This window comes from Diceros bicornis, chromosome 34 (genome assembly GCF_020826845.1).
Source record: "Diceros bicornis minor isolate mBicDic1 chromosome 34, mDicBic1.mat.cur, whole genome shotgun sequence".
NCBI classification, from domain to species: domain Eukaryota; kingdom Metazoa; phylum Chordata; class Mammalia; order Perissodactyla; family Rhinocerotidae; genus Diceros; species Diceros bicornis.
In genome coordinates, this window is record NC_080773.1 from 22,363,119 (window position 1) to 22,485,014 (window position 121,896).

The window sequence follows — 121,896 nt, forward strand, 5'->3', positions numbered from 1 at the left end:
TTGAACCACTTTTTAGTTAGTTGCAGATATCATGCCATTTCAATGCAAAGGCTTCATGATGTTTCAACATGTTCCTCTTAAGAACAATACAATGATCACACTTAGAAAATTTAACATTAAGACTACACTATTGTCTAATATAGGTTCATATCAATATATCTCTGATCACCCCGGTAATATTCCTTATAAATTTTTTTTTCTGTTCGAGAATCCAATCCAGGATCACAGCTTGCATTAAGTTGTCATGTTCCTTTCGCCTCCTTTCATCTGGAATGGTCTCCTTGCCTTGTCAGTATTTCAAGACATTGGCATTTTTGAAGAGTCTACATCAGTTGTTTTGTGAAACGTCCTTTAACTTGGGTTTGTGTGATATTTTCTCATGAGCAGATCCAGGCTTAACTTTTTTTTGGCAGGAATATCTCAGAAGTGATTCTGTGTCCTTCTCGAAGCATCCCATCAGGGGCATATGATGTTGGTTTGTCTCATCCTTGGTGATGTTAAGTTTGATCACTTGGCTAAGGTAATCTCTGCCACATTTCTAATTTTAAAAATTATGTGATTTATATGTTACCAAAAGCATAAGCAACAAAAGAAAAAATAAATTGAACTTCATCAAAATTAAAAAATGTGTGCGTCAAAGGACACTATGAAGAGAGTGAAAAGGAAACTCATAGATTGGAAGAAAATATTTGGAAAGCACACATCGGTTAAGGAGTTGATATCCAGAATATATAAAGAACTCCCACAACTCAACAACAACGACAAAAACTCAATTAAAAAATGGGCAAAGTACTTCAACTGACATTTCTCCAGACAAGATATACAAATGGCCAAGAAGTATGTGAAAAGATGCTCAACATCAATAGCACTTAGGGAAATAGAAGTCAAAATTACAATGAGACACCACTTCACACTCATTAGAATGGCTATTATCAAAACCAAACCAAACAAAAACAACAACAACAACAAAAAGAGGAAATAGCAAGCGTTGGCAAGGATGTGGAAAATTGGAACTCTTGTACATTACGGGTAGGAATAGAAAATGGTGCAGCCATTGTGGAAAATAGTTTGGTGCTTCCTTTAAAAAGTTAAACGCAGAATTACCATACGATCCAGCAATTTTATTTCTAGGTATATACCCCCAAAGAATTGAAAACAGGGACTCAAACAGATACTTGTACACCCATGTTCATAGCAGCATTATTCACAATAGCCGAAAACCCAGATGCCCATCAACAGATGAATGGATAAACAAAAGGTAGTACATAGTACAATAGAATATTATTCAGCCTGGAAAAGGAATGAAATTCTGATCCATGCTACAGCATGGATGAACCTTGAAAATATTACACTAAGTGAAATGAGCAAGACACGAAAGGGCATAGATTGTATGATTCCATTTGTATGAGGTACCTAGAATAAGCAATTTATAGACACAAAAAGTAGAATAGAGGTTACCAGGGGCTGGGGTGTGGCAGGGAGGCAGAATGGGAGTTATTGTTTAATGAGTACAGAGTTTCTGTTTGGGATAATGAAAAAGTTCTGAAAATGGATAGTGGTGATGGTTGCACAGTGGTGAATGTATTTAATGCCACTTAATTGCAGACGTAAAAGTGGTAAAAATGGTAAGTTTTATGTTATTTATATTTTACCACAATAAAAAATATTACATGATTTATGTTAAAAAAAATTCACAACTTGGGGCCGGCCCAGTGGCACAAGCGGTTAAGTGCGCGCACTCCATTGTGGCGGCCTGGGGTTCGCTGGTTCAGATCCCGGACATGCACCGACGCACCGCTTGGCAAGCCTTGCTGTGGTGGCATCCCATGTAAAGTGGAGGAAGATGGGCATGGATGTTAGCCCAGGGCCAGTCTTCCTCGGCAAAAAAAGAGGAGGATTGGCAGATGTTAGCACAGGGCTGATCTTCCTCACACACACAAAAAAAATTCACAACTCAGTAGTAGCTATAACCAATATAGTGCTTACCATGTTCTAGGCCTTTTTTTGTGTGTGTGTGAGGAAGATCAGCCCTGAGCTAACATCTATTGCCAATCCTCCTCCTTTTTTTCCCCAAAGCCCCAGCAGATAGTTGTATGTTGTAGTTGCACATCCTTCTAGTTGCTCTATGTGGGACGTGGCCGCTGCAGGGCCAGAGAAGTCGGTGTGCGCCTGGGATCCGAACCCAGGCCGCCAGTAGCGGAGCGCGCGCACTTAACCACCAAGCCACGGGGCCGGCCCTTGTTCTAGGCCTTTTTGTAATCAATTCACTTATTGAAATCTCAAGACAACTCTGTGAGGCAGGTACTAATATTATCAACCCCATTTTACAGATGAGGAAATTGAGGTACAGAGAAGCTGAGTAACTTGCCCAAGGTCACACAGCTTGTAAACAGTGGAGCTGAGATTCTAGTCCAGGCATTCTGGCTCCAGAATTGATGCCTCTAGACACTATACTATGCTACCTTCATGTACGTGGATAGAGGGGTCTGGAAGAAGACATATTTCTAGAGAGGCAAGTGTGATAGTGTTGAGCTGTCCAAGGAGATTGCGTCTTATCTGGAGTATTTTAAACTTTTGCAAGGACAAGAAATTCGTGTATTATTGTGTAATCAAATATAAAAGTAATTAAAGAAAATAATATATAACATAATAGAAAAGGGGGCAAAAGATTTGAACAAGGACTTCACAAAAGGTGCTGTTCAAATGGCTTGTATATTCATGAAAAGATGCTCAACCTCATTAATCACTTGAGAAAGACAAATTAAAACCACAATGAGATACCACTACACAGCCATTAGAATGGCCAAGATTAAAAAGACAGACAGGGGCCGGCCTGGTGGTGTAGTGATTAAATTTGCCTGCTCCACTTTGGCGGCCCAGGGTTCGCAGGTTTGGATCCCTGGCACGGACCTACTCACCATTCCCTAAGCCGTGCTATGGCAGCATCCCACATACAAAATAGAGGAAGATGGGTACAGATGTTAGCTCCGCGACAATCTTCCTGCAGCATAAAGAGGAGGATTGGCAATGGATGTTAGTTCAGGGCCAATCTTCCTCACCAAAAAAAAAATAATAATAAGAGATGGACAATATCAAGTGTTTGGGAAAAGGTGGAGCAGTTGAAATTCTTGTCTAAGATTGGTATGTAAGAAGAGAATTGTAAATTGGTACATCCACTTTGGGAAACTGGTTGGGGAAGGTGAACACGTCCACGCCCTGTGACCAGCAATTTCAGTCTTAGGCACACACCTATCAGAAATGAGTACATATGTTTACTCGTCCTAAAAAAGACACGTCCTAACTTGTTCATATCAGCACTAATCATAACAGCCCAAAGTGGAAACCATCCAGATGCTCACCAACAGTAGAATGGATAAATACATCATGGTTGATTCGCACAGTGGAATACTAGACAGCACTGAGAATGAACGATCTGCGTCTACACACAGTAATGTGGATGAATCTAACAGTGTTGATCAAAAGAAGTCACTTACAGGATTCCATTATATAAAGTATAAAAACGGGCAAAACCAATCTACAGTCATAGGAGTCGGGATGGAGGTTCTGCTTGTGGGGACTGACTGGAAGGAGACACCAGGGGGCTTCTGAGACATAGGTCATATTCCGTTTGTTATTCTGGGTGCTGGTTACAAGGGCGTGTTCTCTTTGTGAATATTCATCGAGCTGTACACTTGTGATTTGTGCACTTCTCCGTATGCATGTTATATTACCATTTTTAAAGTTCATAGAAATTGCGAGGTTCCTCATCCATCCTTCCGTCAGATATTTAGCGCGTGCCCACTGCGCGTCCAGCTCTGGCCGGCCGCTGGGATCACGCAGTGAATCTGAGCATCTCCGCCTCCCGTTCCTTTCTTGTGATTGGCTGCCCTTCTGGCCAATGGCGGAAGAGTTCACCGCTCTCTGACATCCCTGGCAGCCTCAGCTAGCTGCAGCTTCCTCAGTTCGGTTTGTAGGGGGCGCTGTGAGCTCACCGACTCTTTGGTCAAGCGCAGACCTGGTCCCCACCCTCTGATTCTTTCTGACACTGAGGAATGGCGAGAGAATATGCTCCAGCACCTCCACGCTCTTTGCAAAACTCTTCTGGGGATTTTTCTGCTTATGCATCTCTCCAATGAGGCGCCAGGTCCCCAGGCCCCGCCTTGTACCTACCCCGGCTCTCCGGTTGATGTGACCTCGCGTCCCGGCCATTTGGGCCCCTAGGGCGATGCTTGGGAAATCTTGACAGCGGCCCAGGCCGGCAGTCGGCACTTCTCTCTGTCAGCTAGTTGTTTACTCGGTTGTTTATTTATCCTGGAGTGGAGGCTGGCCGGGTGCGCGGGGGCGGCTGCCCCCAGGGAAGCCTGTTTCCTGTGGTTGGCTTGCTCAGCTAACACCCGCCCTCTTGCGCACTGCAAAGAATTGCAGAGCTGGGAAGGCCCTCCTTCATAGTTCGTTCGTTCATCCAGGGAAACGCTACCTGAGCCCCTGCCTTGTGCCTGGGCCTGTGCTGAGGACATCAATGCTGCTAAGACAGCTCCGGCCCTGTTCTCATGGGGCTTACAGTCCGGTGGGAGAGAAAGACCTATATTACTAGATAGGGACGCCCCAGGGGATTAGGGCTTGGTTGGAGACCCAAAGGGGCTGGCGGAGTCTAAAAGGGGTGCCTGATCCAGCCTGGCAGATCAGGAAGGACCTTCTGGAAGAGGGAATACCTGAGCTAGCATCTGCAAGAGGGGTAGGAGTCAGCAATTGGACAAGGACTGTATCTTTTTGGCTGCCACGCCCCCAGTGCCAGCCATCATTCTCTGCTTGGCTTTGGATTCATTCATTTATTCATTAACAAGTATTTATGGCTGGCCTGGTGGCCCAAGCGGTTGGGTGCGCGTGCTCTGCTGCCGCGGCCGGGGGTTCGCTGGTTCGGATCCCGGCGCGCAACAACGCACCACTTGTTGGGCCGTGCTGTGGCAGCGTCCTATATAAAGTAGAGGAAGATGGGCACGGATGTTAGCCCAGAGCCAGTCTTCCTCAGCAAAAAAGAGGAGGATTGGCATTGGATGTTAGCTTAGGGCTGGTCTTCCTCACACACACACACACACAAACAAAAAAACCCACAAGTATTTACTGTGGGTCATTTGCCAAATTGAGAAACTAGCCAGAATCCCTGCCTTCAAAGGGCTCACACTTAAAATGGTGATACCAATACAGAATTTCAACCCTGATGGAGTGCTGTGAGGAAATAGTAGCTGTGTAGTTATCTGACCCCAATTGTCTGAGTTTGAATCCCAGATCTGCCATTTACTAGCTGTGTAACCTCTCTGTGCCTTAGTTTAGTAGAATAATAACAACTATAACCTACTTACAAAGTGTTGTGAGGATTAAGTGAGTCAATCTGTTTAAAGTGCTTTAGAATGTTGCGTGGTATAAAGAGCCCATTTTTATCAAAGAATGAGGAGTCAGGCCAAATCTGGGGGGCCACTCTGAGGAAGTGACTTCAAGCTAGACTTGAAGGATAAGGCAGAGTTGACGGGCTCCGAAAGAGGGGAAGGGGACATCTGGGTCCAGAGTGAACCCAGTCTTCGCTCTTCTCCAGGTGCTGCCAGTTCAGAAATTTCCCAAGATTGGAAGGACCTAGAACACTGCATTGGAGTTACAAACACACATTAATTTGTGGTAGGGGAATCTGGTGTTCCCTCAAGTAATCTCAAAATCGCTTACAAACCAGAGTTTGCAGTGGCAACCTAAAGAAAATCTGGCCCACAATGCTTAAAGCAAACTTTAAAAAAAATAGTCACGAACATCTAAAAATAAAATTTCATGTATTGAAAGTGATAAATTAAAAAAAAAAGTCAATGGAAATGACCCTGATCAGTCACCAGAAAACTTTTATTTAATGGGATGTTTTAAAACTTTGAGTGCATGTAATTTTATTTATCAACACTTATAATGCAAGGCATGATTTTCAGCGCTTTACAAATATAACACATTTAATTCTCATAGCAACCCTATGAGGGAGGTAAGAATATCGTTCTATTTTACAGATGAAAAGACTGAGGAAAGAAACGCAAAATGCAATAGGAAGCATAGCCTTTCTTCATGAATTCCATAAATATCGACTTGGCGCCCAGATCTTTCATCTTCCACCATCCGTACTTCCGGAGGGGTCCCAGAGGAACCCCTCCTCAGTTTAGAGGAGCTCAAGGGTTACAGCGGTGCCCCTTCCCATCACTACTATTTCCCCTCCAGGCGCCCGAAATGACATGTGATTTGCAGTCATTTGTACATTGCTGACTTGGAGGCCAGGGCTGCACGCAGGACCGGGCCCTCGCCCCTCTCCCGGGAATCAGGCGATCACAGAATGCAGAGCAAGTTGTATTACCGCGCGCGTTGACTGCAGATTTTCTTCACTGCGCGGGGAAAGAGCACGCGCTCCCCAGCCCCGCCCCTTCTTCCGGAACGACGAGTTGCGAGGCTAGGATTGGGCCTAGGCGGGCCACGCCTCCTCACGCTCCCCAATCAGCTCCTTGGCTGGGGGCTCTCCCTCCTCCTCAGCCCCTCCCCACCGCCCCACGTTACGTCGCTCCCTCTCTCCTCCTCCGTTATCCCGGGGTCTGCGGCTCTCGCGGCAAACCCACCTCCCCTTGCCTCCCATTGGCCGCTCAGGTCCCGCGCGAGCGGGATCGTGCCCTTCGCCCCCGCCCCCAAAGCCGGGCCAAGCCTCTCCCCTCCCGCTTTCTCCAAGAGCCAGCACGAGGAGGGGGTTCGGCTGCGTCTGGCGCGCGCAAGGGCGCGCGCGCCTCCCGCGGGCCACTCCCTCCGCCTCGCGCCAGTAGCTGCGGCGGCTTGCAGCCCCTCCCGCGCACGCGCACTTGCCCACCCCCACTCCCTCTGGCCTGTCGCGGGTCTCCTCGCGCAGCAGCCACCGCAGTAGCGGCATTTTCTTGGGGCGCACGCGCACTGCGCCCTCCGCGCCCGTTCTCAGCCCTCGGCCGCGGCGGTGGCAGGGCGCCCCTCGGGCGCGCACGCGCTCTCGCTTCTCCCCGGCCCACCCTGGTTATCCCCTGGCGGCGCGCGCCCAGGGGCCGTTATCCCCCTGCAACGGTCCTCGCGCCACGCACGCGCAGTAGCGAGGGGCGCGCTCGCGGGAGCGGCGGCCGCAGGAAGGAGGCGCCGCCGCCGCCATTGCGAGGGAGGGAGGGAGGGAGCGAGCGAGGCTGGTCCGCCCTCCCCCTGGTTCCCGCCCCTCCCCCTTCCCCTCCCCGCCCTCCCGCCCCGAGGGAGAGCCGCGGCGCGGCGGGAGGAGGAGGTGGAGGAGGCGGAGGAGGGAGCCCGCGAGGGAGGGTCCGCCCGGCCCCCCGCCGCCGGAGCCGCCGCCGCCTCAGCTGCCGCTGGACGAGGAGCAGCAGAACATGGCGCCGGGGCCGCCGTCGCCGCTGTCGGGATCCCGGAGTCCGGGGCCGCGCTGAGGGCGCCCAGCTGGTGAGTGCGCGAGCTCGCGGGCCCCGGCGGCGAGGCCGGGCGCCGCCCCGCTGCGGGGTCCAGGGGGAGGCGGGGACGGCGGGGCCCGGAGCCCGCGAACAATGGAGGAGCCGGAGGGGGAGGGGAGGGAGCGGCCCCCCAGCCCCCCGGGCCCCGCCGGCCCAGCCGCTTCGCGCTGCGGCCCGGCCCACGGGGCCCGCCTGCCCTGCGGACCTGCCCCTGCCCGCGCCAGCCCCGCTGTCCCCGCGGCTGCCCCCACCCTCCGACCCATTGGGATCTCGGGGTCTGCCCCGGCCCCCCCACTTCAGCCCCGCTGGTCCCGACTCTGCGCCTCCCCCTTCCCCCTTCCGCCGCTCCGTAATGCCCTTCGCCCCTCCTGCACTCCGCAGTGCTCCCGGGACCCACCTCCTCAGGGACCCTTCTGCATCCTTTAATTCTGGACCCCCACTTTGAGATTCGTGAGTCTTCTGCCTCCTCTCCGATTCCGCTCTCACCGCCCTTCTGCTCTGTCCCCTTCTTTGACCCATCTGCTGTTACCCCTCCTCTCTTGCGCCCCCAGGAGCTGTCCCTGTAGGACACGCGGTTCCACCTCTTTGGAGAGCCATCTGAGACCCTGTTCGTCTTGGCACTGCTGCCCCAGGTCTCTTTGGACTTAATTTCACGTCCCTTTGGGCCCTGTTGCCCACGCACGGAATCTGCTGCACCCCAAAGATGCCCCTGGGCTCTCGGCCGCTTCCAAGCCTCAGTTCAGTCCCCTGCCCCTCCTCGGACTCGGGTGCACCGGGCTTGCCTCCTCCCGTCTCAACCTTGCTCCCGTTTGCCGTTCAGACCCTTTCCTCTTCCAGACCTTTCTGCTCTTTGCCCAATCTCGGATCTTGCTGTGCCCTCTAGCCTGCTTGCTTTCCTTCTCTGCCTTCCACGAAGCAGCCTCCTCCCGCCTCTCTGACCCTGCAGCTCTTTTCTGCCATTCGCTTCTCTGCCCTCTCTCCCTCAGCCTCTCCGCAGCCTCGGTGCTGCCCGGAACCCCCAGTTCTGCGCCGGTGTTCTCCTTGGGTTTCCTCTCCTCCCCACCTCCTCACTGGCACTCTTGAGCTGTTCCATTCATTTACTCCCCCTTTCTGACCTGTCTCCCCTTCTGTTCTTCTCTGCTTAAGGCTTGGTTCCCGACTGCTCTTTGCTCCGGGTCCTCTCCTTTCCATTTTGGCCCTTCGTAGACTTGCCTTTTACCTAACTAAACCATTGATCACTTTTCTCTGACCTGTCACCCTTTCCCCTCCCGTTCTGCATCTCACAGAGCTCCCCAGATCTTTTTTGCACCTGCTTTCTCATTTGTTCTGTTCTGCCCCCTCCTCTCCATTTAATGTTTTCTTCCTAGCTCTGCCCCTTTCGGAGCTGTCCACTTGCCCACCTATTTTTATGACCCATTTTCACTTTCCTACTGCTGCCCCCTCCTGGAGTGGGCCTCTTTAACCCTGGTCTTCTCAACTGCGTCCCGCCTCTGTTGCCTCTCAATTCTCAGTTTTCCACCTGGCTCTCCCCCCACCATTTTGATTCAGCTCTCCACCTCCAGCCTCTCCTTGCTTGTATTCCTCCTCCCTCCTCTGCCCTCCCTCTTACCTCCTTCTTGAGTTCTCCTTTCCTTGATTCTGCCCAGTATTAGAGATGTCTTCTAAACTATTCCTTGTCATCATCAATCATCAATCATGATCATGATCATGATCATCATGATCCCCCCCCCCCCCCCCCCCCCCCCCCCCGTCAGCTTTGGAGGGGAAGGGGCTGGCTTTGGTCCAGGGTTCTTTGGGCTCTGATTTAGACTGCAGATTCTTTCAGCACCCTGACCCTGAGGGTCTTATCCCCAGGGATCCTGGGAGATCCGGGGAAATAGGTGGGGGTTGGTGGGTGGGTTGCTGCTCTCTGGAGCCTGGGAATGTCTCCCCTTTTCCCCCCACTTCTACCAAGGTTAGTGGGGGGGGGGCTAGATCTCTTCGCATTGCCCCATGTTCTTTCTCACTCCCATTTTGCTCCCCAGCCCCTTCAGATCCCTGGGCTGTACAGCTTTGTGTCCTTCGGAAAGGAGAGTGCAGCTGCTCACAGGGTCTTTCTTCTCTTCCTCACTTTCCCTCCCTCCTCCTCTGGGCTGTTGTAAAGAGACACTTGTACCCTCTCCCCCTTCCATCTCCAAGCCAGCACCCCTTGCGAGAATTTAGGAGTGCATTTTTTGAGATTTTTCTGGCTGACAAGTCATATTTTTGTTTTACCCCCCCTTGCTGGGGAAATGCTGTTTCTCAAGTTCTCCCAATCCCACAGGGAGGTTATGGCCACACTTGGTATTTACGGCTCTGGGTCTGCAGAAGCTGCAGTCTTGCCTTCCGTGATGGCCTCTGGTTCTCAGTGTGACCTTTGGGAGGAGCGGGAGGGTGGGCTTAGTTCTTTTTCACCTCTGCCCCCGGAAGGCTCTAGCTTCCTGGTCTTCAAAATAGTGAGGGCCTGGGTTTGGAAGGCTCTTTGCTGTGGTTGTTTGTTGAAAGAGAGAGTGCCAGGTGTCACTCAGATTTCTGCCCTCTGGTCTTGCAGGCACTCCCAGCCACACGAGCGAAATGCCTCTGGGCAGATCCGTGTTGGATGGGGGTTAGGGGGGCTCATCGGTGTACAAGGAGGATGTGGGTGGGCCTTGACACTCCCCAAGTCTTCTGAGTGACCTGATTTGAGAAATCAGAAATTAGAGTGAGAATGGGGTGCCAGGACCTGGCTGATCTGATTGGATTTTTGGTCTTATTACCTAGGAAATGTCCCTTAGCTGCCTTTCTTTGAGCTGCCTTTCCTTCAGTGCTCTTCTGTTGGGGCACTGTTGGGGGTGGGGTTTAGGAAATTCTTTCAGAGGAAGAGGTGGTTTTTACAGAAAAGCCGTCCATCCATTTTCCTTCCTTAACTTGAGAGAGAGAACCTTTTGCATGTTCTAGGTTTATTTATTTTATTTCTTAAGTAAATCAAAAGCCTGATTTTTTTTCCCCTGTGGCCTGGGGCAATTGCATATTAAAGCAGCCATCCAGCTGTGAAGGAGCATTTACTGGAAGGACTTTATTTCTTAACTGAGCTATGATCAAACTTTGTTTACTTCAGCACTTATTTAGAAATACTTTGCTGTGAACACATTCGAAATAAAAAACATTCACTGTCATCTACAGAATTGGCCCATTGACTCATCAAACGTTAGGGCATTTGTATATGAGACAGGGAGGGGGTTGGGTAGTGGATCTATATGGCTCCTTTAGCTTCTGACATCTCAGGACTTTAAATTTTCTGACAAGCAGAGCCTGGTAATTTTAATACTTCATGGCATTTATCTTCACCATTATTGACTTAAAGAATTTTGGTTCATTTCTCTTGTTTCTTTTCATTTTCTGAGTTTTGGCCTTGTGAATCATGATTAGTTCTCTGAGTTTATGTTAGAGTTGATGTTCCCCATGTTGGTATAAATAGTCGTTTTGTTTTTTATTCTCAATGTGGAAGTGATAGCTAATTAAGAATAAAAACAACTGTGTATGCAGTACTGCTTCAGTTTGTGTTCCAGAGTAGTAACATCATTGGCAGCCTAGAAAGTTTCTGCATGCCCACAGCCTGAGTTTACATAATAGGAAGAGAGGAGACAGAAGAACAAAGAGCTGATTTTTCTTCCTAAACTGGTAACTGATGTTCCAGAGACTGTCAGATTTCTCCAGTGGTAGCAGAGGCTCCAACCCCAATATCAACATTTGCTTTCCTGATGGCGTTGGGTGCTACAGAAATCTGAGGTGGTAGCCTTGGCCGACTGGAACAGTTCATGTGCCAGTTGGGGGCGGGGTATGGAGCAGGAGATGGCGGTAGACGACTGTTTTCAACCTGGTAACATGTCTTCAAGGGCTCTTTCCCTGCCTACAAAATCTTTGTAATATTGGCCTGATCAAAGTTCCTCCCTTCCCTTCCTTTTTTTTTTTTAAAACCCTTCATTTGGCTATATCCTCCTCTCTTTCCCATCTCCCGTTTTTTCTTGGCCTGATGAAGGCCAAAGCACGTATGTAGGACAATACAAAATCAGAAAATAGTCATTCCTCTTGATACTGGCCACATGGAAGAAGTTGTCGTGTGCAGATCCCTGGGCCTGACTTTTGGCAAAGGACAGTCTGGGAGGAGCGAAGGTTGCACAGATGACTGTAAACCACACCCTCCTAGGTGTTTGTGTCTGTATGATGAGGAAACACATCAGATGAACACAGTTGGAGACTGAAAAGGTGAGAGTGGTTGTCTGTCTCTCTGGTCTTGTCTGCTTTCCCATCTTTGGTGTTCTGAAAGGTGTTAGCCCCCTTAGGGCCTCTGTGCTCTGCTATGACTATTGTCATTCACCACCTGGCAGTCTAAACAGTGTGTTAATTTACCCAGTCAGTGTGACATTTGATTGATCATCTAGTCCAGTTGTTTAAAATTTCTTTCTCACACTACGTGAACTAGATGAACTGGGAGATTCTCTACGTGAGGAGGGATGGTGACTAGCAGAAATCCCTTGGATTTGGAGCAACACAGTTAGAAACTCATGCCTAGTCTGGCCTCCTCATTTACAGATAGGGACACGGAAGGCTTGCAAGGGGCATGGTGACAGGCTTCCTGTCATAGTTGAAAGAGTGCTGGAGACCTTCTTGTCTAGGCCTTAAGCTAATTAGTTGGAACCTTGGACAAACTTCTTCACCTCTCTGGGCTTCACATTCCTAGTCTGAAGTCTAATATGCCGTCCAGTTCTGATTGTAGATTCTTGTTGTCCTGGATCACATACAGGGGACTGGGAATGGACTCTTCGTGCCCCCTTCATCAAATCCTGTAGCCCAGGAGGGGGGGGTGGGGGGCGCAGGGTAGGCGCTCTTCCCCTTGGGGGAATGCAGTAAAATGAATTGGATTACCTTTGTTGCATACTTTTTCAAATATAAGATAAACACTGCGTCTTTTTCAGTCATTCGCATGAAAATTAGTTTATAATTTGGGGGGAAAGGGGCATCCAGATGGTATTAACTACCTAACTAAAACCATACATCTCTTTTAAAAACAATATGGAATTTTTCAAGCTGAGTCATTGTTGACCTAGGCTCTCAAATAGCAATAGTCTGAATAGCACTTGAATTGCTGGTATTAAGAAATACAAACAAATCATTCATGTTCATCTTCCCGAAAGTTTATTTCTGTTTAATTTTTGATACAATGTTTTATCACGCTCCATCTGTGAAGAATTCTTGAAATTAACTTTTGGTATCTGTCAGTCTGATTTTCATTTATTTGCTTCTCTGATATTAAGGAACTCCAGTAAGTTGATATATTAGAGGAGAACCAGGTACTTCCAGCCATGAAGCATCATCACAGGAAATTTATTTTAGTTGAAAATAGCCAGACTTGCCTATCTCCTTCATCTTCCTTTATTGAAATGAACGTTATCATTTTATGGAATTTTCAGCGGTGGTGACTGTTGCCTTATGTCTCTATAGGTATTTCATACCTTTTCTTTGCTCTCCTAGTGTCTCTGTATTCTTATTTGGAAAATGTCCTCTTGCTGGTCACTGTAGTAATATTTACACTTGGTAGTCGAATGTGAACAATGAGAGGCAGCTTCCTCTGGTGTAAAGAATGTTGAATTGACAATGAAGAGAGCCAGGTCCTAGCCCTGGCCTCGCTGGTGACTTGGGCCAAATCATTTTTACTTCTCTGTGCTGCAGTTTGTGTATTTGAAAAAATGAAGTGGTTATGCTAGTTGGTTCCCATTCTGCCCTTTTTTTTTTTTTTTTTTTTTTTGGTGAGGAAGATCAGCCCTGAGCTAATGTCCGTTGCCAATCCTCCTCTTTTTGCTGAGGAAGATTGGCCCTAGGGCTAACATCTGTGCCCATCTTCCTCTACTTTATATGTGGGATGCCACCACAGCATGGCTTGATAAGTGTGTAGGTCCATGCCTTGGATCGGAACCTGCGAACCCCGGGCCACTGAGGCGGAGCACGTGAACTTAACCACTATGCTACCGGGCCGGCCCCCTCCCCTGTTCTGCCTTATTTTATATCTAATATTACTTGATTGTCTTTTCTCTCTAGATGGTAAACTCCGTGAGGATGGGGACCCTCTTATATATCTTTTATTTCCCAACACATCTTGCAAAATACCTTATACGTAGTAGGCCCCCACTACATACTTGTTGATTGAAGCCAAACAGATGCCAAAGTCTTTTTTTTCTTTTCCTTTCTTTTGGAGGGGTGGGGGGGATGTGTGCACCAACCGTTAAGGGCCACTTTTAGGCTTTAAACTCTTAGAGGGTGTGCCCCCCGGTCAGCATTTAGCATTTAATCCTTGTGCATATATATACACATACATCATAGGTGTCTTGACCAGGGTTGCACAGCTGATAGCCTTGTCTGTCTGATTTCAAAATTTGTGTTTATTTTATTAGGCTGCCTTGCCTCTCTGGGATATAAGAATAAGCTATAGTTCCTCCCCTTGAGGAATTTTTTAGTCACTTATAAACAATTAACTATGTAATACAGGGTGGGATGAGGGAGGTAGATGTTGAATAGACTATCTGATTAATTTCTGCTCCTTGGGAGTCAGTCCCATATTAATCTTAAAGATTTTCATATTCAGAGACTGAGCACACAGTGGGTTCCATATTATAGTATTTTGAAAAGAATCTATAGCCGCAAGTACAAGCTTGTTTTTCTAGCCAGTATATTGAAAAAGTTGGGCATTTTATTTCTGACCTGGGTTCAAACCCAGGTATAACAAAACTATATGTAAGTAAATTTGTCTAACAGAAAGAAGATAGAAATATTTGGTCACGTAATGACTCCTTCAGTCTATATTTTCTTTGGCAAATAGAAAAGTATCTGAGTAGCTCTTGATTGAGAGATTTTCTTCTGAGAAAACTCTAGGCAACTAGAAATGTAGAAATAGAAATGCACTTTGCTCCTTATTTGTGTGGAGCTCACTATGATGCTTTCTTTAAAAACTGCAATTCAAAAGTTATTAAATAATGTTGGGGTGAAAGTATGTTGGCTAGCTGTAGCTAATAGCCTCCTGAAGTATAAAAAAATTAAAAAATATTCTTGCCTTGTACTTCTCCCATCTCCATTTAAAAGAAAGGTCAAAATCGTGGCTTGGTCTCTTGCAGCCTGCACTACTTAGGATAAGACAAAGGAAAATGATTACTGTTAATTGCCACGGGCAATTAAAAAGGATTCTTTGTTCAGTAACAAATTGATTGTGTACAAATGAAAGTCAGGCCTGCATTAATACAAGATTATTAGATTCTTGCAATCTGCATCTTCAGCTAGAGCGGCTTTCATTTCAAGGGAATTATTTCACTGGGAATAGTGTTCCTAAATGCTTGGTGATGAAAAATATCACTAGGTTTTTATTTTTCAAAAATGCTTATTAAGTTCGTAGGTGGAGGTCTGGTGGCTGCTGCTTTTGTGATATTTTTAATGGCCTGAAATCACTGAATACTTGTTTTAATGCTGCCAACCTGTAGGAAATTTCTTCCTCTAATAGGTCACTCAGTTGAGGAATAAAGATAAAACCTTTGATAAATGAAGAAGGGAAGAAGGCCCCTGACTGCTGCGAGAGTGGGTCTCAGCTGTTGGCATATGCCCAGTATTAGTCAGCAGGCACACAGGCATAAAAATGGCAGTGTTGCCTAAAGTAGTTGTGATTTGATGTTGCGTGTGTACACAAGGAATACATATATTTTCTTATGTACAAATTCCCTTTGTAAATTTTTATATTTTCTTAAAAAAATTAAGGTACAAATTACATGTAGAAAAGTGCGTCAATCTTGTGTACATTTCTGAATCTTTTACAATGTTGTACAGGCTCCTTTTTCATATGATAGGGCATAATTTCCTTTTCCACTCAGTTCTTTTTAATAAGTTGGAAATCAGTTGAGGGTCTCTATATGTAAGGTACTTAAGTCATGACTTTAATATACGAATGTGAATGTGTAGGACAATATTTATACCTTTTCCAAGTTTGTTCAAGGTCACATACCAGATAAAGTATGATAAGAATAAGAATATAAGAATAGTAAGAATAGCAGTCTCTTACAAATTACCACAAGTGTCGAAAGCATTCTTTTAATAACAGATCTTCCCTGCTTATGTTGTAATTCCAGATTTTTTTGGTCTCTCTTTGCTGGGAATTAAAATGAAAAAGGTGGTGGTCACTGCTGTTGATATCATAATGGGACTGTTGGGCGTGCAAACTGGTGTGAACTTTCTGGAAAGCAGTTTGGCAATGTTTTAAGAGACATACAATCCTTGATGTACTTATAGGAATCTATATGGACCAAGAAATAGAGATGAGGACCAAGATTGTAATACAAAGATGTTAATTATAGTGATGTATATAAAAGAATGAACAAACAATCTAAATGGTTTAACCTTAGGGGAATCGTTGCTTTATGGAAAAGTATGGAGTCATTAAAAAGGGATGTTTTTGGAGAATTCTTAACGTGGGAAAGTGCACACAAAATAAAATTAAGTATGAGAAAAAAGCAGGATGTAGAACCATAAACAGTTTTATTCCAGTTATTTTAAAATATATATGGGAAAAAGTGGGAGAAATAAGCCAAAGTGCTGTTAGTATTTATCTAAAGTACTGAAATGTTATAGAATTTTGAGTGATTAAAAAATTTTTTTCTGAGTTTTCCACAATGGTTTTACTGTTTTTGATTCAGAAAAAAAAGGATAAACAATTTTTTTGCAGTGTGATTGTATTTTGTTTTTTCTCATAAACATATGAAGGTAGAATTCAGCTGAAAAGCAAGAAATCACTCCTAGTGAGATGTTTTGGACTCTAGTGTACCTGTGGAGGTGAGGCAGTCACCTTTCTTAGAACAAGAACTGAATTATTAGCAGTATTACCGGTAATAGCAACAGTATGTTTATTGAGTACCCGGAGACTGCTGAGTGGTCTCCCACATCCTTCTCGCAATCATCCTCCGAGGTGGGGGGCTTTTCATTTTCTAGCCAGGGAGCTGAGGCTTCTAGAGGGGACTTGCCCAAGGTCACAGGGCTGGTAGGTCCCTACGGCAGTCTGGGGGCCTTTACTCTGAGCTCTGCTCTCCACCACCCTCTCTGGTATGCTCTACACTTTCCAGAACTGGTTGCACCCCAGAGAAGAGGAGAACTCCAGTCTACTTGGTGGCGGATAGCTGTAGCTGGACCCTCAGTTCTCTTTTCAGCAAGGTGTCCCTCCCCCACCACCCCAACCGTGCTTTTTTTTTTTTTTCTAAAGATTTTGTTTATTTTTTTCCCCCCAAAGCCCCAGTAGATAGTTGTATGTCACAGCTGCACATCCATCCAGTTGCTGTATGTGGGACACGGCCTCAGCATGGCCCGAGAAGTGGTGCGTCCGTGCGCGCCCAGGATCCGAACCCGGGCCGCCAGCAGCGGAGCGCGCGCACTTAACCGCTAAGCCACGGGGCCGGCCCGCAACCGTGCTTATTTTAAGAGAAAGGAGCCATTAGTATATTACGTTTTCCTTTTTTTGGTCAAAATCAGGAATGGCCATGAAATTAGTTATATCTTGCCTTTTATGGGCCAAAAATCTTTAAACAAGATGTAAGTAATTTTATTTATTTAATATATTTAATTAATTTTATTTAAATAATTTAAATAATTAAAGGCTATTAAGCAGAAGAGAGAAACTAGTTCTTTGTAGCTCCAGAGGATAGAGATAGAGGGAGACGAGTGTTATTTTTCCTTTTTCCTCCCCATTCAGCCAGTGTTTGGGTGTTTGCACCGTTTAAAGTACCAGTTATACAAAACATGCCTCCTCCTCTCACAGAGAGTTGATAACGCTGTTTAGGAAACAAAAACAGTTTCTTCCCTTACAGGTAACACAAGGAACACCCTGTTTCTGTACCAGAAAGTAAAAAATTTAGAAAGCCAGTGGCCTGATTTTTTTCCTGATCTCATCTTAAAAAATTAAGTGTGACCGAACATTTCAACACGAGAATTCACTGACTAGGAAGATAAATTTCATCTTATTATGAGAAAGAACTTTTTAAGAAAGTGGTCCAAGTTCATGTTTTATCTTGAATGAGGAATAATTTGGAGGTTTAGAAATTTACCTTGTTTGTTTTTATTATTTAACGATACATTTGCATACACATATACGGTCATTCTTTGTTTCACATGAGGGAATTCGGGAAGACCTGACATTCAGTTGCAGTGTGAAGGGGTTTATAGTCAGACATCGGGAAGAAATCTCGACACAGTTTTGGAAGCGCTACGGGATTTTTTTCTGTTTTGTTCTCCCATTTGTTCTGTGAACCCGTCACGTTTATCCTGGAACACATCAGTAGGAGTACAATATTTGTTGAATTAAAGGTATGAATTTTTGAGAGAAACCAGGAAAAAATAAGGTCTCTGGCACCTTTCAGACCTGAGATTCCTCAAGTGATGCAAAGAACCCTTTCTGCCATTAGTTCATTTTGCTTCTTACAAACTTTGTGACTTTGGACAAGTCATTTGTTTCAATTTGAGTTCTCATCCATAAAATGGGCCTAAATACCTACTCTGCCTGCTACAAAAGTTTTTTATGTTGTCCTTCCAGATTTTTTTGAGAATTGAAATGCCAAAAATGAGTGTGGAAACTGTGTCAAGTCGGAAAGCCTTTCAGTTTTCTGGGAGAATGACAGAGAACAATTTGGTAATTAAACTGTGTAGGTGAGCCCGCATGTTAGGGTGCTACCAAGGCAGCATAGGAAAGTTGGAATCCTTAGAGCAGCACAGGCTGTTGACCTGTTCGCTTGTGACTTGGCCCAGGGAGCAGTCAGTTTTAGGGCCTCATCAGGAAGGGTCTCACACATCTGACTGGTGTGGGTCATGGGCGGAATAGCAGTAGTCAGGGTCTGTTTGGTCTTCGCAGTCTTAGGACTGAGGCCCAGTTACTCTTTCTCATCATGACCCGTGGCCTCGGCTTGAGTCCCCATCCCACCTCTTGCCCTCTCTGTACCCTCACACCAGACACTTAAACTTTTGGTGCCATACACACGTCATCTGTGAAAGGGGGAATAGAGTGGTGTCTACCCATAGGGTCACTGTACAAATTGAGTCGGATAGTGTATTTAAGAAGCTCCCTGGGTCATGGTAAATGCTCTGTAAATGTCATTACACTGTGATGGTTCCTGAACTTGGCTTTTATAGTCCAGCTAAAGAATATGGTGGTGGGAAAACAAATACAAATTTACCAGTTTTTAGTTTTTATGAGGAGGGCATTAAAAAAAAAGGAAATAAAAACCATTATTTTATTAAAAAAAATAGGATCCAATATTAGAATAAAAACTAGCTCTTCTCAGGGAAGTTGGCAGCCTTGCAATGACATGTGAACTAACGTGTACGTTTCTGATTCTCATTTTCACGTAGACTGGGGAAAACTTTGCCGTAGGCCAGCACCAGTAATATGTGGACAGGTATTTAGATAGACAGACATAGATTCATGTCCTAGTTCCTCCGTTTATTCTGTTACCTTAAACAAGCTGTTTGACTTCTCTGGGCTTAGTTTTCTGTGGTGTAAAATAAAGATACTACCTCACAGCGTTGTTGTGAGAAACGGAGGTAATGTATGGAAAGTGTTTGGTATATCATAAATGCTCAATCGATAGGGATTGTTATTCTCAAATGCTAAGTTAAGTATTCGTTGAGTACTGGTTCAGTGAAATCCACTGTGCCCCACACCACTGGGGATTCCAAGAAGGAGGGCATTGTGCTTGATTGCGGAAGTCTCCTACAAGGTGTCCTTCTCTTCATCCTTTCCTCCGTCATTTATTCTCTACAAGTCACTGGAGTCACTAAAAAGAACCTGACTGTTTACCCCCCTGCTTAAAGACCTTCGGTGTTTTTCTGTTGCCTACAAGGTAAAGTCCAGATGGGTAGTGTGGCCTATAGAATCCTTTACAGCTTGGCCCATCTCGCCTTCCCAGCCTCATACTTCTCCAGAACATGCTGTATTCTTTTTCGGCCCCTGTCTTTTTGATCAAGCTGGTTCCTCTCGAGAGTGCCCTTACCAGACTTCCCTGATTGGTGAATTTCCTGCTCATCCATCAGTGCCCCCTCAAGTGTCCACTATTCTGAGACCTTTCTCCCTGGGATTGTCCTCAGCTTTGTTCCGTTAGCACTTTGCTGGTGATGTTCTACATATCCCTTGGTTTTGTGTAGTGATATGTTCGTGTGGTTCTGCATCAGTAGTCACAGAACACCCCTACTGTTCCCTTATCCCTGTCCCCCAGCCACCCATGTCCCCTTCAGAGACATCGGTGTTTTACCAGAGATACTTTTCCCTCTAGAGATACTTTATGCACATACAAACAAGCAAATATAAATATGTGTGACCTCCCCCACCCCTTTACATAAATAGTAGCATACTATAATTACTGTTCTGCATCTTCCTTTTTTTCACTTAGTATTTTGGGAGATCGGTCTGTGTTAGCTCAAAGGAAGCTCCCTTGTTCTTTTTTACAGCTTCATGGGGTTCCATTATACAGATTTGCTGTAATTAGCCAGTCTCCTATTGATGGGCATTTAATTTGTTTCCAGTTCTTTGCTCTTGCATTCAGTGCTGTAGGGAAAACTGGAATATATTGTCTGTCACGTGTAAGATTATACCTATAGGAGAAATTCCTAGAAGTGGAGTAGTTGTCCTCTACTCTTTGAAGCTAGGGATTTGTTCTTTTGTTTTCCACTTTGCCTAGTAAAGTGCCTGACTTGCCATGGGTGCCTAATTAATGCTTGAATGAAGAACAGAATAGCATAGCTGGGCAGACAAGACAGATTTTTGAAAAAAATTGAACACTGATATCCTAAGTCCATATATCAGGGATCCACAATAAAACTTGCCAAAGTTCCAGCAACTGTGCGCCCACGGCTCTGGGCGTTATGATAGCCCAGAGGACATGAGTGGAAGATGTCTGTGTAGCTTGCTCAGCTTAGGACCTATTGGACTTTTCAAAACCCCCCTCCTAATATGACAGTGTCACACCCCTCTTGCCTGTGGGCTCTCCCCTAGGGAAATCCTTTTACTTTCCACCAAGGGAAACTAGGTCTTCAGAGACTCCTGCAGTAATAATAACCAGCACTTCCTCAGTCCTTTCTATGTGCCGGGCCCTATTTTATGCACTTGACATGTATTAACTCAAGGAACCTGCATAACAGCGCTCAGAAATAGGTATTATATTTGTGTTCATTTTACAGCTGAGGAAACTGAGTCAGTACGTCAGGTAATGTAGGTGGATTCAGATAAAAGAAATTACCACACCCCCCTTCCCCCCGAAAGTACCAAATTGTTACACAGCTCTGCCAGGCTGGCTTTGTGTGTGTGCTGTCTTCTCTCTCTCTCTCTCTCTGTGGGGTTAATCACCTGTGATTTCATGTATTGACGTTGATTATTGGGAAATGATTCTCCCCTTGAAAGGTATTTGGATGAGCATAGTGCATTCTTTGGTTTGTCCCCTTGATCCCGAGTTTAGCTTAGTTGTTAAAGATTTCCAGAATGATCTCGAAGTTAATTCTAGTTCCGTTTTCCCTTCCTCCTTTTTAGTTAAGTCCTAATTGGACTTTAGAATCTAGTTGTTTCATTTGAGGGTATTTTCATCCAAGCTTATCTTAACAAAATACAGTCAAAGCCAGTTCATTTCTGTAATACTTCCTTGAAATATTTTGCTTTTGGTTTTGGGGGAATAGCCCTGGAAATTTTGGTATTGCATGATGCTGAAGGGAAGGGCCAGAGGCATGTGTTGTCTGTCATCAGCCAGCCTGGAATGCTGATTTTACTACCCATTCCAAATGCCTGTCTTCCCAGAAACCTTCCCCAGATCCTCCCTCTCTGTTTCCAAGGTCTGAATGAGCATCAGGGCTTCTTTTTAGATCAGCCCTGTCAGATAGAACTTTCTGCATTGTCCTTTACAGTGGCCGATAGCCACATGTTTCTACTTGAAATGTAGCTTGTGAGACTGAGAAACTGAATTTTAAATTTCATTTAATTTCAACTAAACGTCAACAGTTTTATTTATTTATTATTATTTTTATTTATTTATTTTTTTGTGAGGAAGATCAGCCCTGAGCTAACATCCATGCTAATCCTCCTCTTTTTTTTTTTTTTTTTTTTTGGGAACCAGTGATGATAACTTTTTTTTTTTAATTTTATTTATCTCTTTTTCCCCCCAAAGCCCCAGTAGATAGTTTATGTCATAGTTGCACATCCTTCTAGTTGCTGTTTGTGGGACACGGCCTCAGCATGGCCAGAGAACCAGTGCCTCGGTGTGTGCCCGGGATCCGAACCTGGGCCACCAGCAGCGGAGCGCACGCACTTAACCGCTAAGCCCCGGGGCCGGCCCCTCAATTAAACTTTAAATAGCCAAATTATTGGAGAGTGCAGATCTAGACTATATGGTCCACAAGAGAGGGATTTTCCTTTTTCTTATTTCTCCTGACTCTGGCATAGGACCACGCTCCTTATGTGTTTGATGAATGTTTGATAAATAGCCTTCAGTGGCTAAAATATGTAAGGAAAGTTAAAATACTCCTTAAATTCTACCTCCCAAGAATAACCATTGTTAACAATTGTGTTTTAATTGTGGGAAGAGTTGCTAGTTTTTATTGACGTTGCAGTGATTTCTGCATAGGATTCATCCTTGATTCTAGAAATCGACATTGATCAAGATTGTTGTAGGTTTAGGAGTTTAGGAGATGGAGGCGTAGAATGCAGGTCATAAATATAACAGAAAGAAGTGTGACTAGTATTGCTCAAGTGCCTTTATAAAGTTTATTGTGACATAATGGAATTCTGTCCTAATGATTAGAGTCCTTAGTGAAAGTCTAGGGAAGAGAGGATGAGTCAGCCTTCTTTCCTCTTCTGTATCCCAAATCATTTTACCAAATGATTTAGCATTTCTTTTGAGGATGAGCTGAATGTTCAGGTAATTTTGGCTTGACTCCTTCTTGGGGTGGTTGGGGTATTTGAAGAGAGAGAGATAAAAAGGGAATTTAATATTTGCTGGCAAGACTGAGGAAACAAACGAGTCTGCTTGAATTTCTTTTCTCTTCCATGGTGGAAGCAGCACCTTAGGCCAAGTTCTTTTTGTAAATGGTGTGTTTGCGTGTGTGTACACACACTTCTTTCCTGTGTAAAGATGTCACTGATTTCATATTTTTGTTAAATTTCTTTGAATCCCCAGTAGTTTTCCCTACTCCACGTCATCTGTTTTGGTAACTTCCATTCTGTTCTGAGATGATGCATTTACCTTCCGAGTGGGCTGGTGATGTTGGGGGGTGGGAAGGCATAGATGGAGAGAGTGATGATAAATGATAAAACTGTGGTGCTCAGAAGGAAAGGAAGGAATTTTAAAAAGTCTTTGAATGAAGTGGAATGTGGGATCCTGGATTGGATCCTGGAACAGAAAAGAGAATTAATGGAAAAACTGGTGAAATCCAAATAAAGTCTGTAGTTTAGTTTTTTGTTCCAAAGATAATTTCTTTGTTTTGAACACGTGTACAATGGTTATGTTAACATTAGGGAGGTGGGTGAAGGGCATATGGGAACTGTCTGTAATATCTGCAGCTCTTCTATAAATCTAAAATTATTCCAAAATAAGTTTAAAAAGAAAAGAAAGCTAGGAAAAGCAAGAGCATTCGAGGGCTGTGACTCCACCAAGGGGGTGTGTGTGTGCATAAGATTGGATGATCTCAGGGCCCTCCAGGAGCTCTGCCTGTCTCTGCCACTTCCCTCCCTAAACTCAGTGTTCGGCCCTGTTGGATGACTGTACTCTCCCAGAGACCCTTGCTTCTGGGCCTTTTCATATACTGTTTCCTTTCTTATTATATGTTCTCCTGCCATTCTCTACCCCCAACCAGACCAAACCAAAAAATACAAAAAACAAAGAACTCCTAAAAACCAGAAAAAAGCTTAACAAATTCCTTTGAATTCTTTAGGTCAGGTGTAGATTTTATTTCTCTTAGAAAGCCTGCCCTGACCCTCAGTGGTCAGCTGCTTGCTGGAGTTTGCCTCGAGTACACCCCTGACTGGCACTTCCTACTCTGTGTTTGAATTGCCTCTTATCTTTTCTCTTTCTCCAGCTGTGTCTTAAGCTCCCTGAAGGGGGGGGCTGTGCTTGTCATCATTTTAGCTCTAAGCATGTAACCCAGGAGTCTAGGCATCGTGGATGTTCAGGAACTGTTTCTTGAAGAAAAAGGTCCACGATGAGAAGCAAGACTCCTGCTCACACCTGGCAGGCGCCCCTGGCAGTTTCCCTCATGCCCTTAGGGAATGGCGGCTGCGGTTCACTGTGTACCAGCATGCATGCGGCAGATGGCCGAATCCCCGCCAGAGAGGGAAATCAGGGCTGTGGAGAGGAGAAAGCACAGCTTTTTACAGGCTTAGTCTTGTATTTCAGGCTCCCAGGGGTCCAATTTAGGAAAATACTTTGTTTTAAAATCTGCTAGTTATGTAGCATTATCTTTTTCTGTACTACATGAATTTATATCTCATATTACTATAAGAGATAATGTGTAGGTTATTTTAAATCTGTTATTTAGTAAACCAGTCAACAATTATGAATTATGGAGAAGGTGTACAGCCCTAGTTGGAATACATAATACTGTCAGATATGGCCCCTGCTTTTGAATTTCTTTTTCTAGTTGTGGGAGCTAGAACATCCTTACCCACAGTTTCTTACTGTGGCTTAATAACCTGAATCAGTAGCAAGAGGAGTAGGGGCCGTTGTGGTGGGTAGAGAGTGCTAAAGCCTCTGTCTGCAATTTCCCTTCGTGTCCTGTGACCTCTAAAAGACAGCATGGTTGCTGCATTTGGGTTGCTTCCAGTTAGCAGTGCAGCTGCTAAGCAAAGGTTATGAACTTAAAGGTGTGTGGACCCTTAAAGGATTGGGAGGGGGAGTGTCCATGGTGCTGCATTTTGGTTCCGTTTATTTTCTATGGAGAGAGGATCTGTAGCTTTCATTAAATTCTCAAAGGAATCCATGACTCAAAAAAGGTTAGCCCTACTGGTTTAGAGAGTGACACTGGGACCCGGGGCCTCATTCGTCTCCCTTTATTTTTCCGCTCTAGGTCGGCGCTGCATTCTGTTTTTCCCTGATTCTTATTTGGAGGAGTCCTTGGTGCAAGGAACTCTACTGTTCAACATCTAAGGGAGGATTGTGTAAATTGTTCTTTTTGGGAGTTTGGTATTATGGCTCTTAAGCCTTCATCTATTCTCTCGTTGTTTAGTAAAAATGTTTTTATATTTGAAATAGCGATTATTGCTTTCCTAGGTCCAGGTAGCTGAGCAGTGGTCGTATAAAGAGGAAGGTAACTAGGTCCTGGCCCTAAATAGGCTTTCAGTGATAGACAACATAAGTGCTCAGAAATGGTAGCTGGTAGTCTCATGGGAGCAACTATCATGGGGTGTCATGGCTATAGTCTTGGAGGATGTGCAGGGTAGAATAGGAACACAGGGGAAGGATGATCTAGACTTTGTTTTATTGAAATTTCATTGTTGATTTTTCTCATTACCCAATTGATGCAAACCTTTGCTTGCAGGAGTATAACGGACTAGGTGCTTGGGGCTGTTGCCAAGCTGGAGAGGTCCAGTTGGAAACACGACAGTGACTGAGGCCCAAGCTGTGACACATGCTTTCACATGGAACTCTTTTAAAAACCATTTTCCCCCTTCTGTAGACGAGGTTCTCTTTGTCTTAGTCACTCAGCAAGTATTTATTGGACACCTAGAGGGTGTGTAATTCTGGACTGGACCCTTGGACTGGACTGTTTACTTACTAGGAGATGGCAGTATCTTTTGGTCTCTCCCCGTAATCAATGTGGTGACAAGGTCTTCTCTGCTGGGAGGCAGTATAGATGGGCTTTAGAAATCAAAATGCCAGAGTTCCAAACCCAGCACTGCCATTTTGCAGCGGGGTAGCCTTGAGTCATGTCCGTTGACCCCTCTGAGCTTCAGTTTCCTCATGTGTAGACGGGGCTGTAACTGTTACCCGCCATGCAGGACTTGTGCATTGTATACTGCATGTGAGCTGCTTTACAGAGGGCCTGTCACAGAGTTGGGCCCAATAAAAGGAAGCTGTATTGTTAATAGTGGGTGAGGATTATAAATCTTGGAGAAGTTCCCTCATTTTATTTATTCACTAAGGATAATTACTCTGTCACTCAGAAGAAAGAACATTCTACTTATGTGAATGAGGGAATTGGGTACTCCTGATTAATATTAGAAACAGTGGCTAAGTCTTTTTTTTTTTGGCCTGTTTGTTCTGTAATTTTACTAGGGTAAAGGTTTTTAATTTGAAGTTCCTGAATTTTTTGTGCGAGTGCATTTTTCTGAGGGAGAGGGTCCGGATTTTCATCAGATTGTCAAAGGATCCTTAACTGCCAAAAGATTAAGAATTGGTTAATTGACTGATTGGATGGCTATAGAGCCACAGTTGGTACCCTTGGTCCTGAAATTGTCCATCATAATAAGATATTACTGAGAGAACTTTTCTGAATAAAAAGAACATAATGAAGATACAGAGTGAATACTCAGAAGCTTTTGCATGATCTTTTTTGGGAGGGAGGAAGTGGGACAAGTAGGAAAGAGAGAGAGGTATCAGGAGGGAGTAAGAAACTGCCTGAAGAATTAAATGCCAGCTTCTTGCCCTCATATTCAGGTTATCACTCAGCCTTCTCTTCCCTGCCCCATAACTTCCAGTCAGCCTGGATCACCTGCTTTCTCCTGAACACGTGTTTGGGTTTTGTTGCCTCACGTTGGTCCCTCTGCCTTCCCTTATAATTTGCAGGTCCAGTTCTCTGTGCTTCAGGGCTCCTTCCTGATGCTGCCTTTCTTGTCATTGGCTTGTAAGTCCCTTGAGAGCACTGACTCTTGTTCATCTTTTATCCTCCACCGGCATGGCCCTTTGTATAGACTTAGACACTAAATACAGGGTTGTGGAACTAAAGTAAGGAATGATGCATAGGAAAGAACTAAATACCTGCTTAAGGGAGGAAAAGAATGTAGGTTAAAATTATTGAAAACATAAAAAATGATCAGATGCCAGTGTGAGTTCTGAGTTCCGGGAGAGAGTTGGGGAAACCCTTTTATGGCCTCAGTGACAGCCTGAGTAGGGGTAAGAACCCACGCTGAATTAGGAAGCAGGAGTGTGGGGAGCAGGTAGCCAGCGTTATGGCCTCAGGCAGGTCATGTCGCTTTTGGACTGGGGTCTTCTTCTCTGGAAGGTGGATTGGACTGTTTGAACATGTAATGAAGTTGCTGTGGACGAGCATCTACCATGTACCAGGTCCTGTTCTAGGTCCTGAGAACACAGTAGGGAACAGCCAGACAAGACCCCCTGTTTCTGTTCTAGTGGAGTGTATTGGGTGGGAGGTGAGTCCCTTCACCAGCCTTAAAATTCTGTGATCTGGAGGATGGGCACCAGCCTCTGCTTGGGATTGTTGTGAGGATGAAATGAGAAAGCACTTTGAAGATTATAAAGTGCTCTTCTCTCATTTATTTTGAGTACCGCCCTCCCCCCACCTTTGACCTATAACTTAAACAGATTAAAAATGTTTGAAATGTGTACCAAGGTCACTGCCAGCATTTTTACATTAGCCAGTCCCCAGTGAGGTTTCATACCATATTGTAAGCAAATTAGCACAGTAAGATTGGATAGAAGCTTTTTGCATGAATAAGAGTATGAAGTCGTGATCCCAGGGTTTAGGTAGATTCAGGGAGTTAATTCGTTCCATTATAAGTGAATCCCTTAACAGGATTGGGATGTAGATTTGTAATACCATCTTCACCAACTAAAAATGTATTTGAGGAGAGAGTACATTGACTTATGAATATTTTTGAAGTGTGTCTACATTAGGCTTGTTTTTGCCTTTCTATTGAGTTCTTCTCATTAGTTTTAAAGATTTCAGACTGACTGGCTCTTAAATTCTTAAAGACAATTTCACATTGGTGAAGGCTGCGTGTTGGGGAAAACCAAACTTCTCCAATGATTTGGGGCTTTCTTTGACGATAAATTCAGGATGCAGTTGTTCTCCAGGTGCTTCCATTTTGTGATTACGCTGAGGATTTTCAATTACAATTCCCTTGCCCTTAAAATTGGCCTCAGTACCCTCAAAACAAAGAGCAAATGATGCAATTAGGATGCAATCCATTGCCTGTGGATTTCAAGGAAAATTATTTTCCACACAGTTCGGAAGCTCATGGACAAAGTCAAAGCTTCCTTTTTAGATCTCGCGAATTTATCAAAAATGACCTGCTGTAAGTGAGATTCTTACCTCTAGGTTAGAGTTTTTAAGTGTGAAGTAGTGATGTGAAATTTCTAAGGTGGCTTTGATTTATGACTAAATGTCACTTCTGATTCATTCTTTGAGCTGTTTTTATTTTTTTTCTTTGAAACTTTTAAATGGAATTGACTTTGTTTATACTGCGTCCTGGTGTTTTTCACTTTTAGTGAAAGGAAAGACAGGGGTCTTTCCCTGCTGTCTCTTGTGTCATGTCTTACTCTGATGTTTTGTGAGTTCTTGAGATTGAGGTAAAAGAGATGGATTTTCACCTACCTACTGGTTTTTAGCGTAGGTATTTTAATTCCTTTAAATTTGAGACTGATTTTCTTCCCATAGTACTTAATTTTATGATTGTCCTTAGGAGGGGGCCAAGCCCCTCAAGAGTCATATGAACACTGCTGTTCAGTCAATAAGAAAGACACTTTTTCTGCAGCTTTGAAAGGGTATTTCCAGAATAGTGAAGTCTCACAATTACTTTCCTTGGCGATTTTTCAGGTGTACTTTCTGTGTGAGTAGAAATGAATTTTTGCAATGGGATGAGAAAAAAAAAACAGGTTAAATTTAAGGGCAAAATCCTCTAGCATTTTCTCTCTTCCATGGTTTGAGAAATGAAGAAAGGTGCACGTTAATGTTTTCTCACAATTAAATGCTCAGGCAGCTGAAGTTATATTAATTCTTAATTGCACGTTACTGAAGTTCACAGACAACTATTTTCCATCAAGTCTCATTTTGGAAATGGTCTTTGTGATTAAAACTATGGCAGACATTCTGTTTGTTCTGTGAGTCTTGGGTGACATCAGTGTTCCCATTGAGGACACAGCATATTGAATCCTTCTGACCTGTGAGTCATTTAATTTCCATGTCTCAGTGTTCTTATTTATAGAACGAAGAGAATACCTACCCTTCCTAGGTGGGTTTAAGAAGCTGGAAGGCAAGGTTTGTAATAGTACTTTCAACAACATAAGGCACATACACGTTATTGGGGGGAGTGTATTATTAAAGTTTTGCCTGTGGGTAGCTAAGAGACTGTCCCCCTCCCAGTGGAGAGCTCTGCTAGAGAGCAAGTGGATTATAGCGAGAGTAGCTTCTGTTTTCCCCAGAAAGCTCCAGCTGCACAGCTGTTTTTGTCTGTTCTGTCTTTGCAGCAGTGTGGTGTGGGGGTTAAGCCAGGTGCATAAGCTTCAGAGGCAGGCAGCTAGGGCCACACGAAGCTGGATGGTCTAGAATGAGTCACTTGACCACTCTGAGCCTGTTTTCTCATCGATAAAATGGGCATTGTAATAGTACCTGCCTTGTTGGGTTATTGTGAAAAATGAAATGAAATTATGTATGCATATTGTTTATTTGGTACTGTGCCTGGCTTGTGAATATTTGCTATTACTTACATAAAAGAGAGAGAACTAAATGGGAAAACAGTTGGGCCAGCCCCGTGGCTTGGCGGTTAGGTGCACACGCTCCGCTGCTGGCGGCCTGGGTTCGGAACCCCAGGCACGTACCGACGCACCGCTTCTCCGGCCATGCTGGGGCCACGTCCCACATGCAGCGGCTAGAAGGATGTGCAGCTATGACCTACAACTATCTACTGGGGCTTTGGGGGGAAAAAATAAATAAATAAAAAATCTTTTAAAAAAAAAATGGGAAAACAATTGGTGTGTGCGTGTGAGTTTAGAGCCAGTCCTAGGGCATCTTCTGTTCCTTCACCCCACTTACTGTGCAGTGAGAATGCTTCACATTGGTGTGGGACTCCTGCTCTGATGGTCCTTTCATTTCTCACCTGGCCCCAGGAAGGCCCTCAGTAAATGTTAAATGAGTGATGAACGCAGAGCCCCTCGTTGTGAAACACTGGCTTGATTATCAGAGAAAGATGTGATTTTTGATGGTAATTGCTAGATATGTTTTTGTATATTCCATTTTGTTGAGAGTTGATTATCTACGAAGGAGTCAATAAATCCCCCTTTTTCTGTGTTTGTGTGTGTGAGGAAGATAAGCCCTGAGCTAACATCCGTTGCCAACCCTCCTCTTTTTGCTGAGGAAGGTTGGCCCTGCGCTAACATCTGTGCTCATCTTCTTCTACTTTATATGGGACGCCGCCACATGGCTTGACAAGCAGTGTGTCGGTCCATGCCCAGGATCCGAAGCTGTGAACCCTGGGCCGCCGAAGCGGAGTGTGCGAACTTAACTGCTACGCCATCGGGCTGGCCCCAGTAAATCCCATTTTATCAGAACTTTTCATTTGCCAGTCTCTGAAAGGAATTTATTGTGCCTAATACTTGGAAAGTGCTTGTATTGGGTTGTAGGACATGGTTTCCCGCCGTAAGGTTGTTAGAGTAGGAATGGACCAGCTAAAAAGATTCAAGCATTTATCTGTTAGGCATGTTGGCAAATGAAGTATGAAAATGACAACAGCTGATGGCCCAGTCTCCCCAGTCAGCCTGGAAAAAAGTGAGAGTCCAGCTTCTTTGTGTACTCATTGGGGTTTACATCTTCTCTAAGGTTTCCATTTCATGAAACATTTTTCGTTCGTGGAAAACTGGGTCAGCAGATGATATGATGAGGGGCTACAGGAGTGGTTTTAATAGTTGTTAACCTCTGAAGTTAGCAGGTTTTATTTAGCCTTTTTAAAAATTTACACCCTCCAATGCTTCTTACCCTTATCTTGGTCTAATATAGTACCTGAAAATGAATATTTATCTATTTATTTGTTTTATTTTTATTTTTTTCCTCCCCAAAGCCCCAGTGCATGGTTGTATATCCTAGTTGTAAGTCCTTCTAGTTCTTCTTTGTGGGCCGCCGCCACAGCTTGGCAGCTGACAGACGGGTGGGTGGTGTGGTTCTGTGACCAGGAAGCGAACCCAGGCCGCTGAAGCAGAGTGTGCAGAACTTTAACCACTAGGCCATCAGAGCTGGCTCCTGAAAATGAATTTAAGATAAGACTTAGAGATGTCTAGTGATCTCTGAGCAGGTTGGAAACACACAGACTTTCAGGAGCCAGGGGTTTGAATCTGCTCTAGATTAACTCAGCTCTTCATCCTTCTAAGAAAGGTAATTAAACCTTGTTCTGGGCAGTTTTTTGTAATGGGGTTTTCAGGCTAGATCTTAACCCAAAAATAGAGGCCGTCATCAGAAGTATAGAAGTAATCTTCACAGATTCAAGGGTGGCTTCAGCAAGGAAGAGGCAAAAATCCCTGCCCCGTGTGCCAGTTGAACTCCTCTGCCTCCCTCCTTGGTGGCTGCCTTTCAGGACTGAAAGAGCTTTGCAATCCTCTGCCGAGTGCTTTCAGTGAGATTTGTTTTCAGCTTGCTTTTTGAACTAGAGTGACTATTTGCTTGGCCTTCACCCCCAGTCTGTATGAATTCTAAAGCTTTGTATCAGGGCCAGCCCCGTGGCTTAGCGGTTAAGTGCACGCGCTCTGCTACTGGCAGCCCGGGCGCACACCGACGCACCGCTTCTCCGGCCATGCTGAGGCCACGTCCCACATACAGCAACTAGAAGGATGTGCAGCTATGACATACAACTATCTACTGGGGCTTTGGGGAAAAAAAGGAGGAGGATTGGGGTGGATGTTAGCTCAGAGCCGGTCTTCCTCAGCAAAAAGAGGAGGATTAGCATGGATGTTAGCTCAGGGCTGATCTTCCTCACAAAACAAATAAATAAATAAATTTAGGAGAAGATTAAACTAAGGGCAAACACCTCTGAACATTAATAAAAATACATTTAAAAATAAAATAAAGCTTTGTATCAGAGTCATCAGTCAGACGCCAGATACCTAAGAAGGACCTCCTGTGTGCGATATTCTGGGGAAACATAGAAGGAAATGCATAGAAGGGTTCTCCCTATTCCATAGAAACTCAGTGAGTCAAAGAGATGTGATACTGACTTCCTTTTAGAAAAATGTACAGCTAAACTATACATGTATAATTAAATGTATAGCTAAACTAGCATCTTAATCTTTAGAACTCAAAAATTACATGGTAATATACCTAGGAAGACATTTTCTAGGCTTTCGTTTTATGGGATTTTTATAAAAAATTGGTAGTCTTTTTTTTTTTTTTTTTTGTGAGGAAGATCAGCCCTGAGCTAACATCCATGCTAATCCTCCTCTTTTTGCTGAGGAAGACCGGCTCTGAGCTAACACCTATTGCCAATCCTCCTCCTCTTTTTTTCCCCCAAAGCCCCAGCAGACAGCTGCATGTCATAGGCGCACATCCTTCTAGTTGCTGTATGTGGGACGTGGCCTCAGCATGGCCGGAGAAGGGGTGCGTCGGTGCGCACCCGGGATCCGAACCCGGGCCACCAGTAGCGGAGCGCACGCACTTAACCGCTAAGCCACGGGGCCGGCCCCCAAAAATTGGTAGTCTTCATTCTTTTGCCATTTTATATCTCATTTTCCATCTTAGTGGATACGGCTATTTTTATTTCCTCATCGTCTGCTGTTGTATCGGCTATTGTCCAATCAGGAAAGTGGACACCACTCTAGGTACTTCAAGCAGAAAGGTATTTAAATGCAGTGGGTTTGTTACAGAGGTGGTAGAGGGCTGGAGGAGCAAAAGAAGGAAAGGAGGGTGTGTGTGGAGGAGCGAAAGGGAGAAGGGAGTTGTCACCCAAAGATCAGGAAGCCCCCTTTGGGCTGGAGCCCAGGGGTCTGCTGCAGCAAGCTGCCGACTTGCTGACGCTGTTGGAGCCATATTCCCGCAGTTCAGCAGGAACCCAGATGCTGCGAGAGCCTGTGGTGTGTGCAGTTGCCTGCAGTCCTCCACGGTTGCTCACTGCTGCTGCCACAAACAGACCAGAAGCAGCAAAAAGTGTTGTATCCCTCTTCCTGCCATCCACTCTCCAGCCTTTGGCAGAGCCTAACTGGAAGCCAGCCGGCAAAGGAGCCTCGGAAATGTAGTTTGCAGGCTTCCAGTTCTGGTGATACAGAGAAGAGTATAGGAAGTGCAAGTGTGGCCAAGTGAATGCTGTCATTGCTTGGGGGTGATGCATTTGTCCTAGTGGGGATGGGCGGAGAAGGCATTGTTTTAGACTGATAACAGTCAGATAGGTGGAGAAGAACTATAATGGCATTCCAGATAAGGGCACAGCCTGTATAAGTGGGGACAAAGTACAGCCTGTGGAGGTGTGGAAGCGGGAATGCACCAGGCGTGCTCAGGGAACAGGTTAGTTGGAGCGTGGAGCTCTTGTTGAAGGATAGTTGGAAATAAGGTTGGAAAGGTAGCTTGGAATCAAATTGGGGTGAAAGTATTGTGACAAAAACTATTTTAAAATTAACACAGAGCACAGTATACGATGATTTGGCCTGAGAGAGACCAGTGAGGAAACTCGCACGATGGTCCAAGCTTTGGAATGAAAAGGAAACAAGTAAGGCCGTGGCAGTAGAGCTGGAGAGGAACAGTCCATCCAGGAGAAGCTGGTAGAGCCGTCAGTGGGTTGGGGCAGCCATTGAAATCAATAATGTATTCTGACTTGCTGTTAGTTTTTCTACATAAATTGAATGTATTGATTACTTTATGGTCTTTGAAGGTCTTTATTCTCTCCTCTTCATGCTTTTCCTCTCTCTGAGATGATGCCTTGGTGAGGAAGACTCATCAGGATATTGCTAGGATCGCTCTTGAAGGGGCACTAAATTCACTTCGATCATAAGCTGTGTTAGTAAATCTGGAACCTGTGTAACCTCTGCAGGGACCTCGATAACTGGAGGTAACACTTTTATTACTCGGGGATACCTTTTTGGCTTTTTCTTTAGACACTAATTCACTTATCCCATTTAGCAGGTAATTATCGAGCCAGGTACTACGTTTGGTGCTGAGGTTGGATCGGGAGCAGAATAGATAAGTCACTAGGTGCCCATCTTCTTGGAGTTAACAATTTAACAAGAAACACATTAAAGGAACAGCAACTAGAAGGATATGCACCTATGACATTGTCGGGGGAAGAGGGAGAATCACCCTCTGCCCTTTCCCTTAAGGTTCTTCTGGCTGGCCAAATAATTAACAAGACAGGTTAGCAGGAGAAAATAGTACCAAGTTTAATAACATGTATACATGGGAGAAAGCAGGGACACTGCATTTCTCAACACAATAGCAGAAATTCTGTCTTAAATATCATTTTCAGCCAATGACAAAGGAGGATTTTGGGGGTGGGGGGAGTCAGTTACAGGAGATTACCACTAAAGCACAGTAAACAAGAGTAAGGTTTATTATGTAGCTCAAGGCCTCACCTTCCACATTGACAAATCACTAGAAATGAGCTCATCCCCCTCTCTTCTCCAAACAGAGAGGGAGATACCTTTACAAATGGAGATTTCCCTTATAAATGTGAATGATTGTCTGGCAACTCTTCGCAGGGTCATCCAGAGAATGTGGCCAGAGAGACAGAACTTCTGCTAAGAGGGGCTTGTTGGTGCCTTTCCTATTGTAACATTTACCGTACATTATCTTTATAGCAGTCATGATAGATCTGTTCCAGGAAGGACCTACCATGTCAAATTCTTTAGGCAGTTAGTGGGGGAGGTCAAATGTCTTCAGAGAAAACAACCAAGGTAAAGAGATAGATTTCAGGGTGGCCAAATCTTGATCTCCCACAACATACAACTATCTACTGGGGCTTTGGGGGAAAAATAAAAAATAATAAAAAAATAAAAAAAAAGGGCAGCAGCAGCCCTGAAAATAAAGAAACACATTAAAGGAAAAATGTTACTGGACCTTAGGGCCTTTGCAGTTGCTGGTTACTCTGCCTTGGAACGCTCTCCTCCCAGATTCCCACATTAACTCCCTCACTTCTTTTTTGTTTTGTAATCAGCTGTTTCTCCTTGCTGGAATGTGAGCTCCATGAGGGCAGGGATCTTGTCTCTCTTGTTCATTGCTGGATCCCCAGTACCCAGTGCAGTGTCTCACCTACCTACAATAGTAGGTAATTGACAAAAACTCAGTCATTTTTTGTTGACTGATTGAATGAGAATAAATGAGTGGGGTCATCCAGGGAACTGAAGGAAGGAAGGCCTCGGTGGCTAGAGTCTAGTGAGAAAAAGGTCGAGTGGTGGAGATGAGAACACATGGGGACGTATAAGAATTCTGGTAGGAGGGCAGAGGGAAGCTCTGAGGGGTTGTAAGCAGGGGACTGACAAGATCAGATCTGTCCTTTAAGAAGATAATTTGCTACCCTACGGAGTCTGGATTGCAGAGAGTAAGAGTAGTCGTGGGAAGGGACATGTGAGGCTGTGGGCATCCACGTGAGATGGCTTCCCTGGCAGCAGATAGGATCTCTTTCTCAGCTGTTGAATCTGAGTGTCCGCTCCACGGGTAGGTATTGATCGTTATCAGTCTGATTATAATTGCATGCACTTAGGTTATCATTAGCCCCAGGAGCCCTACCTGTCCCCTTGAAGAACATCATTGTCCAGTGATCCCGCTGACGGATGAAAGCTGTCAAGATAGCTTGGCTGTGAGATGCCGTCTAACTAGTTTGTGTCTGTGTGTGCCTCCCCTCCCTGCTGCAGGATTTAATGACCTAGTTAGGGAGAAAATCCAGGCTGCTTGGCTACTCTCCAAGGGTTCTACCACTAAAATGCTAACATTACCTTTCTCAGAATTCTTCTGAATCATTTGCTGGCACTGTAAGTGGCTTTTTAAACTTTGATTTTGAGACTGTTTGTACTAGCCCTTTTCCCTGTAGGAATTTGAGTTGCTTTGGTTACTTGACGAAGGCCTTTTCACTTGCCTTTGCTTTTTAAAGTGGAGTTGAGTAGCCTGTGATAGGTCGGAATGCTTCTGCCTCCTGACATGTTAGTTGGCAAAGTAGTAGAGGCAGCCCTTAAGAAAGGTCACTTTGGAAGAATATTAGTTGGCTACTTAGCATTCTTGGCATTCTTGTGGAATGATACAGGTTTATGGCCTCTTTATTAAGTTCTTAAAATCGAATGGTCTTTAATTAGAAGCAAGCACATATAAAACTTTGTGACTCCAGACAACACTGGCCTTACTGTGTTAGATTATAGAGTGAGGTTTGCCCCTGTAGGATACGGGTTTTGGAGGGGAATGGAGCAGGGGTGTGAGAAGGCTGTATCGAACACATTCTAGCCCCGGCCGTGCCATCTGCTCGCTGCAGCCTTAACAGTGTGGAATGTGGACATACAGCTTTCCAGCTCGTGACTACTCTTGATTGCTTTCAATTTGCTCCTGACTGGGCTTTTAGCTCTCATGATTCAACTGGTTGAGTTGAGCTTTGTATTAAATAGTCAGTATGGAAAACGGAGTTCAGTAGCCTAAGTTTTTTGAACTTATGTATTTATAAGACTTGACAAGCCTTGATACATAGATTTTGATTGCCATCTTTGAAATGGCCCACTCTAATGTTTTGGTTTTTTTTTTTTTTTATAATTTTTATTTATTGATTGATTTTTTTCCCCCAAAGCCCCAGTAGATAGTTGTATGTCATAGCTGCACATCCCTCCAGTTGCTGTATGTGGGACGCGGCCCCAGCATAGCCGGAGAAGCGGTGCGTCAGCGCGCACCCGGGATCCGAACCCGGGCCGCCAGCAGCGGAGCGCGCGCGCTCAACTGCTAAGCCACGGGGCCGGCCCGTCTAATGTTTTAAATAAGACGGTCGAGGGATATAAAAATTCAAGGACTGGCAAGTTATTACAAAATAACTTCACCCCCCAAAAAAAGAGAAGCCCCACCTTATTCTATTGTTTATGATTCTTCACTGGGCTAAAAGGGCTCAGGAAAGTGTCTATCATCTCTTCATCCAAGTGTAACCCAGAGTGTCCTTAATGAAGAAAAGGGCCAGTGTGTTTGATAGGGCATTTTTGTACAAACAAGTTATATAAGATAACATGCTGACATCTGTGGTCTTGAGGGGAGTTGATAGCCAGAAGGATCGTCCTGTTATGGACAGCAAAATTAAGACCCTGACGGGCTCTCTTACACAGAGGGTTTTCTGAGCAGAAAGTTGCAATAACAGATGGATGTGGGAGCAGGTGAGTGGTCTGAGGAGTTGAGAAGATGTGTGCAGAGTAAAGGAGCTGGGTTGAGTCGCCTCTGCTCATCACCAGATCCTCTCTTCCTCTGCGGACTGTAGTAGTCACGCTGGCCACGTGATCAGGTTTTCCTCTAAGAGTATAACAGTCAACGCTGTAGGTAGTCACAGTCAGTCTGCTGATAAGGTTTTATAATGTTGGTATACTTTTCTATGTCATTCTCTCTAGTGTGAGTTAGAAATCAGCAGTAGCTGTTTTATGTTGATTTTAAGACTTTTCAAAAGAAAGTAGCTGCAGAATGTTCCAGGGCCGTGTGTCACCTGGGAGGGAGAGGTGAGGTCACCAAAAGGAAACACTCAGTGGGTTTATGTTGGGATGAGACAGTGCAGGCATTCCATGCATATGTAACTGAGAAAGGTATGTTGTCAACCTAATGTGAGTATAGTTTTGATAATTTGAACTCAGAGACATGGTTTTGTGACTAGCAGCCAAATACATGAGGTCAAGGTGATTTCCTCTAGTAGATAGGACAGCTGTCACGGAAGAGTAGCCTGGCCCTGTTTTCCTTCTTAAGTCTGAGGGCTGAAGTAGTGATAAGAGGTGACTCACTGATCTTCATGAACATTACTGGCCAAGGACTTTCAAGGAATGGTGGGTGATAAGGAGGAACTAGTTACTATTCTGGTCTGTTATCTAAGGGAAAATCATGAAGCTAGCGTTTTATAGAATATGCCATTTATTAAATTCTTTATATGATCACAAGTGTTTTCTTAGTTATTTTTGGACTCCCCAACAGGACATGTTATTTAATTTATTTATTTATTTTATTATATTGAGGTCATATTGATTTATAAGATTGTATAATTTCAGGTGTACATTATTATATATCAGTTTCTGTATAGACTGCATTGTGCTCACCACTCATAGTCTAGTTTTTATCCATCACCATATATATGTGCCCCTTTATCCTTTTTGCCCACCCCGACCCCCTTTTCTGGTAACCACTAACCTGTTCTCTTTATGGGACGTTATTTTGATGATTTGAAATTTATCTTGAAGTAGCGGGTGATAGACAGGTGCTGTACAGAACATATAGCAGAAGCTCATGAAAGTACACATATGTTGAGAGGTGGAGATGGTAGCTGTAATAAATGGTACTGGCCGAATGTCAGTCTTTTTTGTCCTCTTTCCAGTCATTTTGATTCTAGGATCTTGATTAATCTTATTATCTCTGCCCACCAGCCCATGGCAGAGGGTGGTGTGTAGAAACAGCCCAGGGGAGGGAGTAGGGTGGGGGAGGCCTTGCTTTAGAGCACAGATCTGACAGCTGCTTCTGTGACTGAACTCCTCGTCTCCTCTTCAGCGTCCACGTCTATTAGCTGAAGGAGTCGACTGCCAGCTCTCCCGGGTTCTGCCTTCAAGGGGCTTTCGTGGAGAGACAGCAGATCTGTTCATCTAGAAGTCCTTTTAGTTGTTAATCCCAAGAAGAATTTTAGGAACTTTTTTCAAAGCAGCTAGTTTTCTTCAGATTTTGCTTCTTATTTATCTGCCCTTTCCCCTTGGCAGACTCTCTTGACAGTGAGACACAGGGTCGTCGGTTTAAGTATGGGAAGGAAATTATGGCCTTGAGCACAGTCAGAAAGAATCTGGCTCTCAGGCGCTTCCTGTGAGCCACCGCTAAATTACAAAGACTGGGCCCTGACAAGGCTTTTCAAAGGGGTATCTTACACCACCACTGTGTCAGCGTTTCCATCGTAAGCAGTTGTTTTTCATGGTGCTTATTATGAGCAGGTTTGAAGTGGCCTTTACGCGGGAAGCGTTTACCCAGTGGGGTGAGGGTAAAATAGCAGGCAGAGATATGGAGGGAGGGTGAGAGTATGCGGATTGCTTTCAGAATCCCCCCCCCCTTTTTTTTTTGGTGAGGAAGATTGGTCCTGAGCTAACATCTGTACCAATCTTCCTCTATTGTGTATGTGGGACGCCACCACAGCATGGCTTGATGAGCACACTGGTATGTAGGTCCATGCCTGGGATCCGAACCCGCAAAGCCCGGGCCACCAAAGCAGAGTGCACAAACTTAACCACTTTGCCGCCGGGCTGGCTCCAGAATTCCCTTTTTCAACCCAGAACTGAACGTGCCATTCTTGCTCAGAAGCCTGGGCTTCCTCAGAGGATGAAGTCTAGACTCTGCTTAGTGTGACTGGGCCCTCCACAGGTTTGCCCGCGACCTCTCCTGCTGTGTGTGCCTTATGCTCTCCATTCCAGTTCTCTGGCCAGGGCAGCATGGTAGAGTAGGGGCAGAGGGGTGGGGTGGGGTGGGGTCAGGAGACCTGGGCTCTGGACCGGGCTCCATCTCTTCCTCATTAGCTAAGTTGTTTCCTTTCTCTGTCTCAGTAGTTGCTAATCTGGATAAATTTCCTGAATGACAGGAGAAGAAAGGGTTTAGGGGACAGATTGGGAGGCTCCTTGGACTCTTATCTCTTGGCAAAATCTTGGGAGTTAGACCACCGAATGTCTGATCATTAAATGGCTTTTCGAACCGTGAAGTTTTTTGAGCTTTTAAAGAAAACTATAAGACTTAAAAAAAAATTTGTTTTTCTGTGGGATCCCAACATATAAAACAGGTCAAATGGAGTTGCTCTGTTTTAAGGCTGGAAGGTCTGATGTGCCACCTGTTTGGCCTTCCGCATGGCCCTGAAGAACTGCCAGTTGCATCTGGGGCCCTCCAGGGCACCGCTTCTCAGCATTTCTTCTCACTTGCTACATGAGGATTAGGGTCACCTGTTTGCCATGACCCCTGGCAGAGGCCTGGTGTAGAAGGGGGAAAGCGAATCATGGTGGTTGATCCATAGTGGTTGACAGAGGCCGTGTTCATATCCCAGCTCTGCTTGCTAGCTGTGTGAACCTGTCTTTCTTCATTTCTCTGAATTGTACTCTTTTAAAAACCTGTGGAGACAAGTGTATAAAACGTGTACAGTACGAGCAGTCGTGAAATGAATGCCCATGTACCCAACCCCAGTCAAGAGAGAGCACAGGAGCGCCACTTCTGTCTCTTTTCTCTCGTGTCTCCTTTCCTCACCTCAAAGTGGGAACCTGAAATATGCTTTTCAGACACTGAGGTGATAAATATTTGAATAAGAAATCATGTTTTTCACAATAACTTTTTGTTAATAGTGCACGCATATATCATCTTTTCATTCAGAAAATCCAGTTTTAAACGTATTAACTCATATATTCATCTCCTTTGAAAGAAGATAGGGATAAACACCTCAATTTAGCAGATTTTCAAGGCACAATTTTGTGGTGATTCCAGGCCCCTTCCCGTGTTCTGTCTCATAACTGTTCGCTTTTTCATCTCTCTCAGACCTCTGTGTTTTAACTTCATGTGAAACAAGGCAAGTATGTGAGTAAATGTGGAGGCCAGAAAATGGAAAGGGGGAATATGAGTATTGATTTTGCTAGTGTGAGTCCTAAATTAGTTCTTTAATCTGTGGATCCAATTGTTCCTACTAAAATTTGCTGGATTTGGAAGTTGGTTCTGGGGCCGGCCCTGTGGCTTGGTGGTTAAGTGCGTGCGCTCCGCTACTGGCGGCCCGGGTTCGGATCCTGGGCGCGCACCAACGCACTGCCTCTCCGGCCATGCTGAGGCCACATCCCACATACAGCAACTAGAAGGATGTGCAGCTATGACATACAACTATCTACTGGGGGACTTTGGGGGGAAAAAAAGGAGGAGGATTGGCAATGGATGTTAGCTCAGAGCCGGTCTTCCTCAGCAAAAAGAGGAGGATTAGCACGGATGTTAGCTCAGGGCTGATCTTCCTCACACACACACACACACACAAAAAAGAAGAAGTTGGTTCTGTTGATTCTGTTTCTGTGTGACCATTGATTGGCCGTATCTTCAGTACAGGTGCATTAAATAAGGTAAAACCAACCATTCTTTTTTTAAAAGTTTATGCATGTGGCATAACTTTTGTTACTTGCAGTGGCCTGTTTTAGAACTGTCAATTTCTAGAATAATGCATAAACTAAACTAAATTAAGAACAATTAGAAATAATGGACTGCAATCCTCATGTCATCTTCGATACTATCGAGGAATAGAAGAATAGTAAGGCTTACTGTTGGACTTGAAAAGAGCTGACCTATTTTTCCCAGTTGACAGAAATGCCTGTGTCTTCAGCACTGTCGTCTGTTAGCAAGGCACATTCGGCTGTACGGTGCCTCCACTCTTCCTCCATATTCAGAGAAATTTTGATGGAGAGCCTTCTTTCAAAAATAACTTTTTTTCTACTGAAAAGTTAAAAAAAAACTGAATAGATCATAAGTGCTCAGAAGCAACTGCTGAAATAATTTTGTAGGTTTTCTTTACCATTTCAAAAATCACTGTAAAATTGGTCTGAATACCAGGAAATTCAAAGGTAAGACTCGGCTATGTTTTCGTGTCTTGGTGTGGTAAGACTCAGCTCGCTGTATTAATGGTAGGGGAGCTGTGATATTGAGCCTTATTACACTGCCGTCAGTTTCAAATCAGCCTTGGTTTTGTCTTTCCTTTGGCATGGAGCATTTTTACAGCTTATCAGAAATCCTGTTTTGTTTTTGTTGTTTTCTTAATATAGGGAACCCGGGAGATTGTGCTGGGTCAGTGAGAGAGAGTCCTTAGCCTTTGGTTTGTCTTTGTTTATAACTGCTTTGATCAGATGGCTGATCAGAACTCCAGAGCTGCCTGGTAGAAAGCTGCTGAGGATAAAGTTTAAGGAAGTGCTTTGCTGAAAGCAGCCCCCTTCATTCATCAGGGGAATTCGATTTCATCCGGTGAATAACTTGGCTTAGAGATGTTGTTTCTTTGGGACCGGCTTGTGGAGTTGTGCACACCTCAAAGCATGAAAACTGTGTCGGGGGAAAATGGGCCGCCTAGGATGCTAGGATAGCAGCATAGTTCTGTTTTCCTACCCTGAAATTCAGAGGTACCTTTACCAGGGCTTGGGGAAAAAATGGATCAAGAGGAACAGGAAGGGACATTTGCAAAAATTATAGATGGGATGTCACAGAATCTTTCATAGCTGCTTTTTTAAAAATTAACTTTAGGCCAGATTATTTTCAAATCAGACATCTGAGGTATCAGTCCTTGAAAACTGTCTTTGACCCCTCTGTTGTCCTCTTTGGGTTCTCTGGAGAGTGCTGCCCATTGAGTTTGTAGAAGGTATGGTGAGAGCTGAGTGCACATACATACGCAGTGTCCAAGAATAGCCCGTCTGTTGCATGAGAGTACATGTTTCAAGACCAGATGGTTAAACACTTAAATCAGTCTTTCCAAAGATCCAGATGACCCATTTCAGAGATTTCCTGTACCCAGAGCCCAGGGATGTAGTGAGATTCCGTGACTATGAGGAAATCCTCCCTCCTACACTAAACAGGAGTAGGTGTATGGAGCCTGTATTAGTGGGAGCAACCACGAGTACTATTCTGGGCAAATATTTATTCTTTGCTTCCTTTGTAAATCCAAGGTTTTCTGCCCCCTTCCCCATTTATTATTTTAATTTACATTGGACTGAAAGGTAGAAATATAATTCCCATAAGCAAATAGAGTTTCCCTTTATGTAAAATGATCAACTCCCTAGACTATGTTATTTGTTGGGTGAGGAGTTGAAGTAGCAGTGTTACCAACAGTAAATAACCTTGGTGGGATAAAAGATTATTAATATAAAAGATTATAAAAGTATTAGATTCTCACAGGTAAAAATACAGTGTGTTCATAGTCTGAGCCTCAGCGCCCTTCTCGTCTTCCACCTCCCATGTGTGAAAACTCCATTCCAGTCAGTCTGTCCCAAGACGTGTCTGGTGCTTTTCCATTTTGGTCACCATTATTCATGCCCTTTCACGTCTTTAGAATGCCTGGGCCATCTCTCCAAACCCTGCCAGTCTCTTATGAACCAATTCGAATGTTACTTCTGCTCTGACTCCTTCCCCAGCCACCCCAGATCTGAATGATATCCTCTTCCTTTCTCTTGATCCCAGGTAAAGGTCTGTGCCATTTATTGTCTTGTAGTTTAGTTGTTTTTTAAGTAAAAATATCATCTCAAGTAAATTATAAGATTCTCATCAGCAAGGACAGTGCCCCATTTCTTCCTTGTTTAGTTACATTGTCTTAGCTCTATAAATGCGTATTTGATTTAGTTAATGGACAGCTCGGTTCTCAATTCTAAAGATTAGAGACTAGAGTAATACAAAAATAAGCCCCTCTGAAATATTATAAAGGAAGGAGAGAAGTTAGCTGCTTTGTAACTGGGGCCGTCAAGTGGCTCCCTTTCTCTTGTATTCAGTGTTAGAATTGCTGTGTTGTGCTTGTTGAGCTTGATGTAGTCATTTCCTAAGACATTTCTCATGTGGTGAAGAGATGAGCAGAATAAGGGTATTATTGCTTCACATTCCAACAGAAGTCACACAGAGGAAATGAAGACTCCCTCTGTATCAGTCAAGTTCTTCAAGATTATAATTCGTATTTACAGCTGAATGCCCTGGCACTTCATTTGTGCACATCACTAACTTTAAGGTTCTGTAAATTCATCTGGATTTCACAGATGAATGAATTGGATGAATAAGGACCTTGGACTTCACTTCCAACGTTTTTCTCTAATTTGTCTAAATTTTTTTTGTGTGTGAGGAAGATCAGCCCTGAGCTAACATCTGATGCCAATCCTCCTCTTTTTGCTGAGGAAGACTGGCCCTGGGCTAACATCCATGTCCATCTTCCTCTACTTTATATGGGACGCTGCCACAGCATGGCTCGACAAGCAGTGCGTCGGTGCACACCCAGGATCCAAACCGGCGAACCGCGGGCCGCCGCAGCGGAGCGTGTGCCCTTAACTGCTTGCGCCATCGGACTGGCCCCAAATTTGTCTAAATTTTTAAACGAAAAACAAACAAAAACCTTAAGAACATTTACTTTAACGTTTATTAATATGGAAATGGAAACATTGGATTTTTAAAGAATATTTTGTTTAAATTCAGTGGTGTGGTAGACCACGGAGAATTGTTCTCTTCTTAGTGGAGCTTTTTTATCCCATCCTTCCTGGCTCCTTTAGGAAGTCAATTCCTCTAGGAAATTCTCCTTTAGAAGTCTCTCCTGCAGGGAAAATGTTTCCTAGTTCCATCCCCTCCTCTTGCTCTTCCTTTCTCCCTGTAGCTATGAGTCTTATCGTGTAGCTCCTCAGTGCAGACATTTTAACCAGCTGCTGATGGTGATTCATAGCTTTGAAAGCCCATTCAGAAATGTAAGGTGTTGAGAAGTATGAGGTGTTAAGAAGGTTTAGAAAATGCTCTTTGGGCCGGCCCGGTGTTGTAGTGGTTAAGTTCAGCACGCTCTGCTTCGGCGGCCCCAAGTTCACAGGTTTGGATCCCCGGCACGGACCTACACCGCTTGTCTAGCCATGCTATGGCAGCATCCCACTTAGAAAATAGAGGAGGATGGGCACAGATGTTAGCTCAGGGCCGCTGTTGCTCACCAAAAAAAAAAATTCTCTTTGCTTTCTGTTAGTTACAATGTGTATTTCCATTCCTTTCCCCTATTAGGATTAAGAAAAATTATGTTAACAAGTATTTTACTTCCTTTGCTAGCAGCTCCTTATGAAATTATTTCCTTATTCTATAATTATACGATATTATATTATTATTAGTTTGGCGGTTTTCTATATGTGGTTATTTGAAACTGAATGCATTTTCAGAAGTGATTGTTCTCATAGGTAGAGGCAGTAGTTTTGGTTATGGGTAATGGTGACAGATCTGTGTCTTACAGCGAATTCCAGATCCCAGAGCCCAGAAACATTTCCTGTTGGGGGGCGTGGCTCAAGGTTGGCAGTATGAACGCTGGCAGTCATAGTAATGCTGGATCACAGTGGCATTTCTGTGTCCTATGCAATGTGTACTATCTGGGGAATGTTACCACTTATTGCCCTGGGTGTTCTGTAGAGGTGTTAAAAAGAAAACACCTTCCTCCTGCCTTCCAGTTTCAGCACTCTTGTGGGGAGCTGGTGTCTTGTTAAACGAGTCGCACAAACAACTCCAGAAGCCTGGCGACAGGTTCTAAAAAGCACCCAGATGTGTGCATTGTGTTTTAGTACAGCATATATTTCTGACAAAGAATTGAAAATACTCTTGAAGTATTTTCCTTTCTGAAGTTAGTTGACTTAACGGTGTAAAACTAACTAGATCTTAGGTTCTGTGTTTGTATTTATTGTATTTATTTTATTTATTGTGAGATGTTTGTTGTACATCATCGTTTGTCAGTCACCATATAAATGCATCCCTTCACGCCTTGTGCGTACTCCCCACCCCCTTGCCCCTGTGTGTTTTTATTTTTTTAATACAAGTAGCTCTGTAAAGCTCAAAGATAAAAGGAGTTACTGTTTTAAAGAAGACTTTTCCCCCCCTCTGCTGTAACTCTTCAGTTTTAAAAGGATTAGTATTGGCAAATTCTTAAAATGGAAATTCAGATTTTGCTGTATGAGTAGCTTAGTTGCCCGCTGAGAACACTGGTTCCCATCAGATTTAAACTAAAGATATTGTGAAGTCTTGGACATGCCCTGTCTTCTACTTTCTGTTTCTTTGTGGCCTTCAGATCATTAAATTTAGTGACTCAGCTAATTTTTTTTACCACCTCTTAGAAAAGTGGAACGTGTTTGTGATCAAGCACTTAAGGTTATTTCCTTTAAACCAAGTGTTTGAGACATTTTTAGATTTATAACAGTCTTTGTTTACCGTGTAATTCCCTCCAGTTGAGGAACTAGTAAAACTGCATTCTCCAGACATCAAAGACAGACGTGTAAGAAGAGTGTGCTTACACCAGGGAGCCTGTCAGGTTTCCACCCAGTGGAAAGTTACCAGGTGTCCAAAAATGAACCACTCCCATACCAGCTAATCCTCCTTTGGTAGCTTTTTTAGTTTAGTCAGTTAGCAGCATTTTGGGTTTCAATATCAGCTACCTTCTTGAGAGTGGAGGGTGTTGCTTTCTTTTCTTTAGCATCCTTCAGATAAAGCTGAGACTTTGACGTGAATGGACTAAATAGAATATCACGCCATTTAAAAAATTGTAACTCAGCAAGGTGTTGAATGGATAATACATTTTAGTTTAGTTCAAAATTGAATTGATATCTTTATTTCTTGAGGTTTAAGAGCAGGTTGGTGTTTTGTTTTCCTGAGATGTCCGTGGAGACATAGGCCGTTCGCCGGGCTGCACAGAGAATAGGTGGGGTGATGCCTGCTGCAGGCAGCAGTCACTTGAAGTGGGCCCTCTGTTGCCCAGTTGCGTTTCCAGATTGGTCAAGTGGCTGCCCTGCCCTTGAGTCCTGCCAGACCCTGCGACGAGGAACTGATGGAGAAGGGCTCTGTTACGGGAGCAGCCTTGACTTCCTTACCCCTTCTTCCACCTTCCTCTCTGAGGCCCTGTCAAACTCAAGTCTCCTCAGGGGTTGACACAAAATTGTATACGTCTGCCACAGAGTAGTGTGCAAAAGCACTTTGGTTTTGTACAGATCTCTCTTTTTCAGATATTTCAGAGGATGTGTGTAAACATGCTTTAGATATTCATAAGCATTTTACAGTTTTACTTAGGTAAGCGTCACCTAGGGAAGTGGGGTGGGGGGAGGTTTATTTTTTCTCTTTCCCATGGATAACCCCGCTTGCTCCTGCTGAAGTCTGGAACTTGGCTTCTTTGGGAGCGTGCCGTTAGGTTATCTGGAGGTGATTGCTTACAGTCATTGAGATTTCTGTTTAGAAAATGGTCAAACAATTTTTACATGCCACATCTAGCCACATTTTGTTTCCATAGAGGGTTTGGCTTTCTGGGTTATCAAAGGAAGATATGGATGTTTGGGAAAGAACTGTGACCTTTTGAGGTTATCGTCATAGGGGACAACTGTGCTTTCCCGTTCGTTATCCCTCGTATCAGTCAGAATACCGTATGGGGGGCTCAGCTTCCTGTGGCGTTTCTTATGAGACAGGCCTCGAAAACACATTAAAGTTATGGAAATACTGGGTTCCTACCAGGCATAAATGTGATTCAGAACAAAATTGCTCCGTTTGTTTTAAATTCTCCGCTTTGGGAGTGTTTCAGAAGACTCTTGGTTTGGCTGCAGGTTCAGCAGTTGCACAGTCATTTGTGTGTTTAAGTAGACGGCAGTGCAGTGTAAACGGTAGTAGCCAGAGGACCATTTATGTGGAGGCAGCCAGAGACTACGTACTTGACTTATTTCAGCTGGAGAGTTGCTATAGGCTTTATAGGACGTCATCACAACATGTCATCACTTCAACTGTTCCTTTAAGGTGCCACTTTTCAGCTACATTCTGTGGTTTCCCATAGCCTTCAAGAGGGAAAAAATCCAGACTCTTTGAAAGTGGCTTAATCTGGTCCCTGCTTACTTGCTAGTGCATCTCACCCTTCTCCTCCCCACACACACTTGAGTTCAGCTGACTCCCCCATGGGCCATGCTTTTTCCTGGGGAGAGAGGAGTCTTGGCACATTTCCTTCTCTCCACTTCAGGTCTTACCTGAGTTGGAATTTACTTCAAAAAGGCTTTCCTAAATCCAAAAGGCTGGGTTTGGGGACTCTTTAATATGCTCTAATAGTCATTCATTTATTCACTCTTGTCAGTAAATATTTGTGTCAAGCACTGTGTCATAGGCTGGGAGGACACAGAAGAGAACAAGACAGGGTGGTGGGCCTTATCCTCACAGAGCTTATGTTCTTGTCAGGGAAACCACTCCATATTCATACCCTGTAAAAAAAACTTTTTATTTGGAAATAATTACAAACTTATAGAAGGTCGCAGAAATTAAAATAGCACAAAGGAATATTCTATACGTTTTACCCAGATTCACCTATTGTTAACATTTTACCTTATTTGCATTCTTACTCTTTCTCAATGTATATATGTAATTTTTTTCTGGACCAATCACATACGTTATGGTCGTTTCTCCCAAAATACTTCCATGTGTATTTCCTAAGAGTCCAGCTCTTCTCTCACATGATAGTTACCAACTTCATAAGTTTACATTGATGTAATACTTTTATCTGATATTCTGTTCATAGTCCAGTGGTGTTAATTGATCTAGTAACCTCCTCTATAGCCTTTCCCCCTCTCTGATACAGAATCCAGTCTAGGGTTGGATAATTGCATTTAGTTATGATGTCTCTTCAGCCTCCTTTATTTTTTATTTATTTCTTTTTTTAAGATTTTATTTATTTATTTATTTTTCCCCCCAAAGCCCCAGCAGATTGTTGTATGTCATAGCTGCACATCCTTCTAGTTGCTGTATGTGGGACGTGGCCTCAGCATGGCCGGAGAAGCGGTGCGCCGGTGCGCGCCCGGGATCCGAACTCGGGCCGCCAGCAGTGGAGCACGCGCACTTAACCGCTGAGCCACGGGGCCGGCCCATCTTCAGCCTCCTTTAATCTGCAATGTTGACATAGCCATTCTTTGTCTACTATGACAGTGATTTTTTTTAAGTACAGAGCCACCCCCCCCACCCCCCCTTAAGAGAATCTTGCTCATTTTGTGTTTATCTGATGCTTCCTTGTGCTTAGGTTGAGGTCATGCCTTCTAGGCCATTACACTGCATAGTGCTGTTGTGTCCTCCTGGGCGTATCACATCTGGGGGCCCACGATGTCTTTCCAGCCCTCTTTGGTGATGACAGTTTTCATTATCTGGTCAAAATGTTGCCCAATTTCTCCACTTTATAATTAGTGGGGTTTTTTTTTCTTCCCTTTGCTGCTAATAAGGAGTCTATCAGGAGACACCTCAATTCCGTGTGAATATCCTGCTTCTAATCAAAATTTGCCCCCTAGATTTAGCATCAAGTGATGATTCTTGTCTGATCCAATAGTATGAACTCAAGTTCTCCTTTTTGCTGTGGGTTATAATTCATTACTGTACTTAATCGTTGCGTGCTCAAATGGTCCCAGATTTGAGCAGTGGGAGCCCCTTCAGGCTGGCTCCTGTGTCCTTGTGATGTGCCCTATCATTTTTCTGAGCACTTCCTTTCTTTCTTGCACAACAAGATGTTGCACGCTCACCTGTACCAACCCTGCCCTATCCGTGGAATCAGCCATTTTTCCAAGGAGCCCTCAAGCGCTTGTTTTAGCGCTTAGCACACTGCTTACTTATGTGTCTTCCTCCATTAGATGATGTGTACCTCTCTGAGGGTACAGAGATGTCAGTCTTACTCGCTCTTATATCTTCACCCAGCATAAAGCCTGGCACATTCAATGTTTACTGTGAGTTTTTGTTAAATAAGAAAATTGATTTTTGCTGAGTTTGGTGATTAAAATTGGGTTCCAAAATTATGGTGCTGATGGACTTTCTTTTTGTCCCCCCATCTAGGAAGAAATGTTGGCTATTGGGCGATGAAAAGTGGCAAAAACTGACCTGGTATACAAGCACTATGGGACCTGACGCTTTTGCTGCGTGGGCAGCCGGCCCCCACTGATAATGTCGGGAAGCCATCGGATGCCCTGGAAAACACTAATCTGATCTTGGCTGTGGCTGATAGTGGCAGGATGTGTCGACGATGATGATGGCAAGAAAGCAAGATGTCCGCATTCCCACCTACAACATCAGTGTGGTGGGATTGTCTGGGACCGAGAAGGAGAAGGGCCAGTGTGGCATTGGGAAGTCCTGTCTGTGCAACCGCTTCGTGCGCCCGAGTGCTGATGAGTTTCACTTGGACCATACCTCTGTCCTCAGCACCAGTGACTTCGGGGGGCGAGTGGTCAATAATGACCACTTTCTTTACTGGGGAGAAGTTAGCCGTTCCCTGGAGGATTGTGTGGAATGTAAGATGCACATTGTGGAGCAGACTGAGTTCATTGATGATCAGACTTTTCAACCTCATCGAAGCACGGCCCTGCAGCCCTATATCAAGAGAGCTGCTGCAACCAAGCTCGCATCAGCTGAAAAACTCATGTACTTTTGCACTGACCAGCTGGGGCTGGAACAGGACTTTGAGCAGAAACAAATGCCAGATGGAAAGCTGCTAATTGATGGTTTTCTTCTTGGTATTGACGTTAGCAGGGGCATGAATAGGAACTTTGATGACCAGCTCAAGTTTGTCTCCAATCTCTACAATCAGCTTGCAAAAACAAAAAAGCCCATAGTGGTGGTCCTGACTAAGTGTGATGAGGGTGTTGAGCGGTACATTAGAGATGCACATACTTTTGCCTTAAGCAAAAAGAACCTCCAGGTTGTGGAGACCTCAGCAAGATCCAACGTAAACGTGGACTTGGCTTTTAGCACCTTAGTGCAACTCATTGATAAAAGTCGGGGGAAGACAAAAATCATTCCTTATTTTGAAGCTCTCAAGCAGCAGAGTCAGCAGATAGCTACGGCAAAAGACAAGTATGAGTGGCTGGTGAGTCGCATTGTGAAAAACCACAATGAGAACTGGCCGAGTGTCAGCCGAAAAATGCAGGCCTCTCCTGAGTACCAGGACTATGTCTACCTGGAAGGGACTCAGAAAGCCAAGAAGCTGTTTCTCCAGCACATCCTCCGCCTCAAGCACGAGCATATTGAGCGCAGGAGAAAACTGTACCTGGCAGCCCTGCCATTAGCTTTTGAAGCTCTCATCCCCAATCTAGATGAAATAGACCACCTAAGCTGCATAAAAGCCAAAAAGCTCTTGGAGACCAAGCCAGAATTCTTGAAGTGGTTCGTTGTGCTTGAGGAGACACCGTGGGATGCCACCAGCCACATTGACAATATGGAGAACGAGCGGATTCCCTTTGACTTAATGGATACCGCCCCCGCAGAGCAGCTGTACGAGGCCCACTTAGAGAAGCTGCGGAACGAGAGGAAAAGGGCTGAGATGAGAAGGGCATTTAAAGAAAACCTGGAGACCTCTCCTTTCATAACTCCTGGAAAACCTTGGGAAGAGGCCCGGAGTTTTATAATGAATGAAGATTTCTACCAGTGGCTGGAAGAATCTGTGTACATGGATATTTATGGCAAACACCAAAAGCAAATTATAGACAAAGCAAAGGAAGAATTTCAGGAGCTGCTTTTGGAATATTCAGAATTGTTTTATGAGCTGGAGCTGGATGCTAAGCCCAGCAAGGAGAAGATGGGTGTCATTCAGGATGTTCTGGGGGAGGAACAGAGATTTAAAGCATTACAGAAGCTCCAGGCAGAACGAGATGCCCTTATTCTGAAGCACATTCATTTTGTGTACCACCCCACAAAGGAGACATGCCCTAGCTGCCCAGTGTGTGTGGATGCCAAGATTGAGCACTTGATCAGTTCTCGGTTTATCCGGCCTTCTGACCGGAATCAGAAAAACTCCCTCTCCGACCCCAACATTGATCGAATCAACCTGGTTATCTTGGGCAAAGACGGCCTTGCTCGAGAGTTGGCCAATGAGATCCGAGCTCTTTGTACAAATGATGACAAGTATGTGATAGATGGTAAAATGTATGAGCTTTCCCTGAGGCCAATAGAAGGGAACGTGAGGCTTCCTGTGAACTCTTTCCAGACGCCAACATTTCAGCCCCACGGCTGTCTCTGCCTTTACAATTCAAAGGAGTCTCTATCATATGTGGTGGAGAGTATAGAGAAGAGTAGAGAGTCCACACTTGGCAGGCGAGATAATCATTTAGTCCATCTCCCCCTGACGTTAATTTTGGTTAACAAGAGGGGAGACACCAGTGGAGAGACCCTGCATAGCTTAATACAGCAGGGTCAGCAGATTGCCAGCAAACTTCAGTGTGTCTTTCTCGACCCTGCTTCTGCTGGCATCGGTTACGGACGCAACATTAACGAAAAGCAAATCAGTCAAGTTTTGAAAGGACTGCTGGACTCCAAGCGTAACTTAAACCTGGTCAGCTCTACGGCTAGCATCAAAGATCTGGCTGACGTTGACCTGCGAATTGTCATGTGTCTGATGTGTGGAGATCCTTTTAGTGCAGACGACATACTCTTTCCTGTCCTTCAGTCCCAAACCTGTAAGTCTTCCCATTGTGGAAGCAGCAACTCTGTTTTACTTGAACTACCAATCGGACTACACAAGAAGCGCATTGAACTGTCTGTTCTTTCGTACCATTCCTCATTTAGCATCAGAAAAAGCCGGTTGGTCCATGGGTACATTGTTTTTTATTCAGCCAAACGGAAGGCCTCCTTGGCTATGTTACGTGCCTTTCTCTGTGAAGTGCAGGATATCATCCCCGTTCAGCTGGTCGCACTCACTGACGGCGCTATCGATGTCCTGGATAATGACTTAAGTCGGGAGCAGCTGACTGAGGGGGAGGAGATCGCTCAAGAAATTGACGGAAGGTTCACGAGCATCCCCTGTAGCCAAGCCCAGCATAAACTTGAAATCTTCCACCCGTTTTTTAAAGACGTGGTGGACAAAAAGAACATAATCGAGGCCACTCACATGTACGATAACGCTGCCGAGGCCTGTAGCACCACAGAAGAGGTGTTCAACTCCCCCCGGGCAGGCTCTCCGCTCTGCAACTCAAACCTGCAGGATTCGGAGGAGGATATCGAGCCCCCTTCTTACAGCCTGTTTCGAGAAGACGCATCACTGCCCGCTCTGTCCAAAGACCATTCTAAGCTCTCTATGGAACTGGAAGGAAATGACGGGCTGTCTTTCATCATGAGCAATTTTGAGAGTAAACTGAACAACAAAGTACCTCCACCAGTCAAACCAAAGCCTCCCGTCCACTTTGAAATCACAAAGGGGGATCTGTCCTATTTAGACCAGGGCCATCGAGATGGACAGAGGAAGTCTGTGTCTTCTAGCACCTGGCTACCTCCGGATGGGTTTGATCCTTCCGATTATGCTGAACCTATGGATGCTGTGGTCAAGCCAAGGAATGAAGAAGAAAACATCTACTCAGTGCCCCATGACAGCACCCAAGGCAAAATCATCACCATTCGGAACATCAACAAAGCCCAGTCCAACGGCAGTGGGAATGGTTCCGACAGTGAAATGGACACCAGCTCTCTAGAGCGAGGCCGCAAGATATCCATCGTGAGCAAGCCAGTGCTGTACAGGACGAGATGCAGCCGGCTGGGGAGGTTTGCCAGTTACCGAACCAGCTTCAGCGTGGGGAGTGATGATGAGCTGGGGCCCATCAGGAAGAAAGAGGAGGATCAGGCATCCCAAGGTTATAAAGGGGACAATGCCGTCATTCCATATGAAACAGACGAAGACCCGAGGAGGAGGAATATTCTCCGGAGTCTAAGAAGGAACACTAAGGTAAGACACCAGTTTAGGAATGAGTCATAGGAGTGGCTTTCACAGTGTCTCGGTGAGAGTTGATTGATGATGACGATGATTTTCAAGGACAACTTGTTCTGGTCAAAAAACACTGCTGTGTGTATGTGTATGTACTTTTTGTTTGACTTAGCATAAAACAGTAAGCAGTGTCTCAGATAGCTACGACTAAGGACCTTGGATAGATAGACTGTCTTTGTCCAAAACCATAGTTAGATAATTACCCAAATGAGCAGATCGTGTAGAAGTTGTCAGTGACCTGACAAATAGCCACGCCAGTGACGATATGCTGGCTCTTCCTTCACTTAAACATCGGAATCCAAAATCGCATGCCTCTGTCTCTGACTGCTGAACAAACATTTCATCCACACGTCTCTTGAATCCTCCTTCTTCCCTTTACTGATCCGTACAGGTTGTTGCATTTTAGATTAGGAAAAATTGGATGATTATTTTATTTGCACACACAAATCAGTGAAGGGTCTTCAAGTACATAAATGAAAAATAAGAACCTTGCCACTGCGAGTTATAAACCTGTCCCATGTTTGTAAAATTGGAATGTCTTCCAGCCCCATTGCTGTGAGTCGCTGCTGTATCAGTGAGAGCTCCAGATTTGATTTAGGGACCACAGGTGGGGCAGGGAGGAGGAGAGAAAGAAAAAGGAAACCTCATGGATTGTGAGTGTCAGGCCTGCTGTCAGGTGTAGAGGAAACAGTCCCACATGCAGCAGCAGAGGAAGTCTTTATCTTGTGTAGAATTGCGGTGTGCAGGGAAGATTGCCCTGTCCCCTCGGGCCTAGGCTTTGAGAGAGACAAGATATTTCCCAACTTTTTCTTTTTTCCTCATTTAGAGTAGGAGGAAATACTACTTGTTTTTCAGAGAAAGACACCCTGGTGAGACACCACAACAGAACTGTGTTCCGTACTAGCGCTCGATCAGCATTGTGATACACAGAATGATTTCTCTGCATTGAAAAGTTGTGCTCCTCTGCCTACCACGAAACAGCCGAAAACAAAGTCACTTGTCTGCAAGTATTTCAGGGAACTTTGGAAAAAAGGTTACCAAAAACTTATGTTATTATGGGACGTACCAAATCAAAAGCATCTCGAGCCCAGGCTGTTTTGAGAGCTGACGTTCTGCTGTAAAATATCACCTGGGGGCCAGTTCTGCACCCCTTATTGGTGAAGAGGGCCCTTGGAGATGGAGGAACCTGGTGCCATGGAACTCAGAAGGAAAATGAATTCACTTTGTGTTCCCTGATAGCATGCACAGTGCTCCTCAGTCACCATTGGCTGGAGCTTCCAGAATGTTCTTACCCACGCAGTTTCAGAAAGGGCAGGGTGGTATCGTTTTCCCCTCCCCTCCAAGCTGAATATTAAAATATCATAGGCGTCTTCTCCTGTTTGATTTCCCCTCGGTTTATTTCTCCACTTGGATTCCTTCATCTGCTGTCAGTGTTGTGTTCTCTGAGGGTTAGTGGTGGCCAGACCCAGTTCTTATTTAGGAAGCCAGAAGGTAGCCTCACCTGCCTCCCAGTGTTTCCCCAAAGCTCTCCTGTTTAATGATACTGGAATCCAAACATTTTGAACATTTTGACTTTCTTTTCTTCCTCCTCCACTCCGAATGAAGACTGTTGCCATTTAGCTTATCTAAATGCTGACAGTCTTCGAATTTGTGGGGGTGTTTGCACACCTGGGAATTAGGGAGGTGGCACAATAAGCACACTGTGAACTATACCTATTTTTCTGACTTCTAGCTCCATTTTTAATACTTGTTGAAAATAATGCTTTTAAAACACATTCCCAAGCAAGCCGTGCTTTAAAGAACACACAGTGTAGGCTCAGCAGAAAACAGCTGGTCACAGTGGGCCTCGGAGAGAGCTGCGTCCATGCTAGTAACGAGCACTGCCTCGCCTAGAACTTCCGTACACTGGCTGCTGGGTCAGCGTGCAAGAAGTGCTCTACTTTCCGGCTCTCCTCGCTACATGGGCCACGCCTCTTCAAGTCAAATAAAAGTGACACCTCTGGCCCAGGAGCAGTAGCGTGCCAGAAGTCAGTTTAGGAGTATCCTTTGGAAAGAGTGACTAAAAGGTGAAATTGTCTTTTCCTGCCTTGGAAAATGGTGCTTTGAAATGAGTGTAGTTGCTTTGTCACCCTAATGCCGCCGAGATAAGCAAAGCCTTCCTTCTCTTCTCGGTTGGAGCAAACCTCCTATTAAAATTGCTGCCCTCAAGAACACAGACTGACACTTGTTTTACTGGAAAAGCAAGATACCATGGGGCAGAGAATGTCAGGCCAGCCTCGATGTGGGAGATTTGGCCTTTGATTTTTATTGGCATGACAAAGCAATACAGGATTTATTTGAAGATGGAGGGAGCCAGTTGGTAATGGAAAACACACTTAGTGCCTCCTGCATGCCAGACACCACGGGGAAATGGCGCAGACCTTCTTGCCAGACCAAAGCGCCCAGTTGAGGCAGCAAGACCTACACAAATAAGTGGAAAATAAGTGGTCTGCCCGGGGGAGGCTGTGTTGGTGCAGAGCAGAAATCCCACGTTGGGGGTGGTTAAGGTAATGGAGTGTAGTGATTAGGAGGTCAGGCTCTGGGAATTAGGGGGCCTAAAGTCAAATCCCAGCCCCTCCACTCCTCACTGAGACTTTGGGCACGTGATGCACCTCTCCATGTCCCTTTGGCCAAAGGGAGAACGTAGTAGCGCCGGTCTCATATGGTTGTGAGACATGAAATAAGATTTTGCATGTAAAACACTGGGCATACTGCATGCTGGATAAGTGTTAGCTATTATTATTATTTAACTAGACCTTGAAGAATGAGTAGAACTGAAGAAGTGGTATGAGGTAAGGAAAGGCTCGAAGGTGAAAATATGCACATTGTATTCAAGGAAAGGAGAAAACTGGTCTGGTCTAGCTCTGAGGGCTTGAGGGACCAACATTGTCCCTCCCTTTTGTGTAGTTTTAACCCTATGTGTTACTTAGCTGCTTTCTCAGCACTTACCCTAGCAACAGCCCTAACAAAAAAAAAAACGCTATGCTCTGGGTACCAATGTGATGTGCAGAAAGAGAAATTACTCAGTGCCCTTGGCTAATTTGCTAGATTAGCTTTTTACTGTAAAATTGGAGTTGGAGTGAGGGACTCGCTTTCATTTCTGCTAATGAAAGTGCAGACTGTGAAGCTCACTCTCCTTCTGGGTGCTTTTCCCAGCTGAACCATTTAGCAACCCACCCTCATAGTGGGAGCCTTCCGCACTCAGCTGAATGAAACTGAAAATCTACGATTGCACTTCAGTGGGGTCTGTGAATAGATGCTTTGTCTGTAAAGAGTTGTTGTTGCACATGGTCTCTGTCTCCCAGTGCCATGCGTTTGCAAAGATGAGATCAGGACCGGCAGGGTCTTATTTTAAAGCCAAAAAACAGGCTGGGGTGCCTCGCTTCACAAAATGTGCCTTTTGGGCAAACTCACATTGCCGAGTTTAGTGTGCTTGACCAGGGATTTAAAGAGAAGACATTGCTGGCTCTTTACTCTTCTATCTGATATGCTCTTATTTTTGTATGAAAAAAAAAATGACAAAACAGAATGATAAAGAAAATCTTTCACTCACTGTAGCTACCACATGACAAGACAACCTATTGAAAAGCAAACCAGTTCAATCACGCATTGTTTGATCTATAAGGCACCAAGTAACCAGTTTGACAGTTTGTGTCCCCCCCCAGTGAATTGGCTTATTTCACTGGATTCAGTGAATTGGCTGGTTGTTGTGGCTTTGTGTGGACACAGCTCTCGTTTTGTGAGGCGTAGAGCGGAGTTAAAGTTTCTAGTGTGAATAAAAACCAGCTGGGAAATTCGACTGCTCGCTCCCCAGGGAGGGGTGTTGCATTTTGACAGACAAGCTGAATGGTATGAAATATGAGCTCTTTGTAACCTGCTCAGGAAAGACTCTCAGTGTGTGCTTCCGAAAAGGCTAGTCCCACTCAATGAGCCGTGAGGCCAGATAAATACCTTGGTCCTCAGAATGGGGTGAGGGTGCCAACTTGACCTTGGATTTTCTGATTCCTGAAAGAATTTTATTTGTTAAAAGAAGTACTTTTGCTCCAAAGCACATGCTCAGTCATTCTGTTAGGAAGGAAACATTCAGTTCAATGCATGGGGATTTAGTGAGCGCTTGTTGTATGCCTGGCATTGTGCTAAGTACCATATATGTGGTAGTTGTGTTCGTCTTAGTTTACAGTTGCAGGGATGATGGATTTTAAACGTGTACTTAGATGCATTTTGAATGTTACTAGAGGGGAGGTGCAGGGTCCCGAGGAATTGTAGAAGAAGGAGTTTTAACCTCAACTAGGATATCCGGGAAAGCTCCCCAAGGAAACGATATGTAAAGCTGAGGCTTAAAGGGTGAGGCAGACAAAGTCATTGAAGATGGTGGCTTCATGGGGAGAGCTTTCGAGAAAACACTATGGAATTTGGAGCTGAAAAAACTTGGCGTGTACAAAGAGTTAAAAGAAACCTAGAGTGGCTACTGCAGAGAGTGAGGGAGAACCAGGCCCAATAACAGACAGCTGCTGGCAGCATGTGAAGGATTTTGTACTTTCCTACATTTACTGAATACCTGCTGTGTGCCAGCTGCAGTACCAGGCATTTTCACTTCAATTCGTCATCCATTTCTCTTATCACTCTTAAGGAAGTGACTTTCTAAATCCTTGTTTTAGAGATGAGGCAACCGAGGCTCAGAGCGAGAAGGCTCGTTGCCCAACTAAGTGTGTTACTAGGTGGAGGAGCTGAGATTCTCGAACCCCAGTCTTCTGAATTCCACTTCCAGGGGATTTTTAGAATCCAGTCTGCAAGAGAGAGTAATATTCAATAGCCAGGCACACATTTGGACCACTCAATCAATCTAGTCAATTTGTTCATTTCAGACAAAGGACTTTGATTATTATCTAAGAAAATCCATTTCGCCACACTGCCCTCTAAGAACAGCATGGTGCTGTTTGTTTCTAGCATCAGCGTCTAGTTGAATAGAGGACAAAAAAGGCATGGAGACGCTGAAATAGCAACTGGAACTTTGAGAATTGTTTTGAACTGGTGTCACTCATTTCTCAGTTTATTTTAAGCCCGAAGAACTGCTGTAGTGTGTTTTTGGTGACAAAAATAGACTATCTTTAACTATCTGCTTTAGCTTACAGCACACCTGTTCTTAAAAAAAAATTACAATAGGCAACCCAAATCTGTTTTTCAGAGGATAGAGAATTGCTCTGATCTTCACTGAGCCAACTTGTTCTCTTCTATCACCCAGTGATACTGAAATATCTTAGTAGGGACCCAGATTATTTCAGCTCAAGTAAGGAATCACCTCTGCTTCCGTAGAGAAAGGCCTTCTGAACGCGCTTTATCCCGTATTTGAGAGGAGGCAAGCAGATAAAAACTGACCCACAGCTCTGGGAAGTCCAAATTCAGTGAGTGTTGCCTCAGGCAGGAATGTTTGTAAAAACTTTCCTGGGGCTAGAGGACCCTCCTCTCTACTTAGCCCCCTATTGCACTGGCTGTTCAGTCTGAGAGAGCAACAGGGATTGACCCAGATTTGCCAGACTTCATGCCTTTATGGAGCAAAAAGCTATGATCTCAGTTCATTTGGAGCCTGTGAGGGGATGACATGCCTTTCTTTCTTTTCCTATCATGCGAGAGGATTAAGGATGCTAGGAAGGCTGAGACTTTGTCCTTCTTCCTGTTCCATCCCTAAGTAAAGATGCTCCAGGATGGTGAGTGACTGGGTCATAGTACTAACTGCCAGCTTGAGAGAGCCCAAGTCTAAGCATTTGCGCTTTCTTTTCTTTCTTTTTTTTTTTTGTGAGGAAGATCAGCCCTGAGCTAACATCCATGCCAATCCTCCTCTTTTTGCTAAGGAAGACTGGCCCTGGGCTAACATCTGTGCCCATCTTCCTCCACTTTATATGGGAGGCCGCCACAGCATGGCCTGACAAGCAGTGAGTCGGTGCGTGCCCAGGATCCGAACCCGGGCTGCCAGCAGCGGAGTGCATGTGCTTAACCGCTACGCCACGGGACTGACCCCCATTTGGGCTTTCATAATAGACTTTGCCAGTAAGAAAAAAATCCACCCTCAGGTTTTCTCTTAAATTTGGGCTTAGATTTTTTTCAGAGCTGGAAGAGGGAGCACTGGTTAACCAAGAATACATTTGGGCATGAGCGAGTAACTTAATTGAAAAGGTCCTTTTGAAGCTCTATTGGAAATATGAGAGAATCATTGCCAATCAGAAAGCTGTAATGTTGAATATAGAATGCAGGAGAGTGCTCTGGGGGAAATCTGTAGTAATGTAGTTTATGGACTCGTTGGGTTTTTCTAAGACTCCTACCAGTTACAGTTAGTCCAGGGTGTGCTACGGCACAACATGGCAAAGCAAACCAAACCCTCTAGGGCTTGGCTGATACCAGTTTCACTCTCGAGAGGGAAAATTGTCCCCATTCAGAGGCCACTGTCCCTATTCCAGACCTCATTCTGTATATGGCGTTCCTCCTTTAAAAAAAACAATGGAGAATCCAACAGCCTGGATTCTGTTTTTTATTTCCTTTATTAGATATATTACCAAGCATTTAAGAGGCTGTGCTAGGTGGTACAACTCTAGTGACCATATTTTCTGCCCTTAAAATCGGGGTAAGTAATTTGACATGTATAAGGGTGTTTATGGAGACCAGGAGAGAATATTTGAAGTTGACAGTTTAGGATCACTGAATACCTACCTGTACCTGTTGTTCCCACAGAAGATAGAATACTCTTTATCCAGAAAGAGTGGCTGACCTCTGCGTTGGAGCCGTGGGAGGCTTTTTCTTTGTGGCGCAGTGGTACTTACACGTCTGATATCTCAGTCAGCTTTGCTTGCTGTGGATATATGTCTTTTACCGATTAGATTGTAAGCACATTGAGGGCGAGAGATGACTTTGGTCCGAGTATTAGCTCTGCTGCTAGTTTGCTGTGTGACCTCGGGTATAATTCGTTAAAGAAAAATGCCAAGAGTCTTGCCCTCTAGGAGCATAGGTCGTATGTGTACATGACTGTCCCTTGTTCTGTGCCCACACAGTAACATGGGGGAGTGATCACCTCCTCTCTTGTCTGAAAGGGAGCCTGTGATCTAGTGCTGTCAGTGTGGACAACACCTTCTGAGCCCACCTCCTCGCAGCTCAGCTTGAAGCAATATAAGGAAACAGTGGCCCTGGAGACTGTTTTTATTCAGCAAATGTGTCGGGTGCCTCTGCACCTCAGGTTTTGGAGCCCTGTCATCTTCCAGGCCGACAGAAGGGGCCCTTCCTACGCTGCCGAGGGTGGGCGTTTCCTTGATGCTCTTTTCTTGTTTCTGAAAAGCCAAGAGGCCAGAGGCAAATTGCAATCACCATTTCTCCCCAGTGCAACACTGGCATAAACTTTTGGTTCATTTCTTTGTCTCCTTTGCCACCTGGTTAGTATCAAAACTAAGAATCAGGCATGTTTTTGAGGAAACTGTGAAGTAAAGAACAGTGGACTATCTTATTTATTCAAAAAATATCTCTCCAAAAGGACAAGGTGAAGCTGACTCAGTTCCTTGTTTATGTCAATGGCATTTCATCTTGGAGATAGTTCATCTAGAGGAAAGAACACCGGGCTTTGGCCTCACAGATCACTGGCCTCTGAGTCCTCGCTCCCTCAGTGTTGGGTGTGAATCTCTGCTAGCCTCTGTTTTCTCATCTGTAAAATGGGCCTAATAACCCTTACCTTGCAGGGTAGCTGTGAGGTTTTAGACAATTGTGCAGAGCAGCTGGCACAGTGTCCTGCACATGACCACTCCCAATTAATCACTATTATTTTCCATTTTTGACTCAGTCAGACTCTAAACTTAGAGGCACAGATGTGTGGATTGTTCTCAGGGCTTGGTTTCCTCTGGCTAGATGCTTTTTCCAGTTCAGCTTGCTAAGTGAGTGCCCCCAAAAGAAGATGGATGTTGGGTGGGTGTGACGCATGTCTGACCGGGGGCTGAGACATCTGGCAGGCCACTCAGAAGAATGGCATTTCCATGTGACATGTGCCCAGGAGCCCTTTAGGTGCCTGATGTGTTGCTGGCCGTCTCAGCAGTCTGGCCCAGCTCTTGGCACGCATCACAGACTCCTATTTCCTTAGCAGGGAGGGTTAGAATCAGTCGTGCGAGAATTCCCTGCCTAATTTTGTGACACCCTAGAGAGCCCTCAGTTATTTCAAGGAGGTATTTTGACGTTTTGTAAACTGGAGTTTGTTTCAGCCTTAGAGAGAGGGGATGAATCCATGCATTCACCAAGGGAAGTGATGCTTTTGCTGCAGCTTCCTCTCCGTTTCTGCATTTGTGAGTTGCAGCACTGAACTAGGTCCTGGGCTCTTTGAGGTGAGAGGGGTGAGAGCTGCTGTCTAATTGAACCTTCTTTCTAATGGCAGACTCTCCTTGACAACAAGTATGGCAGGTTGGTTGCAACCTCTGCTTTGAATACTTGCAGAGCAGCCCCTTCCTTTTTAAACAGCTGGGGGGGGGTTGTTTTTTAAATTTCTCTCTATATTCGCCAAAATTGCCCCTCTGTGTCTTCCTCATATCTCTCTCGACATGACTCTCTGGAGCCATACAGAACAGCCTGCTCTCTTTCTATGACATAGTCCTGTAGCTCTTTGAAAGTTGTTGTCACACTGCCCCATTCCTCCCTTTTCCTGCTTGAAGCTCCTTGGTATTTTATGTGAGTGGGTCTTTATTACCTTTAGAAGTTCTCCAGATTATCAGTGTACCCTTAATCATGTATTCAGTCATCCATTTATTTATTCTGCTATCCCAAGATAGAAGAAGGCAGTGAACCATAGTGGTTAAGAGCACAGGCTTGGGGCTGGCCCACTGGCACAGTGGCTATGTTCACGAGCTCCGCTGGCCCGGGGTTCACGGGTTTGGATCCCGGGTGCGGACCTACACACTGCTCATCAAGCCATGCTGTGGCAGTGTCCCATATACAAAGTAAAGGAAGACTGGCACAGATGTTAGCTCAGGGCCAATCTTCCTCACCAAAAAAAAAAGAGAGCATAGGCTTTGTAGTCAGACAAAACTGACTTGGGCAAGTAACTGAATTTTTCTAGGACTCAGCTTCTTCATCTGTAAAGTGGGGTTCTTAACACCCACACTCACAGATATGTTGTGAATCTGGAATGAAATAATGCATATAAAGAACTTAAGCAAGGGTCTGGTACATAGTAAGTATTCAGTTGATGGAGGCTAAATTGTCTAGCTAACTTAGATTGTTAGAACGCACTTCATCATTTTGTTGTAGTACTGAGAAGGTGGAGGAAGTGTAAGATTACAAGTTACTGTCTGTTTACTAGAACTGTGTTTAGAGGCTATATGATGATCAGAAATTGCTTCCTGTGGCTTCTCTTAAAGTTCCATTTTTTTATTCCTTAACAACAGTTTATTTGGAAGCCTCACTTGTGTTAGTTTTGACAGGCAAATTCTGCAGGATTGGGATTGGTGAAAAGAATGTCGCCTAAATCCAGATGGTCGTCTTTGTATATTCAGAATCTGTAACTGATAGTTCAAACCTACGGCATTTTTAAGGGAGAGCGTTGCTTGATTCGTTGTTATCTGGTTGCAACAATGTGTAACAATGGGAGCACTCAGGCCCTCTCTTTCCATTAGTAAGGGCAACTGTATACTACTTCCCATAGGTCATATCATTTCACCCTCACAGCCCCCTTGTGAGAAGGGGGCTGTCTCTGAGATGTTAAGTCACTTGACCAAAGTCACAGAACTTGTCCATCCAGATTCAAACCCAGGTCTGTTACATTTCAAAGCTTAAATTCTTTGTTGTACTTCATGTAAGTAGAAGATGGTAGGGAGAGAGTCTGCACTGGTTGAGTTATTTCATGTAAAGATACATCATAAATCATTAATTTGCTTTTCCTTCCTCCTTTGGTAACAGGGCTCAAGTCAGCGCCTGTTTGCCTCACTCTGGCGTCCGTAAAGGGAGATGGCAGCAGCCGCTCCCTGCGACTGAGAGGCTGCGTCTCTGGTTGGAGGAGGAGGGCAGGAGGAGGAGTGGGCGTGTTGCCGTGGAGGGCCTGGCTCTGTGGAGTGCGTGGCTCTTCCCTGGGACCTGGGACCCGGGACCCAGCGGCGTTGCTGTAGTCCTCTGTACGAGATTGGTTAGCGGGCTGGATGAGGAGCCGATTGGCTCGGCCTTTGGGTGGTCGTTTCAGGTCGTGTGAGCCAGCAGCCCAGAAACGGGCCTGTCCCTCTTTCGTGTGCGTTTTCTTCTCAGCTGTCCTTTATTTTGCCACTTGTGTGCACAGGAAGTCCTCAAAGAATCTCAGACTGAACAGGAAGTGATTTGTTCCCACATGAACGGGGTACCAGAAGGAATGAGGATGGGCAGGGTAAGGAAAGGGAATGGTTGACCCTGACCTGGAAGCTAGTTAGTTGCCCCCTTTACTGGATTTGATGCCGAGATCCCTAAGGACTTCTACGTTTATAGGTTGTGTACGTTTGTAAGTACATCTGCCCTTGTCAATTGGTCTCCTTAACTTAGAAATGAAACCAAATTGCTGGAGGTACACCTGGGCCCATTTACCTTGATCCTGTTTGGTTACCCTCCTCTTTAGTAGATATCGTAACAAAGGGGCAAAATTTCAGATGTATAGGTGTGGCTTTAGGAAATTTACCATTTGTTTAGAGCATTTATTTCTCATGTGAGCTTCAAAATGAAAGGATTGAGTAATTTTGGAGCAGAATATCTCAGTAATGTTCATGAGCGTGGGCTTTGGAGACAGGCCCTCCTTGGTTTAAATCCCCAAACTGTCCCTTGCACGTTGTGTGCTTTCGGCATGTGAGACTTTGTTTGGGACTTGCTGGGCGCATAGTAAGCTCTCCAGCAGTTGCTGCTGCTCCTCCTGTGGAGGAAGGCGACTGCTGGGGAAGGAAAGACAAAGGGATTCTCTGATTTGTCACCCCTGAGGAGCTGGTGTTACCCTGTCCTGATGCGCAATCCATTGGAAATTAACCCCAGGCTCACGTATCAAAGGGAATCCTCACTCGGGGCTTTTAGCCCTAGCAGAATTCGTCCCCTGTCTCTTTTCTGGAAAGAGGAAATTATTAGTTTTTGATCCCATCTTTTACCTTTTTTAAGATTTTAGCCATCTTTGAGTGTATAACATCTATTATTCGTGTGGGATGTTTGAAAAACTTTCTATTTGCTCCAGTGCACCCCTGATAAAGGATGTGGATAGTCATCTCATTGTTATGAAATAAACATGGCCCACTTTGGATAAACACCTTTGTTCTGATAATGCTGTCTCACATTCAAGGTGTGACTGTGTGGATGCTTGCCAGCATCTTGTGTGATATTTGGAGGCTAGAAAATACAAAATTAGTGGGATGAGAAGTGGGTCTCTTTATCCTGCTTAGAATCTTTCCAGCAGTTTCCACACCACTGTGAGTTCCTGTCTGGAAGCTTTACTGATGTTTAAGTGCGTGTTGAGACTCACTTTGTTTTTGTGCTTTCTCTCTTCCTGACAGAAACCAAAGCCCAAACCCCGGCCATCCATCACGAAGGCAACCTGGGAGAGTAACTATTTTGGGGTGCCCTTAACCACCGTCGTGACTCCAGAGAAGCCAATCCCTGTGTTTATTGAGAGATGCATTGAGTACATTGAAGCCACAGGTAAGAGTGTTCCCTCAGAGCCGATTACAGCTTTCACTGTCTCCAGGATGCTTTCTAGAGGGCTAAGCCATCTGGAGATTCTGGAATCAGCCCTCGTTTAGTGTGAGATGCTTTCTGAGAAGGAGCTGAGCAGTCCTGACAGCTGTCAGACGCGTGGATCCTCCATCTTCACGTGGTTTTGAGGCTGTTGTGTGGGATTTATTAGACCTTTCAGTATGCGGGAGCATCCTGGTCTCAGGACTGCACTTGGGGCTGTTCTAGTACCATCTCTGTGCTCCCCAGTGCCCTGTCACAGCGTGCAGCCTGTTTGTGTCCCTTGCAGAGCTGTCGGCTCCTAGAGGGCAGGGAAAGGGTTTTATTTATCATCGTGTCCTTAGCTCTATACTGGACACAAAATGCTAATAAAGTTTGGTTTAATAAAATGAATGAGTAGTTGTAACTGTTACAGTCCTTGGCCGGTGATCAGGTGCCTGAGATTCACGTATTGATAGAATTTTTTTCCTGAGGTAACAGACCAGCTAGGATGCTTGGATGTCTTCTGGTCAAGCAGCTGCATTTCAGCTCCACTGGCAACTTGGTGTTATCACCAAGGCCGCTGTCTTAAAATTTTCTGTGTTGTTCTTGAAGTGACAAAATTTTACCTGTGTTAAAAACATTTATTTCGTTCATTTAGAGTTCCCATACCGTGTCTCTTTGGCCTCTCTTTTGAAACCTCTGGAGCTTCCAGTTTCATGCCATTGTTTCCCTTGATTTTCTCCTGGATGCTTTGAAAGCTGACGAGTTTTGAGGAGAAGATGGTAGCAGGCACATTGTTATGTGGATTCTTGAGCATTAATAGTTGAGCTCAAGAATATAGGCTTAAACTAATTTTAAACCCAGGTAGGGATTATAGCTGTCCTATATGTTCTTTCTTGTTCCAGTGCCATCTGTAATGATGTTAAGTATTGCGTGGTGTGGACAGGCTCTCCTTGTCATTTCGGCAGCGTCACATTATGCTGCGTGAAGGTGTTAATGTTTACTTAGGAGCTGCCAAATCAGGGAAGATAGGTTTCAAGTTGAAGCCCGCTGAAGACTTTGTAGTTGTTTCCAGGGTTTTCTCTGCAGCGCACCAGGGTTGAATCACAGTAAGCACTTTGCATGATCATAGCAGATCGCACCCTTGTTGAGTCCATTCTGTCACCAAAGCCTCTCCTCAGTGCCCATCTTTCGGACACTGGTTTTATATCAGTTTCTTCCTGACACCTCTCCCTTGGACGAGGAGAACATCTGCACAGAGATTCCCTTGGAGTAATGGAAGCCTCTCCTTGTTGACCCAGCACTTCAGAGAGTTTGTTTCATTTGTGGCGGGGGCTGGGGGAGGGAGCACTTTTTTCCTTAACTTTTTATTTTGAAATTGTTTCAGATTTGTAGGGAAGTTACAGAAATTATAAGTTGTAACAAATTGAAAGTTACAGAAATTCCCAGGTTTCCTAAATGTTAACATTTTATCACATTCCTTGTATCATTCTATATATTTGTATCTTCTTTCTGAAAGGTTTGAAAGTTGCAGATATGGTGCACCTTTACTTCTAAATACTTCAGTGGGTATTTCCTAAAGCATTCTCTTACGGAACCACCATGCAATTATCAAAATTAGGACATTAACATTGGCCCAGTACTAACCTATCTAATCTGTAGACGTTTTCATTTCATCATTTGTTAACGTCCTTTATAGCAAAACAAAACTTTTTGGGGCAGGAGCTAATCTTAGACCACATGTTGCATTTAGTTGTCAAGTCTCTTTAGTCTCCTTTCATCTAGAACAGTTCAGTCTGTTTTTCATGGCCTTGATAGTTTTAAAGAATACAGATCAGCTATTTCGTAGGATATTCCTCAAGTTAGGGGTTTTTTTTTGACGTTTCCTCATGGATAGATTCATATTTGCACTTTTGGCAGAAATAGCAAGGAAGCGATACTGTGTCCTTCTTGGTGCATCACACCAGGTGGCGTACAATGTTGATTTGTTCCATCACTGGAGATGTTCCCTTTGATCCCTTGATTAAGATGTTGGCGTCTGCCACGCTTCTCCACTGTAAAGCTGCTCTTTTCCCCTTTGTATGAATTCATAAGTACTTTGTAGGGAGATGCTTGGAGACTGTGTATCTGCTCTCTCCTGATACTTTCGCCCCCTAGTTTTAGCATCCATTGATGATTCTTGCTTGAGACCGTAATCACCATAGTTTTTCTAACTCTCTAGTTCCTTCTGCATTTCTGAACTGGGATTCTCCTCTCTGGGGAGCTTTCCCTTCTCAGGGGGAGCCTTTTTGAACAGCCTCCCCTAGTGGCTCACCTGTAGTAGCTTGAATGTACCCACAAGCCCTCTTTCCTAGCACATCAGTGGTTTTGACCTACCCCACCCACCTTACTTCTCTCACTCTTAGACTGTGATTAGCGTGTTTTACATCCAATGACACAATTATAGCTCTCTTCGCCTTTCTACTCGTGAATCCTTTCAGGTGTGAAGACCTCTTCAGCCCTGCCCCCAGGCCACCACCAGCCACTGCCACACCGCTGCTTCTCATAAAGCTCTGTTAGATTGCACCACTGTCCACCCTGTCACCGGAACGCTTGGCGCTTCAGGGTCATCTCTGACTCATCTAATCACTTCCCACGTCTGTCTCTTCTACTTCGTCATCTCTTGGCTCTGTTTCCCTCTGCTTCATTTCCGCTGCCCCACCATCACCCTCCTCAGTCCATCCTGACTGTGTGGCAGTTCCTCTGCTAAAAACCTCTTCTTGCTTCCTCATTGCCTACTACACTCAGAAGCTGGCCACACTCTCGACTCCTCCCTCCCATATGCAGTACCATTATGTTGTGGTCGTCTGCCTGCCTTCCTCCCCCCTTTCCTCTTTCTCTCCCTCCCTTCGTTCTTCCTTTTCTCTCCTCCTCCCTTCTTTCTGTTTTATACTACTGCAGGCAGTAGTTTTAAAATTGTTTTACAAGGATACAAACATTATATTAGAAGGACATGGACCAAGCAGAATTTCTTTGTTTGCCCTGCTTTGCCTATGCTCTTCGTGTGGTTTGAAATGTGTCCACATTCCTCCTTGCCTCCGGAACTTGTCCTCATTCCTTGACTCCCCCACCCCCAGCAGCACTTTGAATGTAACCTCTCTCCTTCCTAGTTGTTCTCAGACACATTTCCACTTCCTGAGAACAGGATTCTCTGTTTTCCTTGCCTCCCGAGAGCCTGGCACACAGTATACATTAATTGTTGATTGAATGAGTGGTTTGAATCTAGAATACCTTAATTCCATTGTTTTCTTCTTCTTTCTTTTATCCTTTTAAATTTTGGTCATATACTTCCCTTAGTTGGCATTAGTTTGTACTTTTATAGAATTTCAGGAAAAAAATTAAACCTGATATCTGTGAGCTTTAGTGTGTAATTGGGGGGGTTGTCTTTTATACTCTATTTGCTAAAAGAACTTCTTTCCCTCTGTATAAAATTAAAGCATGTTCATTGTAGAAATTCAACAAGAGGCAAAAACTGAAAAGGAATTTAAAGATTCATTGACCCTCCACTTAGTGAAAACCACTGTTAATGATTTGAGATATTTCTCTGCATATGTATATAGGTTTTTACTTTTACATAATTCAGACTGTGTGGTGTGATAATTCTCAGAATTTTTTGAGCATAACTCACTTAGATGAGGCAAAAGAGCCCTGAGTTCACCAGCTCACCTGCTCTTGTTTTCCTGCAGAAAAAGCATTCAGCAACCAAGAGTTAACGTTGGAGGATTATTTTGTGAGAACCACTGCTTGTTAAACTAGACACTGTTTTGTGAGCCTGTTCCTCTGTCATTAAATACTCTGTGAAAATATGACATTTAATTGCTACATAGTGTTCCGTTCAATGGCTGTATCACAGATTATTTAACCACGCCCCTGTTGTTGGGGGCATGGACCATTTTCTCCTGATGTACTTAAAATAAAGGCAGATTGGCTCAGAGAGGCATTTTGGAATAGTGACAGAGTTTCGGATGTGCAGTTAAACCGGGGTTAGAATCTTTCTTCTGCCATTTTCTCATCTGTGGGCTGAGGGTGAAGACAGGACGGGCCTCCGTGAGGGTTTGGGGAGATCTGCGTGGAAGGCCCTGAGCGCGGCGCCTGGGACACCGAGGGGCTTGTGCGTGCTGTGCTGGTGCTGCTGTTATCTTCGCTCCCGGTGCGGGTGGTCGTCTCTGTTGCCTCTCGGACTTTACCATTCATTGTAAATATCCATGATTTTTTTTTCTTTTCTCCCCAACTTTTACATTCGTAAATGGTAAAACCCGTTGAAAAGTTGAAAGAGTAGTGCAGTGATCAGCCAGTATTCACCAGTGATTAACATTTTGCCACATTTGCCCTTTCTCCCCCTAATTTTTATTGTTGTTAAACCATTTGAAAATAAGCTGCAAACACCATATCACTTCACTCCTAAAAGTCTCAGCATATATCCCTGAGGACCTCCTCCTCCATAACTGCAATAACATATCACTTTAAAAAATATGAGCATTAATTCAATAATATTTCATATACAGTCTATGTTTATATTTACTCAGTTGACTTAAAACTGAGTCTCTTACAGCTAAGTTTTTTGTTCCAGGATCCAATCAATATTCACAGTGCGTTTGACTATTGCCTCCTTAAGCCCTTTTAGTCCAGAACTGAGGTCTTTGCCTTTTTGTAAATTTTTTATTTTAATGATGCCCTTTTTTTTTTTTTTATAATTTTTATTTATTCATTTTTTTCCCCCAAAGCCCCAGCAGACAGTCGCATGTCATAGCTGCACATCCCCCCAGCCGATGCATGTGGGACGTGGCCTCAGCATGGCCGGAGAAGCCGTGAGTCAATGCGCGCCCGGGATCCAAACCCGGGCCGCCAGCAGCGGAGCGCACGCACCCAACCGCCAAGCCACGGGGCCGGCCCAATGATGCCCTTTTTTGAAGAGTATAGACAGTTGTCTTGTAGAGTGTGCCCTTGTGTAATATGCTGTCTGTATTTCTCCGTCATCCCTAGCCCCCTTCTGACAGCACCTGTAGCCACCTCATCCTGTGGCTCCTGTCTGAGCAGAGGGCCAGGCCTGATGACACGGTGGATGGGGCGCAGAACTGCTGCCTCCCTCCCTGGACAGAGCACGGCTGTGAATTGGGTGGAGGGGCTCTGTATGATTTTGTTGAATGATAGAAGGAATTATGGATTAGGTTTTTTTCCCAGGTCTGACTAACCCATACTGAACTTGGCCTTTTTTTTTTTTTTTTTTTTTTTTTTGGTGAGGAAGATCAGCCCTGAGCTAACATCCATGCTAATCTTCCTCTTTTTGCTGAGGAAGACCGGCTCTGAGCTAACATCTATTGCCAATCCTCCTTTTTCTTCCCCAAAGCCCCAGTAGATAGTTGTATGTCATAGTTGCACATCCTTCTAGTTGCTGTATGTGGGACGCGGCCTCAACATGGCTGGAGACGCGGTGCGTCGGTGCACGCGTGCGCCTGGGATCCGAACCCGGGCCGCCAATAGTGGAGTGCGCGCACTTAACCGCTAAGCCACAGGGCCGGCCCACGAACTTGGCCTTTTCTTAGGGAAAACGTGTGCTCCACCTGAGCTCCCCATCCCATCTCCCCCTCTCTTGCTCATGGCAGAAATGGCTGTGTGACCCCAGTTTCCACGTGGTGATCCAGGCAGTCAATTCTAGCCGATTGATTGGAGGCGATACTCCAGATGAAACTTGTTTGCCAGCCCTGCCCCAAACAGTTCTAAGTCAAAAGTCATTGTGCCCCTGTTTTGTGTCTGTCTCATGTACCTTGGCACTTTGCTTGTCCTGGCAAATAAATAAAATATTGCATCATTACTTTCAAGGGCAGAGCTTGGGAGTTTACATTCTTACCAGCCCGTGATGGGAAAGAAACCCAGCACCCCTCTCTTTGCATGCCTCAGGGCCTGTGTTGCTCCCCACCTGCCACTTCACAGCCAGTGTCACCACCAGTGGCAATGTAGAGAACAAACTAACCAACCCAGAACCTTGTGGTGGAGAGGGGGTGGCGTGACCATTGTGAATTGGGACAACTTGAACCATCCCATCACCTTACAAATATTTTTTCTAATTACAAGAGTAATATACTTGCTCACTGTAAAGAATGTAGTCATTGTAAATACAGATAGATGTTATGTAGCTATGTCACAGGAAGTGAAAGTCCCTTATAACCCCAGCTCCGGAAGTAATCTGCATTAATAGTTGGATTGTGGTTTCTGCTGTTACTACCCCCTGGAATGTTTAAAAACATGAGCTCATGTACATACTGTTCTGCAGCTTGGTTTCTGTTTGTTTTAATTTAATGCTGTATATACTTTGGGTATCATCTTTTTAATGCCATGAGATGGCATAAAACGCAGGCCAACTGCGTTTTACCCGTTGACCTGAGAGAGGGTGGCAAGAGTTGGGATTTGAGGGATGTCTCTGGGGGTGCAGGGAGAGCAGGTGCAGGGAGAGCAGCTTTGTTTGCAGCCCACGCCACCTTCCAGAGGTGGCCCGTAGCATGTTCCTGTGCCTGCCGTGTCCCCTCCCCATAGTTCGTGAGTGGGAACTCCTCCTAAGCACAGGTCACAAGGAGAGGATCATGCCTTCTCGCCTCCAAGTGTCCTGCTCCCGCTCCCGATTAGCAGGACTCTATTGGAGCTCCTCCCCCGTGTCTGTAGGTTAGCTCACAGCCTCGGGGTGGAGACTGGTTCTGGTTTGCACCTGTCTTTTTCCTTGAGCTTTCTGACCACTTCATTTACCCTCATTTCATATTTCCTAAAATTGGAATGTGGTCGAGAAGTGGCCGGTAGGTAGAAGAGCTTTGGGGTTGCTGTGCAGGTACTCTTAGCCCAGCCCAGGCCCAGGGACAGCCTGTGTGCTCATAGGATGTCAGATTCTCGCTCTGTCAGCCCCGGTTACTTGGGCAGGCTGGAAGAGAGCCTGGAACTACTGCAGCTGCTCTGGGGTCACCACCAAGGAGGGGGTACGGGGCGTCAGACTGACATTATATTTCTGGCTAGGACGCTTTTTTCTTCCAGTTTTCATTCACCTGTAAAATTGGTCGGGGCAATGGAGTCACTGCTCCCCTTATATAGCAGTGGACTCCTGAGTGAAATAGAACGTTGGCCATGCTAATCCGAGCTCTCTGCTGCTCGGCAAGACGTAGGAATATTCAGTTCTGTCCAGAGTTTGTCTCCCTGGAGTCAGGGTGAGGACTTACTGTTGGAGCCTGGAATAATTTCTCAAGATAAGTGCGCTGTCTTTACACCTCACTGTGGTCACAAAACTAAGGCTTTAAATCCCAGGTTTCTGGGCCGGTTTTGAGTCAAGGTGTCCCTCCCACAGTTGGGGAAATATCCATGTTTTATAGCATAGAAACCCCCTGAGGGAGCTTCCGAGTGTCAACCCTCCCCATCCCAGAAGTCTGGTGTCCTGGAGACTGAAGGCCGGTGCCCTGCTCGCCTGGGCTCTGCTGCACGTGTGACCCAGGCCCGCAACCTCCCTTGTCAGCTGTTTAACTAAAAAGAGCATTCTCTGGGAATGATTTCTTTGTATAATGAGATCAAACCTCCTTGCTCCCTCTTTCTGTGGTTTTTAACCTTTTTCTCTTGGCATTCGGAGGGGACAGGGTGACAGTAGCAAAAACGATTTCCCATCCAGCAGTCCTTTCCTTCATTGCTTTGCTTACTGAGAGGCGAGCCGTCCCTGAGAGGCGAGCCGTCCCCAGCACTTCTAGCACGTGCTGCAGAGGGCTGAGAAAACGAGTTGTTCCCGGGGAAAAGCCGTTTGTTCGGGAAGAAGGCCCCTCTTTTACATCGTGAATTATAATGTATTCAGACTATACCGTACAAATAACTGGTAGGCCATGGTTTTGTTAGTGCGTCTTAATTTCAGTGAGTCCCTGTGGAATGAAAAATTCCCTGTAGTCAAGGGAGCCTGGCAGCTGTTTAAAATAATAATGCCAAAGATGGTTTGCCATCGCGTTAACTCTCTCCATTTTCTATTCCTGACACATTTATTGAGTGCTTGCTGTGATGCAGGCATTGTGCTGGGCACTTCGTGTATATGATCTCATTTCACAAGAGATTGTTTTGTTGCTCTAAGAACCCAGATGTTCTGGGAAGCTGGCCCTTGAGAGGGGGTCAGAGTACATCGAGGTGTTTTATCACTGTAGGGAGGATCTCAGTGTCTAAGTGCAGCGTTAGCCTGGCTGGAGAGAAGGTGGCAGCATTTATATTCTCTTCTCTTCTCTTCTCTCTTGGGAGGAATCCTACACAAAACCTGGTGACAGAACCGGGGCTCTGCCTTTCAGGGCAGCACCTACCTGGGTACAATATTGACCCTGAAATTCATGTTTATTTTCAAAGTGCTTTGCTAGAGGGCCTAGAATTGAGCCACACAACCCTGCGTGGGGGTTTCGGTGCCTGCACTTAGCAGGCTGTGTCATGCAAGAGGGGCCGTTTTTTATTTGCCTTCCAGGGACACTGTTCCCTGATGGGCAGCAGAATCAGGTCAAGCTTGACCTCTCATCTCTGGTTGAGTGGGAAAACGCAGGAGACAGCACCAAATGGTTGTAAAGACAGAAACTTCCTGATAAGTCGTTAGTAGGTCTAAAAATATTTAGCTTACTCTCTTTTTTGGGGAGGTTTGTGTGGCAGATTTCATTCATTCAACAGATATTTATTGAATATTTATGTTAAGCACTACTATGTGCCAGACACTGTGTTGAACTGAAGTTGTCCCCATCATGTCCAGGGGTGGGGGAGACAGGCATACTCACACAAATGCGTAATGAATTCAGGCAGGGAACGTGATTGGATTTAAAGTCACGGGGGAATAAAACAACTGACAAGACCAAGTGAGGACATGGAGCAGTTAGAACCCTCGCACACTGCTGTCGGGAATGTAAAAGGGTAGACTCACTGTGGAAAACTCTTTGGCAGTTTATTAAAAAGTTAAACATACTTATTCCACTCCTAGGTGTTTGCCCAAGAGAAATGAAAACATGTTCACACAAAGACTTGTACTCAACTGTTTCTAGCAGCTTTGTTCATGAGAGCCCCAAACTGCAGACCACCCAATGTCCATCAACAGGTGAATGAACCAACTGGTCCATCTGTCCACGACTCAGGGGCCAAAAGGGATGCGTCACTGCTACACGCAGCAGTGTGGTTGAAGCTCAGAATCCCTCTCTGCTGAGAGTGATAGCAGCCAGACACAAAAGACTACAAATTATGAGTCCATTTATATACAGCTCTGGACAGTGCACACTAGTCTGTCGTGACGGCAGGCAGGTCAGTGGTTGCCTGGGGGCTGGGAGTGGCAGGAAGAACTGATTGCAGAGGGGCGAGGGAAGACTTGTGGAGGTGGTGGAAATGTTCCGCATCTTGCTTGTAGTGATGATTTCACTCAGGTATACATATTTCAAAATTATCAAATTGTACACTTGAAATGGATACAGTTTATTGTATATAAATTATGCTCAATAAGTTGATTTTTAAGAATGAAAAAAAAATCATTGGGGAAATGGTTTGAGGGCACTTGGTATTAACATGGTCTCAAAATAACACCCAACGCATTAATCACTAATTACAAAGGGGAAGTATATCTTTATAATGGAGAAATCTGGGGGTTACCATCTTAAAGTGGTCAGACCTGGCACCCCCACCAGCAGTTCAACCTAACGTGTGCCTCCTTGCCAGAAGTATTTAATCTGAATCTTATCATGAGGAAACAATCAGACAAATCGAGAATGTGTTACAGTTTACAAGATAACTCGCCTGGACTTATAAAAAAGTACCATGAAAAAGAAAAAAGATTGGGGGCCTAATGCAGCTTCTACATTTATGACGTGACCTCCTTCCCCTTCAGGTAGCCAGGTGGTGAGTCCGTGAGCTTTGGAGTCCTGACTTTCCTACGCAGTAGCTGGTCGACTCTAGACAAGGTCCTTAACCTGTCTCAGCCTCGTGTTCCTGTTTCTTTAAAGGGAGTTTGTGAGAATTAAATGAAATCCTGCTTGTCATGTTCTAGCATAGTGCCTAGCCCTTAGTTGTCACTCAGTTGATCTTAGCCTTTGGTCTGGTGGCTCTTGTCACTGACTTGCTGTGGTTGTGGAAATCCAAGCAGGACGTCTCCCCAGAACAGTAATGGGTGAGATTGGACAATGTCTGTCAGCAGTTTTTAAAAACTTCTCCTTGAAGTATAGCACCCATTAAGAAAAGTGCACCCATCATAAGTACAGCTCAGTGAATAGCCACAAACTGAACACACCTGTGTCACCAGTACCCAGACCAAGACACAGAAGATGACCAACCCCCTCACCCCACCCTGTAACCTCTTACCAGGGAAAACCACTATCCTGGTTTCTAACAGTTATAGAATAGTTTGTCTGCTTTTGTACTTTAAAAATGGACTTATATCAAGGGGCCGGCCTGGTGGCGTAGCAAAATTTCGTGCCCTCCGCTTCGGCAGCCCAGGGTTTGCAGGTTTGGATCCCGGGTATAGACCTACACACTGCTCGTCAAGCCATGCTGTGGCAGCGTCCCACACACAAAATAGAGGGAGATGGGCACAGATGTTAGCTCAGGGCTAATCTTCCTCACCAAATAAAGAAAAGATTTGCGCAAAATAAAATTTAAAAAAAGTAGACTCCTATCAAATGCACAGTTTTGGTTTGGCTTCTTTCATTCACTGTTATGTCTGTGATATTCATGCATGGTTGAGTGCATAAATTCAGCCATGGTTGTGTGTGATTGTAGGTCATTCATTCTCGTTGCTGTATACTATTCTGTCATGTGAATAACCCACAATTGACTTATTCATTCGACCCTTCATGGACGTTTGGGCACTTTCCAGTTTGGGGCTATTATGAATAGCGCTCCTGTGAACATTCTTGTACAGGAATTTTGTTGCATGTCTGTACTCATATGCTTCGAGTATATACCCAGGAGTGAGGCAGTTTTTAATAATTAATTTTAGCATGTTGAACATGATAGTTTAAAAGATGTCTTGAAGCACATACCAATCCCTGAAGGGATAGTAATCTGTGAGCCTGAGAGCTGAAGCGGTAATGGGGTCTCTGTGCTCCCTATTTATGGCTTTGTGTTTCATATCTTGTGAGGGGTCAAGATGGTTCTTGCAGGGTGTGTGTGGGTACACAAAGCCGTCTCACCCATTCTTTTGGCAGCTGGCTCGTTCCCATTTGCAGAGTGTGCCTGGCTGGAGCAACCTTGAATTCTTACAATACCTTGTGGTGTAGCTCTTTTCTTTGCTGGGGCTCTCCTCGTGGTCTCCAGTTGAGGCTGTGGTTAGCACAGATCTTGATAAGCCCGTGGCTTTTACTTGCAGGGCCATCGTAGGGCATTGCTCTCTGATGAAATTTTGGCCATTTGTAGCACAAATAAGTAGGTGTTCTTATTGACCCCTCCCAGTGAGACTCCAAGATGAAAGGGTCAGCGCTGCGGGCAATTTGCCAGGGGAGGAAGGGTGGGGAAGCGAGGCTCTTAGCCGCCTGTCTCTGAGGGCGAGCGCCAAGCCCTGCAGCCGTGGCCTGAGGGCTGTGGCTGTAGATCAGCTTGTCTGCATCATTTGCAGGTCAGAGGTGGCCCTCAGCTCCTCTGCGCCAGTGGAAGCCCTCTGTGAAAATGGTCTTTGACAGAGCACTGAGAGCTGTGACCTTCCTCCCGATTTAGCTCATTTGCCTGGGTAAATGAGCAAAGTGCTTTCTGCGTGGCAGATTTAAATTTCACCACTAATTGAGGGTAGCATCTTTAGGGAGAATCGCTTGCTATTAGATCAGAGGCCTTTGGGAGACAGCCTGGCAACAAACACATCAGGGCAGATGAAGGCAGTGGGGAGACGGGGTGAGGACAGAGTGCAGTTGTTATTAGTAACGGGGGGACAGCCCCAGAGAAGCCAACTGAGGACTTTTGCCATGTGCCCGCAGGGACCATGCGTATGTGCACTTACATGTTAGGTGTGTTTGGGTGGCCTTTTTTCCCTTTTTTTCTTGCTCCTGAGTAATCTGTACGGGATGAGCCTGGAGCCAAACTGCCTATATTCAAATCTCTGCTCTGCTGCTTATGAACACATGTTTAACCTCAGTTCCTTTGACTATAAAATGGGATAAAGATAGTGCTTGAGTCATTGAGATGATTCAGTATGTTAAAGGCCTTAGAACAGTACCTGGCAGCTTGTAAGTGCTCAATTAGCATTTGCTACTGCTCCTGCTGTCATCACTGACACTGTGGGAGTTGCATCTTCCCCTCGAGTTGGGCCTCTAAGCTTACTGGAGCCCTCATTTGCTAAGCCCTGCTGTCCACTGGGTTTGTTCCCCTCCCCTGTGCGGAGGCACCTCGCCTTCAAGGTCCAACCCATGCTTCTCCCTCCGGGGAGAGCAGCCCAGTGACTCACTCCCCTTTCTGAGTTCCTAAGGGCCCTATAGCCGGGTGGGTCAAGCCTGGACTTTGGAACCAGTCACACTTGGTTTAAAACCCCAGCTCTGCTACTTCTCTTAGCTAAACTACTTCACGTCTCTGAGCTCTGCTTCCTCTGTAAAATGTAAAATGCTGCTAATGATAACACCCACCTTGTTAGGACTGTGAGGATTGAATGAGATCATGCGTATAAGATCCTCGGCCTGGCACCTGGACAAGACTCAGAAAAGGGGAGCCATTGTTATTTGTGGTGACATTGTCACTGTTAACTTCGTGCTCGTCTGATTATTTTGTGGGTTGGTTTTGAGTCCCTGTTTACATGTTCATTCCTTACAGTCAGGGATCTTTGTTTCCTGTTCTTCTAGATCTTCTTCGTGGTTACTGGGGAATCTTTTTTCCACAGAGCCATCTTCACCTCCGTTTGACCTCACTCTTGAGATCAGTAGCCCTCTGTGCATTTGGCTCTCTGCCTGGGTCCCGAGTGCCAGAGGCCTGGAGGGCCTAGACCCGGAGGATCCTGTCCTTTCTTCATTCATCTAGCAGAGATATCGAGCACCTTATATACCGTGTGCCAGCGCACCTCAAGATGCTGATGATACGATATTGGGCAAAACAGATAAAAATCCTTGCCCTCATGCGGCATGCAGTACAATCTAGTGGGGGAGACAGATGATAATAAGTAAAATATAAAGAACCTTAGTGATTAGTACTTAAGAGGATAAAAGTGAAGCAGGAAAGTGGGCTATGCAATGTCTGGGGTGAGTGTTAACATTTTAGATGTGGAGGGCTGGGGGAGAGTGGCACCTGATGAAAGCCTGAAGGAAATGAGGGAGGCAGCCATACCATTACCTGGGGAAGAACCTTCCAGACAGAGAACAGCAAGGATAAAATTCCTGAGACTGGAACATTTCTGGTGAGGACCTTGGCTTTTACTCTGAGGAGATAAGAAGCCGTTGGAGGGTTTTGAGTGGAGGGACATTATTTGGCCTATGTTTAATAAAATAACTGCCCGCTATGTGGAGAACAGTCCTAACCCTTGAGGACTTGAATGCCCTTGATCTAGCTGCCTTTCTGCAGATCTTCCTCCATTCTGCCCTTCCTTTCTCTGAATATGTACCCAGTCCTCATATTGCTGGCATGGGTTCACCTAGACCCTTAGTTTAGACCTGAAAGGATGGATGGGTATGACTCAGCATGCGGGGCAGCCTGGGTTAGAGTCCAAACCGGGAGAATGCAAGAAACAGTAAGCAGATGGGTCCGCTCCCGATGCTGGCTGGCCTTTCTAGCCTCGTCTTTCTTCACTGTTTTCAGTCTCATGCCTCCCTGTCTTTGCTCGTCACTGTTCTTACTGCCTGATGTGTTGTTTCTTCTCCCACCTGACAAATCTCCACTCTTGCTAAAGCTTTCCCACTCTAGACATGCCTCTGTTATAGCACATTTTCCCTTGTATTCGGGTTAAATGAGGTTGTAAGGGTGGGGCCCTGATCCAATAGGATTGGTGTCCTTATGAGAAGAGACACAAGAGAACTCTCACCAGAAACTGAATTGGCCAGCACCTTGATCTTAGACTTCCCAGCCTCCAGAATGTTGAGAAAATAAATTTCTGATGTTTAAGCCACCCAGTCTATGGTATTTTATTGTGGCAGCCCAAGCAGATGAATACAGATGGCAAAGTGATTGATGCAGGCATCAGAACTCCTGAGATCCTTAAGGTAGGGGCTGATCCTTTCTTCATTTATGCGTCCGCATGGGGCCTGGCTCTCCAGAGACCTCAGTCAGAGAGCTTTGTGTTCCCATGACCAGAACAGAGCAATTGGGTCAGTAGGAATGGGAATTGAGGCAACAGAAAGTCAGAAGGACTGAGACTGATGGAGAAGACGTGGAAGAATACCACTTGAGACTGCTGGTCTAGAAAGATAAGCTCACTCTTTTGTGCAGCACCTGGCTCCTAGGTGGTTTATTTGTTTGAAATGTAAGATGACTTGGGTGTCAGACAATTGAATCCCACTTTTTCAAACAGAGACAGTGCAAGGCCTTGTGATTTCACCCCAGTTTGCATTCTTTCACTCTTGGCTGGAATCATTTGGCTATTTAAATTTGGTGGCCTCCCAACAGTTTAAAAAAAACAAACTCATACAATTTATCTTTGCACGTAAGCTGCAATTTGGTTGAAACAAAACCTTTCTAGTATGTAGTCCAGAGCTCCTGATAACTGGAACTACAATCACTGTTTCTGTTTTGTGATCTTTTTTGTGTGTTTCAAAAGCCACAACAGAAAACTCTTTCTTCTGTTGTGGTTGTCAGGAGCCAGCGTTTGGGCTGTGGCAGCAAGAGAGTGTTTTTGTAGAAACTTAATCTATAAAGAGTTATTTCACTTCCTGAGCTGAGTGCACTATGGAGAGCACGTATTCCTCTATAACCCATGAAGGGATGAGGGACCCAAACCTGGGTAAATTCAAAATTCTTCTAAGCCTTGAAAAATGTAGGTTATATGTTTGTTGTTGTTGCTGTTTTAATGTCACTAAGACTAGATGAGGAAAAATAAGGTGAAAATACTTAGCCTGAACTGAACTGAACAAAAGGAAACAATTCTTGATTCTAAGCTGCCACATCCATGAGATAACAGCCATTGGGGGAAGAGTCGTGGGCAGTACAGTAAGTATAGGTATTAACGGCATGTTAGCCTAGTTTGGAAAACATTAAAATGGGCTGAGATGTACACCCTCGGATGGAAGGAATGTGGTAGTAGTAGTTTCAGCAACAGCAATGATGAGGATAGTTCACATTTAGGCGGCCCAGTTCTAAGCTTTTTATGAGCATTGTTTCATTTCATCCTTACCATGAGGGGTAGAGCCCCAGAGGAGTCATCCCTTGCCCACACACAGCTAACCTTTCAACAGACTTTGGCAGCAATTATGTAAAGCTGACAGTATCTTCCTAATCTGAACATCACTACTTCATATTTCGTGTATTTGGGGTGAGGAAGTTTTATCTTCAGAGTGATCTTTGAAAGGAAGGACTTGCACAACATTTAAATAATATAAGTGAGATTATAGGGGAACCCCTGAGACCATTTGAAAAAAATGGTTGTCTTTTTTACAAAATGGAAACTGCTGTATTATTGTTATACTTTTCTTCTTGGAAGATATAAAGAAGAAAGTAAAAATGAGCCTTAATGCTGCCAGCCAGTTATAACCATCATTTAACAAGACAGAGATTACCGCAAAGTGGTTAAGAACAACCCACTGGAGTCCGTCCACTTGGATGCCAGGCCTAGTCCTGCCACCTCCGTAGCTCTGATAAAAACAATATTTGGATATATTCATATGTCCTCCTAGATTTAACCAGCTGTTTCTAAGCATTTGAGAAATGCTTGTTTATAGCTCTCAGCATACTAATTACAAATGATTTTTAGCTGTTCTTAAAGCAGACCTTCTAACTGTCAATTAGGTGGTACCATCCTTCATCTTTTTTTTTTTTTTTGAGTCTGATTTAATCTATTAAATTTATGGTTTAGGTGATTTATTCATCCAAATAGCTTTCTCAGTTGCTTCACATTTGTGAAGTGGGGTGTAGTAACCATTTTGGTCTGGTGGCAAGGCAATTAATGCAGGCATCAGAACATCTGGCTTTCAGTTCCGGATCTGTTGTCCACTCAGTCGGGCAGTGAGGATGTTGAATGAGCATCTTCAGTAGTCCAGAAGACAATGAATAGGACATGGTCTCTGCCCTTAGGATTAGGAAATGAGAGTGAGGGACTAGGTATAGGACGAGGGTTGTGCCTTGTTCAGAAGGCTGAGAACCCAGAGGAGGGAGCTGGAGGCATTTCGTCTCTCTTATCCTTGATTTCTTCAGTGCAGAACGGAGATAATATCTGCCTTACCTGTGCTACATGATGGTATATTGAAGATGAAAAGAGAGACATATGGAAATGTTCGTAAATTTTAAAATTTTGCAGCTGTTCTTGCCTTGAGTTATGTTGGTCTCATAATTAGAAAAGTAGAAGTCAGGCCTTCAGCTACTCTTGAATAGATATGTGCTGGGGGCTGTATCTCGTTTTATCTTTACAGCAGCCCTGTGAGGTAGACCTTCTAGTAATGCCAAGACGATTGGAGGTGATTGGCAGCGCTGCTTTCCCGGGTAGGGAGCTGGATTATCACAGCTTTGTTCTTATTTCTTGTATATCTTGCCTAGTAAGAGGTTTTTAATTTAGTCATGACCTGCCCTGCAGCGGCTCCCAGACTTTTTGATTTAATGGACTAGTACGGTTCCCCTTGGCATTTTAGGGGTAACAGAGGGTTGCCAGCTTTTTGTTCTGCCAAGCTAGGACACTGAATTTTTTTCAAACTATCTTTTATGACTATTTTTTCATAAAAGAGAAGAATACTTTATCAACCACAAAGTGGTAGGAAAAATGATTTCAAAATACAAACTAGCTCTTTATTAATTTTTTTTTTTTTTTGTGAGGAAGATCAGCCCTGAGCTAACATCCGTGCTGATCCTCCTCTTTTTGCTGAGGAAGACCGGCTCTGAGCTAACATCTATTGCCAATCCTCCTCCTTTTTTTCCCCCAAAGCCCCAGTAGATAGTTTTATGTCATAGTTGCACATCCTTCTAGTTGCTGTATGAGGGACGGGGCCTCAGCATGGCCGGAGAAGAGGTGCGTCGGTGCGTGCCCGGGATCCGAACCCGGGCCGCCAGTAGCAGAGTGCGCGCACTTAACTGCTAAGCCACAGGGCCAGCCCTCTAAGATTATTTTTGAAAGTCTACCATACTTTTTTTTAGTATTTTATGGTTTTATTTTTATCTAAAATGTATTTTGTGGAAGATGCAACATTATTTCGGTTGTGGCAACATTGTTACATCGTCTGTCTTCCCGCCACTGATTTGAAAACCACTTGTAATGTGTACTGAATTCCTATATGTATTGGGTGTCTTTCTGAACCCTCTCATCTCATTGATCTAGCTAGCTAGCTACCCGTCCATCCATTTGCCGGGACTACAGTGTTTTAATTACTGTAGCTTTATAGGTAGCCACTTTGGAATTTTCCTATCTTTTCTTGTTTCTTTTTCCATATGAACTTGAGAATCTATTTGTTTAGTTTTAAAAATAAACCTTTGGTAATCCTACTGAGATCATTTTAAATCATACATTAACTGTTGATATCTTTATGATGTTTTATCTTCTTCTGTGTCCCTTGGTAGCATTTTAAAGTTTTCTTCATGTAGCTCTTGCATATTTTCTTTTTGGATGCATGTTTAAAAGGGACTAATAGGCAGGGGTTTATATAGATGAAGCCTTTTGATTTATGCATATTAACTTTGTACCCAGACTCCTTACTGAGTTTTGTGTTGCTTATAATGGTTTTTCAAATGATTCAGTTGGCTTTATTGAAATATAATTTACATACAATAAAACTCACCAATATTAAGTGTACCCTCACTGAGTTTTGACAAATGTATGTGGTTGTGTAAACATCCCACAATCAAGATATAGAGCTTCTTGGGTTTTTTTAGGTAAATAATTTATAACATCTCATAAATAATTGTTTATCTCCTTTTCCCCATATTTATTCTTCTGGACTAATTATATTGGCTAATAGTATCTCCAGGAAAATATTAAATAGCACTAGTAATAGTGGATATTTTTCTCTTGTTCCTTGTTGGCTTTTGGGATGAGATAAATATATATTTTTTCATTTTTAAGGACTTATTTATCAACCCATCCTTTTTTACTAAGAATATTTTGGTTCGTTTTTATCGAGTAGAGTTAGATTATATCAAATATCCTTTGAGCTTTTATGAAGATGCAGTCGTTATAATTTTTCCCTTTTGATCTATTTAGGAATACATTAAATTAATAATTTCCTGTACGGTTGACCCACCGCAGCAGTCTTAGGCTAAGTCGTACTTGGTGTGACATAATGGGATATGGATATTTGGTCTTGCCCACAGTTGTGGCACACAGCTCCTGACACCCTTGGCATCTCTGGAGTGGTGAGTGTCTTTTGTAAGCTAATGAGATGACTAGGGCTGGGGCCCCCTAGATAGCTCCAGGATGGGGACTGGTCCCAGAAAGACCAAAGCATGATTAGAGAGTTAGAACTTTTAGACCCAGCCCCCAACCTCCAGGGAGGGGCGAGAGGCTGGAGACTGCGTTCAGTCATCTGTGACCAACCAGTCATGCCTGTATAATGAAACCTCCATAAAAGCCCTAAGCGATGGGGTTCAGAGAGCTTCCTGGTGGAGGTGCAGGGAGGGTGGCATGCTCAGAGAGGACGTGGAAGCTGCACACCTCTTCCCCCATACCTTGCCCTCTGCATCTCTTCCATCTAGCTGTTCCTGAGTTGCATCCTTTATAATAAACTGGTAACAGTAAGTAAAACGTGTCCCTGAGCTCTGTGAGCTCTTCCGGCAAATTGTCAGACCTGAGGAGGAGGTTGTGGGAACCTCTGATTTATAGCTGTCTGTCGGTCAGAAGTACAGAAGGCCTGGGACTTGCAACTGACATCTGAAGTGGGGGCAGTCTCGTGGGACTGAGCCCTTAACCTGTGGGTTCTGTGCTCACTCCAGGTAGTTAGTGTCAGAATTGAATTGACTTGTTGGACAGTTGGTGGCCAGAGAGCTGGAGAATTGGGTGGCGTAAAAAAAAACCCCACTCACATTTGGTGTTGGAAGTGTTGTGAGTAAAGCAAGTCACTTGGTCATAGACTATTATCTTCTAATGTGCTGCTGAATGCTGTTTGCTAATAGTTTTGCATTAGTATTCATAAATGCAGTTACTCAATAGAGATTTTTTTCCTCTTGAATGCTCAAAAGTGTGTATTGTCTTTATATTCGAATGGCAGTTTTACTGGAAATAAAATTACTGGGTTAGCCTTTCTTTCCTTGAGGACTTTATAGGCACAATTCTGCTGTCTTCTAGCATGGACTGTGCATTGGAAAAATCTGAGGGCAGCCTGTGGTTTGCTTGAATGCTCCCAAAGATCCCTTTTTTTTTTAAATTCAATAAGTTTACCAGGACATCTCTTGACTAAGTCAATTTTCCCATTTTTAAGGACTTATTTATCAACCCATTCTTTTTTACTAAGAATTTTTTGGTTCGTTTTTATCGAGTAGAGTTAGATTATATCAAATATCCTTTGAGCTTTTATGAAGATGCAGTCGTTATAATTTTTCCCTTTTGATCTATTTAATCTGTGAGCCCTTTTAATCTGTAGATTCAAGTCATCTTAACTTCAGTTCTATGTGTCCATCATTGAGTGTTCTGTATGTCCCAGTGTCTAAACTTTTCCATGTGCTTTTTATTTCTATAATGGAAAAATATTTATTTTTCTCTTCTAGTTCTCTGAGCTCTGCCCCTAAGTGTTTTATCTACTTTCATTGTCTCCTGTCTTTTCCAGGTGCTTGTGTCTCTGCTTTACATGTTGTTTCGTGGAGGGGATTGCGTTGTTCATTTGTTTTTTTAGTTCAAGAGAATATATTTTTGTTTTCTACATGGCAGAATTTTTGATGAAGGTTCTTTGCAGTTGGTTTTCTTGTATCTTCCTTTTTTGCTGGTGGTCTTCCTGGAGATCTTGTGCTCATTACTTCTTTTCTTTTAATTGGGAGAAAATATACATAACAAAATTTACCATATTCACCATTTTTAAATGTACAGTTCAGTATGTGCTGAATCCTTTTAAAATTGTCATTCATCTCTGAATGAAGTGATTCCTTCCTTGTCTAGCAATTTGTAGAAAATTCTTTCGGGGAGGGGCTAGCTTAGCAAGAGTTTTCCTGAAATATTCTCTACGTGAATGGTGCTGGTAGCCTTTCTTGCCCTCAGACATCTGGAATTGGCGGTTGTAACGTCCCAGGCAGTCTGTCTCTGTGCCCTCCCTCCTGGGTAGACTGCTTGCTGTAGGTTTCCTTGTGGGTCTGACGCTGCATGCCAGCTGGGCTGAGGAAGGCCCAGTCACCAGTCCCTGAGCCAGTTCCCACTGTCGGAAACAATGGGTTGCTGGTTCTGCTGCCGTAGAATGAAGCGTTTACTTTGCAGAGATGGAATGCACGCTTTGTCGACATCTGTAACAGCAGGCGCTCTCTTTCATCGAGTTCCCACACCCTCAGCTGACCTCTGCAGCATTTGGCGCTTCTTACTCGTATATTGGGGTATGGGGTCACAGATGTCTCGAGTTTTGTCAAAGACGTGATGTTTCTGTTTCTCATTCTCCTGGTTGCTTTTGTGTTGTTCGCTAGAGGAGCAGGGGTAAAGTCTTGTGTATTCTGCCACTGTAAAACTAAGTACAGTCTGGGGCCGGCCCGGTGGCGCAAGCGGTTAAGTGTGCGCGCTCCGCTGCGGCGGCCCGGGGTTCGCTGGTTCGGATCCCGGGCGCGCACCGACGCACTGCTTGGTAAGCCATGCTGTGGCGGCGTCCCATATAAAGTGGAGGAAGATAGGCACAGATGTTAGCCCAGGGCCGTCTTCCTCAGCAAAAAAAGAGGAGGATTGGCGGATGTTAGCTCAGGGCTGATCTCCTCACAAAAAAAAAAAAAAAAAAAAAAAAAAACTAAGTACAGTCTTCTAACTTAAATAAATTGAGCATTCTGAGGAACTCATTTTATAGGGTCCTTATTTATTGCCTGCTGCTGAGACCTTCCTCACTACCATAGGATGGGAAATTGCTGCTTTTGTGTCATTTAAAGGTCACCTGATCTTGTTGAGGGAGTGGCTTCAGGGTGTACTGAGACCGATGTATTTAGACTCTGTCCTGCCTTCTCTCCATTAGCCTGGCTATTTCTGTCTTCCTCTGATTTATTAGAATTTCAGTTAGATCTTTGTCCTTGGGTACGCATCTTCGTGTGTGTGTGTGTGGTGTATTTATATTCCTCTGCTGAGGAACTTGAGGAGGATGTGTGTCCCCTGTGACAGGCAGTGTGTGCTGCAGGAGTAAGTGCAGACCAGGCTAATCACCCAAACAGGAAGCGCTTTGTGAGCTTGTGGGTAACAGACCCACAGGCCCCCATGGTTTCCTTAGGCCATACGTATGGAGAATTTTACAGGTTTGCATTCTTTAGTCTACACAGAGAATAAAGTTCCTTTCTAGAGAACAGATTTTCTTTTTCATCTCAGTCTTAATTATTACTATCATTTCTTTAGTTAAATTTTTCTTCTCCGGCTGACCACAGTGTATCAGTCAGGTTAGGCCAGGTTAAAATTTCAGTGGCTTAAAAGAGCAAAGATTTCTTTCTCACCCACGATATTTGTCCTGGGGGCTCTGCTCTGCATTGTCCTCACTCAGGGACCAGCTGATGGAGGAGCCAGCCTCTTGAATGATGCTCTGTGCAGAGGGAAAGAGAATTCTGGAGGATCTCATTCCAGCAGTTAAATGCTTCAGCCTCACATCTACTCACAGGTCATTGGTCAGAACTGGTCACGTGGCCTCACCCAACCACGGTGGGCAAGGGAGTTCACTCTTCGTAGTTCCCAGGAAAGGAGAGTGGGACAGAGGGAGAAGTGCTAATGACCACACGGCCACTTGTTGGTTGTTTTGGCAGAGTTGGCAGGTGTTCTGTTTAGAATTTCTAGTGTTTGGGTTTGTACGTTTTGCTTTTAGCATACCAGTGGAGTGGAATGTCTGTGCCCTGTTCTGCGTAGAACTTCCTGGGTGATCTTGCAGAGGGAAGATAGAAATTCTGAGCCAATCTCTTTCCCCTTTTCTGCATGATCTTGCTTAATCCCCATCAGTCCTATGAGGTAGAGACTACTGTTTTCCTTGTTTAACAATGAGCTGGTATTGAGGAAAATTAAATCATTTGCTCAAAAGCAGCTTAATTAATAAGTAGCAGATTCAGCTCAAGTGTTGATCTAATTCCAAAGCTCAAACTCTTAATCTTATTTATTTATGTCATAAGGCCTGAGTGTCCCCAACCTTAGAGAGGCTTATTAGACTAGGTCACCTACAAGGGCCTCGCTGATGTAAAAATCTGCCCACCTTCCCATAACTAGTATAGCAGCCGTAGTTGACTATGTTTTGAAATGCTAGCCTGTACAAGATTTGGCCTTTCCTACAAACAGGGAAACAGAGCCAAAAACATTTTAAAGTGGAAATCGCCATCCAGCAGAGGAACGTGATTCATGGCGGCACAAGATACACTTTTCTTGCCCAATTGTAGCATGGACCTTGGCAGCCAGCAGTCGTGGTGGCGTGATTGCTTCTGATCACACAGTGTTCAGAGCCGGCATTCTCTGTTGAGGGGTGGGGGGGATGTATGCTCAGCAATACGTCACGTGCTTTCTTTGGCCTTCTAAGGAAATCTGGCAGTTGGGAGACCAGCTTTTAAAATAGGTTAAACTTAAGGCTGGATTTTTTGCTAGGTCTTTAGGTTTCAATCTCCTTTTAAAGCTTTTGTTATTCTTGTTGTAAAATAGGTGCTCTTTCTTAAAAATAAAGGCAGAGTGTTTAGAAATTGGTACACTTGTGTACTGTTGTTGGGCGTATAAATAGATATGGCTGTTAAAAAAGACAATTTGGCAGTATCTGTTAAAAATTTAAAGCTCTTATGTCCTTGGTCCTAGCCACTGGCCCTTCTAAGCATTTGTCCTCTGGCAGTGTTTGCATATGTCCACAGAGGTATGTACAAGGATGTCTGTTCATAGGAGAATCGTGCATCCATACACTGGAGTCCTAGGCAGGTGTTGAAAAGGTTAGATTTATCTATATGTACCGATTTGGGAATATGTCCACAATTTATTGTAAAATGAGAAAAGCAAGTTGCAAAGTAATGTGTGTAGTATGATCCCATTTATAAGGTAGAGAAAACCTGTGTGTTTATGCTTATGACTTGATGGGAAAGTGTCTGGCAGTAGCAAAGATTTCAGGGGTGTCTCTCAGGTGGCTCTGGGAGGGGAGGGAGATTTTTGATAGGGGTAGTGGTAAAAACTAGGGCTTTCACTGTTTACTCTCTATATAATTTCTGTATTGTATGAAAAGAAGTTTAACAATAAATGTATGTTATTTTTTTAAAAAATTAAACTGTGTAGAATTGTTTGAAGTAAAAAAGTAAAGTCACTTTCTCATTCCTCAAAGTTACCTGCTATTAGGAGTTTGAATTGTTCCCTTGCAGAGATTTATTTTCTGTGCATATACATACACATAATTTATAGCAAGGGCTGCTTGGTTTTTTTTGTTTTTTTTTTTTTGTGAGGAAGATCAGCCCCGAGCTAACATCCGTGCTAATCCTCCTCTTTTTGCTGAGGAAGACCGGCTCTGAGCTAACATCTATTGCCAATCCTCCTCCTTTTTTTTCCCCAAAGCCCCAGTAGATAGCTGTATGTCATAGTTGCACATTCTTCTAGTTGCTGTATGTGGGACGCAGCCTCAGCATGGCTGGAGAAGCGGTGCGCCGGTGCGCTCCCAGGATCCGAACCCGGGCCGCCAGTAGTGGAGCGCATGCACTTAACCGCTAAGCCACGGGGCCGGCCCAGGGCTGCTTGTTTTTACACCAGTGGGGCAACACCAAACATACTGTTCTGTGACTTGCTTTTTTTCCACCTGCAAATATATTGTGGACGTTTGCCCATATCGGTCAGTGTAGATAAACTGCTGCTGCCACTCCCTCCTTCCTCCTCCTCTTCCTCCTCTCCCTCCTTCTCATCCTACTTTCTGACTGTTCTGAATATTCCTCTCCCCCTTCCCTTTCTTCTGCCTCCCCTTCCTCACTGCATACTATTCCTTGATCTGGGTGTATCGTAATGTAAGCAGTCTCCTGTTGAAGGACAATTGTTCCCAGTTTTTTATTGTAAACAATACTGCAATGGATATCTATCTACAGGTGTGTATATACACATATACACACACGTGCAAGTATAGCTGTAGGATAAATACCTCAGAATGGACCAAGGGTATGTACATTTTATATTTTGATGGATATGGCCAAAATGCTGTCTAGTATACAACTCCTGTCAACAGTGTATAATGGTAGCACAGAGTTTTTTAAATGGTAATAGGTTAGAATTGGAAGATGCCTTAAAAATCATCTAGTTCAACTCTCTACAATGTGAGTGCATGTCATGAATACGTTGAACAAAAGAAGCCAAAAACAAAAGAATACATACTGTATGATTCTATTTATATAAAGTGGAAACACTTACCTGTGCTGTTAGAAATCAAGATAGTGGTTATCCTTGGTGGGGAGTAGAGACTGGAAGGGGGCTTCTGGAATGCTGTGAATGTTCCGAATCTTGATCAGGATGCTGTTTACATGGGTGTGTTCAGTGTGTTAAAATTCATCATTGTACACGTCTCTATAAACTTATAAATGTGTATTATACTTCAGTAAAAACTTTTTTTTTTAAGGCATCTAGTCCAACTTTCATATTACAGATAAAACCCCACGAGCTGAAGGGTTTCCCCCCTCCCGCCATATGCAGCTGAGGTTTCCTGAGAGCCTTATGCTGGAAGCCCAAGCCCTGGCCTGTGGTGCTGAGGTTGGACTAGTGATGCTGTTGGCGCTCGGAAAGGCTGTGACTGTGTGACTGTGTCTCAGCTTGAGGCCCTTGAAGAATACTGGTATGCCTGAGAGCCAGCTGATGTGTCAAACGGATTTCTAGTTTTATAGCTCACGCTGCTGTGTTGGGGGAAATTCCAGCACAGGGCCTCACAGCCAGTCAGTAGACAAGCTCAGGAAGGTTTACAGCTGAGGACAGGTCCAGGGCCCTGTGATCCCAGCCTGCCTCCCACTCGTGATTTCTTTACTCAAGCCTTCTTCTCATTGCGTGCTAATCTCTGCTCTCCACTGCTTCTTGTAATCGTTTTCAGGCCAGCCCCTATTTCAGAGAATTGTATCATTTCAGTAAAAGTATTTGCTCAAAGTAAAAAGAAACAAATTTATTTCTGTTCTATCCTTCCTGGCCTGCTTTGGGAGGATGGTGGAGTGGTGGATTCCAAGGAATTGCTCACATGTGTGTGGCTCCAAGATGGGCGAGTTGCGGCATCCAGGATTCCTTTAGTTTGCTGTGGAGAGTCTATCTGGAAACCTTCTGTGAATCAAAGCATAGTTGGATGTTTGAGCATTTCCCGTGGTCAAAAATGGTTGCCTTTGATTAGAGATTAAGAGGTATTCTGCTGTATTCTTGCTGGCTGGCAGGCACACACTATCCGCTTTGCCAGTGCTGGTAGCCCATCTGTGTGGGATGCCCTGTTTGATCCTGAGTTAGAAATAATGGCTAAATTACGAGAGCCAGCCCTTTTAATATAAGACAGCCTCACTAGCATGTTCTCTTCCCTGTCCTGACAAGACCAAGAGATTTGTGTAAACTTCAGGTAAGTGTGTAAAGTCCAGGCTGGCCTTCTCTTAAATCTTAAACATCCCCGACACATGGAGGGAATGTTCAAGAAAGCTTTTGATCTCTTCTAAAGCGACACTGGTAAACACAGCGCTGGGGGGAGACATTCCAGATGTGATATTGAAGAAACACCAAGTTGGTTAAGTCCTTCTTTTGAACCAGGTGGGGCCTTCTGTAAGTGGGCACTCTCACTGGAGGCTTCCCACGTTGGCCCCCAGCCCACCCCACCACTTTCTTCTCTTTGGTTTGCCTTCGCCCTCTGCATTCCTTCCTCCACTCTGGCCTCAGCAAATCCATCTGTGATCAAAGACCCCGCTCGAATCATGCCTTCCACTGACTGACCGCCCTCACTTGAGTTCACCTCGTCCTCCCTCCTCTGGGCTTCCGTGCCAGTCATTGTCTGTGTAGTCTGCTTACCAGTCACCATGACCTACCTGTGGCTTGCTTTTATTATCTCGAAGTATGATTTCACTTTTCACATCTTTACCTTGTCTCCCTAAGTTATCACCTCCTGAAAGGTCACGACGGGGCTGTTCATTTCTGTATCCACACCATATACGGAATTTAGTATAGTGTCACCCAGGTAATATGCCTTCAATAATGATTTATTGCTGTGGTACTCTGTTGCCCAGATGCCACCATAGGTCATACCATACCATCAGAGATGAGATTATTATAAATTGAAAATTCAATTTCTAATTTATTTTGTGAACTTGAGCAGGTGGCATCTTTCTTTGTTTTCCTTTATACCATAGGTCAGCCTCCATTGAAAAACTGTGTAACAAAATCATTTTCATGTGCCGACTGACTCAGCTGACCCTCTGAACTTGGGATAGTAGTGTTTGCTTGACAGGGCAGTGTCAGTGGAGCAGAGGGGTTGATGTGGCTTGTTGGAACTGAGTGGGAGAAGATCTTACCTGGGTTTTAAGGTCATTGTGAATTCTTTGAGAAGAAAGAATAGGTACAAGCCACCATGGCCCCAAGATGAGGCTAAAAGTCTCAAAAACTTGCAGAAATGAACAGTCCTAGTAAGTCTTTGGTAGCCCGTGCAAATATAAAGCATGGATCTGAAGGGTTTATTTCCTCTTCATATTTTTATTCAGTTATCATAATACCACCTTTTGATAGCCTTCCCCTATATTTTGTGACAATTACTTTATCAACTATTAAATCCTAAAAATTGGGTCTTTTATAAGATTTTGTGTGTGTGTGTGTGAGGAAGATCAGCCCTGAGCTAACATCCATGCTAATCCTCCTCTCCTTGCGGAGGAAGACCGGCTCCGAGCCAACATCCATCGCCAATCCTCCTCCACTTTTTCCCCAGTAGATACCTGTACGCCACAGTTGCACATCCTTCCAGCCGCTGCATGTGGGACACGGCCCCAGCATGGCCGGAGAAGCGGTGCGTCGGTGCGCGCCCGGGATCCGAACCCGGGCCGCCAGCAGTGGAGCACGCGCACCAAACGGCTAAGCCACGGGGCCGGCCCTTATAAGATTTTTATTGTTTTACAGATGTCACTTCCGTGTTTCTATACCAAAGTCATGTTTCCTAAATTCTTATTTTATAAAATGTTCTAATAGTTGGTAGAATTAATCTTTTTAACTCTACTTCCCACCCCCCAATTGCTCTTTTTACCACAATATTCTGTAGCCTCACAATGTTTAGTTTTTACCATCCTAAAAGAGTAATTAAGGACCTGTTATGTGCCAGTTCCTTTAGGTGCTGGAGGTTGAGAGATGCACAGGACGCTCATATTGCCCTGGAAGGTCTCCCAGTCCAGTGAAGATTATAGTCAAGCCCAAGTCAGTAAAGGGAGTAAGGGTTAGAAACCTCCCCTCTTCCTTCAGCCCCAGTGCCCAGCTTCATTTATACACCCCACAACCCCCAAGGGCTACTGGGCAGCCTTCCAACCTGCCTCTATATGATGTTTTCTATTGGATCTTTGTTTTTTGTTTTTTATTTTTTGCTGAGGCAGATTCACCCTGAGCTAACATCTGTGGCCAGTCTTCCTCTATTTTGTACATGAGCTGCCACCATAGCATGGCCACTGAGGAGTGGTGTAGGTTCCAAACCCGGGCTGCTGAAGTGGAGTGCACCGAACTTAACCACTAGGCCACCGGGGCTGGCCCTGGATCTTTTAAAAATAGTTTTACTGTTTTTTTTTTCTTTTTTGCAAAATATCTATGTGATTTTTTGGAATTATTTTGGTTAGTGCATTTTAACCATTCTATTGCGATTTTTATTTGGTGTATGTTTAAAGTGCAGTTGACCATCTGTACAATCTTTCAGTCCAAGATCCTGATATCTCTGCATTTGTTTCTCTCTCCTGTTTTTTTCATATTTAGTCACTGCAGTTGTGTGTCTGTACTTCTGTACTTTCTAGGGTAGATGGGGTTGGGGGGAGTGTAATAAAGTAGTTTGTCAATCTCTAAATATTTCTGGACCTGTCGAGTACAGGGTGTTTTCAATGCTGAGGAGATCCTGAGGAAGCCTAAGGCCAGGTCCCATTGGAGAGATGGCTACATGGAAGAGAAAATTAATAGTTAATAGTTCACGGCAGTGAGTTTGCCCAGGGTCCATGAAGCCGAGGTGTTTGGTGGAAATCAGAGAAGGAAGGAAATCCCTTAAACTGGCATGGTAAATATCAGGGGTGGGGGTTTGGCCTGAAAATAAGTTGGATTCTGTAACAAAGAGAGGATGGAGAAGAGTCTTTTGGGTAGAGACAGTGGACTGAACGAGAGTCAGGTGTGGAGGTGAAGGCGCTGTTGGCCACAGAGCTGTATCGCCCTAGCATCCTTTGGCTGTCGGGCTCCGGCATTTGGACTTGGCCAGGGGTTTTCAGACTCTGACCCCCTGGATCTTGAATCCCTTGGATTCTAAGGAATCCTGCTGCATGGAGAGGGAGAAGGAGGCCACCAGGACTCTGGGTCCTTCACCCTTAGGGTTCAGTTTAAGATTTCATTTGGAAAAAGGATTTTGTTGCTCCCAAGAAAGCTTGTCAACCCTTGCTATCATCAGTGGGAAGGCAGGTTGAAGGTTTCGTCCTGGAGAATTTGCTGAGCTGTGTCAACATGAAGCTCTTGAAGGCCTCTTCCTTGTTGCCTTCCCGCATTGGTCAGCCTAACCAGTCAGTCCTGTTGTTCTGACCACCACGTGCGTCTTGAATCTGGCCCCTGCCGCTGCATGTAGTCTCATTCTCTTCCTGATTTGTGGGGATAGCCTCTTAGTCATTGGTCTTTCTGCTTCTGGTCTCATGTCTGTTCAGTCCCTTATCCACACTGCTGCAAATATCTTTCTAAAATAAATGAGATCACCTTCCCCTGTTTAAAATTCTTTAGTGGCTCTCCATCACTGCCAGGATAAACTTGAATGCTGTTGCCAGCAGGATCCAGCTCCTGCCCATTGTCTAGTCTCACTTCTGGCCATTTCCTTACCCAAGATGATGAACTTCAGCCACACAGATGAGAACTACATACAGTTCTTAAGCTTTCATGACATTTCTCACCTGCAGCGCTTTGCTTGCTGTTCCATTTCAAGGGTCCCCTCCTGGAGTCCTTCTCTGACCTCCTGCCTGAACCAGAGCCCCCCATGCTGTGTTCTGTAGTGCTCTGTGCAGTCCTCAGTGAACGCTTATCACACTGGACTCCGATTATCTGTCTTCCTCAATAGATCCTAAGTTCCTTGAGGGAAGGGACGGGATCGTCATCATTGTATCCTCCAGACCAAGGACACAGGGCTTTAATAACTGATTATGAATGACTGAATGGTGTAGAGACATTCTAAAGACCTCTTCCCTCAAAAGTTCCATTCAGTGGAAATGTGGAGCTGTATACCCAGAACAGGAGACGTAAAAAAATGCATGTAATACTAAGGTCTTAAGCAAGGTTGCAGCATCTGAATGGGAACAAATTTCCCTGTGTTCTTAGTGCAAGGGGTAGAGGGTGTGTTGCTAACAGTCCAGGGAATGTGGGTGAAACTTTTGAGCTAGGGTATTTAAGTAGACAGGCTTGGAAGGAAAGGAGCTGCGAATCAGCAGAGCACGGGGAAGACAGCGAGTAAATCAGGCTGCCAGAGCTAAGGGGAGGCTTGGTGTCCTGAGAGTGGGACTGGCCATGAAGATTCAAACGTATCTTTCCCTAATTTGGGGGAAATGTCTGTAAATCCCTTTAGAATTTAGGGTTCAAAATAATATGGAGACAGGGGCTGGCCCTGTGGCATAGCAGTTAAGTTCGCACGATCTGCTTTGGAAGCAGCCTGGGTTTTGCTGGTTCGGATGCTGGGTGTGGACCTACTCACTGCTCATCAAGCCATGCTGAGGCGGCATCCCATATAGAAGAGCTACAACTTGACAACTATGATACACAACTATGTACTGAGGCTTTGGGGAGAAAAAAGAAAAAGAGGAATATTGGCAACAGATGCTAGCACAGAGCCAATCTTCCTCAAAAAAAGAAATAATAATAATATGGAGAGGCGGCATTATTCATAATAGGCAAAAAGTGGTGACAACCCAAATGTCCACCTGATGAATGGATAAACATAACGTGGTCTAGCCATACGATGGAATATTATTCAACCATAGAAAGTAACCAAGTACCAGTACATGCTACAGCGTGGATAGATCTTGAAAACAGTATTCTGAGTGAAAGAAGCGAGTCACTAAAGATCACATATTGTAGGATTCCATTGATACGAAATGTCCAGAATAGGCAAATGTATCAAGACAGAAAGTAGATTAGTGGTTGCCAGGGGCTTTGGGGAAGGAGGAATTTAGAGTGGCTGATAATGAGTTCGGAGTTTCTTTTTGGATTGATGAAAATGTTCTAAAATTGATTGTGGTGATGGTTACACAAGTCTGTACATTTACTAAGAAAAACCACTGAAATGTGTACTTTCAGTGGGTGAATTGTATGTGAATTATATCTCAATAAAGCTGTTATAAAATAATAATAATAATAAATGGAGGATAGATGTTTTACTCCAGGTTTGGGACTGCAAATTTTTGAGTCCACAGCAGCCTGTGTTAATTCTGAGGTGGCTCCTCAGAGGAGAGACCTGCTCTGACAAGGATTCCTCATTGCCTGGTGATGTCTCTTGTGTCTCCTGCGTCCTGGACCGCTCGAGGCATTGTTCAGCCATCAGGAGCAAGCAGGGGCTCCGTGACTCTCCGTGAACACTGGCGTCCAGCTAGGATGAGCAGCAGCAGGCAGACCATTAGAGAATGCTCTCTTCCCTCAAGGGTTTGAAGACAGAGAGCTTGGCCATCCGTCCTAAATAACCACTGAATGAACGGTTGTTGTCTGTGAGGTGTCATCAGCCTCAAAGAAGCAATAAATGTTCTCTCCTAGCTCTCTGAAGGAGATCTACTCACGCCATTGTTAGATCTCTCTGCTGCAAGTATTCCTGGGTTGGATTCGGCTTCTCAGTTATCTCCATCTTTGTTTTCCTATCTGTCCTCTCCATTTTCAGGAATCCTTCCCTGAGTCCCCACCCTCCCACTTGCCCAAGGCAAGGTAAGGCGTCACTGCTGGAAGAACCAGTAGGTTCTCGATTACTGGTGCACAACTCAGTTGTAGCATCACCACTCTGTGTTGTCTTTGCCACTTCGCTTCTCTGTTTCCTGCAACACTGCTACACCGTTGAGGGACTCAAGGGCAGGGACTGTCTCTTCTTTGCCATCACCTGGCGCAGCACCTGACACTGTACGCAGTAGGCACTCGGGTATTTATTGGAGAAATAAATGTGTGACTCTTTCTAATCTAAGTACTAACTTTAGGGCAGATAAGGATAGAGTCACTAGATGCAAGATGAATTCTTGAGGGTTGCTCACTCAGATCTCTTATTGGCTAGAGTCTGTCGACACTTGCTGTTCTTTTTCCTTGCCCAGGCTCACTGTTTCCATCAGCAATGTATCGCGTACAAGTTTTGTTCCAGCTTTGAAGGCTGCAGGGTGCTGCTGCCACAAGGGCCATCTTTGGAGTTTGCTTAAGTATTTGTTGTTGAGGGACCAAGTGCAGGTAGAGCAGGGAACTTGGGGAAAAGCAGATTCTCAGACCCCTAGAGTCTGTGACTTGGAGGATTGTGCAAACAGGTGGATTTTTTACTTATAGGTACTTAACCTGGGCTTCTGGAGGTCTGTGAATCCCTGAAAATCAGTGCAGAGATTGTGTGTGCATGCGCGCACACACACATACGCTGTGGATGGAGCAGAATCTACAGCCTTCGTTAGGTTATCAAAGTGAGAGGAGTCTCCTCCTCCCGAAGGTTAAAGACCACTCTGCAGCCGTGTGTTTTCGGAATGCCTATCGTATGATGCAGAGCAGGCAAGGATGACGCCACAGCCCTATCCCATGGGAGTTTGTGATCCACTAAAGGTAAAAAAGTTCGGCCCTAAGCTACTTAAAGCTTGCAAAAGAAAGATCCATGAGGGCTGGGAGGTGGAGTTGTTGGGATTTTGAGGATGAGGACGGTTGAAGTGGTTGAGCCAAGATCAGAGTTCTCTCTTCAGAGTTCTCAAGACAGAAGCCCTCAGGGCCCCCAGTGATTCGGTGGGCCCTGTGGCCCAGATTGGTTATAGTCCACCTCCAGCTCCACTGTGCGCCCCTCCGCTCCCGTGGGATCCTTTCCAAATGGAGAGTCACTGATCATGTGTACTTGTGACAGACAGCAATAATAGCAACTAATACAACTGTTTTAGTGTGGTAATGTTAGCTCCTGGCTTCTTTTCCAGTATCTCGTCTCCATATTATAGATTGAAAATGGACAGCCGTCTGGGGGTGCCAGAGTTTAAATGACTCTCAGTTTTATCCCTCCCCACAGAGAGATGTGTTTTTGCAGTGATTGCAAAAAATAGACACCCAGCGTTAGAGAACACTTTGACAGATGGTACAGTTCTTCAGAAGACACCAACCCGATCTTTCCTAGAACTGCCCTTCAAAAACCCCACCAAACAAGTAAATGGAAATGGCTGCTGAGTGTCTGGAATAAGGAATATGCATGTATTTTCAGCTTTATAACTAACTGAGAGCAAATTACAATGTTGCCCTGATGGGAGGCAGCAGGACAAAAGGCCAAACTATGACTTGAGCTGATTTCCTACAGCTGTTGAACTCCCAGATTGCATCATCTAACTGGGAAGAGCTCGTTACTTAGCCGTAGCGTGCAGCCCAGAGCCTTTCCAGAGAGACGCTAGAGCAGCATCCACGGGCAGCAGGGCAGATGTGACCCTGAGCAAGTGCCTTAACTTGTCTGAGTCTCGGTTCCCTTGACTGTAAAATGCGAATAGAAATAGCTTCCTTGCAGGGGAGTTGTGCATGTTTAGGGAGATAATATGTACCAAGTGCCAGTTTGGAGCTCACCGCCAGGCCCTGTGCTGAGTTGTTTGCAGGAGTCTCATTACCTTCTCATAGCAATCCTGTGAGATAGGTGTAATTTCCAATTTTCTGATAAGGAAAATGGGATTCAGAAAGATGCAGGTAGGAGCTGGGATTCTAACCCAGAGCCATTGCCTTTTTGGCCATATTGCCTCCCTTCACTGGAGTAATTTGAAGCCCAAAGAACGATCAGGTGGGGCCCTGACAACTCATGGAGCAGTGGAATCAGGCCAGCGAATACTGGACTCTGCTTATTGAATATTGACCCTACATCCCATATCCTTTTTTGTCTCTAACTGCCTGAGAGGTTTTTTTTGCCTGCTGACACCAAATATGTGGGGTCTTCTCCAGCACCACTTCTCCAACTCTCTGACACCAACTGGATGTCCTAGGATTCAATTCTGACGCGAACTACTCAGAGTTAGCATCAGGCTCCAAGCGTTTAAGGGCTCAGTCCCACAAGACTGCCTTCCCTTCGGACACCAGTTCCAAGTATTGGGTCCCCAGGTTACCCACACTTCTGTCTGACTGGCCGCAAAGTCAGGGGTTCCCACAACCTCCCCCCAGGTTCCATAATTTGTAGACCAACTCACAGAACTCAAGAAAAGGTTATAGTTACTGTTACAGTTTATTATAAAGGACACAGCTTCAGAACAACCAAATGGAAGAGATGCGGAGGGCAAGGTATGGGGTAAGGAGCACAGAACTTCCATGCCCCCTCTGGGCACCCCACCCTCCCAGCACTTCTGTGTGTTTATCAGCCTGGGCGCTCTCCCCACCCTGCTGTTCAGGGGTTGTATAGAGGTTTCATTGCATAGGCAGGATTGATTAAATCATTGACCACTCGATCCTCAGCCCCTCTTCCCTCCCTGGAGGGGGCGGGGAAGGGAGGCTGAAACTTCTAACCCTGCAATCAAGGCTTGGTCTTTCTGGTGACCATCTCCCCTCCAGAAGCTGTCTAGGGGCTCCCAGGAGTCACCTCATTATCGTAAACTCAGATATGGTTGGAAGGGGCTTGTTAGGAATAACGAAAGTTGCTTCTATCCCTCAGGAAATTCCAAGGGTTTTAGGAGCTCTGTGCCAGGAACTAGGGACAAAGACCAAATATATGTTACCTATTATGCCCCTGCCCTCCCCACAGAGTTCCTAAATTTAAGACCTAGCCGTTGGGCTTCCTCTGCCCCCCCGAGGCCCCTAGGGCTGAGGAGGCCCTGCCACCTGAGGCTGGGAAGGAGCGAGGGGAAGAGCCCGGCAGCCCTGGGCCAGCCTGCCTCTTGGCAGCGCAGGGAGGACCTGTGCTGGTGTGGGGCCTTTTCTTCCCGAAGCACCTTATGCGCTTTATTAGCTCATCTCCTGTGATTTGGAGATGGAGTTAATCTCAGAGTAGCACTAATCTCTTCTTATAAGAGAGGAAACAGAAATCCCGGAGTCCTTGGGGCAGAGGCCCCTCACAGCCCTTCAGAGTGGAGAGGGCCCACATTCCAGCCCTTTCTTCTGTGAAACTGAGCTTTGTAGCATGAGTGACCGGATTCAGAATTTTACCAAGTTCCTTCCCACTTGCGAAGCAGCTACCCTAAAAAAGCTCTGTGTTTCCGTCCACATTCATTCTAGCCACTTTCTAGAGCTGTCGTGAGGAGATCTGGCGGGGCTGGAGCAGTTACATGCAGTCGGTTAGTCCCCTGCAGTCAGCCTGAGCTCTGTGATTCTGTCTTTCAGAGAAGGCAGCTAATTTCAGTCTAGATACTCCCGTCTATCACTGTAACAGTTTAATAGGTGCAGTTACAGCTCGAGTACACCAACAGGCTTTCTGTGAGTAATTGCCGTATTTATACTGCTTTGAATTGATGATAAAGTGCTAAAATAGGTATGAGGTTTCATATGCTGTGATTTTTCTGGGTATTCTATGTTAATCTCTCCCTCTCCCTGTAATTCTAGATTTGTTAGCGAGTTGCTTTCCCAGTATCCAAATAGTTTTAAAACAAAGCTTTCTCTGCTTTTTTTTGACTACCTCCCATGTGCCCATTTCTCACCACCCTCCCGTTTTCTGCTTGCTTGTAAGTTAAACACGAGTCACTTGCATTCCAAAACTCCCCCTTGCCACCGAAGCAGGCAGTCACCTCCACTTTGGCCTCTTCCAGATAAGCAGAGTTCATGCGGCTTGTGACTCGGCACTGCTCGCGGATTTCCTCAGGACCCAGTGCCCTGATGGGCAGAACAGCATGCCCTGGCAGGCTGCCTGGAGAGCCCAGCAGCCAAAGAGAAGTCGAACTTGTTCCACAGAGTAATCCTGCCCTTCATCCAATACAGAAATAGTCCGGGTGGAAGCCCACATCCCGGAGACAGTTCTCACAGGCCTGCCTCGCCTAGCTGCTCAGCTGCACTTTCCCTCTCTGCAGCCGTGGGCCTTGACAGACAGGCTGCTCTGCCCTTCGAGAGCGGAGAGGAGACTGGGTTTGCCTCGACAGGCGGGACCGCAGGCTGTCGTGGAAGAGTGGCCCAGGGGAGCAGTAGCCACTCTAGGCTGCGGGCCCCTCCCTCTCTCGTTCCCTCTCTCTCCCTTTGTGCGTGTGTGTGTTTTTCTGTCCAGCTTATGGAAAGGGGTGCAGCCCTCTTGTAGGAGATCCCAACCAAAGCCTGACCATGGCCCTGCTCTGTAAAAGTGACAGCCCCGAGAGGGAGAGCACACATGGCACAGCATGTGACCGACCCTAGCGAGATGCTGAGTTTCCTGAGCCCTGTGACTTCACTAGGGAGAGAGGAGGCAGGGAGACCCTCAACCAGTCCGTGGCGCAAGGTAGCGGTTGGGGCCGCTTGTTTATAAAACGCCTGCTTGATGCTGGCCAGGCCTGAGCTTTCTTGTTCCTGCATTGCGTGGGCTGAGAAGAACAGCCAGTGTGCCTTGACGCACTAGGCTGGTGGAGAACGAGCTGCTTGAGTCTACTTCCTCCCTCTCTTCAACCAGAGAAAGTCTGCATTTGCATTTTCCAGCATTTATTCCTCCTTCTCTCCTTTCTGTGGGTAGTTACTGAGTGCCTTCTCTAGATAGGAGTTCCTGTGCCAGGTCCACGTGCATGGAGGGATAACCGGAAAACACTGCCTGCTCTCTTGGGCTGCTCTCCTGGGCCACTGGGAGGACCAGCAATCAGCAAATAATCACACAGCTGTATGGTGACTTGCAGATTTTGCCCAGTGCAATGTAGGAAAAGTAGGGAGGTCATGGAGTATGAGGATTAAACACAGGCTCGGGGTGCCTGGGTTCGAATACCAGCCCTGCCATGTGTTTGCCATACGGCTCAGTTTCTCCGTGGTAAAATGGGAATAATAGTGGTCGTGTCCAACTCCTAGACTCATCGTGAGGGATTGCTGAGATAACGCATGGAACATGCTTCTCACTGTGCCTAGCCCACAGGATAAGCACTGCATAAATGTAAGTGATTATTATCATCATAACAGACTTAATTTAGGTCTGGGGGTCAGGGGCGACCTCTCTGAGAGCAGTGTTTAGCCGGCCAAAAACGGAGGCAAAAGTAGAAGGAACAACCTGTAGAAAGGCCCTGGGGCCCACGAGTCCATGCTCTGAGGCCATGAAAGGCCAGCGTGATTGGAGTGGGGGGCAGCAGGCTTGGGCCTGGTGACGCAGGCCATCCAGGCCACGTGTGGATAAGATGGTATTTTATTCTAGATGCGGCATGGAAGGATTGTAGGCCAGTGGGGACCACCATCAGCTTCTCTGCCAGAGGATTATGGGCTTCTAACCTCTGAAAAGTGCTCTTTCTTAGTGAGGAAAGAGAGGCGAGGAAAGGAGGGACACCAGGCTGTGATTGGTGACACCTGTGTTCCTTTCCTAGTTCATTGGGAATCAGGAACCTGGAGGAAGTTAATGCCCTCATTAATGCTTGGGAGGAATCTGCCTGTGACCTCAAGGGGCTTTTCTACTCAAGGGCCTGCCGTGGAAGGGCAGTGGGCATTGTATGCAGGGAGGTGTTGGTGGTGCTTTATTGTACCTTTGTGCTAGTTGGGGCTGTTTCTGTGTTGGTAGCACTTTGGCTAAAGCCAGTGAGACCCCTCACTGTGGTGGCACCAGCTCTCTTTAGAGCCAGCCTGTCATCACCCCTGTGCCATGGGGCTTGCATGGGTGTGCTGACGAAGTCACACTCAGAGCCCAGAGGACGCTCGCATTCTTGGCAGAAGGGTCTCCTAGCTGCTCCTGGCTTTGAACGTTCGTTGCTGCTTTGCAGAGTACAGTCTGCTCACCTCGATTCTGGGTCACACTCCTCTCCCCTCCCATCCTATCCCAGGCTGCCCAGAACGGGCAGTGTCAACTCTAGGCTGGCCTAAAGGTCACTTTGCCAGTGTAGTTTCTTGAATACATCTATTGGAGTTTGCATTTTCTTGAAAGTCAGGAAAAAAACAGCCCCTTGTTTGGCTCAGAGCAGGGGCCAGAAGCCCTCTTTCACAGTTAATGACAGTAAATACATGGGTAGCTTATAAAGGATCAGCCAGATGCTAGAGCCATCTGATGCCCCAGACCTGGTGTGATATTTTCATCTCGTCCCCTCCAGATCTCTTCTCTCCCTTCCTCCACAGCCTGGAGATTTATGACATGACTGTGTGTACCTACAGTGGCGTTGGAAATTTATAAAGCCACAGTGCCTAGTTGTGGGGCTAACACCCGGTCAAGCGGTCATAATAGAGTGTTAGTGGCATTCTGTCGTGGGGAGGAAGAAGGGCTGGCATTGCCAGAAACAGATCTTGATTGACGAGGGCATTACTGAGGGAAGACAGCTAACAAAGGGGCACTGGAAGGGCCAAAGTGACCCTAGTGTTCGAGTAATAGAAGAGCCAGAAAATCATTCCAAGCACATCCAGCACAGGAAGGCGGCAGGGAGATCTGGTGGGGACTGCTGAGTGTGGTCAGTAGTGGAACTTCGTCATGGGGATAAAGCAGGGCCACTGTCCATGGGCTGCTTCTGTATGGAGGGGAGGCGGCATCTTTTCTCTGGCTCTCCCCACTCACCCTGCAGTTGACAGATGAGAACACGGAGTGGGGTGTGAGTGAAGAGAGGAATGCATATGACCGAACAAGGGGGGAGGGTCCTGACAGCCCAGAAGCAATCTGGCATTTGTAGGGTGCATCCTCCTTGTAGTGTTTAAGGGAGGGGGACAACAGGGAGTTAACGTCGGACTTAGTAGCATAACATTTAAATGCACAGTCCTCCAAGACAGAGACTCGAGTGAGCCCATTCAGATCCTCTCCCCACTGTTTACTCAGCTCTCTGGCCTTGGGCAAATGGCTTAGCCTCTCTGAGCCTTCATTTGCTGTCTGTAAAATGGGAATAAAAATCATAATATTTACCTTGAGGAATTATTGGGTGGATTCATTATGATAATTCTAGTGAAGAGCTTAGAAAAGTGCCTGGCACATAGTAAGCTCTTAGCAAAAGTTAACTAATATTATTATTTTATTATTATCATTATTATTGCAGTGTGCCAGCCATTTGTATTACTCGATTTCGTATGTGTGATCTCAGTATTCACAGCATCTCAACAGAGTCATTAATAAACAACCCCGTTTTTGATGAGGAACCTGAGACTCTGAGCGGTGGAGTGATTTGTCCTGTCACCCAGCCAGATATAGAGAGAGCTATCAGAACTCCGGTCACTCTGGTGTCAAAGCCCATGCATGTTTTAAAATATTTTTCTGCAGACTGGCTTGTTTTGGCTGAGCCCTCAGAACGAGCCATGCCTACAGCCAGGCGCTGCTGTTGAGGCTTGTTAAAAGGGCAGAGAAAGGGAAAAAACAGGCAGGCATTATGCTGTGGGCGTTGCCTAGGTTATCTCGATTATTCCTCACAGCTGTCTAAGAGGGTAGGTGTTAATCCATCACATAGTCAGATGAGCTGAAGTTAGCGTCAGGATTCGAACTCATGTCTCCCTGACAGCAAGACTTGGGTGTTCCTCTGCTTGCCAACTGGCTTTCCACTTAGATCGTTCGGATAATAGCTCCTCTCTTAGCCTGTGCTAAGATCTCCTTAAATGCGCACCACCGGGGTGTGGGGTGGGCACTGTTCTCTGTGTACACAGAGGAGGTAGTGGAGCCACCGGTGCCCAGGCTCTTCTAGCCAGCAAGTCACTTCTGCTTCTGACCTCAGTGCTCTGCTGCCCCCTAGGCCTTTCATATTCCATTGAGCTGGGGGTGCTGCAGTGTGATCCTCAAAAGGAGATAGACTTTAGATATACCGTTGGCACTGGACCCAAAAGGAGGGCTTTTCACTCTTCCCCAGAGGCCAGTCCTCTTCAAGACAATTGGGATTTCATGCTGGAGGGAGTTTCCTTCTCTCTCTGAGTTCCCAGCATCCCTCTGGCCTTGAAACGTAGCCTGCCTGAGACTTAGCTCTTGGACGGATGAAAGAGAAGGAGAATGGTCCTTTAGGTGTATTTTCAGCCTCCAGAAAAGTCGACAAAAATTGTTCAGTAGTTGAGACCTGTCTGGTGGGGGGCATTTTAGAGCACTTGCCAGGACCAATTAAAGTTTTTTAAAGTACTGAAGTGCCGAGTTGTCATATCTAAATGTAGAAAGTAAAAAATAAACAAGTCAGAGTTTGTTTTGGAGGAAGTATCGATTTGTTGCTAGAAAGGAAACCGAGGAGGAACCGAGTCCTGGTGCGAACGAGCAGAGGCGAAGCCTGACCCGGGCCAACTGCGGAAGGACTTCTGGCCAAGACACTGGTGCTGAGAGGTGGTGCTTGGGATCCAGGAATGACAACTTGTTTGAACATTTCAGAAAATCAGACACATAGCACGGCAGGAGGTGCTTCTTCCTGGGTTTCTAAGCTCCTGCGGGGCACTGTCCATTTCCCTAGTGGCGCTCCTGCCAAGTGCCACAGGCGTCTCTCGGGAGCCGGGGCCAGCGGCGGCTGCTCTCCCGGGGAAGTCGGGGGGAGGAATGCCAGGTCTCAGCCACGGGGACTGCCTCATGGCTGACCTTGGTGCCATCTAGCCTTCTAATGTCACCAAAATAGTTTGAGGAAGATCACGCCTGAAAGCTCTGTAAAGGAGCTTATCTGCCCTGTGGGTGCTCAGTAAATATTTATTGAAAGAAAGAATAAGGTCTCTTTGCTTTTCTTTTCACTGTTTTTTAATGTTTTCATGAAAGTGGTGCATGGCCATGTTAAAATTTAAATAATGCATATGATCTTGCTTACATATAAAAAGCGGCAGTTTTAATACTTTTGGGAAATGCTTTGTTCCTAAAGCATCTGGTATCTATTTTTCCTTGTGTATCACCCCTCTGATTTTATTGAATCATAGAATTTCAGAGTCAGAGACCTTAGAGGCCTGGGCCATCTTCTCGAGTGGCAGTTCTGCAAGCATGCTGCCCTGAGCAGCAGCATCAGGATCACCCAGGAGTGTGTGGGAAATGCAGATTCTTGGGCCCCACCTCCAACCAACAGAATCAGAAACTCGACAGGCAGAGCCCTGGAACCTGTATTATAAGAAGACTTCTGGGGGATTCTGATGCCTGCCCAATTTTGAGAATTGGTGATTTAGAAGACAGTAGTAAAAGAACGCAGGTTGTAGAGTCAGATGGGGTTCAGATGGCAACTCGCTAGCTCTGTGACCTTGTGCGTGTTACTTTACCTCTTAGCCTCTACATTCCCATCTGTGAAATGGGATTAGTAATAACCTCTCTGAAGGGGCTATTGTGAGAACTAGCGTAAAAATGCAAGGTAAGCACTTCGCATTATGTGCTGCACACGCAGTAGGCATTCAATAAATGGCTTATTATGGTTGTTGTTATTAGCTGTCTTCCTGCACCACGTATGAATCTTTTCAGACAGCTCCCAGACAGATGACTGTCCGGTGAGAAGGGAATTCAAAAGCTCTGGCCCATTGCAACGAATGACAGCTGTAGCTGTTCATAGTTATTTTATGTACTGAGAGAATATTTGCCTTCCTGTAATTTCCATTCTTAGTCGTGGCTCTGTTCTCTAGAGTCATTGGAACAAGACTGCTCTACATGGCAGTTGTTTAGGTATTTGAAGATAGTGACCTGGGCCATTCTGGACTTTCTCTTGTTCTGTTCCCAAAGATAACTCAAACATAGAAGATATTTGAAACCAGTAGGGCTTTTTTAAAAGAGAAAGACAAAAGGCCTGTAGCCAAGACTCAGCTTTGATAGCAGGTCTGGAGATTTCCGATATCTAGAGATGCCTCAGAGTAGACGGTCGAAGCTTTCTGAGGTGAACTCATGGGCATGAAATAGACAGCGTGGTTTGCGGTGACTGTTGGTGAGGACTTTGCTTTCTGCTGGCAGCATGAGCCAGAGTCCCCCCTGGCGGGTTTCTGGGTGGGTCCGTGGGTCCCAGGATGCGCGCCCCTGGGAATCCAGCATCTCTGCCTGGGACCTGCTCCAGGACCCCAGCCCTTTTCCTGCTCTGGTCTTGGCGAGCTGCATGTGCTGTCAGGCGTCCTGGTTCTCACCTGTGTTGCTCGCCCTCTATTTCACCAGCAGCCTTCGTAGTGTTTGCGGTTTGCTCTAAGGTTTTTGTTTTTATTTAATTGATGTCTAATTAGTAGTTGTGAAAAACTGTAGTAGCCAAGTAAATGACACCTTTTCTGAATTATGCCGTGGTGTTGTGTAGGGCAGCAGCGGAATTGCTATTTTAAAATGGGATCTCGTAAAATAAACATGCGTCCAGATTACAGGAAATACTAAGTTGATGATTAATTGATGCTCGGGAGCTGGCCTTGTACTTTCAAATGCTTCCATTTTTGTGATCATCCATCTGGTGAGGTGTCAGCAGGCCCACACCTCTGATCATTCTCAGATAGCTCTTGGCTTTGTCTGCCCTTTGTTTTCTGCCCTCAGATGCCGGGGCAGGTGGTCATTAGAAGACAATGCCAAGGACTCCCCTGTCCATGCTAAAGGTCGAGGTTGCAGGAAGATGGTAGATGGCCTGAGGCCAAGAGGGTCTTCTGCAGTTCAGAGAGTGCCTCCCCCGCTGGGCCCAGGAACTGCGAGCATTGCTGCCTTATCCAGGACTTTTTAAGCTCCTGCGTTTGTACCATTGTTTTCTTTTTGTATTAGAGAAGGGTGATACTCAGGTAAAGGGTAGAGCACATAGGAAATGTTATTTTTTCAACCTAGGGGTGAGGACTGAGCCTGCTGACACGTACCCAGGGCTTGCCAGAATGTGGGTCAGTTCACTTGGAAGTGTGCGATACGTTTTACCTGAGGTGTGAAATAGAAAGTTGAAGTATGTCTGAGAACTGTTTAGAAACGTCATTGAGAACAAAGAGACCGTTGTAAAATTACTAGCTAGGGATGGTGAACAGGGTCCATCCCCGACCTCTGACCTTTGGGGGTTGACAGCGGTAGGGGCTGGACCATCTCAAAAGCTACCTAGAATGCTGAGGGCCAGTGGACTTCACACAAGTGTGGTGTTTTGGGGCCAGCCTGGTGGCGTAGCAGTTAAGTTCACACGTTCTGCTTCAGCGGCCCAGGGTTTGCAGGTTTGGATCCCGGGCATGGACTGACAAACTGCTTGTCAAGCCATGCTGTGGCAGAGTCCCATATAAAGTAGAGGAAGATGGGCACAGATGTTAGCCTAGGGCCATTCTTCCTCAGCAAAAAAAAAAGGGAGGATTGCATCAGATGTTAGCTCAGGGCTAATCTTGCTCACCAAAAAAAAAAAGAAAAAAAAAAGGTGTGGTGTTTCTGCTGAGGAGGAAGACTGTGGTCTGGGCCCAGCCTGGTGGATAAATATCAAGCATCTTCCAGAACAGTGTGGAGGCAGAAGAGTGGCAAAGGCCCTGGACTCAGGCCAGTCTCCCTCTTATCAGCTGTGTGATTTGGGGCAAGGACTTCACCTTTCTGAACCTTACTTTTCGTCTGTGTTCTCTCTCCATCCAGTAGCTCCTACCATAAGGGGTTGAGGATTTGAGTGCATCATCATTCAGTAATAAATGAGTGAGTGGCGGATGGGTGCGGGAAAGCACCCAGCTCAGTGCACAGCGTAGTGACCGCTCGGGAAGCGGTAACTCCAAGAGGGAGGGCAGTGGGAAGGTAACTCCAAGAGGGAGGGCGGTGGGAAGGTCATCCCTGAGCAGGGTGCCCCTGGGGCCTCGGGTGTGGAAAGTGTCTGACCTTCTTGGGCCAAGTGCAGTGATGGCAGCTTCTCTGTAGTGAGGCGTTGCATGGGAGGGGGTCCTTGGGGCTGGCCCATTAACCCCCTTTTCTCTGGGGTGAAAGGCCTGCATGCGATTAACTGCTTTTAAGCCAGGGAATTAATGACTTTTGCTTCAATGTTTTTCAAAGTTCACCTGCCACCAGTCTGAGGCCCCAGAAACAGGCTGACTGCTTTCATCTCGCCTGATGGGTGTCTCTCCAGAGGTGGCAGTGACAGTGACAACTGACGTTGAGACACTTGGCTCTCAGGAGCCTACTGATTGACTGCCGGGCCTGCTCCTCTCTCCACCGCCTTCACTGCCTTTGTTCAGTGCTGGCTCCAGGATGCTTCCTCAGTGCCCCTTCAGCTAGCCAGAGTTGCTCGAAACCAGTCTTCAGAAGGGACCCGGGGTGGGTTTGGCCATGAGATCCCATCTGTGTTTTCACAGTGACTTCACTGTCCTTTTGACCTGTGGTCTAAGGGGTGCAGCGGTGGCCTTTCCTTCCCTGAGAGAGGGGGATTGGGGTTGGTGACAGTGCGTGGAATCCCCCACAGGCTGAGCAGTCCTCTCTCTGCCGAGGGCTGGAGTGAAGGGTGGAGGGAGTCAGTCTCTCACTCGATACTTTATATTCTTCTAGATTATTTAATTGAATTTTAGTATTGTTTTTTTTCCTTACATAACACTGTACTCCAGATAAGTTCCAGAAGAATCACAAAGTTAAATGTAAAAAAAAAAATTATAAAAGAAAAGAAGGAAGAAATAAAGAATATCTGATCTAGGAATAGGAAAAGTACAAAATGAGAAGAACCACTCCTGTAGGAAAATGAACAAGAATGTGAATAGAAAATTCACAAAGTAAGAAATACACACTGCCAAGAATCTGTTAAACTTAGTAGCTATCCAAAAAACATAATTGTGGGTTATTTCTAACAGTGAAAACTTGGAAAACCCTAAATGATTAACAGTAGGATTATTTTTAAAGTTATATACTTTGATGTCTTTAAAATCATGTTGTAAAATAATAAGACTATTTAATGATTAGAGTAAGTTTACAACATACTTTGTAAGTAAAAAGGGTGGGTTAAAACAATATTATCTCCATTTTGTTAAAAAATTAAAATTCAAGAATATACATCAAAATATGGACAAAGTTGTCTTTGGCTGATGTACTTCTACATTATTTTAACTTTAAAAAAAACAAATATTTTTAAATTTTTAAGTGAAAAAGAAAATGGGGGCAAGTGGCTTGAAGCATCTAGGAAAACACGAGTGCTTAGCCCCGCTCCTCTCGCACGGTGGGTGCCTCGTGGAATCTCCCCTCCTTCCCTTGAGTCCAGTCCCTCCTTGTTCGGTGCTCTCCACTTCCGGCTCCTAAGACGCCTGCTTCTTTCTCCTCAGGACTGAGCACTGAAGGCATCTACCGGGTCAGCGGGAACAAGTCGGAGATGGAGAGTCTGCAGAGACAGTTTGACCAAGGTAAGGCCACAGCGCTGCCGAGCATCGGAGCCCGGAGCCGATCAAGGCAGACGCGGCCACCGGACTGCCAGTGGAGCCCCGGGAGGGAGCTGCAGTTTGGCTCAGTGGGGGCCCCCGGGGGTGCTCCTACCACACACCACCCCAAAGCCAAGAGGTGTTGGCTTGGTGACTGAGAAAGAGACAGCATTTGGCCCCAATTGGCCTTGCCTCCATGGTCACAGTGCTGCAGAGGAGAGGGGACCAGGCCTGTCAGCAAACGGAAGCATCATCCCTGCCAAGCCTGCGTTGCTGGGCTGCCCCCCACATCACTGTCCACAAACCCTGTTCCAGCTCACCCTGGCATGTGCCTCGCTCACTGCTGCAGGGGTACTTGCGGACACATGATATAGAAGTTGGGTTGAAATGACAGTTCTATTTTGCCAGGGTCCCAGGAGTACCCTCAGCCAGGACTACCCTCCTCACAGAGTCCCTGCACAAGAGAAACACAGCGAGGGGGCGTTTTGTGATGAGCTGAGCCTTGGGACCCAGACTCCCAGAGCTAAACTCTGGTGAGTTAGACTAGCTCTCAGCGGGGACGCCCATCTCCTAAGCTGGTCTGCTCTGAGAGGCCTAGAGTCAGACGACCAGGTCTGTTTCACCCCAGCCCAGCAGCCAGACTCCTGCCTCTTAGAACTGAGCAGAGTGTGGAGGAGAAGTCACACCCACCGTGCCAGAAGCAAATGAGCCAGAGCAATAAAAGTTCTCCGCTGTCACTGGCCAGAGAGGACGGTGAGCTGAGGTAGGGTGGAGCTCACATGTGGCTGGGCCTGAGGAGACCAGGCCGGGCTCAGAAGCCAGGCAGCCTGTGCGGGCCTGCAGGACAAAGCAGCTTCCAGTGCGCAGCTGGAGGCCGTAGTGCTCTGCAGCACCACATCAGTCTCTGCTAGCCGGCAGTGGAGGGGAGACACACGGGAGAAGGGAAACACCTGTTAATCTGGCGGATAGGAAGCAGGAGGTCAAAACGAGGTTATCGCCACACACTCGGGTACGCACTTGTATACACGCAAGGGTCTGTAACACAGTTTATACCTCCCAAATGGTGACAGCTCCTGTCTGTCAGTAGATGATTTCTTACAAATCAGGAATGCAATAAAGTACATAAAGGAAAATTAGAGACCAAAGGCAGTGGTGTCATAAGCTGAGAGGGGCCCGAGGGAGAATAGTGAGTCTGTTTGCCCTCCCTCCATGAGGGTCGGGGAGGGAGGCGGCCGTCCAGACTGATGGCGACATTTTTGTAACCCGCCATGGAAAGTGAGCTGGCCTTTTAAGAACGCCCCCTGCTTCTTTTCCTGATGGACAGAGTGTGAGGAAAAGGGAGCAGCACATCCAAGCCAGGCATGGGGACTTGGGTGACACAGAAAATTGGAGGGCAGCTCCTTTACACAGAGGGTGACCTTGGATGGAGGCGGTGGGGGCAGCTTCTGTCTGGATCTCGGAACTTTTTTAGCAGTGCCCCGAGATGCCACCTCCTGTCCAGTCTGAGATCATCCTGAGTCCCTGCCCAGGCTCCAGGCCAGCCCTGGGAAGTTTCTCTGACTTCCCCCCAGCACTGAATTTTCCTTTTGCTCCTGCCCGGCTCAGATTGGTCTGGTCTCACTCTCCCGACTTCCTTTCAGACCACAACCTGGACTTGGCAGAGAAAGACTTCACAGTGAACACGGTGGCGGGGGCCATGAAGAGCTTCTTCTCAGAGCTGCCGGACCCCCTGGTCCCATACAACATGCAGATTGATCTGGTGGAGGCGCACAGTGAGTACTGGTCCCCCAGCCGGGCGCATGGGCCCACAGCACCCCATGCCGGCTCTCTTGGGCGAGTTGAGGGAGACGAGGTGCAGCCCCACAAGAATGGGTCCTGCCCCCAGGGAGCGGCCTCTCTGGCTCTTGGAGCTGAGATTCAAGGGACATGAGGAAAGAGAACTAACCAGATGACACCAAAGGGGCGTGCACGTTAAGCCCCTGCTTTGTGGACCAGAGGTACTTCTCTGAGGGTTCTAGCAAGAGAGTCGAAGCTTCCTCCAGAACCCCATGAGTGAAGAGCCTGGTTTGGTGTCAGACTTGGATCAAGTCCCTGCTCCTTTGCTGTTCATGGTGTAAGCGTGGCCACTGGAACCTTCCCCAACCCCTCGGTTCCCGAGTTCCTGCCCTGCCTCCTGTGTGTGGGATGCGGTTAGGAGCGATCTGGAGGCGAGGCTGTGAGCCCTGTGAAGTGGTCGGGATTACTTCCCTGTCCCCTCCCCTCACCCACCTCTTCTCTCATCTCTCACATAAGGAAGTCACCGTGTGGTCTGGAGCAGGTGGCCTCTAGAGGGACAGGGACAGCTCCACAGGCCCTGACCACGTGACCACTTGGGGCTGCAGCAACTTAGCGCCTTTGTGTGCCATCCCGCCTCCCTCGACAGCTGTTTCCGCCCTGGCCGGCCTCTCCAGAGGCATCTGTCCCCCGATTGGGAGCCTCCCCGCTGGGCAGTCTCTCCTGGCCTTTGGGTGGTGCTGCAGAGGCCTGACGCCCGAGCTTCCCACCGTGTGGCACTCTCTCCGGCGAGCTGCAGGCAGCCTCCCTGCTTTGCGCCTCTGGTGGCCAGGATCCCCGGAAGCAGCCGTTGCTGTGCAGCTGCAGAGGGGAGTGTCTTTCCCAGCGACCAGGGGGGTGCGGGAGAGGAAAAGGAGCTGTGCTCCTTGGACCACAGGACGTTAGTCTCATCTTGTCACTGCCCAACTCAGAAGAGGGAGATTTAAGCAAACACAACTCACTCACAAGGCTGATGGTGTGGGCAGAACTTGGGGGAGCTCCCAGATCAGCGGAGCTTTAAGACTCAGTGCTTCGGGAGATGGAGGTGCTGGTGGAAGCCGCCCCGGACCTGAGGAGGAGCCCGTCAGAACCTGCTGCTGCCGGGCCACAGGCCCCGGCGTCACTTCTGCACGGTGTTTTTGCCCCCACCCGGAGGCCACCTTTGCCTTATGTTATCCATACCTTCTTGGCGGATTGAAGTCATTCACAGCCGCTAATCTTATCCAAGACCACCAGGGATGGGGCGGAAGCACAGAATTCGGGGACTGTCACTGGGTTGCCTGGCCTTCTTTCCCCTCTGCCTTCTCAAGACAGGAGTCAGAGTTTCCCCAGATGAGTCAGGGGTGGAGACAGGTGCCAGCTTCTGCTCTCATTCTGCCATCCAGAGACAGAGGTCCTCCCTGCCATCACTGCTCCAGCAGCTCCAGGCTGGCCCAGATATGACACACAGAGGAACCCTCCATCTGGAGCCGCTTTCTTTCCCCCTAAGCTTGTCTCTGGGCGGAAGGTAGGAAGAGAAAGTGTGGGCTGGTACCCAGCTTGCAGGAAGCCTGAGGATTCCTGACTGCATTTGTCTTGACTTGGCGCCACCTAGAGGCTGGTAGAGTCCTGGCACCCGTCAGCATCCCATTGTTTCTGCGGGAACTGCTGACATAGCATCCTCTTGGTTTTTGGAGGGGTGGGGGGCGGGGGGGGGGGGGGGGGAGGTGTTATTGATAGGGAATCGCTGCCCTTCCTATGGCAGCTTCCCCGGCTCCCACTGCTGAGGAAGGGAGCTTCTTGCTGCCCCTGCAGCCTGGAAAAGGGTGGAGATTTTCAGCTTCCTCTTCCCATTGTGTGTTTCCTGTGCCCCGAGCCACTCAGCTGGGGCTCCGTTGTCTTGAACCTGGTAGTCGTGGGGAGTGTATCTCACTGACAGCAAGGCAGTTGAGTGACAAGTGGGGCCGTGTATGTGGTGGGGTGGGTTTCACTGAGCCAGAGACACCAACCCGGCAGTGCCCAAGTTAGTGTTGAGGGACACGATGGAAGGAAGAGTCTCAAGCCCTGAAGTAGCTCTTCCCAGCCGGGCTGGGTTTCCATGGCAACATCAACTTGACCAGCTCTTTCCACTTAGTACCTAAGAGCTGTTGTGTCTGTGTCTGTTCAGGGCTTGGAAATGGTTTCAGATCCCATCACAACAAATATCAAGGTCACTATCAAATTGTCTTGTTAGCTCCAGAATTTCACAATGTTGAACATTACTGAAAACGTGCCCGCAAAGAGAATTTTTGTGGTTATACCTCAGTTGTCTTCCTACACGTTCAAGGTGACGTGTGGAGATTGAGAAATGAATAACAGCAGCAGCCTTAGCCTGCTAGGGAGTGGCAAGCTGGGGCTTGACCTTCTGTGCTGAGACATTGTGCCTGCCCTCCCCGGGTGCAGTGAAGTTATCTGCAGACAGAAAGAAGCAGGCTGAGCTAGAAGTGCAGAACACACAGTGAGCAGGGACATAGCGAGGGGGCTTCATGGGAGGGGTGGCACCTGAGCAGTGGTGTCGGGTAGGGCCAGGATTTCAGGAGGCAGAGGAAAAGGCTTTGAATTCCCACTGCTGTCTTGTCCTCACACCTCAGCCCGGCCTTCAAGAGGTATTGTCAATGATTCTTTTTTTTTTTTTTGGTGAGAAAGATCAGCCCTGAGCTAACATCCATGCCAACCCTCCTCTTTTTGCTGAGGAAAACCAGCCCTGAGCTAACATCTATTGCCAATCCTCCTCCTTTTTTTCTCCCCAAAGCCCCAGTAGATAGTTGTATGCCATAGTTGCACATCCTTCTAGTTGCTGTATGTGGGACGCGGCCTCAGCATGGCCGGAGAAGCGGTGCGTCGCTGTGCGCCCGGGATCCGAACCCGGGCCGCCAGTAGCGGAGCGTGCGCACTTAACCGCTAAGCCATGGGGCCAGCCCCATTGTCAATGATTCTTGCCCCACCTCTTCTCCTTTCCCTCTCACCACACCCCATGACCCCACCACCACCTTTCTGGAATCCCTCTGGTGCGTCCAGGCCCTGTCCTGTGTCTTTGTGCTGGAAGGGGTCCTAGAGCTGGCTCTGTCGCGTCCAGAGATCTGAGCCTCAGGACCTTTGGCTCTGGGGCCTTGTCAGCCTCCGGAACTGCGTGTAGAGTTCCGTGTGTGCATGTAGTCTACGGAGAGGAGCAGTGGCTTTCTTCAGACTGTCAGGGGTGTGTGACCCAGAGTGGTTCAGGAGCCAGCTTAGCGTCCCACCCTTCCCTTCACATGGGAGACAGCTCAGGGCTCGAGGTCACAATGCCGGCCCTGCAAGGGCCCCGGGAGCCCAGGCCTGCGGCTTAGCAGGCTCCTCACATGCTGCCTTGTGACGCTGCTGGTTCTGGGATCCCGCTTCCTCTTGTCTGTCCAGATAGCTGCTCAAGGACCCTGTGTGGGAAGGGGACAGAGAGTGCAGTCCATGCCTCAGTCTGGTGGGGTAGGAGACATTGGGCAGGTCACTGTAAGGTCGTGCCTCCAGGAGAGGGCCCCCGGGATCTTCTGTCCTGGGCCCAGCAGAGTGAGGCCCCGGCCTCGGAGTCGTTGTCCCTGAGGGAGAGGTGGGGATTGCCTGCCTGCACACGTCCCCAAGGGGTGTGACCCCGAGCCGGTGTTTCCTTGTCTGGTGCTGCAGGTGGGTGTGTGAGGTGGTCGAAGGCCATCAGGGGTTTTCCCAGGGCACTGAGTCGGGCAGCAGCAGACCCAAGCCTAGAGCCCGGCTGACGGCCTGGGTGCTAACGATGGCAGCAGAGGGGCACAGCCAGGGCAGGAACGGTGTTTGAGATCAGGGTCCCTGAGACCAATTTGTGTGACCTTGGAGCTGTGTTCTGACTTCTTTGACCCTTGGTTTATCTGTAGACCGTGAAGGGTGTGGCGAGCTAGTCTCTACAGTCCCCCGTGGCCTCTGGCTGTCTCCTCCTCTTCCCTCTGAGTTCTTGGGGTCTCGGTTCAAATTGCCTGGTCTGTGTCCCCACTTCGTCTTGGTTCCACTGGCCTGAGAAGGCCTCTCCTGACCCTGTCTTGAGGTCTCAGTTGACTGACACCTAAGTTCAAAAGTGTGGTGTGTTCACTGGGGAGGTCCGAGCCCTAAGAGGCCCTCCCCCTTTTGAAGAGGATTAGTAACATTGGAGAGGGCTCTGTAGCGTGGTGGAGGGCAGGGGAGCCAGAGCAGGTGTGCGGAGCAGCGGGCAGCCTGGTGCCCACTCCACCTTCCCCTCACCACCTGTGTCCACGGGGTTGCCTCTTGATCGGGTTTCTCAGCCAGCATGTGGGATGAGCCCGGCCCCACCTGCACTCAGGTGTGTGGCAGGGGCTGCACAGACAGCGACTGTGAGGCTGGCTCACCAACGTTCCGGCCCTGTCCACAGGGGAGAAATCAGTGTCGTGGCTCCCGTGGAGAGGCTGCCGGTTTGAGCCTGAGAAGGTCCCCCAGCACGGGTGGGGCTTTGCTTGCTTGAAGGAGGAGGTGAACAAGGTTGAGTCAGAAGGACGTCAGCAAGATGGGCCTTGTTTCCATGTGACAGACGCAGGGCCAGGCTCTGCACTGAGGCTTCCTGTTGCTCTCCTTGGTAGCCTCCCTCCTCCTCTTGCCAACTCTGGATGCTCTTCAGCACTCAGGAGCAGCTGTGCCACGCAGCCAGTGGGAGGAAGGGAGAGAAGGCACGAGGACGTGGCCCGTCTAGGTCCTTGTTAGGCACCTCTTGGATGTGCTAGGTGGGGTGGGAGGCTGGCGTTCCTGAGGATGGTCCATGAATGACTGTTGCACAGGCCCGGTACTCCCTCCCCTGCCCCACCGTCCACCCCAGGGAAGAGGGAGCGGAAGCAGCCATCCTTGTTGCTCAGCGGACAGGAAGGAGAGAGGGCATCCCGGGCGACAGTGGGCTTGCCAGCCCCGTTTCCTGCCTCCACCAGGAGGACGGCTGAGCCGAGGGCGGCTCCTGTGTGAAGGTGCTGCCGCTCGGGAGCCTAATTTAAAACAAACACAGCTGTGTTTGCGTCGTGCGGGCACCTAGGAGAGATCTGTGTGCGCTCGCATCTGGAAGGGGCACGGTTGGTGTATTAAGTGAGCCTCTGAGCTGTGCACATGCTTCTCGTACAGTCGCTCCTCCGCCCAGAGAGCGGGTTACTTTCTTTAGGTCAACTTTGTATTGAAACTTAACAGTAAAAGGTTTTGAAACTGAAGGCCGGAGAGAAAGTATGCCCTTGAGGTTAAACCCTTAAAATAAATCTCGGATTCAGAGAAATGAAGCTGATAATGGCCCCACATAATTCGTTCCTGTGGTTTTTTAAGTCATTTTCTGACAGACAGATGTTACCAAAACACTGGTTTTATCAAGTCAAAAAAATCGCCGGGTTTCATGCTGATTAACCTTCTAGTGAAAGCTCTCGACAGCTCTGTCCCTGCCCATCCTTGCAGCCTCCCCTTCCGCTGGGTCCCTGCAAGTCAGACTAGCTCCCAGGCGCATACTGTGTCTGCTGTGAGCGCCTCATTTCCCAGTGTGGCGGCACTGCGTGAGGGAGGCGCTGTCAGCAGCCCCTTTACAGACACGGAGACTGACACTCAGATGTGTCACTTCCCCAAGGTCGCTGACACAGCTGGCTGGTGTCACAGACAGGATTCGTACCCAAGACCATGTGGATCGGGTTTTGGCTCTGGACCACCACACAGCCCTTGCCCCTAGCTGAGCCCTCGCCGTACCTCCCCTGCCACGTGCGCTCTGTCTGTGCTTCCAAGCCTAGCTCGAGCAGGCTCCCCTCGTGCATCCCCAGACTGACCCTCTGGGCACGTCGCCTACTGCAGAGGTCCATAACTTGGACGCCACAGACTTCCTAGAAGACGTGGGTTGGGGGAGTCTGTGACCCTCCAGGAATCGTTGGCAGACTTGTACACGGACGGCATGTCTGTGGGGAGGGGGCCCAGAGCTTTCTTCCATCCCCAGGAGCCCGTGCCCTGAAACCAGTTAGGAACCATCGTATTTTTTGTTTGTTTGTTTTTTTGTGAGGAGGACTGGCCCTGAGCTGACATCTGTTGCCAATCTTCCTCTTTTTGCTTGAGAAAGCAAATCTTCCTCTATTTTGTATGTGGGACACCGCCACAGCATAGTTTGATGAGGGGTGTGTAGGTCCATGTCCAGGATCTAAACCCACAAACCCCGGGCCACCAAAGCAGAGTGTGCGAACTTAACCACGATGCTACTGGGCCAGCCCCGAACCATTGTATTTCTTAACGAGCCCCTGTCCACCCACCCCCATGGCCGTCAATTGTGGCATAGCTGCCATCTCATCATGGGACCTCCTGTGGTTTTTTGAGCCCTGGACTCCTAGAGATCGCCTTCAGTTCCAACAAGTAGCCATAGGGAAACTTTCCACGCTTGGGGAAATCTCTCTTGGCCAGCTTATTCCAGGTGGGCTCTGAACCATTTCTGCCTCACTGGCCCAGTCCCGCTCTCCCAGCCAAGGTGGGCCAGGCCTACTTAGGGAAGGGGAGCCAGGACCCCAGAGAGCACAATGGTCCCTGCTCAGACCCCGCAGCCAGTTGAGCAGGGTTTGATTCCCAGCTCTGCAACCTCTCTGGGCTTCAGAGTCCTTATTCTTGAGGTGGGGCAGTGACAGCCCCTGCCTCATAGTTGGTGAGGACCACCGGAACCAGGCCTGGCCTAGGGTAAGCATTTCGTCGGGGTGAGCTTGTTCTCGCTCTCCCAGTCCATTAGGATGCCATGGTGGGCGAAGTGGGGGCAGAGGTGCGTGGTCCCTTTGATGAACTGCTTAAGAATTCCCCCACTGTTTCCGTCAGCCCCTCCAGTAGGGAGATGTGGGGAGGGTCCCTGGGACTCTAGGAAAAGGACAGAGCCCTGGTCTTGTGACAGACTCCCTCCCTAGACAGTCTGTTGGCGTGGCTGGGTGGCAGCGTGCACCCGTCTGGTCAGGAAGCAGGCCGCTTTCTGCATTGGGATGCGTGTCTCCAGGGGCCACGGGATGAGCAGAGAAGGGTGTTCTTTATGGTGGAGTCCCCCTGGACCGTGGAGGCTCGGGTGGTGGGGCCAGGAAGCCCCAGGCGCACAGTACTCCCCTTCAGCAGGGGCCTGGGACCCAGAGGTAGGCCTGGCCCCTGGGCCCGTGCCACTGCCAGGTGTGCCAGCCTTGGGTACAGGCTTTGCGGGAAGGAATGAGGTTGGCCTTGTCCAAGAGCCCAGGGCTGCCCTCCAAGAAGGTCCAACACAGAGCGCACCCTCGGGGCCGCCAGCCCACTGCTTTCACCAACTGCCTGGCACCCGGATCTCCGTTGAGCCCCAGGACACCCACCAGCCACGGCCATGAACATCTTTGGTTTTCTCTTTTCTCAGAAATCAACGACCGGGAGCAGAAGTTACACGCCCTGAAGGAGGTACTCAAGAAATTCCCAAAGGAAAACCACGAGGTCTTCAAATACGTCATCTCGCACCTCAACAAGTACGTGGGGGGCCTTGCTCTTGGATCTCCTCTTGACATCGCCTGTCAGGCCAGGGGGCAGTGGAATGAGGCAGCGAGCTCAGCCTGGCCACTGGCGTCCCCAGCCTGCCAGGGCTGCTGTCTGCCTCCTCGGTGGGGCACGTCTGGCTCACCGAGGTGTCTCCTCAGGCTTCCGTCCCACTTCCGTCCCAGAGAGGCCCATGTGGCCCCAGTCATGCCCAGAGTCCTCTCCAGTGTTCCCAGAGGTTTGTTTTCAGGCAAACCTATTCCTCTCTTGGCAAAGTGGTGTTTTAAGGAGCTCTGACTGGGGAGAGGACAGCCCTCTCTCTGCACAGCCAGAGCATTGTCACCCGCTTTGGTGGACTGGGTGAGAGTCCTCCAGGCAGGCCGTCCCCCCACAGGGCTTGTGGGAAGGCCTCCCGTGAGCCCGGGCCTGAGAGCCACTCCTCAGGAGCTGCCACGTGGAGGCACTGGAGCAGAGGACGGGGCCCCGGGGGGCTCAGGCCTCGCCTGGCAGGCCAGGGCCACGGAGAGCTGTGCTTGGGCCTTCTGTTTTCAGGCTCTGGGTCGGCAGGCGGGGAGAGCAGCCGGGGTGACCGGGACTGTGCGCACACCAGGGGCGGTACAGGGGCCCGGCTGGCATAGAGCCTCGGCCAGGGCCTGCTGGCCCGCGGAGCTCTGACTGTGCGTTTGCTGTCGCCCACAGAGTCAGCCACAACAACAAGGTGAACCTCATGACCAGTGAGAACCTCTCCATCTGCTTCTGGCCCACCCTGATGCGGCCCGACTTCAGCACCATGGATGCGCTCACGGCCACGCGCACCTACCAGACCATCATCGAGCTCTTCATCCAGCAGTGCCCCTTCTTCTTCTACAACCGGCCCATCTCCGAGCCCCCTGGCGCCGCGCCTGGCTCCCCCTCTGCCGGCGCCTCCACCGGCCCCTTCCTCACCTCCACGCCTGTCGCCAGTCAGCCGTCGCCCCCCCAGTCACCTCCACCCACCCCCCAGTCCCCGATGCAGCCACTGCTCCCCTCCCAGCTTCAAGCCGAACACACGCTGTGAGCCACCGAGGCCTGGGGCAAAAGGAGACTCGGTCTTCTCTCTGAGGGGGTGGCATTTGGCCGTGAACAAAACCAGGTCCCCTGGGGCAGGGCTGGGGAATGTCCCTTCTCCCCTGTCGCCTCCTCAAGACCTCAGCGGTGGCACCAGCCAGTGGCCCACCGTAGGCTGGGCTGTCAGGTGCCCGGATCCGGCTGCTGCAGACCTGGGGCTGGCTGCAGGCAGCGGCCAGGAGGCCCTGCCCTTCACCTGGGACCCCCTGAGGACTGAACTGGCCAGGCAGCGACCCCAGTGGCCCTCCCCCACCCGCCCCCATCTGCGCACACCAGCCTCGGGGCGTCCGCCCGCCGCTTGGACAGAGCCCTGGCCTCTGCCGGGGCAGGAGGAGGTGCCACGGTGCCGGCCACCCCAGGGCAGGGCTGGCCACCCCTGAGGAGAACACTGCCCGTCCGTCTGTCTGTCTCTCCCCATCTTCCGTATTTGCACCCCCACCGCCAGTTGCGGGGTGCAGCCTGTCTGGTAACCTCCTTGGGAACACGTCGGCCACGGCTCTGCCGCCCCAAGGTACAGAGGGAGGGTAGCGTTGTGCCTGGACCGAGAGAGGATGTGCAGCACCCCCTTCAACCCCCCTACTCCCCCACGGGCTCCGGGCGACATTGCCCTCACAAAAGGAACACTGGAAGACAAACGGGAAAACTCTAATAATTTAAAAAAGAAAAAGGAAGACACTACAGACCTCATGACTCAGCTCTCCTGCCACCTCTCTGAGAGGCACAGGTGGAAAGTGGCCCTTGTCTTTGTGGCAGCAAAACAGGGATGCCTGGGGGTGGGTACCGTGAGAGCCTGTGGGGTCCCACTCACATCCTGTCCCCAGATCCCCCTTTCCCCAAGAAGGTGGTTTGAGCCCTTGGTGGGAAGAGCTGGGGAGACCGCCTGGACCCTGGTCATATTGGACCACGCTACAGTGCTGTGGAAACACTACTGCGTGTGTGTGTGTGCACGTGGGGGGTTGGCCTGTGAGGGGACAACTGGGGGTGCCGTGGGGTCAGTATGTTTGGTGTTGATGTGGACTTGTTTTCATCCCGGGCTGTAGAGTGCCGCCAGCAGGGGTGGTTGGGAAGTGGGCGAGGTAGGAGGAGTTGGAAGTGTGGTGGTCTGCTGGTGCCCGTGCAGGAGCTAAAGGCACAGAGGCCGTCAGAGTCACGAGGAGGGCACGTGCCTGCCTGTCACCCCGCCTCCCGCGGCCTCCCCCAACCCCTCCTGGGCAGTGGCCTCCCCGCAGCTCCTGGCCTTTGCACTGGCCCCGGGAGAACCCTCCTCTCGCCCCTCTGCCTGCAAACAGCAGCCCTGCTGAGGCTGCTCCGGATGCTGGCTGCCCGTCCCGTGGCTGGCCCAGCCTCCGCGGGGAGAAGCCGAACACTAAGGTACCCGGCATGGGGCGCGGTAGGGGCCCCGCACGCCGCTCAGGCCTCTTTGCACTTTAAGAAGCAGCCCCTGTGGTCTGTCTGGGGAGGCCCGGGTCACTTCAGCCAGGGGCCCAACAACGCAAGGGATGCCCGGGAACCATCTTCTGGGGCCCCCGCCCCAAGCCTTTCCTGCTGGCTGCCAGAGGCGGGCTGGGCCCTCGCTCCTGACTCTTCCTGAGTAAGCTGGTGTTTTCTGTTCCTGGTTCTTGTACGGCAAAATCAGGTGCTCGGGAAAACTAAGTCCTCCCCGCACGGTTTACCGCTTCCGTAAGGATGCAAATCAGAAACAGACCCAAGGTACATGAACGTTCTGTGTAACTGTTGCATGAGGGAGTCCTCTCTTCTGGTGGCTGGCGCCTGATGCCTGCAGTCAGGGTGGGCTGGAAGGTGGGGCTCGTGTTTTGTTTTGGCTGAGGCTGCAGACCCCTGGTTCTCTGGCTCCCCAACTCCCCCACCTCTGAGTCCCG

General features: G+C 46.5%; 1 protein-coding gene across 1 annotated transcript; it reads left to right on the forward strand.

Annotated features, from left to right (window-relative positions):
- The first annotated feature begins 7,232 nt into the window (after nt 1–7,232).
- Nucleotides 7,233–120,029, forward strand: ARHGAP35 (Rho GTPase activating protein 35). The gene is made up of 7 exons (XM_058529683.1): nt 7,233–7,476; nt 49,167–53,037; nt 64,623–64,767; nt 109,511–109,588; nt 111,244–111,375; nt 118,797–118,902; nt 119,609–120,029. The coding sequence occupies exons 2-7, from the start codon at nt 49,354–49,356 to the stop codon at nt 119,964–119,966; spliced, it is 4,503 nt and encodes a 1,500-aa protein (XP_058385666.1). The 5' UTR covers nt 7,233–7,476; nt 49,167–49,353; the 3' UTR covers nt 119,967–120,029.
- The last annotated feature ends 1,867 nt before the right edge of the window (nt 120,030–121,896 follow it).

What these genes read in the sequence shown, in the direction of transcription:
- ARHGAP35 (XM_058529683.1), top strand. Translation starts at nt 49,354, where the DNA reads ATGATGATGGCAAGAAAGCAAGATGTCCGCATTCCCACCTACAACATC. An exon ending in TGAGTACATTGAAGCCACAG is followed by an intron (nt 64,768 to 109,510) that starts GTAAGAGTGTTC and finishes CTTTCTCCTCAG; the next exon opens with GACTGAGCACTGAAGGCATC. An exon ending in GTCATCTCGCACCTCAACAA is followed by an intron (nt 118,903 to 119,608) that starts GTACGTGGGGGG and finishes TGTCGCCCACAG; the next exon opens with AGTCAGCCACAACAACAAGG.